Source organism: Pinus tabuliformis, chromosome 2_2 (assembly GCF_031772625.1).
Source record: "Pinus tabuliformis cultivar Carrire ecotype Pingquan chromosome 2_2, CPIR1, whole genome shotgun sequence".
Classification (NCBI taxonomy): Eukaryota; Viridiplantae; Streptophyta; class Pinopsida; order Pinales; family Pinaceae; genus Pinus; species Pinus tabuliformis.
Genome location: NC_142300.1, coordinates 48,887,378 through 49,031,556, shown reverse-complemented (window position 1 = coordinate 49,031,556; position 144,179 = coordinate 48,887,378). Strand labels below are relative to the sequence as shown.

The 144,179-nt window shown below is 39.5% G+C and overlaps 1 protein-coding gene across 1 annotated transcript; it reads left to right on the top strand.

The window, feature by feature from the left end:
- Positions 1-51,507: 51,507 nt before the first annotated feature.
- Positions 51,508-141,711, top strand: LOC149191422 (uncharacterized). The gene is made up of 6 exons (XM_089404254.1): positions 51,508-51,536; positions 51,914-51,965; positions 54,106-54,148; positions 55,058-55,155; positions 139,450-139,883; positions 139,998-141,711. The coding sequence occupies exons 2-6, from the start codon at positions 51,949-51,951 to the stop codon at positions 140,585-140,587; spliced, it is 1,182 nt and encodes a 393-aa protein (XP_089260380.1). The 5' UTR covers positions 51,508-51,536; positions 51,914-51,948; the 3' UTR covers positions 140,588-141,711.
- The last annotated feature ends 2,468 nt before the right edge of the window (positions 141,712-144,179 follow it).

The window sequence follows — 144,179 nt, the reverse complement described above, 5'->3', positions numbered from 1 at the left end:
CCAACCATCTAGCCTGCTTAGTGTTCAGATTCGACGGGTCAAACAAATACCTCAACCCAATGTGATCACTCAGAAGTACAAACCTCCTCCCAGGAAGATAGTGCATCCACATCTTCAATGCATCTATGATTACTGCTAACTCATGATCATGTGTTGGGTAGTTTTTCTCGTGCTCATTTAGTTTTCGGGACTCATAGCATACTACCTGTCCATCTTGCATAAGGACTCCACCAAGCCCTCTCTTGCAAGCATCTGTGCATACCACAAACTCTTTGTCTGGATCTGCAATCTATAGCACTGGTGCATGTGTCAACCACTGTTTAAGTTTTTCAAAGTTAGCCTCACACTCCTATGTCCATTCAAAGTTCTTACCTTTCCTTTGCAATGATGTAATGGGACAAGCAATTTGTGAGAAGTTTTTGATGAACCTCCTATAATAGCCTGCGAGACCCATGAAAGATATCACCTCATCCACATTCTTAGGAGCTAACCACTCCATGATGGCCCTTATCTTCTCTGGATCTACTACAATGCCCTCCTTGGAGACCACATGCCCCAAGTAGTGTACCTCAGTCTGAAATAAACTGCACTTAATTAGCTTAGCATACAACTGATGTTCTCTCAACAACCTTAATATTGTTGCTTCCAATTGCTCAACGTGCTCTTCCTCATTTTTAGAATATACCATTATATCATTAATGAACACAATAACAAACTTATCCAAATATGCACGCAACGCACTCTTCATCAAGCACATGAATGTAGTTGGAGCATTAGTTAAGCCAAATGGAACAACAACAAACTCATAATGCCCAAACCTGGTCCTAAACGCAAGCTTGTAAATATCTTCCTCTTTGATACGTACCTGATGGTATCTGGATCTCAGATCAATCTTCGAGAACACTGATGCTTCCTTCAACTGATTGAACAAGTCATCAATCCTTGGCAAGGGGTACCTGTTCTTGATGGTCACTTTTTTCAACTGCCTTTAGTTAATGCATAATCTGAGAGTACCATATTTCTTCTTCATGAACAATACTGGTGCGCCCCAAGGTGATACACTTGGCCTAATGTATCCCTTGTCTAACATTTCCTTCAACTACAACTTCAACTCAACCAACTCAAGTGTGCTCATCCTGTAAGGTGCTTTTGATGCTGGAGTTGCCCCTGGCACTAAGTCAATAGAAAAGTCTACCTCCCTGTGATGTGGAAACTCTGTAATGTCCTTAGGGGGTACATCCTGAAACTGTTGCAAAATCGGGTACCTGTTTAACACATATGCATCCTCAACCTCCTTACCCTTATCACAAGAAACATGTACTACAAATAGCTTGCACACCTTCTTGCAGATACTCTTTTCTTGCATAGTTTTCACCATCCTAACTGATGTGGCTTTCTTCTTACCCTGCGAGGATGTTTTTTCTCCATTGTCATCAACACACTCAATAGCTTTGTCATAGCTATCTACCTTTTTTCTATGAAGATACAACCAATCCATTCCCAACAACATATTGTATGAACCCAACGGTAAGACATTCAAATGTGTTATGGTAGGAATACCATTTAAGTCAAATGTGCAAGCTCTTACCCAATGATGAACTCGCTTCTTTGTACCTGTAGCCAACTGCACTAACCAAGACTCTGCATGCAATTCCTTATTTAAACCACACTTATCCACCAAGTTAGGACTAACATAGCTATAATTAGATCCATGGTCAATCAAAATAGGAAAAACTTGATCACAAAGCTTATGGTCCATCTCAATGATAGATGTGTGGTGTTCTACCTACTTGTCATCCACTACTGCATAGATACGTGGAATACTCTGACCAACATCCCCAACAGTCTACACCTCTTTTGCACTATATATCTTAGGCCTACCACCCTGATGTTGCAAACAATCTCTCCTAAGGTGCTCCTCACCACAATTCTAACACTCCAACCGACTAGTGCCCTCACCTCTATGTTGTTGTTGTTTTCCTTGTTTAGCTGCATTAAATCTCTTTTGCAGTGCCACATTTTCTTTCCCATCTGCATGTTGAGGCCTTGTTCTCTTAGGCTACCATTTACCTCTATCTTTGTCTTTTCCCTTCCATCCATGCTAAGATTCATTCTTACGCTTTGATTGCTCATAGAAATGCTTCAATTTCCCAATGACTTCCTCAAATGATCGAGGCTCATCATACTCAATCCGATCTCTAAATGCTAATGGAAAACCACTGACAAATCTCTAAACTTTAGCCTTCTCATCAGTAAGATATGGTACATACCTCAATATCTCTAGAAACTTGGTTGTGTACTCTTCATCTGTCATTGATCCCATCTTTAGCTCATAGAATTATTTAGCCTTACTATCATAGTATCTTTCTGACAAGTATTTCTTGTTGAAAAGCCTCTTGAATTCCCACCAATTCAAGTCATCTTTCCTGATGTATCTGACCCGCTTAACATCTTCCCACTAGATGTCTGCTTTACCTTTCAAACTAAAAATAGCTATTCTGGCCTTCATGTTATCGGTGTACTTATGACACTCAAAGAATTTGTTCATCCCAAGTATCCAATCCTCTGCCTCTTCTGGCTTCTTCACATCTCCATCAAAAGTAGGTGGTTTTTCTTTCTTGAATTCATCTGGCAAGTATCCCCTATCATTCCTCATGTAAGGATGATAACGATGACAATCATGATGTCTATAAAAACCAGAACTATAACAGTACCTGTACTAATCGCCCCTCCTATCCGAAGTGTCCAACAACCTGCCATCTCTCACTATATCAGATCTATCTGACTTTTGCCTACCAAGAGGCCTGCTGCCATATGCCCCATTAGTTCCATCCTCATTTCCATGGCTGATCTGAAGCGGCCCTTGTCACTCCAATTATGAAAAACTCTGAAGAAGTATAGCATTAACCTCTGCTTTCTTCTCTTGTGCCTATATGATCTGGTCATTATCTGCATTACAACTCCTTATCTCTTCCTTTAAGCTCCTAAGTGTAACTGTCAAATCGAAAAGATTTCCAACACCATACTGCTCTTTGGATTCGTAGGGAGAATCTTTGTAGTCAATCATCTTTCTATCCATTTTATATTTATTCTTGCAATGCATAATATGTCAGATAAACCAAATCACAATAAACCGACGTACCTTAGTATAGCTCGAGGAGGATACCTTATCTGCAAGATCACCAAATCAGTGTGATACATGTATAACATAAACATAACATCATATATATACATTCACAAATAAATTTATGAACACATAAACATCACTCTAGCTAGGGTCCAGTCATCAATGCAAGTTCATATCAATAATGCATGTTATGACCTCATGCATGACAACAGCCATTACTCTATTTTACACATTGCCACATGCAACCAACAAGCAATGCTTAGTCAACTACACATATGCATAAACACATGTAGTCAGGCATAAGCGATCAATTTTGGTAATCAGCCTACAAGACTGATACATGTAATCAAAACATACAAGAATGTAACCTAACATCAAGGATGTAAGTAGGCGACATAAAATAAACATGTAAGATACATATAATTCCATATGCAACCAATCACATACTCATGAAAAATACATTTCACGAAATCAATATCAAATTCTCCATAACAACCATACTCTAACCATAATAAATCATCAAGCCAATCCAACAAGCACGTGAAATGCAAGTGTAAGAGACATACATGTAATTGACATGCATTCATGACCAACACATACCGCCCATCCAGTCTGAGAGTTAAATCATGATCTGGTACCACTCTGTAACATCCTCCTCCCATATCCACTTGAGTAACCATGCCAATCGAGGTAAACATGGAACGAGAAGCAACTATGATCATATTTAAGGAAGTGGAATCGACGGAACATCACACATAGTCATCCAACATCATCAATAGAACCCTCATGAGACAAGTTGGGCACTCAGACAGCTTGTCCCTGGGTCCCACTGTTTTTTTGGATCTCTTAGGCCATAGTCGCTCTCATGTTATGGGAAAGGGAGTGACCAACAACCCAAAGTCACTCTCACAGGCTTGCCTGCCAATGACCCTAGGATTAAGCCATTTTTTCAGGCCCAGAGCCGAGGCCACTACCCAGAATGGAATGATAGCTTAGAATCAATAGAAATACAGGGAAACAATGATGCAAAAGCAATAAACTGAACAAGACCATAACCATACCCCTACTAGCTATGATATGTATTTCATCAAACGCATCATCAACATGTAACCTACAGGTGTAAACAATAGAAATAAGTGTAGGGATCTCACACTTATTTGAGCATCGCTATGAACCATTTTTCCCTCATGTCATTTGCTACAGTATCATCTATTAGGTTAGAGACACATTATCTATTCATGTACAAGTAAAAACATGTTGAGCATAGTTGTTGTCATAAAATATACATATAACTAGCATAATAGGAACCAAAATACCATAAGCATATTAACCATAAAAAATCCAAATATACATCAATACACTTACATATGAAAATCAAGGGAATGAATTGCTCATTAATGAATGCAATGAACCAACCAAATATAGGACTACCACGTTCCACCCAACCATAGATTGGCTAAGGCAAGTCTCTATTCATTCAATCACCCTTGTGCCATATTCCAAGCATGATTCTGGGACTCATAGAACACACCAATCAACATCGATGCCACCGGAGTTCTCCACCTACACCGTGAGGAATTTGAGTGCCTCCTTGTTTCTTAGGCTTTACCGTGCATCCACAGTCTGCTCGAGGGATCACTAGGCCCTACACTGAGGCATACTCTCCAGTCTTTACAATGCATCCAATCCCAGAATCACTAGGCCTAATAGAGAGAAGATCCACCTCTTGGTTTTACTGTATATCCTGCCATTCACCAGCAAGGATTCCTAGGGCCACCGAGGCACACAATTTGGCTTTACCACAACCCACTGTCTGGTTCATGGGTTACTAGGCCAGTGGCTTCGTGATCCTCAGTCCAGTTCAAGAACCACTAGACCATGTATTTGTCAATTTGAAGATCCACCCCACTCAGCTTCGAATCCAATCCGTCCATCCCACATAAACCGTATGAGCGAACCCATATCATCAAAGCTATCAGGAAATGGCAAGGTTAGGCTAAAAATACTATTACACTTGGCAAAACCCATGCCATGGTAGAAAATAAACACATCCAATCCCATGCATGCCAAATTTAGCAAGGAAAATACACATGCAATTTGATACCTGCAATGAAACCAAATGTAGCTTCTTGATTATGCTTGATCTTTGCTTTCTCTTTCCTTCTTTTCCTTTCTTGCTCGAATGCCAAAGTGCTCCAAGAAACTGTAAGTGTCCAAGAGTGAGAAACAGAGAGAGAATAATGAGAGAGCTCCAAAACTCAACTGAAAAAAGGTTACCAACTGATCCTCATAAGCATTTTTATGAATGAGGCCTCTATTTTCTTCATTTTCAATTATTTTCCTTCATTTTCCTCCTCATATGCAACTTGTGACCTTTCACCTCCCTTTTCTCCTAATTTCCATTATTTTCATAAGTAATTGTGCCAAAAATGCTATTTTTCCATTCCAAAGCTTTAGCCATTGCCTTTTCTAGTTTCCTTAACCATAAACAACCAAATGAACACCCCCTAGGATGTCTTGACCAACATTCAACTTTGAATAAGTGTCCCATCCACCGTGGTTATTGTTTTTAACTTTTATTACATGGAATTTTCACTAGGGTTGTTACGTTCTAGCATTATGTCCACATGTTTGTCAATTTGTCTCCACCTCATATTCAATACGCTTTCTGCCACATCACACATTTCCCTCCAATATAGTCTAAGCACCACTTTTCCAATGTAGTGTTTTGTATGTCAAGGGAACAGATTACTTGCATTATGACATCGTTACTTACATATCATGTCAATCATTGCTTCTGAAATGTGCTGACCAAATGTATGTGATGGCATAGTCATGGCCCATACATGCCACTAGTGTATTCCTCTCATCTTCAAGCCTTTAAAGTCGACATTTGGCCTATTTTGTCCTTTCGTCAAGTAGTGTGTCCAATGCATGGAGGTTGCCTCAATTTTGGTCACCAACGTGTTGGATATATATAAGAGTTTGGCTTTTATGTGTCATTGCATTATTCATATTGATTTGCATTATTTCAACATGAATACCTTCATGCTACAATTTGGAACATTCCTCATTTCTCACTCTACATGCACAATAATAAAATGTGTTAGTGGAGTTATGTGATACAAGACAAGCTTTTATAAAGGTCTTTAGCACAATAAAAGAGAAAGTAAAAAGAGAACGTATTAGTTAATCTTTCATGGAAATTTTGTTGTAACTTCAAGATATATTTACAAAGTACCCATGATATGAATAGCTTTCATATATTTCACTCGCAAAAGTTGTAAAGGCGAATATTTTAAAGACTCAATTTGCATATATAAGCAAAACCTTATCTTCATGGAACTTGACAGTTAACACTTTGATGGACTTGTTGGTTGCAAGTGACCCTGACATGCCATGAGATGTATGACATGAGGACACATTTTCAATGCAAGTATCCTAAAGTTTATGTGAACATGCATCTAGAGGATGGGGATTAATGCAAGGAAATGTCAGATCCTTAATCATGTAAATCTCGGGTTTCAAAGATGCATGGGAAGATAACATTTTTTGAAACCCCAATGAAATTGGGAGATATGAGGATCACGACAAGGTGAATTTATAGACAATAGGTATTCCCCTAAACCCTAATTCATCTATGTGATCAAGTTTCGAGGTAAGTCAAGAAGAGCAAAGATGACACACACCATGTAAGTGGCTACACCGATAGGGTTTGATAGGAATGGGTCAAGGGGAGATTGACCCATTGAAAACATGACCATAACCTTTATGACCCTACACAAGCAAAGGGGGACTTGAAATTTTGGGTGTTGTTGTAGCGGCTACAACACAATCTTAGAATTAAGGGCAATACCCATACCCTCTCTTTCTTTTAGAGGCGAGTCTCCCACTTATGTAGAGTAAGTCTATGAGAAGGTACTTATTGTACAAGTGTAAGCTAACTACCTTGAATATAGAGAGGGTTCCTATCATGACTTCAAACTTTAATAGAAGTCTCTCAAGGCTAAAGAGAAGTTGGACTAGAAATGCTACTTATTGGCTCAATTTTGGCGGGTTTTAAAAGATGATATACTTCACAATATCAACATCATTAATAGTAGAAAAAAAAAATTGTGCCACAATGAGTTTGGGAATAAGAAAAAAACAGTTTCTTACAAAGAGGCCATTAATTCACAAGTTAAAATCAAAATCATCTCTCTATTATTATTTTTCCTAGGAAAAAATTGTAATTTACATTACTTAAAATGGAAGTTACATTCTGCATATGCACCATTGTGCATTCAAAAAACCATGTAGGTCCCTCCAAAAAAAAAATATATATCGACATCCTATCAACAACCCTTGTACATGCATAAGATATTATCAAGATCCCCTCACAATGTTGGAAATCCAAAAATTAGACCTTATTTATAGGCTTGTCTAGTTTTCTATATAGTTTTTATAGAGATTACATAAAGATGACAATATACACAGTCCATCATAATATCCATATATCAATAGAAACAACATATAGGCAATAGTGTAGATTCAAATAATGAATGATCCTATTGCAAACCCTCTATAAAGTACCTATGGAAGTATTCATAAGATGTGTCGCCTATACATTATGTGATCTTCCACGTACCCATAACTTGTTGAACACCTACTTTAAAAAGGGTTTCAACCACTGAGTTTCTTTCCCCAAAGATAGAGAACCTGATGTGGAGGGAGGATTATCATAAGTAACTTGCATCTCGGGTTCGGTTGACACCTTCATCACTACATCATCATCGTCATCTATCTTTGTAGGGGTCAAAGAAATATTTTCCTACGCTTATGCTTTAATCTTCTCATATTTGCAACAATTTACCATCATTTTAACTTTATAGAGACCTCCAAAATATGATAATTGTCTCTCCTTATTTCCCACAAAAGGAAGAGGGAAATTCTTCAAGATGTGTCCATATTTGTGACACCTATGGCATATGAAGGGAATTCCTTCATAGTCCACTTGTTGTTTCTTCTCATAACCCCTGTAGTAAATGTTTAATTTCCCAAACAATTCATCGTGAGGGTCCAATTTTACCAAAACCTTGTTATTTCCATATTTTTGTTGGTCTCAAAAGACATATTGGCCTCCAAGAAGGATCCCAATTTATTCCCAATAAATTTGAAAACCTCCTTAGCTCAGAGTTGTGGTGACAATATTGGGAGCCTAACCCAAGTAGGAGAGCCCTCCATACTTTCATGACATGCATCAAACAATGGATTCTATCACTTCAATAACAATGACATGGAGTCTAAATTCCATGTCTTTCTTAGGGCCCAACTAGTTGATTCCATTGAATTAAACGTAAGCATGAACCAACCTCATGTTAGGGAACTAATCTTGGGAAAATATTGTATCAAATGACCCCATTCCTTCTCAACCTATTTACGTAGGGGTTCCACTAAAAACTATCTAACCCTTGCCCACCCTACTAGTACTTTCTCCGTCGTTTCCATCACTTCCCCAGCTTAACATCCTCCCCCATTACTAGGTTCTAGTCTTCATTTTTAAGTTTAGGGAATTTTCTAATTTTTCTCTTTTCACTAGGAATATGTTGCCTGACCAAGCCCTCATGAAACATTAGGGTTTTCACCGATAAATATTTGTCATTTTCATTCTCTAGACTCACTCATTTCCATAGCCAAAACCATAGGACTATTAATAATTCCTCTTATAATGTCCTCCCCTGACCCTTGGGAGGGGCTCTTAAGCGACACAGGGTTCTGAATTTTCTCAAGACCTGGGTCAGAACCTTCATTAAATAACCCAAAGAGAAACCATTCCACCTCTAACAAATCGATATCTCCCCACTCTACTCTAGGTCCACCTGTAGCAACTCACATCCTTGTATTGCACCAATAGGGTTTCCATAAGTTTTTGCGTTGGAATATTCACCTTGAAATTGAGATAGGGTTTCATTTCTTGATTGTTTGAAGACCTGTTTACTGAGGGAAAATATCGACTTTTTTGAGCAGGGTTCCCTTAACATTTGTCCACACATCCTTTTAGTGCGGCCATCTCCTGAGGCTAAATAATATGTATGTCTCCCCTATCCATAAAGTCAATTGTTGCCCAGTCCTCCACCTCAGCCCACTAATGTGTCATATTTGACCAAATAGATTGGAAATCACTGAGGTCATATTCATAGTCAACAACCTCATCCTTTTGTCCACTTCCCGCCTCCAATTTTCCATTGGTCAATGGGTTTTCTAGCCTGTAGAAGATGCCCCTTTACCTGCCTGCGGTTCTTCATCTGTCAACTTGAATATTATACTCTACAGATCAAATGATATCTCTCTCTATTTTTGTTAGCATTGAGGCTAAAAATATATATTAAAAAAACCATAAACTTCATAGTAAAACTAGGAGTTGGACAAGAGATCAAACATCCTAGGAAGAAAGAACATGTGTAAAGTTTGTTATTCGAATGAAGTAGAAGATGAAAACCATTTTCTCTTAGAGTGAATATCGTATACATATATTAGATTTCATTTTTTAACTTTTGTAATGCCACTAATATTTATAACGTGTTAGATCATGAAAACCAAAGTGAGCTTGGTAATCTTATGTCGACACCATGTCATCTTAGAAGTAACATAATAAAATAAGATATTTAACTTTTTTTTGTTAAAGTTCAAGATATCAATGTTGATCTCAATAAGAAATATCATCATCATCGTCATTATTAATTAATAATATGTGCTAAATATATCAATATATAATTAAGGGAAACAAAATACATTAAATTAACTATATTACATCATTCTCCCTCATCTTGATGTTAATATGGTTGATGACATATTTTATAATTTTTGTAAATGATTATTAACTATATCATACATTAAAAAAATTTAGGGATGATTCTAATGAATCTTTAAAATTTGACAAGATAAATAATTTTGTTTGTTAGGTAATGTGAGTCCTGAGATGACTGACACACCTAACATGTGGCTTGAGTAACTATGACCTAGGGGCATCTAATCTGTCAAAATAGCTTGGGGATAACACCCAGCCTGGGCCACACTAGCCCTTAGCATGAATGGATTTTTCCCAAGGGGTTTCGAATCAATGACCTTTTCACCACAAAGCGGCTTAATAGTACACCCTGTCACATTGTATTCTACACCCCGTGGGCTTAACAAGATAAATAGTATAAAGCTCTCATTAAAAGGGAAAAAATGATATTATATAAAACAAAAAGTAGGAAAAGTATTTTCACCTCTATAATATAGATCCTAAGCAATTCCTGACACAATTTCTAACCCATAAATCTAAAGAAAACTTTACAATTCACTTGAGGGATTGGAATTCCTAACTTAAAAATTTGTAGAAGTCCCTTGATGTTGTGGACAACATTCAAACCCTCTCTATAGAGGAAGAAGTTTTTTCTTTAGAAGACAAAGTGTTTGGGGTTAACCAACTTACATAAAGGAAAACTTAGTACATTGAAGGTTACCGAGCATAAAGCTTAACATTTGGAGGGCCTAGACACATCCCTCATATGCACAAGCTCTTCAATTTCTTGTTAAACACTTTTCACTAAACTCTGTACTCATAGCCATATTTTTCCTATTTTTAAAGTGGGAATAAAATAAACCCTCTAATTATAACACCATTATTATTAGCTCTGTTTTAGCAAACTTATATGGAATTATTATAGAAAAAAAGATTAGTGTATCTCTAGAAATCCATGGAAGAGAGCTAAAAGCTAAGTTGGAATTAGGATTTATCACTTGACTTGGACCACCTTGTTACACTTATGGCCAATATAGAGGATTATATGTTACACACCATTTTGTCACATTAGGCAAATGACCATGGGTTTGGATCCTTCGCTTTCCATAAATGTGTCCCAAACCATCCCCCTACAAAGTTAGAACCCAAATTATCTCAAAGAAAGTGGAATTCCTGGATCCCATGGTTCAAAACCCTATTTTTGGCTTCCTGCACAATTCCCTAGTCAATTTATGTGCATACGTAGAAGATTCCATTAGGAACTGCGCATAAGTACACATTGTCTTACACTGTGACCTGCGAACATGACATAACGCATGCAAAAATAAAAAGTAAGTCTAGAAGCATTATTGGTCATATCTATTACAACCAACAAGCTTCAAATGGTTTCCTATTAAGTCTGGATCCCTCCCATCATGGAGAAACTCCCTCTCTTCGTGGAATCCCTATCCCACCATTAGTGGATCTCATCTCTTGGAAAATGGATCCCAAACTTCCCACTCTTGGCCTATGAAGCTAACCCACACCTAAAGATTGAGGAGGACTATTTGAAGTAAGCTTATGTTGTGAGAATAAGGTTGGAAGGCTATTCATTCAAGGAGAGGATTGGAGAATGTGGGAAGGGACTTGCAACATCAAGGCTTCATGGTTGTAAGACTATTATCCATTTTATTAATATAAAGGCAATTGTTCTTTCTCAATTATACCTTTGTTGATACAATTTGTAGGATTCCTTGATCACCTACATAGATCGTGATTGCATATTGATCAGTTTATAATATATGGTCGAGTTAATTAGTCCATTTGTCTCTTATGTTATATACTGGATGCTTTGATCTCATGTTCATTTTTGTCTATGCAGATCTCCTTTAGGACATCATGGAGAAGTTGTGGGAGGCGACGGGATGATCTCTAAAGCGTCAAGGAGGAGTGAATGGTCGAAAGATTTGAAGGGGACTTCATCAATCATTTCGATTAAACGGTAAGTGGCCTCTATCATAGTATTTGTTTCAATCAATTGTAGTCTAGAGAAAGGTAGCAGTTCTTGGTTGTTTGTTACTAGATTTTTCTGAGGTCTAGGGAGATCACTCTTGTTCGCAAGAGAGATAAGTCAACATAACAAATTTTTGACTCCTCTTGGGACTCGTCTCTATCCATTATTTTTCTTGTTTGACCTTTTGAACCTTCTGTACAAGCCTTCCTTGAGTGTTTGGAAATCTTAAAAATTTGGATTTTGTTTTTTTTTGTATTTTTTGTTTTTTTGTTTTTTGTTTTTTGTTTTTTGGTTTTTGTATTTTTTTTTTGTTTTTTGGTTTTTGTATTTTTTTTAATTCCCTGTTGTGCGCACTTAGGTTTCAAGCACAGTGCACATTTCTACGCATAGTTTCCTCTAGGACCTGCGCACATACCTCGAATTTTTGAAAATTTCAATTTTATCTTCATCAAGTCAAGAGTTTTTGGTTTTTCCAGTCAAGTTACACTTGTTTGTACCTTCTTTGAGTGTTTTTCAGTCTAGTTGAGTGTTACGAAAATATTTGTTTGTGGTTGTCGTGTTTTTGCAAATTACGGTCAAGTCTCATCTGATAAATGGTCGATCTATCAAAAGAGAGATACATTAGTCTTGCCTTGTTAACTGTCTATCTTTCTTCTTTCGATTAGATCAGGTTTTGAGTCTGATTTTCTCTTTTGCGAAAGATTGTTTTGAATGTCAAAAACAATAATTTACAAGATTAGGTATTGTTTCCGAAAAATACTTCTTATGCTAGTTTCGAAACGAAAGTCAGTTTCTTTCTGTTGTTGAAGTGTTCATGAACTATACTTTTTACTCCAAGTGAATTCATAGAATTCAAATAGAGAAGATCCATTTTAGTATTGGTTCCTTGTTGCATTTTGCAAATTTCTGAGTGATTGTATGTTTAAAAGAGGAAATTATTAATTTCTTGTGTTATTGGGAAAAGTGAAATTTTGAAGTTATTTTCAGTATTTGGGTGACTCGAAATTGGATATCTGCATTTTAGGAAAAGGGATATAGTGAGATTTAGAGTTTTTGTTTACATTTCCTTTGAAAACTTGAAAGACTCTCCCCTTACTTTAGATAGATTTTCATTGAAACGAAAAGATCACATTTTTATTTTCGACTGCATTAGGATTTGCATCAAGTCATAATTTCATCAGTTTCACATTCATTACCTTTGAGTAAATAACAACTCTTAAAATCAACGCTAATAAAATCAATCTAGATTTTTTTATTTTTTTTTAGGGCTCTCTTCCACCTACAGTAGATCATGTTTTAGGGCTTTGGAATATGTAAGTGAGTTAAATTTCCAAAGTTGTAAACAAACATTAGCATCTTGTGATAGGGAGAAAAATCAATTTACTGCAATTTTTCTTTGGGAAGATCCCCTTACAAAGGAGTCAATGTTACAGAGTATTTTGTCATACCTCCTATTCACTTCTTGTTCCATATCCCGAAGTTCCAAAAAATTGATTACTATGAAACATATCCATCATGATATACAGAACAAAATCTCCTTGAAGAATCAAAGGAAAACTGCCCTAAATCCATTGTGAAGAAGGTTAGCTAAAAACCTAAGTTTTAGCATCAACGCACTTTGCTCCACTACCTGCTCGTGCTAATGGCAGGTTGCACAGTTATACACTAGCGCTACCAGCATGGGTCTTGATAGGAAAACCCATGCTGAACCTATTTTGGCAAGTTTTCCCAAATTGGAGGAGAAGCTTCGCGCACTAGAACCTTCGAGAACAATGAGTTGGATATTGGTTGTTGTTAATATGGTCAAGCTCTCCCATTTGGACCTCTTGATCTTATCATCACGGGCTTTCCCCTTGAGATGTGGACCTTCCTCCCTCTTTTGTGGATCCCTAACTCCCTCTACCTTCCTATAAAGTCACTCCCTTCCATCCCCAAATGGTTGGCCGTTGATTGTTGCATCCCTATGCTGAGATTATGATTACATGCTACCCATTCTAGCTTGGAGAAGGAGTGCTTGAAGAGTCTTTGCTTGGAAATGGACATCCACCGAAAGGAGGTCTCCAACATAAAGGCATAGGTTGTATGCTTCCCTTTTTAGCTTATTAATATATACATCTGATGTTCACTTTCCATAATTGTGTAAATGTTTATGCTTTTAGCTTAATACTCCTTGATCTATTAAGTAGTTTATGTTTGATGTATGCCATATATGCTCTTGTATATTGCATAGCTCTTTGATCTTTCTTACAGGTACTCAGACGTGAAGAACAAGTAAGGAGCGAGGCCTGGAGTGAAAGATTCAAAGTCATATCCAAAGGATTGAGCGATTAGCATCAGAGCGAGGTAGGTTTCTCCTTCTCTTTGCATTTGTTAAACATAAGCTAGGAAAGTGTATGTTAGTTTGTTGCTAGACCCACTAATTGGGCTAGAGGGATCACCTCTATCCAGACGAGGGATTTACCTTCACAACAAAATGGAAACTCCACCGGGGAAGCTATAGCCTTTTCATCCTCTTTTCTCAAATGATCTCTTGATCAGTTTGGCCGACCATCGTGTTCTTAGTTAGTTTGGGTCTGTATAGGTCTGCACAATCATTGGTTGTTGCCTTAGAGTGCTAAGTCTGGAAGTATTTGTGGAAATATTTAATTTTTTGCCTTATTCCTTACCCAACCCACTTTTTTCTCTGACAGTCGCGCTGCCAGCATGCTTTGTATTTAAACAGTTGCGCTAATCCCCTGTTCAACGCTAGTTTGGCCATAACAGTCGCATTGATCTCTGAGATTGCCAAAAAACCTATGGTTTCTCTCTCAAACTCCAGTGTGCCTATCTTGTCTTGTCTTACATGACTAAATTTATTAATGTTTTGATTAATTGCCTGATTTCATTAGAAAATTCTTATTTTTTTAAACTTTCAAGTGTTTGAGTGCAATTGGATTGATTTTAGGGTTTATAGGTCATTTGATTCTCACTTGCCGCATGTGATTGTCATTGAGTCTGTGATTTTCTAATTGTTTATGTCTATTTATATGGTAAAATCATTTGAAACATTGATTCGCATTAGTTTGGTTTGTCTTGTGCAAAGTTGCTTTTCATTTGTACTAGGTCATCTTGCATTTGAAATTCATCTTTGTCATTCATCAAGCATATATTACATTGTTTGGTTTACAAACTGAAATGAGTGTATTTGCTTATCTATTTGAAAGAAAAAGTGAAAGACATTTTCATTGAGTACTTTTGGATTTGGTGTTGCTTTGATTGGTGCATCGTTTTCATTAGGATCTTTTTGAATCAAAAAATTCATTTTTTTCTTTAGTTGAAGCTTAATTGCATTAGGGCATCTGAAAATCAAAGAGAACATCATTTAGGTAAAGTGCATATTAGGAAAGTAAAGAGTCATTTTTGCTTTCAATAGATTGCATGTTCATTAGGAAAGTGTATGTTAGATTTTTTTGGTTTTTTGCTAGACCCACTCATTGGGCTAGAGGGATTGCCTCTATCTGCATAGGGGATTTAACTTCACAACAAAATGGTGACTCCACTGGTCTGCGAAACCAGAATGACCTCGTCAAAGTTGGGGCCATTGTGAATTTACCCCCTCCATCATATTTATATTAGTTGCAGAGCTTGGAAGGGAAATTTATTTTCCTTCGTTGTTTTGTACCTGTTGTGCTCTACAACAACCCCCCCCATTTCATATTATCTCTATTTACAAAATTATCATATGAAATGGGTCCCTTTAGAAGATAATTGGTATCAATATTGTATTGTTCAAAAAGGTCCGATAACCAAATGAAAACATTATATAAAAAACCTTTTGAAAAACCCATTTTGATCAAATAAAACAATCTTTTATCATTGTGATAAAGCAATCGCAAGATCGCATATCGCAATGACATAGAGAACACAAATAAGTGACATATTGGTTTCCGCCGATGCGATATCGCTATCGGCTATCGGCGATACTCTATACGCAGTCTTAAAGCGCCCCAAGCCTTTCACCCCGATGCGATGCGATATCGCAATCGGCAATCGGCAATACTCTATGCACATTTTAAAGAGCGCCCCCAGGTCATACCCCCGATGCGATGTGATATCGCAATCGGCAATCGGCGATACACTATCTATGCACATTGTAATGCCCATTCACCCCGATGCGATGCGATTTCGCTATCGGCGATCGGTGGTATGCTATCCATATGTTTATATAATACCAATTCTCCCGATGCGATGCGATATCGCTATCGGCGATCGGGGTTTCCAAAAGATGGCAATATAAAAGGTTTAAGTTTGCCCCAATCGCCGATTGCGATAAAGCGCAGATTTCAAAAAACCGTTGGAATAAAGGGATATCACGATTTATTTCATATTAAAGGCTTGATCCGTCCAACAATGATTCACCTGCGCGCAACCGCCAAAACATCCACAGCACGATTAAATGAATCATTCGGCCGATTAATGATATAATGGGCATTTAAGATTGGCAGGTTTTTAACGGCCATTTAATGTGATCGTAAGTCCTAAAATCCTCCCATGGATTGTATCTGTGCCCATTTTAAAAGCTAATCCCTTATTACGCATCAGTCAATATATCTCATCACTTTGAAGTTTTCATTGCCATTTCTCTGTGTTACGTTTATTTTCACCTTTGTGCAGAATTCATCCAAAGGAGAAAGCTCAAGCAAAATGGGGAAGAAATCCAAGAAGACCACGGGCGCTTCTGCTGCGCCAGCTGCAGGACAAGCTGTCGCTGACAAAAAGAAGGGATTGATATCTGATACTACATGTTTGGGTCTCGTCAGAACTACTTGGCAAGGTACCTACAACCTGATTGAAGCCGAAGAACCAGCAGCAACAATAGTACAAGCCACTGTAGATTTAACTCGAAAATCTGAGGGTACTCTTAAGGATTTAGCTGACTCCTTCCTTCACCGGATAGCAGCTAGGGAACAAATTCTCCCATATACTGATGTAGTGCGGTGGGCAATTGAAGAAATCCCAATCCTGGATAGAACCTTCAGCACTAGAGACGGGAGAATTTTCGGGTCATTCAGGGCGGATGATCTAAGGCAAATGTATCATTTGCCTGAGCCAGAGAAGATATATAATAAGGCATTCCTGGAGAAATTCGCCAACGAAAATGAAGTTGAATCCGAACCCATCCGGTATTGGAGACAAAATCCGGCAAAGCACAAACATGGGTCTTCTGGTAAGTACTCAAATGATTCCCTGGCTTCTCCTTATTGCTATGCTGGAATAATGATGTGTAGATTGTGGGGGTTGCATGATTCTGCTAATTTTACCATAGAAATGGTTCCCCTAATGGAAGCAGCATGCAACAGTGTAATAATGGATTGGGCCACTATTCTCTCAGATAAACTAGCCTCAGCTCTTCTTGAATTTAGGAGTAAGACCCGCGTTTCTGAAAGGATAATTCCCCCATTCTATTACAGTGCCTATATCTTAGATACCTTGTGTTTTAATTCTGAATTTCCTGTGCTCGGCTGGAGGTGGAAGCCACAAGACCCCATGCCTATTCACATATACCATCAGAAATTATGTAAGTCCTCTTATAAGCACCATTTGTACCAAGTCTGCAATGGTTTTATGTTACCTGTTTATTATTCTATTTTTGATAAACCTGCTCCCAAGATTTCTTATCAAGCCGGAATTGACTTAACCTCAATAGGAAGATGGTTCGGGGAGGAAAACTTCACTTATGTAAGAATTTTTGGTAGCCAAGCCGAACCTCATGTTCTCCCTTTATACATACCAGATAAACTGTTGGCAAGAGAAATCTCTTACTAGATTATGGCTGAGAGTGTTACACAGACTCTCAAGAAAAATAAGAAGCAAGGCTGGCCTTCTTTTCCCTTGAGATGTGGTGTCTATACTCTGCATGATCTCAAACATGCAGAAAAGGAAGCCACGAAAATTAAATCATTAACTCTGGCGACTCTCCCAAATAGGCAGTTTGATCCAAACAAAGTTGCCTATACTGCACTAGAACAGGCCAAATTGACAAAATTTGATCATAAAGAAGATATGTTTGACGACCTGTTCTCTTCAGCTGAGACAATAAATCAGGTTAAAGCATTCGCCAAAGTGAAATATAATGATGAAGGGTTGACTGAATTTAATAAACTTAGAGAACAGAGGTTGCAAACTCTGCCTCTAGATTTACTAGCAACAACCCCAGCGACATCGTCAAGCGAGCCTGATCGGCAACTGTCAAAGGAACCTCCAGTTATAACGAAAGAACAAGAGAAGCCACAGGAGGAAAATCGGAAGAAAGAACAGGAGGAAAAGCAGAGAAGAGAGAAAGAGGAAAAGCAAAGAAGAGAAAAAGAGGAAAAGCAGAAGAAAGAACAGGAGGAAAGGCAGAAGAGAGAGCAGGAAAAAGTGCGGAAGGAGACCCAAGCTGAAAAGGAAAAACAAACCACCATTGATGTCAATATAGATACTCATATTGACCCTAAATTGCTCCAGGAATGGAAGCAATTTGATTCCATTATCAGTGGTTTGGAATGCTCAAAGGACACAGACACTTCAAAGGTAACGGATACACAGGATATCACTTCACCACAGGTTCTAAGTGGAACCAGCGGCCCACCCATTTCTAAAGAGGTAGAGGTAATACCAAAGGACCCCTCCGACCAAATCATTCTGCAGGTAGAAGATATTCCTCCCCTGGATGTTTTCTACAGCCCAAGGCATAAAGCGGTGGTTAAACGACAAAGGAAAAGAAGAAGGACTGATCAACCTTCCCTTTTCCCAGAACAAACTATCACGGGCAATGTAGTTTGGAAGGAGGAATTTGACCCCTCCGATGACCTGACAAAACTGTCACAGTATGCAGGAGCTTATTCGGCAGCGACAATAGACAAGGCATCGGAGGTAAGCCTTTTACTGAAAACAAAGGATCAGGAGATTTTCTCATTACAGGCACAGCTAAGTGAGGCAAAGCAGAAAGCAGAGCAGGCAGAGCAGCAATTGTTGACGCAACAGCAAGTGAACAGTCAACTAACTCAACAATTGCAAGCAAAAAAACAAAGGATTGACCAAAGCGCAATCCAGAAACAGAAAGAATTATTAGAGGCATTGGCACAATTGAAGGCAGCGAACGAGCAAATGGTGAAAACAAAAGATGAGCAAATTGCTCAATTATCATCACAGCTCGAGAAAACAAAGGGTGTTCCACAAGTGGCTGAATTTAGAACAGAAGCATTACAAATAAATACTGCATTAATATCTCAAATTAAGCTTCTATGTCAACAAATCGCCCAGGCAGAGCCACTATGTGAATTAACGGCATCCATAGGTAAGCAAGTAGACAAGGCCAGGACTGAATTAGATCAAGCTGAAGAAACGATAGCTGCATTTCTCGACTGGCAAGATTCTGATCAAGGGCAAGCAGCAAATTTACCAAGAATCTTAGAATCGCATAAAGATATACTCTTCACAGAATGGCAGTCACAGTTAATGAAAGCAGAGAGGGCAGTATCAAGATGCAAGTCAACTTCAAGCAATCTAGTTGAATTAGTCAATAACACCCTCTACTTATCAAACATGATCTCCCAATGCACACCAAGAAAGTTGACAACGATGAAAACATTGGAGCAATCATGTTATCCAGATTTAGAGGAGAAGGGGAGATTAATTGCTGGGATTAACAGTTTAACCTGGGATACATATTGGTTCTTCTTGGTAAAACCACACTCACAGAGAGCCGCCCTCAAATGCCTTACGGATGCAATCGGGTATATTATCCCCAATATTCAGGATGCCACCTATGCCGCCCAGCTCAGCTCGCGCCTCAACAAACCACCTGAAGTAGAGCCAATGCTTGCGATAAGTCAGCTCAGATTTAAAGGCAAGCAGCCTACTTGATGAATCATGCCGCCGATTGCCAGATCGCTGAGGAAAATAGGATCAAGATTTATTGATACCAATTTAGTAGGATTTCAGTTTATTAGATATTTAGATTAATTTAGTATTTATAGACCCTTTCATTGTTTTGGAAAGGGTCGTAAAGTTTTGTACCTGACTTAAAGGCTGAAGTTGCACTATTGTGCTTCAGTCATATTCTTTTATGAAACTGGACCAGTTGTTCTTAATTCGATAAGGAAGCTTTTTATGCAATTGTGCACTATTGTCTTTGTATGGAAAATGTTTCTGCGTTGAAGGAAGAATTACAAGTAGCGATTGATATTGGGAGTGTTAAAGCAGCTCATATGGTATTTCTATCTATGTCTGAATTCATTCCTTTCATGTGAATTGTTATTTGATTATCCTTGCTATTATTGATTATATGCATGTGCTTTAACAGCAGTTCTATATTCCTTCCACTATTGGATGTTTTATGGTATGCTTTTCTTTTAATCATGTATGTGTCGATGATATAAATGATGAGTGTAGTAATATCGCTTTAATCGCTTTGTTTAACTATTTATGCACAGTAATCTTGAATGAAATAATATCCATGTCTGTTAGATGGAGTCATCTATATGCCTGTCTATAGACACAGACCATCAAGCGCTACACTTTAAAGCTCAATAGGTTCCCGGGATAGGTCATAGTTCTTGTATTCTTGTCAATAGATTTAGTTATTCGCCCATCACTAGCTTAGTTAATAAATCATCCATTCATCCCGTTTATCCACTTTTGGGAAACTGGTCCCATTATCCCCAGTCGGAGCCACTATTCCAAACGGAAAAGGAGCTGTACTAAGGTCCGGACCGGGTGGTTATCCCCAATGTTGTTGCAGCGATTTTCGGGGCATCAACGGTACCCAATTATGCTGAACTTGCCAAAGGATTTACTCGTTTACTGAAAAATGGGATCCCATTTATTTGGTATGAAATCGCTCAACAATATTTCGATGCATTAAAAAAAACCCTCATTAGTGCTCCTTTGTTGCATCCCCCCAACTATCACCATAATTACTTCTTGTACTTGGCCACAACCGATAGTACTATTGCCATGGTACTGGTCCAAGACGATGATGATGGAAGCGAATACGTGATCTACTACTTAAGTCGAAATCTTATTGATACTGAAACTTGATATGCCCATGTCAAGAAACTTGCTTTAGCAGTTGTTCACGTTGTTCAATGCTTTCAAAATTATATTCTCTTACGATAAACCAGTGTGATTTTCGATTGTAACCCCATGACCTACATCTTGAATTGTCAATTGCTGGGGGGGAATATTCTAAGTGGATTTTTATCCTTCAGGAGTTTGATATGGAGTTTGCTGCAACCAAATCAAAGAAATCACTATTTTTCGCTGAGTTAATTTGTGACCTTCCCTCTGCAACCACATCTATGGCTTTTGATGAGCTCATTCTTGATGAGACTCTCTTTCTCATTAACAGTGTTGACCCATGGTACGACGATATTATTGTATATCTCCAAACACAAACTTTTCAATCAGAGTTGTCTAATTATGAACGTCGTCACATTTAACATCAATCCCAACCATATCAAATCATTGGTGATACTTTATACCGTGTTGGTGGTGATTCTATCCTTCGTAGATGTTTGACACTCGAAGAAGCTAAGAGAGTCCTAAATGACTCTCACTATGGGGCTTGTGGTGGTCACATGTCAGGGTATACTACTGCTCAGAGAATCCTTCATGCTTGTTGTTTATGGCCTTTTATCTTTAAAGATTTCATTTTAGTTGTCCAAAAATGTCATGCCTTCTAGATTTACAATAGTAAACAGCATGCCCCACCCACACCCCTACACCCATTTGTTACAGTCGACCACTTTTCTAAATGGCGTATTGATTTCATGACATGTAACCCTCGCTCGGCCGGGGGGCATGGTTATATCATCGTCGCCATTGATTATTTCACTAAATGGGTCGAGGTGATGCCCACACGTGATGCTGACGGTAAAAATGTTGCTCAATTTCTTTTCAACCATGTCATAACTCGATTTGGTGCCGCTCAAGCCACCGTTACTGATCATGGATATAATTTCCTAAATTACATGATGGCAGAGCTCACTCCTCAGTTGGTTTTGTGTCACGACAACTCAACTCCTTATTATCCACATGCCAATGGCCAGGTTGAGGCAGTCAACAAAGTCTTGGTTACTATGCTTCAATGCACCATTGGGATGCATAAATCAAATTGGCATCTTATGCTATTTTCAACTCTTTGGGCTTACCGAACCACATCTAAGACTTCCATTGGGTTCACGCCCTTTTAGCTGGTGTGTGGTCTAGAGGAAACTCTTCCAATTGAGTGTGAAATTCCTTCACTAAAACTAGCCATCGAATTACTCCCTGATACCTCACCTGAAGAGGAACGTTTACTTTACCTCGAAAGGCTCGATGAAACTTGTCTTTTTGCAGCATTAGTAATTGAAGCCTAGAAGAAACGAGATAAGGCTCAATACTATAGAACTTTTTCTCCCCACATTTTTCTGAGGGTGACTTGGTCTTGCTTTATGTTCAAGCCAATGACAAATTAGGAGCTGGGAAATTCAAAACAATGTGCATGGGACTTACATTGTCAAACGAGTTTTACAAAAAGGTGCCTATGAGTTAGTAGACTATGAAGGAAATTATTTAGTTGAGCCCCGAAATGGGCTTTACCTAAAGAAGTATTAAGTGTGATTATCCATGTAAATACTTATGTACATTAGTGTGTAATGTGGTTTTCGTGTGTTAGTTGGCTTTTGCAAACTTTTTCCTATACTTACCTCGTACTCTATTTGGTTTGCAGATGTCATCCAATAGTTACGTTGGTTTTGTTGATGGTGCTTGTCATAGTACACAAAATCTATCTTTCGTTGCATGGGAAATCTATGACCCTAATGGTGAGTTAGTGAATTTACAAGGTATATGTTTAGGTCGTACGACTAATAACATTGCCGAATATAGTGTGGTCATCGAGCTTTTGTCAGAAGCTATTGCTCTTGGCATTAGAGAGTTAATCATAAAACTTTATTCACATCTCATTGTACTACAACTTAATGGACAATATTTAGTTAGAAACCCTCAAATTTTGAGAATATATTTACGAGTTCGTCTATTGGAATGAAACTTTGATTTTATTACTTATCATCACATTCTGAGATGCATGAACATTAACAAATGCATTGGCTAACTATGTGTTAGATAGACATTTACGAAACTTGTAAATCATAAAGCATCACATATCAGACATGGTAAACAAAAAAACATGTATATATATATATATATATATATATACATATATATGTATAGATATATCTATATATATATATATATATATATGTATATATATATTATATATATATAGATATATCTATACATATATCTATACATATATATATATATATATATATGTATATATATACATATGTATGTATATATATATGTATATATATACATATGTATGTATATATATATGTATATATATACATATGTATGTATATATATGTGTATATACATATATATACATACATATATATACATATATATACATACATATATATATATATATCTACATACATATATATACATATATATACATACATATATATACATATATATATACATACATATATATATAAAGATACATATATATATACATATATATATATATATATATATATATATATATATATATATCGAGTGTTTTCAAAAGAGTTTTCTACATCAAAATGACAAAATCTGTGTTCTGAGACACATGGCTTTATAAGCCTACAATAGTGCAAAAAGTAAACTAGAGTTGGCTATTCTCCCACATGGTGCTCATGATAGCACGAAATATCCCTAATGACTCAGTCCAACAACCGATGTAGTCTGGTGGAAACCCCTACAATGTGCCTCTGGTAGCGTAATGGCACCTCATCAATCGAGGCGTACTCTGGAATGCCCCTGGTTAAAACTTCTAGGTTACGCTCTACCTCGACGATAGGATCTACTCCCTCCTCATAAGGAGCCTCCTCAATCTGGCATGTCACTGGCTTGGCTATTGGAGAAACCCCTGGAGGTCTCTCTGGTCCTACATTTGTAAAACATCATAAGTCAAATCTCAGTACACATATAAAAAAAATAAAAACTTCAAAAATAGTTTTTACCTGAATCGGTCCATTGTGACCTTGGAGGAAGTGGAAGATATGGATCTCCTCAGAAATCTGTGTCTAGATACGCCCAATCATCAACCATGATTAGCTTCTTACGCATCCATCCAAAAAATGTCGGAGGGAATGACATCTGTTGGCTGCCTCCATGTTGAAGCATCAACTCTCTCCATCTGAGTAATTGTGGATCTCTCAGCGCTGGTGGATCCACTTCCAACCATTGATAATAGACAATGGCACACGTTCTAGAATGAACGTCACCAAAATGGATCTAAAACCAAATTGTTTCAGATTCCTTGACTTACACTTGGTAAGTTGGCACTTCATGCACACCAACAAACCCTCACTCCAATTGAAAACTGTGGGATTCAGACACTCGATTGCATACTGGAAATGAGACTTTGTTGCCTCATGCAATGCTTGAGCCCCAACTACTTGGGCCATGGTGTGCAATATTGTTCGTAGTGGGAGGTTGGTTATGGTTTTTACGTCAATTTTCCCACTTTGGGTCTTCTTGGTCCCTGGATAATGCCTCACAATGAGCATATTCGTGCTCTCTCATCCAATGCGTGATCCAAACAACTGCGCTCGTTACCCCTTTCTAGACAACCTGGTGATGAAATAAATGTTGGTGACCTCTATTTCAAGCTCTTGATCCCTGAACATGAATAGTTGGCGATCTACATCCCACCAACTGATCAGGTGCTGCAATAACTCAGGCTATGATCTGATCCCAGGAATCATGAAGAACTTGAGCAATCCACATGCTCGTAGGGCATCAACACAATCTTGATCCTTCATAGCCTAATGGTCTTCAACTTCATGTCCCCTTTCTTTCCATTCAATCACCATTTTGGACTGATTATCCTGTGGAAAATCAATAAAACAACATTTCATGAGCTTCCATGGAGACAAAATCCAAGATAAACTTTTTTACATGGAGGATTTCACTTTAAAAATTTTACCTCGACATTAGCGCAATTGTTTATGAATTTTCTTGCGCTACCAACAACAGGGCCTAATTGACCATAGGGTGAGCAATGCGAGTCCGATGGGTCAAACCTGTGCTGGTCACCCACAATATAATTTATTTGCAAGTCCTCCTTGCAGCCTATCCTATGGATGAAAATGCATGAAATTACTACCAAAATGAAGGGAAGGCACATATCTCTTACTTGTAACAACTAGCTCGACGAATGGTGTCTGGGATTGATTGTGCTTCTTTCCTGAAAATTGAGGTAAAAATGCTCTCACAATTGCAAATTGGTAAAATGACTTACTTTTTTCCCTATTTATAAGTTTTAAATAATATTTTTTTACCAAATTAGGACATATTTCACTCATTTTTTAATATTTTTCCTCGAAATCGGTTATGTGTGTTTCCTTGTGTAGCAAAAGGTCATATATTCTTGGTGACAATGATTTACCTTGAATGATTCAACAATTTTTATTTTATCACTCTTTCAGACTCATAAAAATAAATGAAAAAGTGACCCCTGGAGTCATCTTTAAGCTCCTTTCTTACTCTCGAAAAATGGAAAGATTGTTGACTACTTGTCGTTTCGAACTCGTTAAAGTAAACGAAATGATGTCGACTCAGTATAAGTTTAACCCTTTTCCGGACTGAGATAAACATTGTACGAAAAATGAATACCTCAGTCGAACATGGCTAAGAGGTTCTCTTGGATATTGTTTTCTACCTTTTCGGGTTCAAGAAACAATTTACTAAAAGGAACCTTTGGAGTTTTCTTTTTCGCTTCTTTTTCAAACTCTCTAAACATGAAAAAGATGCTATCCCCGAAGGATGAACTTATATGGCAAGCATATGTTATCCCCTTCAAGCTTGCGATAAAAAATATATGGGGTACTCACAATAAATGGTGGGGGGAAAAGTGAAAGCGATCATCTCCTGTATTTTGTAAAGGCATCATGTCACTCTTGAACATGACACTCATATATTGCTTGTGTTGGGTTTGGGACATCGTCACTTCGCCACTCACCTTCCTAGGTTTGGAAAATCTATTTTGCCTCTCATCTGATTATACCACTTCCTCATCATGACCTCTAATCCTATGTCAATTCAAATGCTACCAAACTCCAGAGTCGTGTCACTGATATGTTCAAGAGAAGTCCTATCTACAGTTATTTACCGCTTATACATTGTTTGACTTTCTGTCATAGTCCTGGATCACACTTCTCTACTCTACAACATCCTTTTATTTCGTGTTGATGATGTGGGATTCATTATGGCCCTCCTTCGATGGATCACTTCCTGTCGACTTCAGCTCATTATCTGAGAAGATGATCTAGAAACTCCCTTCCAGTACCTTAAAGTTTGCATGCCTCAATGGAAAGTTCTTCGCATTCGACGACATGTTTACATAATTGACCTTCGATCGAATGATTCCATGGGTGTTTGACTTCAACTTCATTGTTCAAAGTCGTGGATTGTTCTGATTGTACCTTAAGAGCCATTGTCATTATTGGTGGTTTCTCTCATACCTATTAACAATTTACAGCATTAACCGATAATCAGGCGGTTTTCTATCATGTTCGACTTCGACACATCTATTCCCATGTTAGAATTCTTACATTGATTAGGTCAGGGTGGAGCGCGATACCCTAGATTTTGTCTGACAAAGTCCAGGTTGCATGGAGTTATAAGTTATTCATGGTTGTACACATATTTCCTCTCGACGGATGGTTGCGACCATATCGTGGATCTGTATTCATGATCCTTTATATTCAAATGGATGCGACCATACCGAGGATCTTTGCACATGATCCTTTCTATTCGAATGGCTATGTCCTTAGCGCGGATTCATGTATTACTAGATTCCTATTCATGTATAATTAGGCATGATCATCAAAGATTTCATATATGTATATGTATATGCTTGATTTGCAGGTCTCCTAATGGTGTTGTTCTCGTCCTTGCACTGACTTGTAAAGTATCTCCACCATCACTCCCTGTTCTACCTTCATGCTTTGGGGGGCATCTGTTACACAGTATTTTGTCATACCTCCTATTCACTTCATGTTCCATATCTCGAAGTGCCAAAACATTGATTAATGTGCAACATATCCATCATGATATACAGACCAAAATCTCCCAGAAGAATCAAAGGAAAAATTCCCTAAATCCATTCTGAAGAAGGTTATCTAAAAACCTAAGTTTTAGCATCAACGCGGTTTGCTCCACTACTTTCCCATGCTCATGGCACGTTGCGCAGTTATACGCTAGTGCTGCTAGCATAGGTTTTGATAGGAAAAACCACGTTGAACCTCTTCTAGTAGGTTTTTCCAAACTGGAGGAGAAGCTTCATGCACTAGAACCTTCGAGAAAAGCGAGTTGGATATTGGTTGTTGTTGATATGATCGAGTTCTCCCATTTGGACCTCTTGATCTTATCATCATGGGCTTTCCCCTTGAGATGTGGACCTTCCTCCCTCTTTTATGGATCCCTAACTCCATCTCCCTTCCTATAAACTCACTCCCTTCCATCCCCAAATGGTTGGTCATTGATTGTTTCATCCCTATGCTGAGATTATGGTTACATGATATCCATTCAAGCTTTTAGGAGGAGTGCTTGAAGAGTCTTTTCTTGGACTTGGACATCCACCAAAAGGAGGTCTCCAACATCATGGCATAGGTTGTATGCTTCCCTTTTTAGATTATTAATATATACATCTGAAGTTCACTTTCCATAATTGTGTAAATGTTTATTATTTTAGCTTAATACTCCTTGATCTATTAAGTAGTTTGTGTTTGATGTATGCCATATATGCTCTTGTATCCTTCATATCTTTTTTATCTTCCTGGTAGGTACTCGGATGTAAAAACAAGTAAGGAGTGAGGCCTAGAGCGAAAAATTCAAATTCATCTCCAAAGGATTGAGTGATTAGCATCAGAGTGGGGTAGGTTTCTCCTTCTCTTTGCATTTGTTAAACATAAGCTAGGAAAGTGTATGTTAGTTTGTTTAGTTTGTTGCTAGACCCACTCATTGGGCTAGATGGATCGCCTCTGTCCACAGAGGGGATTTACCTTCACAACAGTCAAGCACGAGATCATATCAGACCCACTTCATTAGCTATGATAGAGTGATTTACACGTACTAAAAACAGTGTTGAAAGGTACTTGGGAGTCACTTGGAAGTAAACCTCAGATTAACCATGTTGAGGAGCTTCCAAGGGGATTAAACTTTGTTACTCTACCCTTGCATGTACGTTTGATTTGTGATTGTCCCCCTAGGTTATAATTTTTTAGGTGGTAACCTTAGTGACCATATTCTTAGGGCTTTTACCCAAGGTGACGATGGAGGGGAAGTCTCTGTTATACCTTGAACAAACGTAGGGTAGACTCACTTGGAAATTTTGGAGGGTATTCTTCATTCGAGATGGAATAAATGAAGTTTACTTGCACCAGATCGTGTACATTAAGCAAGTTGTCAACGTAACTGGTTCCACCTGCTCTATTTATAACCACTTTTCACTTTTATTTCTACAACGTTGGATTTTATCACCAACTAGTGATTTCGCTGTGAAAAGCTTGTTTGCATGTTTTGAATCCTTAGATTTTTTAGCATGTGTTAAATGTTTGTTTTTAATTTTTAGAGACCTTAAGTTTGGATTGTGAATATTGTTTGATTTTGTGATAAAATTTAATCATGGTTTAATCACCAAGGCAGTCGCGTAGAATGCAGCGTAAATCCCCTGAATAGGAACCTAGTCAATTGGAAAAGACAAAAACCAAAAGGTCAAAGTCAACAGGATCTAGAGCCTTAGAAGAACCTGAAACATCGACAATTTTACAATCTAAGATAGCAGAAACCGAAGTAAATCCAACGCAAGAAGTAGAATCAGGCTTAGTTCATTCTGGCCCAGAAATTACCAAAGTAGTTCAAACTGAATCTGATACTAGTGAGGTTTCAAACACTAAACTAATTGAACCAGAAATAGAACAACCTGAGTATGAAGTTTCTCAACCTGAATCACCTTCGGCTGTTATAGTTCCTACTCCTGAGCCACCTTCACCTCGAAGGAAGTTGATAATTATGACTGAATTACCTCCTAGGTTAATTAGAATTGAAGATATTACTGGAAACGAAGAGGCAGAAACACCTCATTCTCCATTTACCAGTGGTGAATCTTTTGACCCAAGAGTTCCTTTCTCTCTTTTTCGACCTGACCCTTGGTATTCTACCACTTTGACCTTTTTAGGTCATAATTTTTCACCACCACGCATTCCTTTTTATTCACCAGGAAGAACTATGTCAGAAATTCCTATTGGGAGCCAACCCATTGATTCATGTATGTTTACCAACTCCCCAGAATCACTATTGTATGGTGGTCCATCAGTTCCTCCTGGATACCAGTCACTTACTGAGACTTTTTCAGGAGATTCTTCTTCTCCTCAACCTTCTGCTTGGTCATCTGGTTTATCTACATCTACTATTTAGAGCATGACATCCATGCCTGAAGCACCTATGGCATCATACCAACAAATTCACATGGTATCTGGTAACTTAGGTAAGCCTCAAGTAACCCCAATTGGTGTTTACTTACTGTTGTCGGATCTTATCCTACGGTTTGGGGTCAACCTTTTACTAGAACTTATGGTCAAATACCTCAACCTGGTCCAGGTCAACCTATTGTAACTCAACCTTTGATTGGTACTCCTTACCCCGGCACAAACACTATTTGGAACCCTAATTTTACTCAACAATTTTGTATAGTTTCTCCACAAGTGCCACTTTATTAACATGTTCAATCTATTGGATAACCTTTCGAAGTATTGTCATACTTGTCCAACAGCCTGTTCAGGGGATTCCACAAACAGTTTTCCAACAACCTATCCAAGGAATTCCTCAAACACATGTTCAGAAACCGATTCAACAACCTATTTAGGGTGCGCATCAAACACCTATTCAAACACTTGTTTTATAGTAGGTTCCATGTTCCCCTCACACACCTATCCCAAGAGTATCGCAAACGACCGTTCCATTTACTCCTCAAATACATGTTCCTCAAACTACTCATGAAATCCCTTAGGTTTCTTCTTATCAGACTGGTCCTATGGTCCAGTCTATACCACATATTCCTATTGGAAAAACCTACTATGGGAACAATGCAAACACCTTTTCAAGTTCAAGCTTATTAGGTTCCACCCTTTTAAGGGTAAGTTTTTCAAATTCCACCTTTTCAAGTTCAAACTTTCCAAAACCCACCTTTTCAAGTTCAAACTTTCCAAAACCTACCTTTTCAAGGTCAATTTATTCAAAGTCAACTTGTTCAAAGTAAATTTGTTCAAGGTCAACCTTTGCAATCTCAACCTGTACAGGGGTAATATTACTTAGGTCCAATTAGTCAAGCTCAAATTTTCCAGAGCCAACCATACCCTAGTCACACTTATCAAGTCCATGTTTAACCTCAACCTAGTATGGTTCACCCTGGTGGAATCCCAATTCCAGCCACACAGGATATTCTAAGATATCCTGGGTATCCTCCTCCAGGGGTTGGTCTTAACTCGCAAGGTTATCAAACTTTACCTCAAGACCCTAACCAATAGTTACCATTTATTTCAACCCTAGATTTACCTGATTTATCTCGGTCAATGAATGATCCCATTTATTAGTATCCTTATTGGTCGACGATTCCTACCAAGTTACCAAGTGACATATCCAAATTTGAAGGCAAATCAAGAGAAGACCCATCCAATCATGTGATGACATATCTTCTTTGGTGTGCATTGAATTCTTTAATTGATGATTCTATCTATCTTTGCCTTTTTCAACGAACTTTAACCGATTCGAAAACCAAATGGTACATTGAGCTACCTCAAGCCTCTTTCCATAACTTTAACTCTTTAGCAACAACATTTTTAACCCATTTCCAGCTACCAATTCAATATGATATTGGTACCGAAATATTGACTTCCTTAAAAAAATCAAAATCGACTCACATTTCCTATCATATACATGAATGGAGACATAGACGTCAGTTAGTCAAAGTTTTTATTCCAGATCATATTTTAGCTGAATGGTTTATGAATTCACTGCTTCTTGTTATTATCAAGGATGTTTCTAAGGGAGGTGTTGTCACGAAAGAGGAGATAATTTCTCGTGCCCAGTATTTAGACTTAGTCTACACCCAATCTGACACCTTGTATGAGAAAATCCCGAATTTACAGTGCCCTACAAATGATCCAACAGTTACGACTCATACAGGATCTAATGTCGTTGATGGTATAATAAGTTTTGTTCACTAACAGCCTAAGGGGAAAAAGAAAAATTCTAAGAGTACTTAGACTTTGGCCACACAAGATTCACCCGCTGAAAGCCTTTATCCAGAAGTTATTTATGAAATTAATGTCGTAGAATCCTCTACCGGCAAGAGTCAATCAATCAGAGGTAAAAACAAGGGGAAAGGTAAATTGAAACAAAATGCTCCTTCAAAAGAGAAATCCGCTTAAACTAAACCTACTGATGAGAAACAAAAACCTCACTATCCTTGCGTTATTTTCAATGAGGATCATTATACGAAGGAATACCCACATTGGGCGGAGGCTTCCAAATTCATTAAAGGTTCTCCAACTCCTGTTGTTTTGAAGGATCCATTTCCTTCTCAAGATAGCAAAATGGTTTCTCATAGCACATATTCCTCTTCTACATCGCAATATATCATGATGATGTCTTTGCAACAAGTTATGGTAGCTATGAGATTAGAAGATTATGGATCTAAGGGTCATGTGGAAAATGGAAACGAGAATAGTTCATCCGGTCAACCTTCTAGTTCAACTCCTCCTACCTCCGAACCATTATAAACCGAGATACTGACTCCTGACATGATGATTCGACCACCTACCAAAGGTGTGCTTTGAAAATCGGCTTTCAACCCACATGCTAGAGCTGCACAAAATTACAACATTGTTGAAGACTTCGCTATGTATCCTTTTGTAATGTCACCTCTGGAAGTGCTGCAAACATGCTTACCATCCACTTTAGCAAGTCTAATTGGAATTTCATGCCCGGAATGGTGAAAAAATTGTACATGGCACAGTTTGTCAATGCATGTATGGTCTCTGGATGGTTTAGAGAAGCTATGTCTTGCACTTCATGTTCACATTCTCTCCATTCCATTTTTGTGGCTTAAAACCCTACAAATGAACATAAAAGATCATTAGAAATAATCATGGTAAAAATTTGCAAGAATTTTGGGTGTTTTCTATTTTATTTTTCAACCATCGGCGCTGTGTGTAGCCAACTATGTAGAATAGTGCGAATGTGCGCAATTATCTCCTTAGAAACTGCACACATCATGTTTTTAAGTGTAAAAAATTCGATCGATGTGAGCATGCCTGTTGTGGGGAAAAGTATCCGACTCGGATGACCCTATCCCTACTCTAAGGGTGACAGTCCTTAGCAACAACTGAAAGTAAAGCTTTGATATTTTCCTTTATGAAAGTACAGAGAAGGAAGAAAAGATTGACCAACCGGTGTCTTTCGCTTTTGTCGATCCTATCCTCTCTCTTTGTCTCTTGTTCCCAGCTCCTTGCTCCCTTTGCCGGCCCAGCTACACAAAGATCCTGCACAAACAAGAGAAGGAAAACTACAAGAAACATGTACTCATAACTGATGCATGGATTAGAGTGAATCAGATATACAAGTAAAAACAATACATCAATGCAATACAAGTATATAGGAGAACATTCAAAGCTTTATTGATAGAAGTAAAAGGGTTCTGAGAAGGTTACAACCATCAATGGCTCCAATCCAGCAGCACCTCCCCAGCAGCAAGAAATCTCCTCTTCACCCCTATAAAAGCAATCACCCAATAGCTCTAACTGTAAACCAACAACACTTCCTTGCTTTCACAAAATTCCAGCCTCCTTAGACCTCATAGAAGAGCTCTATATATAGGATAGAAGAAGAAAGGATGAGTCAGCTTGAGACTGACATAAAGCTGCCTTGTGTCCTCTCCCTCTTCAGTTAAACTTCAGTTCTTGAGTCCACTTGGAGATCCTTGCTTACACATGGAGATCAAGTACCTCTTACTCATCACAGGGCGAATCCCTTGAACCAAGTGTCAGTTTGGAAGCTTCCTGGGCAATTGACACCTTGCAGAATGACTGTGCCACTTGGCCAATCTCGCCCAGCGCAGGTAGCCTTCATTAGATTTGACTTTCAGCGCAGGTACAAGGAGGAGCAGTTGCATTCCAGCGCAGATGCTCAGTGGAGCAGCTGACATGATCCAAAAATAGCCTGTTTTTGAGTGTTTTCAGGTGGAGAACTGATGGGAAGTGCTGTGGTTTGCTGACCTTGTTCTTCTAGGGGTAAGAACAACATGTTTAGGGACTGAGGATCCCTGTAATTATCGACATTTCATGCTCCGTGCTGCGAGGCACAAAAATGTCTATAACAGTTGCCCCCTAAAGTATGAGGCCGTTTATCGGGTGAAATGCTTTATCTAGAGGGTCCGAAGTTCATTCCAGTGCTGAGGAGGCGCCCTGTAATACAATACAATACAATACATTATTTTTCATTCTGTTTTCATGATCTAGCTGAGGCGGGCATTCCCATGCTCAGCTTTATAAATACATTTTGGTACATATAACAGACGATCGTCTGATGGTAGACTGATAATTTTCTGCTGAAATTATCATCCTTTGAGTAGGATGATCATCTGCTGCAATGATGTACATGACAAATGCTTTTATATTTCCTGAATATGTATCGCAGCCCGGATGGATGAAACTAGATCCGGGGTCTTCAAACTCGTTCGATCTTCACTCTAAGTACAAGTCGATCCATGTGAGAATTTCGCTGAAGTCGAACATGGAAAGACATCGCTTGATTACCGGTCAATGATGAAAACCGTTAACAAGCGCGAGAGGAATCACCGATAATGATAATGACCCTCAAGGTACTGCAGTACAATTCACGTGGCGTGAATAAAGGACTTGGCGTCGAACGCCACGCAAAATCTTCTGGTCGAAGGTCATTGATGTATACCTGTCGCCGGAAGTGAGAAACTTGCCATTGAGGCATGCAAGCTTCAAAGTACTGATGGGGTTGTTCCTAGATCAACTTCTTGGATAATGAGCTGAAGTCGACAAGAAGCGATCCGTCAAAGGAGGGCCTTAATGAATCCCACATCAATGACACGGAACGGAGCTAATGATTTTAGTGGAGGTGAAAACAAACTGTGACATATGATTCAGGGTGGCGATCATGAATGGATGAAGGATAATGTATGGCAGTGGATGGGACACGGTTGACACTTTCAGAATGACCTCTCTTGAACATATAACGACACTGATGCGATGGATCGGTAGCATTACCCCAAAATGTGGATGGTTTGGCGAAGACCATGGTGATGAGACCGGTGAATGAAACAACCCAACCCGATGTGGTACGGAAGAAAAGTGTCATGTTCAAGAGCGACTTGCTACCATTAAGCTTTGATGTTCTCCCAATTTTTCCCCAGTCATTTCTGACCAGTACCTCTTTATTTTTGTCAAGCTTGAGGAGGATAACATATGCTTGTTCTATAACCTGCCCTTCGGGCAAGCCCATCGCTATGATTTAACGAGCTTAGCGATAGGGAAACTCGTTCTCGTCTAAAGACAAGTTTGTCGCTATTTAATCATTTTAACGAGTCTAACGACAAGGAAAACTCGGTCCTTTTCATTTTTAGAGAGTCTGAAAAGGTACAGAAAGTTAACTCCATAATTCCTTTTTCGTCATCTAATCCCTTAAGTCCGAAAAAGTATAAAACAATACAGAAGGGATGGGTGTTCGGTACTTTTAACGAGCCGAACAAGACAAGCGCTCGATCTTTTTGTGTAATAATCCCTCAGGTCCAAAAAGATTAAAGTCTAAATGAGGGATAGCTCTTCCGGTCCTTTTAACGAGCTGGAAGGCCAGAACTCGGCAAACTTTTCATATTTTACGAGTCTGAAAAGAGCTCAAAGAGGACTCGTCTTTTGAGGAACGAGTGATGAACAGGGATAGCAACTGATTCCAGGTACAAGTTGGAATTTTCCAATCACGGCAGTGTCACAAGGATGGCTAGGTGAAATCACTCTTCGCAGATATTCCTCAAAATGGGTAAACACACAAATGGAAGTGAATGATCGGCCAAATGACGGTGGAGGTGACGGTGCACAAACACGACCAAGGGCTTTTATGGCTGATGAATTTACGATCTCAAAAGGGTATTTACCGGTTCATTTTTTCTGAATGAGCTTGAACTCTAAAGGAAAGCCTGCTCATGAACTTATGTTTATTTTTTAACGAGCATGAACTATGCGCTAAAACTGCTCGGATCTTGCGTTTATTTTTTAACGAGCATGAACTATGTGCTAAAACTGCTCGAATCTTGCGTTTATTTTTTAACGAGCATGAACTATGTGCTAAAACTGCTCGAAATACCAGTCATAAAATAAGAATGCCTCCTCTAAGGATCCATTTTTTATAGAGCTTGTGCCTTACCACAGCTATGCTCCAACTCATCCTTCCTTTGTGTAAGTTCGGAAAATGGTTAATCTTAAAACCAGATAAATAACCGCCCCTAGCTTGCACTCCAGAAGGTTTGCATGCCCCCAGGTATAGGATAGAATTTCGAGGCTGCCCCTCCTCTCCCCCACCTCTGCTTTTCTTTGGGTGTTCACAGCTACTTGTCATCTTGCCAATCTAATGTTAACGATACTAGTCTTCTCGTTATTTTAAGGGATCTTACGCGGTACTCAGTCTTCCCGTCGGCCCAACTTTTAACGAACAGCTATTTGTGACAAGAGAAGGACACTACTCAAAGACAAAACATTGGTATTATTGAGGGAGGCTTGCCTCTTTCTTATTATCCGAAGAGGGTTCTATTTGCTGCCGCAAATCAATCTCTTTCTTCGGCGATGTCTATCATTGGGTTACTCAAATATGGTTACCCTATATCACAACAATAGAATCTCTTTCTTTGGAGGCTGCCCCTACTTATCCTTCAAAACATTTGTTTTAATGGGTGAGGCTTGCTTTTCCCCAAAGATGGTTACTACTTGTTGCAATAAGGGAATTCCTACTTGGGCAGTGCCCACCTCTTTAGACAAAGGTGAATGACTCTTTTGCCAAACACATAACTTTAACAAAAGAATACTATTCCAGAACAACCCCTCTTCCATCCACGGACGGGGTACGGACTAGTCATATTCTTCTGCGGAAATTCTACCTTATACCCAGGGTTTCTTCTGCCCGAAGCAGACCAGGGTGCATGCCCCCTGGGTTCCAGTCTTTCTTTCTGAATCACTCGCACTCATCGGGAAGGAGGACTGGGGGCGGAGGCGAATCTTGTGTGAACAGACCATTTAGGAATGGTATTTGACTATTTGCGATGCGAGATCCCGGAAATGAAAGTTGGTCTACGAGCTTGACCATCCTTCCTTCGTGTGGAAAACACATTACTCTAAAGAGTGAGGAGACTATCGCTCCCATGCAATAAATATAGTCACGTCCAAGGAGTAGGTTATAATCCAAGGGTCCTTGGACGACCATCACGTTCAAATTAACGGTCTTCCCTTTCAATGTAACAGGCACATTGGGGAGGATTCCTAATGGTCGACTGGTTCCTTTATCAAAACCTGAGAGATTTCTTAACTCAGGTAAAAGCGCCGGGGAACCCAGTGCTTTCCAAGCAACAGAGGAAAGGATACTCACAGACGCCCCTTCATCAATGATAGTACCAGCCATGATCATTCTATAGATCTGGACAATGATTCTGAATGGTACACTGGCTGGTAACTGGGGTCTGCCTAGTTGATTCCAATCAAAGGATACAACCAGGTTGCTTGGTGGTGGGACCGAATATACGGCCGGATATGACCCTGATGATGTTCCTTCCTGCGATAAAGGAATGGGCGCATTGCCCTGACGCTCATCAGAGTCGGTGCTGATGAAAAGAACCTGGATGGTGTCATCCTTATTCTCTTCAGTGAGGGTGTCGCATGAAGATGACTCTTCGGCGACGGTGTCATTTGAAGATGAAACTTCTGAAGGTAGAACCGAGTCAACTGCCGTATCGACCTTTGGACTTTCGTCCGGTCTGGATTCAGTAGGTTCATTTTCAGTGACTGACGCTTCAGCCGACCACTTGAGCGGGCCAGCTGTATTTTCAATCAACGAAGGACTTGGCACGAGTTTTTTGTATCCAGGAGGAAGTTTTACCGGTGAAACCGGACGATCTTCCAAAACTCTCTTCGCTTCGTCTAAGAAGGGACAACGGTGGATGGCATGACTGCCTTCACACAACTTACAGGGGAATCTTACTCCCCCTTTTTGTCTTGATCCTTCACTTTCTGGTTGACGGAAAGCCATCAACCTGATTGTCAGAGGTTGATGCCCCCGAATTGTGCAGACGAGGGGACCAGTCCCTTAGTATCCGGGGAATACAGGGACAATCTCTGTGGAAATGGTCTCCTCTACATATGACACATGGCGATTTAGGCCCGGTCTGTGCAGTGGGTGGGTTTTCGTCAGATGTCTTTTGCTTGCCCCCAGTCGCCTTAGGCTCCTTCTTCTTCTTCTCTTTCTTCTTCCTTTCCTTCTTCTCCTTGGGAGGCTGACTTTTGCCAGCTTTACCTTGCGAAGATGAAGGATCAGAGGAAGTATTGTAAGAAGTGGAAGGCTGGTGGGTAGCTCTAGACTGGTCTGACTGTTGATTCGATTGCTCAGGATTAGTGGCGATCTGGACTACATTAGTTGAAAAGAGCCATACAGGGAGGCCGATTGTCAATCCTGGAAGTGACAATGTTGCCATATGAGGCGCACCAACATCTCCCCAAGAGGAGAAGGGATTTGGACTTCCGCCAAGGTTGCCTCCTTGGTTGGTGGGCTCCATACTTTTCAACTGAAAGATCAACGTGGGAATAACAGGTGATTTTGTTCCGCTTAAAATAAATTTTATTAACGACGCTTTCAGACACAAACTTGCTTTTTCATGTTTTAAGAGTCGAGAAAAAGCTAAAGATGACTCTAGTCGCCTTCGATGTTTTAACGAGCCCGAAGTGACAAATGCTCGGTTGGACTTTTTCAGTTATAGAGTTTGAAAAAGGCCAAAAGAAACTGCTCTGGAGATCTAGGCGGAGGGTGTGCCAAACCTTTCGCGAAACCACAGAATACGTTTTACGGTACGGGTGGTCGATCTTCGTGAATGCTGTGTTCACTGCATCGCGATCAGTAGGGCGGTCGACACGGTTTCCTATGGATAAAGGATAATTGCCTATAGGGGTCTCCCAATATATACGCGACGGTACGTGGGAGCACAAGTCCGTATTAGTGCCACCGACTCTCAGGAGGAATCACCCACCTTCGTAGAGATCGACAGTCACTATGTTTAACGACGCCGGAACACGTCTCTACCTAGACCTCTAGATGTTTGCGTTATGTTACAAAGCGTTGTTATGTAAATTGGATTTATTTTAATGTTGATCTTGCTTAGCAGTTTGCCTTTAAGGATCACCACGAGATGTATATATACAACTTCCTAAATGCAATCTAAGATGAGAAGCAAAACTTTTCAATCTTTCAACTTTGAAAACCTTAATCTACTGAGGGAAAAGAAAGACATCAACTTTTCACACAGATCATAGAACACACACTAAATGCACTTTTCCCTAAATCAACATGCAAACTGTCAATAATGCACATGCACAATGCAGATATTTCTTTTCTTTATCCTTAATGTTGATGTAAGACAAAAAGGAAACTGTTGTATAACTTTGAATCTAATTTCAAGCGAAAGTAAACAAGCTTGTCCAAAATCAAAAGACACCTTAAGATCGACTTGTTTAGACACTGGAAATGTATAGATTCAAACCACAAAATGAAAAACAAACAAACTCAAACAGCCATGAACAGTAACAAAACTAGCTCTTAAGATCACAAAGACACTTTTACAGTTCAGGATCTAAGAGGCCACAGCTATACTGGTTCGCTTTTCACAATGGGAGACTGTAACTGAAACAAGAAATACTGAAAGAACAATCACAGTTTCATCACACAACTGAGGCGGAATAATGTCAAGGAAAGTTGGTTTACAGCAAGTACAATGACAAGCAATCAGCAGCAAAACAACAGTGAAAACAGGGCTAAGACACAGTGGGAAACCTCAGGAAGACATAGCCTAACTGGATCAGCGCAGGCTCTGGTCTGTCAAATTGACTCTCAGTGCAGTTCCCGAAGGGAGTACCTGCGCTGAAATGCAGACTGCCTTTGGGCAGCCTGCACTGAGACACGAGAGTTGCGTTTACAAGGATTTCCGGGTCATAAAAAGCTCAAAAATTCACTGTTTTTGCTGAAATAAAAAGCTATAGGTCAAGTACAAGCTAAGGGATGATCAAGAGGATGAAAAGCTATCACAAAGAGTACAAGAGTATTTTGTAGATCAGCTCTTCAAATCATGAATCTGCTCAAAAAATGAGCAAGAGTAGCAGCCCCTCTACTTCGCTTTTGATATAGTCAAAAGCTTTTCGATTTGGTACTCTTTTGTTCAAGAAATGAATAGCAAAGATACTACAAACACCAACAAGATACTAGGCTCCCCAGCGGAGTCGCCAGTTTGTTGTGGGGAAAAGTATCCGACTCGGATGACCCTATCCCTACTCTAAGGGTGACAGTCCTTAGCAACAACTGAAAGTAAAGCTTTGATATTTTCCTTTATGAAAGTACAGAGAAGGAAGAAAAGATTGACCAACCGGTGTCTTTCGCTTTTGTCGATCCTATCCTCTCTCTTTGTCTCTTGTTCCCAGCTCCTTGCTCCCTTTGCCGGCCCAGCTACACAAAGATCCTGCACAAACAAGAGAAGGAAAACTACAAGAAACATGTACTCATAACTGATGCATGGATTAGAGTGAATCAGATATACAAGTAAATACAATACATCAATGCAATACAAGTATATAGGAGAACATTCAAAGCTTTATTGATAGAAGTAAAAGGGTTCTGAGAAGGTTACAACCATCAATGGCTCCAATCCAGCAGCACCTCCCCAGCAGCAAGAAATCTCCTCTTCACCCCTATAAAAGCAATCACCCAATAGCTCTAACTGTAAACCAACAACACTTCCTTGCTTTCACAAAATTCCAGCCTCCTTAGACCTCATAGAAGAGCTCTATATATAGGATAGAAGAAGAAAGGATGAGTCAGCTTGAGACTGACATAAAGCTACCTTGTGTCCTCTCCCTCTTCAGTTAAACTTCAGTTCTTGAGTCCACTTGGAGATCCTTGCTTACACATGGAGATCAAGTACCTCTTACTCATCACAGGGCGAATCCCTTGAACCAAGTGTCAGTTTGGAAGCTTCCTGGGCAATTGACACCTTGCAGAATGACTGTGCCACTTGGCCAATCTCGCCCAGCGCAGGTAGCCTTCATTAGATTTGACTTTCAGCACAGGTACAAGGAGGAGCAGTTGCATTCCAGCGCAGATGCTCAGTGGAGCAGCTGACATGATCCAAAAATAGCCTGTTTTTGAGTGTTTTCAGGTGGAGAACTGATGGGAAGTGTTGTGGTTTGCTGACCTTGTTCTTCTAGGGGTAAGAACAACATGTTTAGGGACTGAGGATCCCTGTAATTATCGACATTTCATGCTCTGTGCTGCGAGGCACAAAAATGTCTATAACAATGCCCGATAAGGGTGAGCTGCACACATCAAGGGTGATTTTAGATTTGAAAAACCCTCCCTAAAAAAACCAAATAAATGGTGAAATGTAAAATAAAAACCATGAAAAGGAAGATCTCGGAGAGATAATTTACCAAGAAAAGATGACTCGTGATTCGTCCAAAGGTTTGCCCAGAACCTTCCTCTAAAGTTTTTGAAGAAAATGACCTCTATCACTTTCAAAAGGTAAAAAGCACAAATAGTAAAAACTTTTTACTTTTTTTGTGGTTTTATAAGTTTTTAGGCCTATTAATTTTTTTCTTTTTTCCTATTAACCTTTAAAATCCAAATTTATAATGTTTTTCACTATATTTTTTAGCAAAGATAATTATTTTGAGTTTAAGTGTGTAGATCACAAGTTATTTATGGAAAACAAATCATTTTGGCATTGAGTATATTTTTATCACTTTTTCAAACTCGTTAAAACTTACAAAAAAGCGAAACCAAGGAGTTCCCTTTACGCCCTTTTCAGACTCCTTAAACATGAAAAGATCGTCGAGTACTTGATTGTTCGAACTCGCAAAAGTAAATGAATAACCATCTATTCAGTTTAAGTTTACCCCTTTTATGGATCGAACTAAACTATTTATGAAAAAAGGTATACGTTGACTAATCATGATCAATAGAGTTCTCTCCTGCATTATTTTACCCTTTTTCGGGCTTGAGGGACTCAATTTACGAAAAAGGAAACTATGGAGTTTACTTATGTTTTTCTCCTAACTCCCTAAAACTGAAAAACACCGAGCTTTACTTTCTCTGAGCTCATTAAAATTTACGTTGAAAGAATTGAATGAGTTTTCTTTTTGTGTCTTTTCAAACTCTTTAAACATGAAACGACATCGAGTTACCCCTTCACTGGACTCGTAAAATTTAAATAGTGCAGGACTCGTTAAGCATGACGAGACCGAACCACTCCTTCCTAGGGTTCGTTAAAAATACTTCGAAGGACTCATTCGAAGGATGAGCTTACAAGACAAGCATATGTTATCCTCCTCAAGCTTGTAAAAAATAAAGAGGTACTTGTCAGTAATGGTCGGGGAAGGGGGGGGAATGGGAAAGAGTTTTTGTTTTGTATTGTAAAAGGCAATATGTCACTCTTGAACATGAAACTCCATCACTTTTTGTGTCTGGGTTGGGAAATCCATTTGTCTCCTAATTGACCATACCTCATTGAAATCCTTCAGTTGGTTTAGGTATTATTTTTGAGTTAAATGTTGCCAAGTCATCATGTCGTGTCTCTGATATGTTCAAGAGAAGTCCAACCTCAGTCAAATTACTTTGCCAGTCATAGCCTTCATTTGCATTAACCATCCCTAAGTTAGTCCTGGATTACTCTAAATTGTTGTTCTTAAAAATTGACATGAGTTTCATGTCGTAGGTCCACCTACGACAAATCGCTTCCTATCGAATTCAACTCACTATCTAGGAAATTGATCTAAAAACCTTTAGTACCTTGGAGCTTACATGCCTTAATGGTAGGTTTCTCACCTTCGACGACAGGTTCTCATCATTGACCTTCGATCGAATGATTCTATGAGTGTTCGACATCAACACATCTATTCGCACTTCATAGATTGTACTAGAAGTACCTTGAGATCCATTGTCATTATTGGTGGTTTCTCTCGCACTTGTTAACGGTTCACATCATTGACCGATAATCAAGTGGTTTCCACCATGTTCGAAACATTCACTTGCATGGCTGGATTCCTACTAAGGATCGAGAGATGGATATCAAGACCCTGGCTCTAGTTTCATCCATCCAGGCTGCATGGAGTTGTTCAATATTCATGATTGTAAACATAGATCCATTGATGTCTGCATCCATACTATGTTGTTTATTGACATGGATCTTCAGATGTATTTCCGTACTAGTTCTTTGAGACATTTATACTCTAAGTATGGGAATGTCTACCTCAGCGATGATTATATATTATATTGTATCGTTTTTTTTATTGTTTTAGGTCTCCAACTGTAATCTCTAACCCAAACTTTGGCATGATAAAGAGCTTCAGTCATCAAACATCTCCTCTGACTTTTCACTTTAGAGGGCAATCTGTTACACGTCATTTTGTCGCATTAGGTAGATGGCCATTGGTTTGGATCTTTCGTTATCCATAAATGTGTCCCAAAACATTCCCCTGCAAAGTTAGAATACAAATTATCTAAAGAAAGTGGAATTCCTGGATCCCATGGTTCAAAACCCTATTTTTGGCTTCCTGCGCAGTTCCCTAGTCAATTTCTGCGCATACGTAGAAGAGTCCATTAGGAACTACGCATAAGTATGCATTGTCTTACAGTGTGACCTATGAACATGACTTAATGCATGTAAAAATAAAAAATAAAGTCTAGAAGCATTGTTGGTCATATTTATTCCAACCAACAAGCTTCAAATGGTTGCCTATTCAGTCCTGATCCCTCCCATCATGGAGCAACTCCCTCTCTTTGTGGAATCCCTATCCCACCATTAGTGGATCTCATCCCTTGGAAAATGGATCCCAAACTTCCCACTCTTGGCCTATAAAGCTAACCCAGGCTTGAGGATTGAGGAGGATTGTTGGAAGTAGGCTTATGCTGCAGGAATAAGGTTGGAAGGTTATTCATTCAAGGAGAGGGTTGGAGATTGTGGGAAGGGACTTGCAACATCAAGGCTTCATGGTTGTAAGACTATTCTCCATTTTATTAATATAAAGGCAATTTTTCTTTCTCAATTATATCTTTGTTGATACAATTTGTAGGATTCCTTGATCACCTACATAGATTGTGATTGCATATTGATCAGTTTATGATACATGGTTGAGTTAATTAGTCCATTTATCTCTTATGTTATATACTGGATGCTTTGATCTCGTGTTTGTTTTTGTCTATGTAGATCTCCTTTAGGACATCATGGAGAAGTTGTGGGAAGCGACGGGAGGATCTCTAAAGCATCGAGGAGGAGCGAATGGTTGAAAGCTTTGAAGGGGAATTCATCAATCATTTCGATTAAACAGTAAGTGGCCTCTATCATAGTATTTGTTTCAGTCAATCATAGTCTCTAGAAAGGTAGAAATTCCTGGTTGTTTGTTACTAGATTTTTTTGAGGTCTAGGGAGATCGCTCTTGTTCGCAAGAGGGATAAGTCCACATAATAATATCACATTAATAAAATAACTTCTTGTGTTCCATTGTCGGATTTAGAAAAGCATTTGACTTAATTTTCCAAAACTAACCTTTGGAATAGATTAGAAGAGATAAAGGTCCCTTTCATGTTGAGAGTTGCTATGATAAGGTTGTACTAGAATGTGAATGCCAAGTTTAGGGATACAAAGGGTTGGTCAAAAGAAATTAATGATAATATAAGAGTTAAGCAAGAGTGTCCCCTATCCCTTACCCATTTTGGCATATACATGAACAAGTTAAAGGGTTGTTTGGAAGAAGTAGGTCGTGTCAACACAACTCTAGCTAATGTAGTCATCATCCTTATTCTTTACACTGATGGTATTGTTCTTATAGTTAGGAGTCCCTATGATCTTAACAAGCAATCAAAATTATCAAAGGTTTTTCTTTAGTATAGGTACTAACTATTAACACTGACAAACAAAGGTTATGATAATCAAATACAAAAATATTACTACACTAATTTTGTGTATGCTGACAACAACTTGGAAGAAGAAATTTCATACAAATATCTTAGAGTCAATTTTCATCGCAAGCTTAACTAGAACTATAATATTGATAAAAGAATAAATAGAGGGTGGGAACCTTATTATAGCCTTGGAAATAGGCGTAAATCAATATATCTATGGCTTTGGGATAAGAAGAAAGTTAATTTTTAAGGACCCAAATATCATTCCTAGTAATATTATTCTAGGTGACTTTTTTGGTTTGAAAATACTACATATAATATATAGACAAATATTTAGTAAAAATGTAATTTACTATAAATACTTGTAAATTTTTGCTGAATATTATCAACTTAATCATATTTATGTGAAAAAGAAGCAAACTTTTTACTAAATAGATGAATATTCTTTTCAAAAAATGACCAAAACATAGCTAATTAGTGAAATTTTGCCCTTAAAATTGAAGAATCTTCTCTTTGAGACTCTCATCACTTCTATTATATGGTTATGAAATTTGGGGACACAACATCTCTAGATAATCATGGGGAAATATAGAACAATTCCAAAAGTATTTTATAACTTCTAATCTTAAAATTAAAGACAATCACCATATCTTATCCTCCTCATACAAGTGATTCCTCCTCATTGGGAGCTTGACTATGACTAGGTAACCAATGTAAAATAATAAGATAAATAATATGAAAGACTAGAGGCTTTGTAATATTGCTTCAAACTCTAGCAAAACCCACTTGTTACTGAAACAAGGTTGGCATAAAGATGTTAAATCTTAGCTAAATTATTATGTAATCAAGGAAGATGTCACTCTACAATATCAATAATATGAAAAATATTATACATCTAAATGTATAGAGAAATTTCAATGCGATAATGAATTAGAGGATAAGAGAAAATTGAGTTACTCTAAGGAGGTGATCAACCATAATCTAAAAGATCAAAGGGTATCTCCTTATTTTAATTAAAGTAAAGAAGAAAATCAACATTGCTAAGATAAGAACAAACTCTCACGACCCATGAGATGTAGATAAGTTGGTTTGTATAAGGTTTTGTATCCATAAGGGCACTGGTTTAAATCTCATGGGGCGGGGTTGAGGGCGGGAGCCACTTGTAGGGGATACAAATTGTTCCATAAGGCATCTAGACTTCACTGAACCTCACACAATCATGCTGACAACATCCCACATGTGGGTAGATCATTCTTCCATTCAACATTAAGGCTGTGGCTAGTTGGGAAGAAAAAAGAGGAAAAAAAGAACAAACTCTCACGAGTTTGATAGTGAAATGCCAGATAATTTCTAAAATATCATGGGTCAAAAGAATTTGTCAACTTTATGACAATAAAAAAACTATAAATATAAGACACTTTCTTTTAAAATATCTTGTATACACATTAAACTATAATTATTATATATACATACTTTTTTTTATTATTATTTCAAAACATCAAGGAAATTTTAAAATAAATTAATAAAATTTTAAAATATATATTTTTACCTCTATTATTAATAAATAAAATTTAAAAATAAATATTATAATCATCCACTTAATTATTATTTTTATTTTTTTAATCGCATAATTTTTATATATAAAAAAAAAAAATTACATTAATAAATGTTCCCATCCCTTCATTGTCATCTATTCACATGGCCACACGCATTAAAATATTTTCCTTGTAAGGACAGCCCACAACATCACTCATCTCCATAAAGAAAAAGACGAGCGGATAAAGATGAAGGCGTTGAAAGCGAGGACGAATAAGCATCATGTGAGGTGGCTCATGATCATGGCATAAAAATACATTTTGAGTTTTTCTTTTCTTTTAATTGAATATATATATATATATATATATTTTTATAACGGAATATTGTTATGGTTTAAAATATTAAATATAAATTTATTATTTTTTTTTATTTTTTTTTACAAAAGAAAATCGAATTTTTTATTAACCAAAATAAAAAGTTACATAGTATATGCATTTAAGCATTCATTTTTGTTGTATGATGTGCAGATCATAGAGCCCACAGGATGTAAGATATACAATCCTGTCAAAGAAAAACGTGAAAAGTGTTGTTCCTGAAATCAGGAAAACAACAAGAAAAAGAAAAAAGAAAAAATGATCCAGCTGGCCTATGCTTTCTTGCCCTTCTTCTTCTCCACTCTTCGCCAACCTCCAGTGTTCGGAGTGGTATCAATAATGGCAAGCTGGTTTTCCATTGTATTCGTTGGTTGGTCTTTATCTGATTCCGATCCTTCAGAGCCGTGAGGTCGTTTGATTCCACTTACTTCCAGCTGAGATTCTTGTTGTTGTTCATGCCCCAAGTCAGTCTCCTGGGTCTTTTCTTCCTGTAAGTTTTCCTGTCCCATTTGCTCGCCTGTAGGTTCTGTCTTCAATTCCTCTTCTTCTAGCGGTTCAGTATGCTGCCAACCTTTGGGTTTTTTCTGATGTTTTTTATTTCCTTTAGGCTCCTTCCTAGCCAGTGGACAGGCGTAGTGGAGGTGCCTTGTTTGGAAACATCCGCGACATCTGAATGTTGTGTTCTCATAATCAAGCAGTTGTGTCCATAGTGAATTATTAAAATTCAATGTGATGTGATCTGGTAGTCCTTGACTCAGATCCACTTCTACACATATTCTGGCATATGTGAAGATTCCCCAGGTAATCCTATCATCATCTGATATTAGGAACTTCCCCAAGGAATTCCCAATGTCTATTAGAACTTTGTGATGCTAAAAATGAAGAGGGAGGTTATGAAGCCGTACCCAAACTGGCATTGTTGAAACTACCATGGTATTTGCATCGAACTCCGGAAACCAGGGGGTGATGAAAAGGCCAACATTGCCCCAAAACCAAGGCCCCTGATTGATGATGTTATCTCGATCTTGTTTGGTGTTGAATCTGACTATGAAAAACCCTTTTGGGCATAGATAAATTTCACAGTTGTTTGACCATGTGGAGAAGATCCATTGATGCAATGCATCAGACTTTGGCCAAAAACCATTAAATCTGCAGATAACAACTTTTTGGGCTAAATCTGTGTATAGACCAGTTACCTCCGGCAGAGATACTGTGAGCATTGGAGCTTCCGGCTTCTGTTCCACAATGTAGGGGCCTGGTAAATCAGGGGTTGGAGCTAGTTTGTTTTGCATGTGTCCCTTTCCTTTGACTGCATCACGGAAGGAGCTTGAAGTTTTGGAGCTGGCTCCTTTGCATCCGCCTCTCAGTCTCAGATTTAGTATGATGGTTGAATCTTTGGTAACTCCATAGTCCTGAAGCATGTGATTATCTTGTAGACTGTATCCTGAATATATCAGATTTTGGTATGTTGTTGGGGTTCCTAGTTTTATCTGGATCTCCTTTTTTAGCTCCTTAATACTCAACCTCTTGCTGATCTGTATGCAATAATGTCTGCCTCGTATTGAGCTAATAAAAATTTGCATCAGATCTTCCTCCATACCTGGTGGATCCACATTTTCTAGGCCTCGATCTGTTTGATTTGCCTTCTCTGGGTCAAGCATTTTCTCTGTAGGCCCAAGTAAACCCCAGGGTTTTGGGAGCTATCTGCATCGTGATATCTCCAGATTTGGCTTATAGAACTCCTTTTTCAGAGGCCAAGCCACGCTACCGAGAGTACCAGCTATCAGCCAGGAAACCCGGACCTCCAAGGCCATGGCAGATTTGTCCAGATCTGCCCCAGTAATGATTCTCGCCTTCCGTTCCATGACGTGAGCCCACTCCAGTCCAGAAGATGTGGGTGCAGCAGGCCGCGCGTCCCATGACCAATCACGTACATCCACTTTCGGCGAGATAGCCGCTCTCTTGTCTTTACACTTGTGGACGACTGGTTGATAAGAACCAGGGTCTAACCTTACGGTAGATCTGTGTACTGCAGTGTAAAAATCGCCCCGTTTCAGGAGGAAAGAGCGTACCCTTAACTTGAATTGGGATCGATCTTCCGCAGTGTATTCACTCTCTGGTTCGAGTCGGAGCCAAATTATTGACATAAACTCAGATTCACCTAACCCAGCTATCGATTTCCTATGGGGGCTTTGTGCTGTTCCATTATAGCCCCATTCTCTGGTTTGCAGTGCTATGGCAGCGCCAATCTCTGTTCCAGAAACCCACATAAAAAGGAAAAAACCAGTAATCAGTGCAGGATATTTGTCTGCAAAACTTTGCGATGGCTTCTCTATCCCCAAAGGGACGACGATTTCGTCTTCATCAGTTGTTGCTGCAGAGCAAATTGTCGAGGGCACGATCCGTGAGCGTCTCAAAGGCAAAGCCGACCCATTTAAGCCGATCGGTGATTTACCAGCTAAAAGCTCTGACTGAGGAACCACGACATGCAACAGAGCCGGCTGGGTTTCCACCTCTGATCTTCTTAGAAACCCCAACTTCAGCAAAGAATAAGAAACCCCTACTCTCAACGGCGCAACGAAAGCCGATAAAAGTCGTGCGGAATCAGGCTTTGGGTTTAAGGAACCACCGAAAGTTTGGCAAACGCAGGAAAAACGAAGCGAAGCCATTGCCGTCGCAGAGATCTCTCCTTTCAAAAACTTCAGGTACTTGTTGTTCGTGTATATAGTTTTAAATATTAAATATAAATTTATTATTAAATTGTTATTATTATTATTTAAATTAAAAATTTATTATTTAGAAAATTTGAATTTTAAAATGATTAAATTATAATTTAGTTTTAATTAATTATTGTGTTGATAGATGTTTTCAATTTAATATGGAAGAGATGATGTAGTTTTTGTGTAGATATTTAAATATTAATTCAATATAGAAAAAATGTTGTAGTGTCCATGAAATGAACCATTATATTAAAAAAATATATTAGAAAAAATGTTGTAGTGTATATAAAATGAATCATTATATAAAAAAAAACACAACGTGGCTCAATTATTATTTATTTTTACACTCATTTAAGGACACTACATCTCTCCATATCGACCTTTAGAGCGTCTCTCCACCAAATAATTTTTTGGCTGGTAATTCTCTTAAATATTTTGGTCATTTTTAGGGGTTTTAGAGCATCTCTAGATGCAATAATTTTTTAGCTTGTAATTCTCTTAAATATTTTGGTCATTTTTTAATATACATTAGTGTCTATTTTATCCTAAATCTAATATAATGAACATTTGTTGGACTAGTAAGTTTAAGTTAGTTATTTTGCACAATTTGAGTGTTGAGATTTTTAAGGACATTAAATCCATTTGTGCATTCAAAAAAAGACCTCAAACAATGTAAAATCATAACATAACACAACAAAAAAAACAAAAACACAGAATAAATAAATTTCACCTTTTGAAAAATGATATATATATATATATATATATATATACAGAATAAATAAATTTCACCTTTTGAAAAATGATATATATATATATATATATATATATATATATATATAAAATAAAACTAAAAACATCAAATAATTAAGCCCCCAATTTGTGACGAATATTCTTTTTTTAAGACAAGAGAATTTGCAACTTTCCTTGATATATGCAATGCCTGGCAAGTCACATATATCAAAAACTTATAGCTCAAGCTAGGATGAAGATGTGCAGATATGACTACAATATACCACACTTTAACACCTCTCAATTCACATATATTAGAAACTCATACCTCAACCTAGGACCGAGAGGTGCAGATATGATTACAACATACCAGACTCTAATGAGATACCTAACCTTGTGCTAAGACCCTTTGACTTTATCATGGAGATTCTTACTCTATGTCTGGTTACAATACCATGGGCCAATACCATAGCTTACTAATACCACAACCTCAAAAAACCATAAGTCATGTTCATATAACACGTATATGATATTTTTTATAAAAATAATTGATTTAATTAAAAGAAAAGAAAATACATAACTAGTTTTGAGATAAATCTCAACCTTTGATCTATAACTACACTAATAATATTATTGAATATTTCATTGAGGTTAAATCTCTAACATCCATTTAATAATGAATGATAATGAAATTTAAATTCTAGATGTTTTATTTCAAGAAGCTCTATTCACAAATGGACCTAAATCTATTCCCAAATAGACACACCTATGAACGACGCGCTATTTGCCTCCCCACTCGGGTTCGACCCACTTACATGTTGCGTTGCCGACATTTGACACAGCTATATTGAGCATCAGACCATTGTATATATTGTAAATTGTGTTATGGGGTTAATATAAAGCTTCTTCAGAGGGACTACCCCCCTCATTTTCTTTAAATATTAATTTTAAACAATTTAGAGATAACCATCAATAACAAGTGCTACATGGTACTTTAGTCCCCACCAATCAAGTTAAAAATTACGTTATGAGAGAAATTGCATAAAAAATTACAACCTACATTAGTCATTATTAACTGAATTAATAATGATTAATAGACAAATGGAATCCTATAATCTTTCTTTGGGAGAAACTAATAAATTGACATGTGAAGTGAATAAATTAATTTTTTGCTAAGTTACATGGATTTGCATAAATTTTGGTGAGTAGTCACTATTAGTAAGTCTACAAATAGCGTTACTCCAATATAGGTGCCGAGAAAAACATAAATAATGGTGAGAAATATTTTTACTAAATATATTTATTTATATCTTATGGTGAGAAGTAGTTCATGGTAAATATGTTATTTACTTCCTTTAAAGTTTCAAATAAAAATCACTACACAACTATTTAAAAATAATGCATAAATATATTAACAATATACATAAATTATGGCATAAAATATGTGAGATAGTTACTCACATGGCATTATTATGTGCAAAAACTGCAATAAACCCAAGTTATGGTCCAATCAAATGTTTGAAAATTAATTAATTTAATCAAATGAAATAACTTGTGATTTACCGCGAAAAATCTCTCATAAAATTAATATAGATTACAGAAGCCTCAATTCAACAATTAATATATTTATTTTTCAAAATTAGACATTATAAATTACATAAGTCAACAGTAATCAACAATCAAATCCATTGCTAAAATAGATAACTAATAACGTCAGTGGATAACTAATAACGTCAGTGTAGACGAGTTGGATATGAGAGTGAAATGACCAGTTGGATATGAGAGTGAAATGTCATTAGAAAAAGTTAAGAATAAAAATTATTTCGAGGACGACTAAACGTCCAAATATAATAATTTAATAATAATGACATTAACATCTCGTTCTGGGTTGATGAACTCGCTCACAGCAATTTAGATGATTTATATTTACCAATTAATCAAACAGGTATGTGTGGTAAATATTGGAGAGCAATTCTCCGCGTGTTTGTGCTGGGAAGGTCCCGACCACCTGGATGATTATTTTAGAAGAGTAAGCTTTAATAAACAATCCGTCCAACTGAACAAACGATGAAAAGCCAGTGCACTTGGATTTATCTGTGAATTATGTATTAAATTTTCCGTGCAATCCAATCCTTTACGTTAGGCTGGGCTGGCAGAACAGCTTAAAGAAACAGAAACAGAGCATGAGTGGATAGTTTTACTGCTGAAAAATTGTAGAGAAGCCAAGATGAGCTCAAATTTAAACCTGATTATGACTATTATAGGATTTGCAATGAGCATTATGTTTATCATCTTCGTATTTTTTCGTCTTCTCTGTGTCAGGCTCAACTCAAGGAGATTCCAAGAAAGAGGGATCAATGGACAATTCGGAATGGTAAGTGGTTCCTTAAAACTTATCTTTGGTTTCTTCTTTTTGTTAATGATCCTTCCCTGCTGCATATGACTGAAACCACATCCTAGGACGAGGAAACCTAAAACTTCATCTGGGTATTGCTTAATTATGGTTTAATATATTGCCTATCCAGTTTGTATATTAAGGGTTAGACTTCTTGGGGACTCATTTGATTACTTTTAAGTTCAGAGAGTTTGCGTTGATGATCTTTCAAGACAACTGCAGTTATTTTACTTAGGTTCACGGCTAGATTTCGTGCACTTAATCCAGTACTGTTAGCATGTATGATCTGGAAGCTATCAAGCATATTAGTCAGGTGGTTATTTGTTCAATTCCCATCGAATCACATCACTTTCGTATGCCCTTGGTCGGTTTGTTTCAATAAATCACCTGAATATCCTAGCTTGTCCGGAATGTTGGAAAATTGTATTATATGAAGCCACTCATTTTTCTCTTATTGCATCTGTGATTCTGTTGGGACATTGGGAGAAGGCAAACATTGCAAACACTCACTCTGACTTTTGAGACATGTCAAAGTCGAATTGCTCCCACTGCGTTGATCGACCCTACCAGTGTCCTGCATTGCAGTTTTGTGACTCTGACTTTTGAGACATGTCAAAGTCGAACCGCTCCCACTGCGTTGATCAACCCTACCAGTGTCCTGCATTGCAGTTTTGTGAAGTTATTGTTTGGCATTTGTTTAGGAGCAAATTCTGGAATATTTTTGAGAAATAAGCACTGCAGCAGGTGCCACAATTTGATAGAAAAGTCTACATTTTTTCTCTTCATGTCCAGATTTTGCTTTCTATTATTGTGCTCAATAGGGTCCCATTATTGCCTAATTTTTGACGATTTATGTTGTATGATTATCCACCTTGGGAGCCGACAACTATCTTCAGCAAAGGTCTACTGTAAATGCCATCTCCCTCTTGCAATGCAGAAGAGGGTTTTCATCGGAGCTTTTTGTAAATTTATAAAATGCGTCTTAAAGCTGGTCTATAAAAAACTGATTGATTCGAGTTGATTTTCAGCGGCCATTCAGGTACTGTCCTGAATGTAGTTATTCAACCATGTCCGCTGCTTGCTAGACCAGAATCGCTTTCAGCGTTGGCTGAATCCATTTTGTCATTCAATTGTAGAATTGCACTGATTTCATGCAATATCAATCACAAGTCTGCATTAAGTTTGGACTGCACTCTGAGGTTAAATGCTTGTACTCAAATTCCTGGAGGAGCTGATCTTGTTGCTGTTTACTCAATAGAAAAGTTATACTGGTAACTGGAGGCTTAGGTGCTCCAGTTCATGTTAATTCTTACTTGATGCACCAAATTTTTCAAATGACAATCAGATCTACGCATGGTAGCAGAGATCAGCCATATTATAGAGTTTGGACTGTTCGTTTCCCATTATTGTTGTGTTACTGTATAACAATGTTGAAAAACGAAGATTCCTTTTTTTTTCTGTCAATCAGTGTACATCATCTGGGCCCGAAGAACTTCACAATCTTGGATGATTTTTGAAGGGAGAAGTATCCTATTTTTTTTCAAAAAGAAATTCCTCCATATCCTGTTTTTTTCTTCAATCTTTTGGGAGAAACAATGTCAAGGCACATTTCTTGGAATCCAAACATGTACTCAGAATTGACATGCAAACCTTGAAACCATAACTACTAAAATAGCAGCATCGTAAAACTGCTCGCATGTTGGCCGAAAGGGATTCATTGGAATCATGAGCTTGCAGGGACTAGGAATATGTAGGTAACTTTGACGCGTGGGCTCTGGAACTCCGGCTCCTAGAAAGTAGGAGAACTGCTAAAAATAACAAGTTTTCGGAATCTCACAAAATTGACTGTGTAGCAAGGTCTGATCATTGTGAAGTCCTGGATGTATCTGTAATTGAACCAGCATGATGAAATCAAACTGGATATCAACCCTTCTGTTGCAGCTGCAACTTGTGGGTTAACAAGACCTCAGCCCATTCAGAAATGATTTAAATGTTATTGTAGCAACAATGAGTACTCCAAATGGTTTATGTACCGTGTGTATGGAGGATGCTATTGGACGGTTTAACTATCAGGGCTGGTTTTAGAGCTCATGTGTAATTGAGGGTGCTATTTTTGCAGGCAATGGAAGGAAGTAGTAGCAGAGGAACATCTAAAATCAACAGTGAGTTAAACTAATGCGGAATTAATCCAGTAATATGCAGAATACTATTCTAATGTAAATGGTGATGAAGAAGAAATACCAATGGAGAATATTTTATTATTTAGCTCTAGTACTATTAAGTTTTTACTTATGTCATCAATTCTTTGTTTAAATTTTGGCTCTATTGCGACATATTTAACACCATTGCAAAGTTTGATCCTAGTGGTTTTGTAGTTCTAAGCATTCCAATTTTGCTAGCAAACATGGATTTCCTACGATGATGAAATATTCTATCAAATTATTATTCATTTTTAATATTTTTAAAATCTATGATTCCAAGGTTTCTGTACTCATCGTATTTGTTCGGTCAATCTTTTTTTCTTCCTTCTGTATTTGAGGTCTATCATAGCAACTGTGTTGTACAAAAGTTGTGACCTTGGTTATTTGATTAACATGTATTGCATGCAGAGCACTGTTAGAGGATAGTGGTAAGATTTGGTTGATTCAAAATTTTACGTTGCCAAGTGTATATAGTCTAGTGGTTTGGTTCTCTTTCCTAAGTGGCAGTTTGCATGGTTTAGACTTTAGTCTATTCTGTCTGATGCTAAACATTTTGCCAAATCACTGCTATGGCTGATAACATTCCTGTCATAATCTGGGTTTGGCCTGCTTTGCATCATTAATGTTTACTGTTACTAGTAACTACATCCTTACAATAGTCTGACCAAGAATGGAAAAATATCATTCTTTTTTCCTTGGTATATGTTATGCTCAACACAAGCATTGAACTTTTGAAAGATTACGTGTTTATTGGAGTAAATTCTTCTTTGGCCTATGAGCAAGTTCTGTTCTTTTGTTTGAGGATCTTAAAATTCAGTCATATATTCCGGTTATAATTGAAGTTGATAATGTCCCCATCTTACTCTATAGCTAGAGCGTGGAATCAATGGCATGGAACCGACTGTGGTAGCAACATTTCCCACTGTCAAGCATAATCATGATCTTTTTACTTCAAGAGAGGATGCCCTGTAAGTACTTGTTTCTATAAACATGCTCAGCTGTAATCATTACAAAGCTTCTTCCTTTTAGCGATGAATTTTTACCATTTTTATTAATTTAATTGGTCATAGCATGATGATATTAGAGTTATTTATTGAAATAAACTCCTTTTGCCATGGCACTTCTTTAAATTTAAACTCTGTAGTCTTTTTTTGGTAAGGGTAAACACTTATTTGATTTGGGAAAGGCTATGAACCCCAACTCCGCTTTTTTTTTCCATAAAATAAATGTACTTTTATTTCAGAGGAAATTCAAGTACAATCCTTAGGTGCTTTGTGCTATCCACAAGTGAAACAAAAATGGCTCATAACTAGAGCTAGAAGGTAGGACGAACCTACACAGCTGTGGCACAGGTCTATTGAGACCATCAAACTAAACAGCACTTGACACAACCAAAGGTAATACATGAAATAAGCATAATCAGGTCTAGAGAATAAACAGCAGTCGCACATGTCCTTCAAAAGCAGCAGATTAACCAGTACATGCCAATCAGCTGTAAGAGAAAGACAGTTACATGTCTCAGAATTGTCTCTTGCTCCTGCGAAGCTATTACCCCCCACTAATTCCTCCAGAAATAACTTGTTTATATCATTGAGTAATGCATCCTTAGATAAAGTATCAGCATCAGTATTTAGTTTGTTGAAAATGCGCTTGAAGCTGATACCCTGAAATTGTGCTGAGATTGTCTTTAGCTGTTGTGCTATATGAAGCGGAGCCAAGTTAAACACGTGGTGACCAGCAGTCATACATTAAATTGTTAACTTAGAGTCCCCAAAAAATCTGCAGAAACAGGATATTTCTGTTTAAAAGTGTATTCAATCTTTAAATTCGGCCTGGTTATTGGTAACATGACCCGGATTATGGATATGCCTTTTCTGAGATATAGTGAGAGTCCAACAAAACCCAGCCTGCAGGTTTGTGCCTACCCTGACTGGCCCTGTTGAAAAATCCCCGAGGCATTGCCTTATTTACAGGAATTTCTTGCAGTTGACGAGGTCTCAGAGCTCTTGGACTTAAACAAGAAAGAAGTGCCAGAACCTGTTGAGTTACTTTGAAAGTGGCCCAGAGAGTATCCAAAAAGATACTAGCATTGCACGCCTGCCAAATTCCCCAAGTGGCCAGAAAAGGTAACCCTGACTCCACATTATTGTAGTAAAGCCCACTTTAACATGTGGACCATCAAACTCAGCCAGGTCGTGCACATGATCATGGTTCTATGCCTGGCAGGATTTGACCGTGGGTCATTATTCTGGTGATGTTGAACACACAATCCAGTGGACCGAAATCTGTACTATTATATTCTGAACTCTTTCCATGATTAATTGAGTTGGTTCTACACCCTAGCTTCTTGTTATAATCCCATTTATTTAGTTTCAAGTAAATTTCGAAGAATTATATCATCTGGGTCAGTTCCAGGCTTGAGCTTCTTGCTTTAATCCCATTTATTTCTTTTCAAGTTCTGTTCCGAGAATTGCATGTATCATCAATATATATCAGTTTGCCTTAGGTGTCTATAATTTGATAAAGAGATGCTCTAGTAGTGAGGAGTCACAAAGCCCTATACAACGGCTTTGTTAGTAAACACAATTGTAATAGAACTCGTTCCAGCTAATGAAGAAGCTATTATTTGTTGTCTAGGTTTAAATGTAGTCCTATGTAAGTTAAGGTTATTTAGAATGGACCTTGCTTTATTTGGATAATTTCTAGGATGAAGTATGCAAACTAATGTTGGATTTGAGAAATAACTTCAGCATAAGATGCTGAAGCCCCACTTATATTACAAGACCCTGATTCTCAGTTCAGGAATGCCTATACTGGGGCATCCTTTGATAAAAACAGAGTACATGGTATTTATTTAGTGGCTGTGATTATGCTTTAGAATTACAAATAAGTGATAAAGATCGTGATGCTTGCATTCTTCGCTCCTACCTTCAATCAAATCCATGTCATAAATGTGCTCTGAAAGTTGTAGAAAGCTTGCTACAGTCCTTTGTGATTTACTGTATCATTTGTCAGAAGTCTACAAAACCAGATCAACATATTCATTATGAAACACTCCTCTTTATGTCATCTTCCTTTTCCTCTTGTGTTTCTTGCCTTTTTCTAACCTTTATTATCTATAGTTTTGTATTTTTTCTCCTTGCAACCTTAGCAAATTTCTTCTTGAAGTATGACATTAATAGTCCATATCAAAACCTTGTTAATGTTTGTAGCATCCAAAGGTCTTCTGTTGAGGCTAAGTGTCAAGCATGTAGGAGAGAAGTCCTCTTTAGGTGCTTTGTTCGAGAGGAGCAAGTAATATGATTTCTTTCCTAAGATTTAACTTAGGAAAACCACATTAACTAATTTAATTATTTAAGTGACTTGGATCTAATATCAACCATTGATAGTTAGGATTTACTCCTAGCTGTTTATCACTTTGGAGATTAAGGGTTAGGGATTTTGCTCAATTGGAAGTCATAAAAGGATCCTAAGGGAGAGGATGAAGACCCATTTGTTTTGGAGAGATTCTAGCAGATTTGCATATTGCAGGTTTGTGATAGGCTGAAGAAATCAAAAAGTGAGCAGCAAGGAGAATTTTCTGAGCACACAAGAAGTAGCTGACCACGTGTGAGAGGACGAGAGCACCCAGTAGGCTGAGCTGAGCAAATTTCCAGTATAGAAAAGTCCACGTGTGACGGTTGTATAGGTTTCAGGTTGCACATGCGAACTAGGGAAGGGAACAGCTACACGTGTGAGGGGCCGTGAAGGTTTCTGAGGCATGTATGAGGGCACAGGTAGTGTGGGAGTGCTGCAAGTGTGGAGCAAAGGTTGCAGATCTGTGCAGGAAATTTTCTGGAAAATTTCAGGTTCAATCTTGTCGTTTTTTCGTGTACTTGGGAGGGCCATTTTCCCTATGAGGGGAGCCATAAGTTTTCTGGAGAAAATTAATGAAGGAGAATTTGTTGGGTTGAATTTACTATTTTTTAATGGCTGTTTGTGAATGATTTTCAGCATAAATTTTCCGCTGCAATTTTTCTTCCTATTTAAAAGTTGAAAACACTGGTATATTTGTTTTCACAATTTGAAAAGAAATTATTTTTTGGGTATATAAAATTGTGAATAAAATAAATTAGATCTGGTGTTAAAAGTTCAACATGGTATCAGAGCTCTAGAAACCTTGAGGGAGAAGAAGTTTAGTAGCACAAGGGTTTACAACAACATATTTTATTTTTGCGCTGAAGGGTTTTTGACTTTGTTAGTTTTGAAATACCCAACAACTAATTTAGTGAATTTTCAGCAATGAAAGAAATTGAAACTGAACCCTTCAAATACATTCACCAAACATGCTGAGTATTCTAACCTAGCATGCACAGTGGAAAATAAAATATAAAGACAATGACACCAAAAGTTACCCAGGAAACCCCAACTGGGAAAAACCTGCATTGTGTGTGCTCTTTATTTCTTCTTCTTCAGCAATTGCTCCATTCAGAAAATTACAAAGACGAGGGAGAAACTTCCCTTTCACAACTTTTGAAAAACCCTCAGCACCTTTCCTGGACTACACACTTCCCTCTCGGCCCTCTCTCCCTGAGTGCAGCCCTCTCTGCCTGCATGCGGCCCTCTTTGCCTGCGCGCTGTATGGAATCCATACGGATCCATACGACCCTTTGCGCAGCCCTTCTGTGCTAATACACTTAGCTTGGTTGAAGGTGACAACAAGCTAGTAAATATGAGTGCAATGCCTCTTTTCCTTGCCCTCTCTGCGCTGGTTTGAGATTGCTGAACACACTGGCTGCAACTACTGAGAAGAACACACACAATTATGATGCACTAAGTAGCTCTGTCCACTAGCTGTCTTATCTCCCCTTTATAACTAGACCTGGGCCCCACTAAGCACTGCCAAAGTCTGAGAATACTTTTTAACATTAGGCTGAGATAAAATTGTAATTTGACTTTGGAAAAATAATTTTTTCCCAAGTCAATACATAAGAAACGATTAAAATCTGCAGTAGTGAAAATCTGGAGGTTCCTCTGCTAGTCTAGGCATCATAGACTAGACAAAACCCTTGCTCTCTAACTCCATTTAAAACTCTCTCTTAGAGAAGAAGTTGTTCTGTACTATGCCCCATTTATCTTTGAAGTACACAAATCTCCCTTTAGCAATGCTTAAGTCAAGATATCTGTTGTTTGCTCCTCTGTAGGCACACACTGAAGTCTGACTATACCCCTTTGAACACAATCTCTGATATGGTGGTATTGGATCTCAACGTGATTGGAGTGGTCATGAAACACTAGATTTTCAGAGAGCTTAATGCAATTATGATTGTCACAGTGAATCACTTTGGGCTCCAACTCTTGATTGAACAACCCAACAAGTAGCTTCCTCAACCAGATAGCCTCACAGGCTGCCAGGCTGGAAACGATGTAATTGGCCTCGGTTGGGCTCAGTTCCACAGATCTCTGCTCCCTGCTGAACTAGGAAACAACTGCCAACCCAACAATGAAGGTGAAACTTGAAGTGCTCTTGTTGTTTGTAGAGCTCCCTGTCCAATTTGCATGTGTGAAGCCTTCCAGCTTCAATCCATCTTTGGTCGGCTCAACCATGAACTGGCAAAATTGGTTAACTGTGAAACAAATGTTGGGTCATGTGTTCACCAGATACATCAATGACCCTATAAGCTGCTTGTAAAGTGTGGCATCAACTTGTTCCTCTGGTAGCATCCACCTTCATCTAGTTTGTGACTAGAGGCATGGTCATGGGCCTGCAATCCTACATGTGGTACCTCTTGAGAATCTCCAACGTGTACTTACCCTGTTGCAAGAAGATCTATCCATTACCTTGCCATAACGCCAACCCAAGGAAATAGTGCATTAGCCCTAAATTCTTCATCTCAATCTCCTTTGCAAGATCTCTCTTGCATTCCTGGATCATGCTGTTTGCTCCTGTCAATATTAGGTCATCTACATACAACCCTAGAATGAGTGGAAGACCTCCAACCATAATGTAGTACAGGTTGGGGCTCGCTTCACTCTTAGTGAAGCCTAATCCCAGAAGTAGCTATCTATCTGGGCATACCATGCCCTCAATGCCTGCTTGAGCCCATATAGGGTTTCCTTCAACCTGCATACATGCGTGTCTTTGCTGAAAGTCTCAAACCCATTAGGTTGCTCAACATATAACTCTTCCTCAACAACTCTGTTAAGGAAGGAAGACTTTATGTCCATTTGGTGGACCTTCCACCCCATCTATGCTGCAATTGCAATATAGTAATATGGTTCTAATGGACAAGTATCAGGCCACGGGTGTAAACATTTCATTGTAGTCTTCTCCTCAAGTTGAGAGAACACTTTGGCCATGAATCTAGCCTGGTACTTCTCCACACTCCCGTCAGCTCCATGCTTGATCTTTTAGATCCAACGTGATCCAACTAGTGATTTACCAATCGGTCTTGGCACTACCTCCTAGACGTCATTATGCATGATGGAGGAATACTCCTCCACCATGGCATCTCACCATACCTGTTGAGAGGCTGCCTCCTTGTAACAAAAAGGCTCTGAGTCTAGCAAATTAGTCATCAATGACATGTACCCCGTATACCTTTATGGTTGTCTACTCTGTTTGAATATGGAGTTAGCGGCTCCAACACTCTCCTGAGCCTCCTTGATCAATTGATTTTCCCACTTGGCTCATCTTCTCCCTGTGTTGGGAGTCTTTGGTTGAGTGGGATCCACTCGCTCTTCTCTCTCTTCCTAGTCCTGCGCTTTCTTCTCATCTGCATGCTGCTCGGCCTGCCCAACAAGTGGTTGTGACTGAATCTGTGCAGTTGGCTGAGCCTCTTGCTTGGGAGCTTGTTGTTCCTCCTCTTGTGCTGTAGCCTGCTTAGTCTCCAAGGAATTCCTGAGAGCCCTTTCCTCCTCAAACCTCACATCATGCCTGATCACGACCTTCCTGAGTATTGGGATGTACCCCTTGTACGCCTTGGACATCTTGCTATAGCCTACAAAAAATGCCCTTCTTTGTCGTGGGCTCCAGCTGCTTCCGGTTCTTAGAAGGCACATGGTAGTAAACAAGACTGCCAAAAATCTGGAAGTGAGATACATAAAGCTTCTTGCCTGTGAAAGCCTCCTTTGGTGTAACTTTGCCTAACACCCTATGTGGACTCATGTTTTGGAGAAAGACTGCAGTGTTGCATGCCTCTGCCCAAAGGAACATGGGCAGTCCTTGGTTATGCAATATGGCCTTTGCCGCTCTAACAATTCTCATATTTTGGCACTCAGCCACCCCATTCTGCTGAGGGTTATGGGGTGTGGTGAGCTCCCTCCCGATGCCCTCCTTGCCACACAAGTCGCTGAAGGTGTTGGAGATGTACTCCCCACTATTGTCTGACCTCAACGCCTTGATCTTTTTACATGTTTGGTTCTCCACCAAGGCTTTGAACTCCACAAACTTCGAGAAGACTTCATATTTCTTCTTCAGGAAGAAGATCCAAGTCTTTCTCAAGCGGTCATCAATGAATGTGACATAAGATCTATATCCCATAAGGGATGGAGAGGAAAATGGGCCATAGACATCTGAATGAACCAACTCCAAGATGCTCTTGGTCCTATTGTCTCTGCTAGGGAAGGATGTCTTGGCATACTTGCTATGTGTGCAACCCTTGCACACGTCATACTGGTCAACGCTGCACTGTGGCAGTTCTGTGGCTATCTCCCTGAGAATATTTAGCGCTCCATGGTGTAAGTGACCCATACGCCTATGCCAAAGCTCCCTAAGATCAATAATTTGCTCACTGCCTCCTCTGTTGCTCAATGCCGCGACTGTCTCAAACTGAAGCCTATAGAGGTTCTTCACGCTAACTCCAATCTGCTTGGTTGCTCCGAAGTTGTAAGGCTTTATGAAGGCCTTTCCTTTGCTGAAGATAACCTCATAAACCATGGCTTCTAGGGTTGAGACAAAAACAAGGTTTTTCTTCAACCTTGGGACGTAGAGGACATCACTAAGGTAGAGTGGGTTCCCAAACTCCCTCTCAAACTTGACAATCCCCACACCCTTGGCTAGGTACCTGTCATCATCTCCAAGCTCAATATGGAACTGCATGTCCCTCTCAGTCAATTGGCTGAAATACTCCTTGTTCCTGGTCATATGACAAGATGCTCCATTGTCAATATACCACACACTGCTAGCCACTAAGATTTCCAAGCAAGCTATAATTGAGAACTCCTCTCAAATTGATAGGAGAACTCGTCTACCTCTACAAACGCTAGTACATGGTCCTTCTTGGACCCCTTTTTCCTGTTGAAGGAAATGTAACTAGGTTTGGCTTCATAAATGTACTTTTGATATTTGTATTTATTAAAGAAAGGAAATGTTATTTTCATTATATTTGTCAATGAGTTTCTTGCTCATTGAAATAGGTCTAGCACATGTTAAAGTGCTATAGGTGAGTCAAAGAGTCAAAAGAAATGTTGAAGACCTTAAGGGCATGTTACACTATGTATACTTATGTATTAGAGTCAAAGAATATACCTCCAAGCAAAGTCAAGTCTCCTCCATGCAATGGCACCATCAAAAGAAGCAATCCAAAATAAATAGAGCAAGTTGCCCTTCTAGTTGGCCTAAAGGAGGGACATATCTCTATATATAGAGGTTGTCCACTCCTCCAATGTCAAGTTCACTCACCTCTGAAATCAGCGAAGGTAGAAGACCGAAAAGGAGAGAAGAAAACACAAGTTTAAGGAGCCTCTAGTGCAGCGAAGAAGGAGAAGTCATCACCGAGGGTTAAGGACTATTTCTAGGGTAAAACACAGCCACACGTGCGAGAAAGGAAGGGTCTTCCTGCGGTCATAACAACAACAACTCATAGTCAACATATCTCATCATTTGGGCTAGAAACATAGGCCTAAAAGGCCTCCCACTCAAGCGAAGAAACAAGGAAGAAAAACAAAGTTAATAGGACTGTCCTAAAGCCTATTACAGTCACACGTGCTAAGAGAAGGAGGATGTCTTTGTTATCATAACAACCCTCCCATTACAGTCATACAAGTTCGTTGGTTGGTGAAGAAAAGGAAGACATCATCCCGTGTGAAAGGGTCTCATCAAAGATCAAGGATACGTGTCCCTTTTAGAGCAAGTGCAACAAGATCTATCAACAGTTGAAAGAAGAACGAAGTGCCAGAAGGAGGACGAAGTGTCGGGGAACAAAGTGTCGGAAGGAGAAGGACAAAGTGCCGAGGAGACAAAGTGTAGAAAGGAAGAAGGACTTGACTTGTGCTTGGAGGATGCTTTGGTAAGGGGTCTAGGGTTTGGCATTGATCAATAAGAAGCTTCGATAAGAGAAATTTACTGAAGGGTTTTCCTCTTAAGAGAAGAGAGGTTTTGGCCTTGATAGAGAGCCAACATCTTGTGTTCTTGTTCTTATGTTTTTGGTAGCAGTTTGATGAAATACACACACATGCATTAATAATAAGAAGAAGAAGATTGAGCTAACAAGACAAATTGTAAAAAGGCTTCACAAATTGTTATCAAGTCAAGAAGAATCACACTACACCTAATTGCCCCAGACTCTTCAACATGGTATCGGAGCTAAGGTGACACATCAAGGAAAGGGCATCTCAAGAACACTCATAAGGTGACTCATCAAGGAAGAAAATCTCAAGAACATCTACAAGATTGAAGCATCAAGCCAAGAAGTCTCAATCACTTCAAGGACAAGAAGGTCTACCATCTATCATTCATGAAGGAAGACTACAAAGCAAGAAGACGAGCCTTATATAAAGGCACCTACAAGAAGAGCAAATCAAAGGACCTACATCATCTACAAGCCTTCAAGTAAATCTCATCATCAAGTCAAGTCCACTTGGAGAAAGCAACTTGAAGAACATGAAGATCTAAGGAAGGCAAGCCATCAAGTCTTCAAGGAGAAAGCAAGTCCACTACATCTCAAAATCTATCATGTAAGTATATGTCCCCTTCTGAATATACATCAATGTCTTTTTGCAAGGAAAGCAACAAATTGGTAGGTACCAATAACTTTCTTGCATGGAAGAAGAAGACCGATTTACTTCTAAAGGAGAATGAACTTCTAGAACACATCAAAGGGAATATCACTATCCCTGCTAAGGAACAAACGCAAGCCTTAGCCAAGTACAATAAGGATGATACAAGAGCTCAAAGGATTCTAATAGAATCCATCAAAGACTCTCTCATTCCTTATGTCTCCAAACTTGAAACATCAAAAAAAATCTATGACAAGCTAATAGAGCTATTCTCGGTAAGCACAGCTGGAGAAGTGATGTCTCTTCGAAATGATTTATATAAGATGAAGATATCAAAGGAAGGAATAACTCCATACTTCATAAAGATCTCTGAGATGAGGGATCAACGTCAAGAGCTAGGAGAAGTCATGTTTGGCAGAGAAATGATAACCGTAGTACTCAATGCTCTACCCAAGGATTGGGGCAACTTCACATCAAGCATATATGCAAAGAAGGAAGCTACCCCACTAAGTGAATTATGGTCTCTATGCAAGATAGAGGAAATTAGACTCAAAGAAAAAGAGGATGTGGGATCAAAGGAGCAAGCATTTGCAACCATGGCCAAGAAAAAGGGAAAATTTGGCAAATTTGGTCCACGAAGAACAAACAATAGAGATATGTTCAAAATCCAATGCTTTGGATGGCAAGAATATGGACACTACAAAAGGAATTGTCCAAAACTTAAGAAGGACAACAACAACAAAAGAAAAATGGAATAAGCTCACATGACTCAAGAGGTGAAAGAAGAAGAAAAGAAGCAAAAGAAGGAAGATCATCCAGATCTCTACTATGACTAAGTCTACTTCTTTACTTAAAGTCTTCTTTCAAAGTTTTGAGTAATATAGGAGCATGTAGGAATAGAATAAAAATGCATGGCTAGAAACATCTTCTAGAATGTAGAAGCATGATGTACATAGAGTTCAAATTACTTGTGTAGAAGGAGCATTTAGAAATAGAACGAAATGCATGGTTAGAAATATCTTCTAGAATATAGGAGCATAGTGTACATATAGCTCAAGATATTCACATAGAAGGAGCATACCCATTATAAGACCTCATCCATGATAAAAGAATAAGTGATCATGATTGTAAATCCTAGAAGGCCACCATCATCAAAAGAAAGAAACATTTGTAGGATGAGGATCTACAAGATCCTATGACAAGAATCTTCAAAAGAAGGTTCATAAATAAGAGCAGATGTGTCAACAAGAATTCCATTCATGGAATACAAGGAAGAATGATGTGTAGGCAAGAATGGATGAAGCAAAGAAGGGCTACATCAATCAAGAAGGACCATCAAATGAAGCTGAGATGATCAAAGCAGAATCAAGATGAGGTATGTATGCACTAAAAGGTAAAGTCATGTCATCTTATATATTATTAAGTCATGGGAATAGATCTAAGACATGATCAAGTACAAAAGGATCTCTTTCACCGAAGACATACTCAAGAGCATGTACAAGTCAACAAGAGAAGTGCTCACATAAGGAGCATAAGGTTGTTGACTACTCCATGAAGCAAGAAAATGCTCTCCTAAGGAGTACAAAATTGCTAAGTCATGTAAAGAAGAAATGTTGACTAGCTCAAGTAAGCAGGAAAAGAAGAAATTGCTCTCATGGGAAAGTATAAGGTTGTTATCTAAACAACTCAAGAAGAAGCAAATGAAGAAAGAGATCAAGCATGTGAAGAACACCATGGTCATAAGGAATCACTATCCGACAAGATCCATTAAAGACATCTCCCGAAAGAAGGCATGACAACTTTGACAAAGGAAGAAAAAGATCAAAGGACCCTTCACACTTATGAAGGCCTTGGAGATAGTAAGGTACAGATAGATGATTCAAATCTACAAAGATGTCATGATGAAGAGGCCATCCAACAAAAGCGCTATCTAATGTTGAAGCAAGTCAGGATGAAGTCATGAAGGGCTACCAAAATCGAAGCATGGAAACAAGCAAGAACAACTAAGCATCTATGTGATAAGTATTCTAAAACATAGACATGATGACAAAGGAGTAGCCAGTTTATGAAAGAACCTGACACATATCTAGAAGGACACTTTCCATGAAGAAGCAATGACATGACAAGACAAGAAGGAAAGTGATCAATGGCCAGTGCCCTACCAAGAAGAAGTTAGAACAAAGAATTCATGACATCAAAGAAGGAGATCAAACAGCTGAAGGACCCACGAAGAAGTTGTTGATGAATGAACAAGTCCCTAGCTAACAGGGAGTTATAACAAGTTCCCAATTACAAAGGAACTTGGACAAGTACCTTGTCAGAGGATACTTGGGCATGTCTTCCTCAATTGAGAGGAAGAGATAGACATAACATTCTTGTCTTCACTTGGGAAGAAAGAATGGGAGGATTGGGTAATCATCTGGCATCCGATACTCTTTGAGGATGTGTAGGGCATCCAAGACAAGAGTAGGCAAGCGCAGTGATATTCTTTGAGGGTTGGGAACTCAAGAAAAGAATAGTCCTAGAAAGTCATACTTAGTGAACACTGGGTGGGTATGTACCTTGAGGGACAATGACTAGACATAAGTCATTGGTCTCGCCAACATTGTGCTCTGATTTATTGAGAGATAGAGTTGTCAGTCAAGGCCTTGCTGTGGAAACAATGTTGGTTACTATGATGCTATAATAGATGGATTTCCAATCCGGTTTCTCTTATTTGAATTCTTCAAGATTGAAAAATAGCCAAACAACTTGTAATGTTGTATGAATACCTCCCTAGTTAAGAGGGAGTGTTGAAGGAAATGGAACTAGGCTTGGTCTTTATAAATGTACTTTTGATATTTGAATTTATTCAAGAAAAGAAATATTATTTTTATTATATTTGTCAATGAGTTTCTTGCTCATTGAAATAGGTCTAGCACATGTTAAAGTGCTATAGGTGAGTCAAAGAGTCAAAAGAAACGTTGAAGACCTTAAGTGCATGTTACCCTATTTATACTTATGTATTAGAGTCAAAGAATATACCTCCAAGCAAAGTCAAGTCTCCTCCATGCAATGGCACCATCAAAAGAAGCAATCCGAAATAAATAGAGCAAGTCAGCCTAAAGGAGGGACAAACCTCTATATATAGAGGTTGTCCACTCCTCCAATGTCAAGCTCACTCACCTCTGAAATCAGCAAAGGTAGAAGACCGAAAAGGAGAAAAGAAAATGCAAGTTTAAGGAGCCTCTAGTGCAGCGAAGAAGGAGAAGTCATCACCGAGGGTTAAGGACTGTTTCTAGGGTAAAACGTAGCCACACGTGCGAGAAAGGAAGGGTCTTCCTGCGGTCATAACAACAACAACTCACACTCAAAATATCTCATCATTTGGGCTAGAAACATAGGCCTAAAAGGCCTCCCACTCAAGCGGAGAAACAAGGAAGAAAAGCGAAGCTAATAGCACTGCCCTAAAGCCTATTACAGTCACACGTGTGAAGAGAAGGAGGCTGTCTCCGCTGTCATAACAACCCTCCCATTATAGTCATACAAGTTCGTTGGTTGCTGAAGAAAAGGAAGACATCATTGTGAAAATTTCTATATCTACACATCAGAAATCCTACTGCAACCACTGGTTTATCATCTCCTACATGTTTTTACATTCAACAGGTTATTTAATTATTTAAATAGCGATGAAAACACTATTGTAGATTACACATACATACAAATCATGAACTGAAATAGAACGAGACAAATACACAAGGGACAGTTATTTTTGGACAAATGTTCCCGGAAAAACCTAACTCGGGAAAAATGGTGGAGTAGCTCTGAGGGTTTTCTATTATTAAGTAGTAGTTTTGAATAGAACTCTGGATGCCCTCTTAGTAATCGAGTTACAGAGATAAAAATACACTGGTAGAAACCTAAGTGAGATTACCTCACTTCACCTGGCAAAATCTCTCCGTTTCGGCAACTAGACTGGCTATCCCCGGCTACAACTGCACTGCCCCTTTGCAGTAGCTGCGTGGGCCTGCGTGGAGCACACTGGGACACTGTGTCAGCACTACGCTACCTCCTCTACCTCCTGGAGCTCTGACGTCATCCTTCTCGGTTGATCCTGCTACTCCCCGACTGAATTCGGATTTCTGCTGGAGGGTGGCTCTACCCCAACGCTGGAAATGCGTGGGCCCTTCCTGACCCAGAGTTAGTCTCCCTGGGTCTGCGCTGCCTCCTTTGGCGTCTCTCTGCTGTGTATTAGAGGCCCTGGAGAAGATCCTCCAACCTCAACTATCCCTGGCCCTTTGCTACAGCAGATCACTTGTCTGATTTTCTCAACAAACCTCGCCCCAGAAAAATCGAATAGAGTGATCTCTCAAGTGTATCTCCAACTGACCCTCAATCCTCCTCTTATACTTTTCCTGCTGATGAATCAACGACCGAGATTAAATCCCTAATCAACGGTTAAGATTAAAACAGAGTTGATCCTCGTCACTTAGAAGTTTCTCACCCATATTCTTATTAATACCCATTAATATTTTTAAATTCCTAAGTTTAGACTTAGGAACCCACTAAAAATATTAATTATTTTAATAACTCCTCATCCGAGTGGAATTTCTCCAAACGATTTCTTGGTTCTAGAGATCTCATGTATTCTAGCCCGTCCACAAAATTTTGGAGCTAGAGCACATCTGATGCTCTACACCAAAATCAACACTCCCTCTTAGTGAGGAATGTGCTCTAGCAATACTTCTCAATAGAAGTATTACCCTGATCCATTGCATCGGTCCTTTGTGCTACTGATGCTTGGCCTGCTGCCCTTCTTCCACTGCACTGCTGCATCTTGTACTACTGCCCATGACTCTGCCACTGTCACTGCTACACATGTACTGCAGCTTCCTTTCAAAATGCTGCATCATGCTGCCCATAGCACTACCACTGCTAACTGTTGCACTGCAACTCAGTTATTGAGAAGTAACTGAAACTTCACCCAAAAATTGACACGCTGGTCAGTATGGATGCCTCGTGATGCTAAAGCTACCTCTGCTGCTAATCGGCGTTGACCCTCCACTGCCACTGCAATCTGCAAACTGCTCTGTGCCTCTCGCATTGCTACAACATCCATTGCGTTGCCTCAGACTTTGGCACTCTAGCTCTGCCACTGTCGCTCCATCACACCTCGCTCCAACCGACACCTGTCATTTTGCTACTGTCGTTAAGAGCTCCCGTAGCCGTATGTGATACAAGAGTTTGGGTACCTCAAGGATCCTGCCGAGGTTCATGTAGTCCTCTCGACTACAACTCCATGTCGCCCCACCTCTTCTCCAAAGGCGCATGAGCACTCATGGCACAATCGTCATCCTCGCCTTCCCTGTCAGCTTTTGCTAGAGCAGCCTTCAATTCATAAGCTTCCTCCTTGCCCTTCTTCCGGGGGCACTGAGTGGCATAATGTCCAAGTTCCCCACACTTGAAGCATCTGACCTTGGAAATATCCTTCTTCTTCTGCTTCTGCTGCCCTTGCTGTCCTGATGATGCGAGAGCTGCATCCTCCTCCTCCTCCTTCTTGACCCGGGCTCCTTTGTCGCTACCCTCGCCTTGGTCAACCTCCTGATCTCTTCTTGTCGAAGAGCTGCCCACATCTCCTCCCAACTGGGGAGAGTCGCTCTGCCCAAGATACTTTGGACAAATGTCTCCCAGTCCTCGATGACTGCATTCAGGGCAATCCTGACCATGAACTCAGGATCTGGTGTAGACCCCACGGAAGTCAATTGGTCTCTAATCCCTTGCAACCTAAGGAGGAAGGGATCGATCTCTTCTCCCTTCTGCATCTGGTACTATCTCAACTGATTTTCTAATAGCATCTTCTGCTGGATGGAAGTGCCCTGGTACAAGGTGGTCAGCATCTCCCACATCTCCCTTGCTGTTTCTTTCTCAGCAATGTGTGGTACTACATGATCTTTGACCCCGTCTAGGATCATGCACTTGGCCTTCGCCTGGGCCTCCTCGTACTTCTTTAACGGATCAACGTTGACTGAAACAACAACTACTTTCAAGGCATAGTCCTTCATGCGATTTTTGTCAAGGACTGCTAGGATCCCGGCTGTAACGCCCTGCAGTTGGCTAGTCAACCAGGCGCGCCCTCTCACTGTGCGAAGTAGCCAAAGTCATGAACGAAGTCGTGGAGCGACCAAGGGCGCGACATTATGTTATGCGGATGAGTTGGGCGTTCCGAGTTTATATGGGCGAGCTGGGTAACTCGCACCATGAAGCCGACCGTGGACGAAGGCAAATGTAAGGGCGAGTTGGTGGGCGGTCCCGCACCGTGGGCGGTCCCGCGCCATGGGCGGGCCGACCACACAAAGGCGACATAACGTTTGTAAGGCGCGTGGTTGGAAGATAATATGGAGGGTCGGCCGAAGGGTGTAACACTCCACACGAAGGCATCGTATATATGCGTGGTGACTCTTGGCATTTGGAGCATCGACTTGGCATCGATCATTCGGTCTTCAATCATCGAACAAGAGGTGCGAGGAAGGTGATAAAGCCACAGCGAAGGTGTAGGCTATGCGCCTGCTCGCCGGGCAGGTTATACACGGTCTTGGCACGAGGTTTGAACGGTTGAAGGTGCGGGTGGAGGGCGTGCTAAGGCGCCCGCCCGCCGAAGTCTTGAACGAGTTTTGGGTTGTATCTCGGGTGAGGGCCATGCACGGGCGCGCCCGCCCGCCTTGACAAAGGAGCTTGTGTATTGTGTTGGAGGGTGAGACCACCGTGTGTGTGTGCATGGGTGGGCGCCCGACTCGGTTGTAACGCTGGTCGAGTATAACTCCTGGTCACTTGTAAAAATTCTCTCTCATATATAATAAAAGATTTACTTGCATATGAATGTGTTCATGCTGCTGTTCTATTGCTGATGTTTATAATGTTAATGGATTCCGCACATTAATGTTATGTTTATTCATGAATGAAGATGAATGTTAAGGCGTAGTTCGTAAAGTAAGATAACAATGGAACATGTTAATTACTTAGGTGGTGCCGCACCCGACCAATTAAACGAAAAAAGAATTGGGGGCGTGACAGGTGGTATCAGAGCAGGGTTGCTCATGATAGGTGAAGCTGATTCAGGGTTGAAGAAGCTTGACGGAAGCAGAGAACAGACATGTATGCAGGGAAAAGTTATGGAGAAATCATGGATTACTAGTCTGGGTTTCGTGGACTTGATGGTTCATGGCAAGACCATTCAAGCTCTGGTGGACACGGGGGCCACTCATAACTTCATGACGACACGGTTAGCAAAAGAGGTTGGACTGATGATCTTCCCATTGAATGTGGAAGTTAAGGCGGTGAACTCTAGAGCTAAAGTGGCGGGTTTGGCACACGAAGTGCTTGTGCAGATAAAAGACTGGAAGGGTCAGTTGGACTTCACTGTGATGGAGATGAACGACTTTGATATGATATTGGGGCAAGATTTCTTGAAGGGAAACAAGGCAATTGTTGTCCCCTTCTGTGATGAGGTGGTGCTGGTTGGATAGTCACAAACTTGGACTTTGCCCACTCATAGGCAAAGGAGGGAAGTCAAGGTGCAGCATGTTTCTGCACTAAGTTTGGAGAAGGCTATGAAGGAGTCAGATATGGAGACATATGCGGTGATGTTCAAGGGAGTCGAAGGTGATGGAGTGGGGATGCCTGTTCCAGCCGAGATTTCTGAGGTACTGGCCAAATATGCAGATTTGATGCCTGATGAGCTACCAAAGAAGCTTCCACCAAGGCGTGCAGTGGACCATAGCATTGAGCTTGAGCCAGGGAAGCAACCTCCGGCTAAAGCACCTTATCGGTTGTTAGGACCCGAGTTGGAGGAGTTGAAACGACAGTTAAAGGAGTTAACTGATGCAGGTTTCATCAGACCTTCAAGGTCCCCCTATGGAGCTCTGGGATTTTTCCAGCGGAAGAGGGATTCGAATGAGCTACAGATGTGCTGCGATTACCGTGCATTGAATAAGCAGATGGTAAGGAACAGGTATCCTTTGCCATTGGCTGCTGATTGCTTTGACAAGCTTGCGAAAGCCCGAGTGTTTTCCAAGCTGGACTTGAGGCATGGGTATTATCAGGTGTGGATAGCTGAAGGGGACAAGAAGAAGACCGTGATAATAATGAGGTATGGTAGTTTTGAATTCCTTGTTATGCCATTCAGGTTGTGCAATGCTCTTGCTATGTTTTGCACTTTGATGAATGATGTCCTACGACCATACTTGGATTCGTTCGTAGTATTGTACTTGGACGATATAGTGGTGTACAGTGACAACATGGAGGATCATAAGAAGCACTTGGCGATGGTGTTCGAGGCACTGAAGGCAAATCAGTTGTACTTGAAGAAGTCTAAGTGTATGTTTGCTCAGACCGAGATTTCGTTCCTTGGACATATAGTAGGCCAAGGGTACATATGGATGGAGCCAAGCAGAGTGAAGGCAATTGAGGACTGGGTTGAACCGAAGAATGTCCATGAGATGAGGGTGTTTTTGGGCATGACCAACTACCAACGGAAGTTTGTAGAGGGGTACTCCAAGGTGACATCATCACTGACAGACCTATTGAAGAAAGACGAGATGGAGTTGGACTGATAAATGTCAGGTGGCATTTGATGATTTGAAGAGGAGGATGGTTACAACATCGATACTGAAGTTGCCGGACTTCGAGCGATTGTGTGAGGTACACACAAATGCTTCAAATTTTGCCATAGGAGGAGTTCTTATGCAGGATGGGCATCCGGTGGCGTACGAGAGTCAGAAGTTGTAGGATAGAGAACGAAGGTATCCGGTCCATGAGAAGGAGATGACTGCAATCATTCACTGTTCACATGTATGGAGGCATTACCTGATTGGGAAGCCGTTTGTTGTCAAAACAGACAACGTTGCAACAAGTTATTTTGCATCACAACCGAAGCTTTCTGCGAAGCAAGCTCGTTGGCAGGACTTCTTGGCAGAATTCAACATGACTATCGAGTATAGACCAGGAAGACACAATGCGGTAGCAAATGCCCTTAGCAGGAAGGGAAAACTTGCAGCATTGGAAGGAGAAGACCGGGAAGCTAGGAGTAGGAGTCGAGTTTAGATGTCAGAAGAGATGCAGAATAAGCTCAAGGAAAGTGTTGAGACCGATACTCAGGCGCAGATTATAGTGAAGCAGGTGAAGGAGGGGAAGACATGAAAGTTCTTTCTCCGAGATGGATTCTTGTTCTTTAGAAACCGACTCTATGTTCCAAAGTCATCTGGGCTCAGGAGGCACCTTTTGAAGGAGTGCCATGACTTGCCATGGGCTGGCCACCCAGGGATGCGTCGTTCTTTGGCATTGTTGGAGAGAGGATTCTGTTGGGAGAACATGCGGGAGGATGTAGAGGAGTATGTACATACGTGCATCATTTGTCAGCAGGACAAATCGGATACACAGAGGCAAGGAGGTCTGTTGCAGCCTTTACCGATTCCTGAGAGACCATGGATGAGTGTCTCGATGGACTTCATCACTCAGTTGCCACAGTTTCAGGGGTATAACGGGATTATGGTCGTGGTTGATCGTTTTTCCAAGTATGCTGTCTTTGTTCCTACAAAGATACCATGTGGAGCCGAGTGGACTGTGGAGTTGTTCTTCAAGAACATAGTGAAGTATTGGGGGATGCTATTAAGCATGTGTCGGACCGAGATCCGCGATTTATAGGCAGATTTTGGACCACATTGTTCAAGTTAGTCGGGACATAATTGTTGATGAGTTCGAGTTACCATCCACAGACAGATGGGCAGACTGAGAGGATCAACGCATTGCTGGAGGATTACTTGAGACATTATGTGATGGCTGATCAGAAGAATTGGCCTAAACTCTTGGATATTGCTTAGTTTAGCTACAATATTCAAAAGAGTTCTGCGATGGGGTACAATCCATTTGAGTTGGTGAATGGACAGATGCCACTCACACCGCATACCGTAGTGACAGGAGGTTTGCTGAGGAGTCCTCATGCGAAGAAATTCATGAAGGCTTGGGATGAGACCTTAGAGCTGGCACGATTGCGCTTGCACAAAGCTGCAAGGAGAATGAAGAAATGGGCAGATAAAGGAAGATGGGATGTACACTTCAGTGTGGGAGATATGGTGTTTCTTAGGATAACCAGGGAGCAGTTTTAGGTACCTAAGGGGACTGCGAGCAAACTGACACGGAAGTATGAGGGACCATTCCGAGTGAAGAAGGGAGTGAGGGAAGTTGCTTATGAGCTGGAGCTTCCACACCATATGCACATGAAGCATCCAGTTTTTCACATGAGTCAGTTGAAGAGATGCAGACTTGATGCTGATCATCTAGAGAGAGCTGAACCGCTAAGAGGACCAGCCGGGATTGTGGACAAACCAGATTTATAGTTGGAGAAGATTCTGAGCTTTAGAACTACAAGGATTGATTGCCACATGAAACGGGAATTTCTTGTCAGATGGAAGAATGCACCGGAGGAGGAAAGCTGGGAAATGGAGGACTCACTTTGGAGATGGAAGAAGAAGATTGAGAAGTATGACATGAAGTTACTGAGGAGGTCGGGATTGTCGAGGGCGACAACGATTTTGAGTGCGGGAGGATGTAACACCCTGCGGTTGGTGAGTCAACTGGGCGCGCCCTCTCATCGTGCGAAGTAGCCAAAGTCATGAACGAAGGCATGGACCGACCAAGGGCGCGGCATTATGTTATGCGGACGAGTAGGGCGTTCTGAGTTTATATGGGTGAGCTGGGTAACTCGCACCATGAAGCCGATCGTGGACGAAGGCAAACGTAAGGGCGAGTTGGTGGGCGGTCTCGCGCCATGGGCGGGCCGACCACACAAAGGTGACATAACATTTGTAAGGTGCGCGGTTGGAAGATAAGATGGAGGGTCGGCCGAAGGGCGTAACACTCCACACGAAGGCATCGTATATATGCGCAATGACTCTTGGCATTTGGAGCATCGACTTGGCATCTATCATTCGGTCTTCAATCATCGAACAAGAGGTGCGAGGAAGGTGATAAAGCCGCAGGCTATGCGCCCGCTCGTTGGGCAGGTTATACACGGTCTTGGCACGAGATTTGAACGGTTGAAGGTGCGGGTGGAGGGCGTGCTAAGGCACCCGCCTGCTGAAGTCTTGAACGAGTTTTGGGTTGTATCTCGGGTAAGGGCCGTGCATGGGCGCACCCACCCGCCTTGACAAAGAAGCTCATGTATTGTGTTGGAGGGTGAGACCACCGTGTGTGCGTGCACGGGTGGGCGCCAACTCAGTTGTAACGCTGGTCGAGTATAACTCCCGGTCACTTGTAAAAATTCTCTCTCATATATAATAAACGATTTACTTGCATATGAATGTGTTCATGTTGCTGTTCTATTGCTAATGTTTATAATGTTAATGGATTCCGCACATTAATGTTATGTTTATTCATGAATGAAGATGAATGTTAAGGCGTAGTTCGTAAAGTAAGATAACAATGGGACAAGTTAATTACTTAGGTGGTGCTGCACCCGGCCAATTAAACGAAAAAAGAATTGGGGCGTGACACCGCCCTTCCAGATGACAAAATTGGAAGCTCCATCCAATCTGTCCTGATCCCTCAGTCCATTGACTGCCATCTCTGCTCAACAAATATAGGACAGGTTCTCTTCTCCCTCTCCTACTGCTAATCCAACAAGACTTGGATCTGGGTTTCTTTGGCGCATGAAACCCTCTAAGAAACAAGCTCCTCTAGACTCCCTCTGAGTCTTGATTTCCTTCATGGAAATTCTCCGGCCAAATGTCGAATCACTCCTCTCTAATTCTCCTTTGTTGCTGCAACTCGGATCTAGATTTCTTTGGCTAGAAATCTGTCAAGGCAGTGACTCCCTCTACCTTGGCGCTGTCTCCACAGACATTGTTCTGAACCAACAACAACAACGTCCCACCAGCTCCTCAGATTGAATCTGCTTTGCTCCCTCTGCCCCGGCAACTGAAGAATTTGAGCTCCTCTGGCTCTGCGCAATCACTGCGTGAGCTAGATCAGCTCCTCTTGGCCACTGCATCACTCCTTCCTGGTCCGGAAAGATGACGTGGCTCTGCGTGAGCCTGATCTGCCCCTCTTTGCTTCTGCGCTGGCCTAGACAGTTGACGCAGTTACTGTGTGGGCTCCTCCTAGCTACTGCGTCACCCTCACCTGGCTCAGAATGCTGATGCAGGCACTGCGTGAGCCTCTGCGTCACCTCTTCTGCACTGTGTCACTCTTCCTCTGGAACAACGCTGTCACTCGGGACAACTGCCTCTCTTAACAAATTCTCTGGATCTCCCGGCTGGTGTTTTCAGTCTCCTATGATCTGTAATCCTCTAATACCATGTGAAAATTTTTGAATCTACACACCAGAAATCCTACTGCAACCACTGGTTTATCATCTCCTACTTGTTTTTACATTCAACAAGTTATTTAATTATTTAAATAGCGATGAAAATACTATTGCAGACTACACATACATACAGATCATGAACTGAAATAGAACGAGGCAAATACACAAGGGACACCATTATTTTTGGACAAATATCCCTGGACAAACCCAATTCGGGAAAACCGGTGCAACAGCTCTGAGGGTTTTCTATTATTAAGTAGTAGTTTTGAATACAACTCTGGATGCCCTCTCAGCAATCCAGTTATAGAGATAAAAATATATTGGCAGAAACCTAAGTGAGATTACCTCACTTCACCCGACAAAATCTCTTCGTTTCGGCAACTGGACTGGTTGTCCCTGGCTACAACTGCGCTGCCCCTTCACAGTAGTTGCGTGGGCCTGCGTGGAGCACACTGGGACACTGCGTCAGCACTGCGCTGCCTCCTCTGCCTCCTGGAGCTTTGACGTCAACCTTCTCGGCTGATCCTACTGCTCCCCGACTGAATTCAGATTTTTGCTGGAGGGTGGTTCTACCCCAGTGCTGGAAATGTGTGGGTCCTTCCTGGCCCAGCGTCAGTCTCCTTGGCTCCACGCTGCCTCCTCTGGCGTCTCTCTGCCTCTCTCTGCTGTGTATTCAAGGTCCTGGAGATCCTCCAACCTCAACTATCCTTGCCCCTTTGCTGCAATAGATCACTTGTTTGATTTTCTCAGCAAACCTCGCCCCGGAAAAATCAAACTGACTGATCTCTCAAGTGTATCTCCAACTGACCCTCAAGCCTCCACTTATAATTTTCATGTTGATGAATCAACGACCGAGATTAAGTCCCTAATCAATGGCTAAGATTAAAACAAACTTGATCCTCGTCACCTAGAAGTTTCTCACCCATAGTCTTATTAATACCCATTAATATTTTTATTTTCCTAAGTTTAGACTTAGGAACCCATTAAAAATATTAACTGTTTTAATAACTCCTCATCTGGGTGGAGTTTCTCCAAACGATTTCTGAGTTCTGAAGATCTCATGTATTCTAGCCCCTCCACAAAATTTTGGAGCTAGAGCACATTCAATGCTACCCAAAAATCAACAATCATCCCATGTGAAAGGGTCTCATCAAAGATCAAGGATAAGTGTCTCTTCTAGAGCAAGTGCAACAAGATCTATCAATAGTTGAAAGAAGAACGAAGTGCCGGAAGGAGAACTACAAAGTGCCGGGGAGACAAAGTGCAGAAAGGAAGAAGGACTTGACTTGTGCTTGGAGGATACTCTGGTCAGGTGTCTAGGGTTTGGCATTGATCAATAAGAAGCTTCAATAAGGGAAATTTACTGAAGGGTTTTCCTCTCAAGAGAAGAGGGGTTTTGGCCCTAACAGAGAGTTAACATCTTGTGTTCTTGTTCTTATGTTTTTGGTAGCAGTTTGATGAAGTACACACATGCATTAATAATAATAAGAAGAAGATTAAGCTAACAAGACAAATTGTAAAAAGACTTCACAAATTGTTATAAAGTCAAGAAGAATCACACTACACCCAATTGCCCTAGATTCTTCAACACTTCCTATTTCTGTGCTTGGTGGCGTAGCGTGAGAAACACTTTATTGGCTGGGATCCTTCTTTTTCTTCTCGCCTTTAAAGTTGGACTCGGCCCCTCTTGTGCCTTTCTTGCCTCTAGCCTTGCCCCCTTTTCCAGCTAGGGCAAAGTTTTCCACTTCCTTCGTCTTTATGTGAGACTCAACTTTGGTCTGCCTCCGGATCTCCTCTTGGACGCAGTCACCCCATAGCCACTCCCAATTTGGACGCTTTTCTCTGCCACTCGTTGCCTCAATGAAGTTTTCCCATGACTTGGAAATACCTAACAACGAAAACTGACAAGGTCTTTGTCTGAGACTGTCTCCCCAACTCCAGCTAGCTCGTCTAGCTCGTCCCTCACTTGTGTGAACTTAGTAAGGTATGAGACCATGGACGCAAACTTCGCCATTCTGATGTTTCGAAGTTTGTTCTTGAGTACCAATTTCCTGGCCTCACTTGAACCCAAGTACAACCCTATGATGGTTTCCCACATGGCCTGAGCGGTCTTCTTCCTGGATAGATGAGGTATAATGTGGTCCTTGACTCCCTCAAGGATAATTCTTTTGGCTTTCACATCTTTCTTGTTGTGTTGAGCTAATTACTAAGGGTCGATTGGTTGGGCAAGTGGACTATCCACAAACTCCCAAACGCCTTGCTCCTCTAGCACTACACCAATCCTCTCCCTCCAAGAACAGAAATTTGAGGCCCCATCTAGGTGGTCCTCAAACCTCAACCCCAGATGCACCATGCTCCTATTCGAACTGCTTAGAAAAACCCTAGCGCTGAGTTGTTTCAAGAAAACCCTAGACTAGTCCTGATTGGTAAATTGCGCTTTTGTTGCCTTAAACCTACTCCTGAGGAAGTAAACACTTGTGCTCAGGTCTTCAATCAGAGGCTGAGCTCTGATACCATGTTAGTTTTTAAATACCCAACTGCTAATTTAGTGAATTTTTAGCAATGAAAGAAACTGAAATTGAACCCTTCAAATACATTCACCAAACATGATGAGTATTCTAACCTAGCATACATGATGGAAAATAAAATCTGAAGACAATTACACCATAAAACACAATGACACCAGAAGTTACCCAGGAAACCCCAATTGCGGAAAACTTGTAACGTGTGTGTTCTTTATTTCCTCTTTAGCAATTGCTCCATTAAGAAAATTACAAAGATGAGGGAGAATCTTCCCTTTCACTCAACAACCTCTAAAAAACCCTTAGCGCCTTTCCTAGACTTTGCACTTTTCTCTCAACCCTCTCCCCTTGCGCCTGACCCTCTCTGCTTGCGTGATGTACGAAATTCGTATGACCCTTTGCGCAACCCTTCTCTGTTGATACACTCGGCCTAATTGAAGGTGATGATTGGATAGAAAATTTGAGAGTGGAATGCCTCTTTTCCTTGCCCTCTTTTCGTTGGTTTGAATGCCCTAATCGCTGAACACACTAGCTGCAACTGTTGAGAAGAATACACACAATTTTGATGCACTAAGTCGCTCTGTCCACTAGCTGCCTTATCTCCCCTTTATAACTTGACCTGGGTCCCACTAAGCACTCCCAAAGGCTGAGAATACTTTTTAACGTTAGGATGAGATCAAATTATAATGACTTTGGAAAAAAATTTCTTTTCCAAAGTCAATACATAGGAAATAATAAAAATCTGCAGTAGCAGAAATCTGTGGGTCCCTTTGCTAGTCTAGGCAACATAGACTGGACAAAACCCTTTCTCTCTAACTCCATTCACCAATTTTTTGGTTGAGGGTTTGATCTAGGAGAATGACTTATATTGGGTTGAGGTTTGAAGATTGGTTGGAAGGGGCATCTAATTTCAGTTCATGGAAGGAGAATATTTCACTAATTTTCATGGAAAACAACCTATGAAAATTTGTCGATATTGACATACAACCTCCTTCAGATGTTACAAAACAAGACGTGAATGCCATAATTTGAAGGACGTGAATGCTAGATGCATCATCTTGGATGCAGTGAAGGATCATGTGATCCCTCACATGTCAAGGAAGAAGACTTCCCATGAGATGTGGACAACCTTGATAAAGTTGTTCCAGAGTGATAACCAAAACTGAAAAATGGGGTTGAGAGAAAAGTTGAGAAACACCAAGATGAATAGATTAGACACAATAGCATCATACCTCAATAGGATTCAACAAGTTCGAGATGAGCTTGCAACTGTTGCGGAAGTTGTGCCATAGGATGAACTTGTTAAGATGCTCCACTTTCCACAATCCACACACCTCTTGTAATGGTGCTAGAAAGACAAGATACTAGAGCAAATTGCTTCTCGATTTTTTTCCACCAACTCATCCCGACATCAAAATGTGCACCACCACCAACAAATCAATACATCAAAATTAATTTTCCAACCCTAGGAAAATGGTTAGACTAAAATCAAATCATATGTAATACCCCTCTTTCTAACTCAAACCAAGGAAATAACACATCAGTAAGGGTACTAACATCATTAAACACATTTCCCCCCAGGTAATGTCTATCAAATGTTACATCATAAAGTTAAATCACTTAGGAAATTCCTACAAAGACAAACATGAATCATCCCATCATCGCAACACCATAAGAGGATTCAACATGAAGAAGTGTTAATCCATCCTGTTGCCACAAAATCTAGCAGGCCTTGGAGAGGGGTACCCTATAAGGCCATAACTAGACCAAGAGACAACAATGGGGCAGTGGCCCATTGTCACCACAACCAAACCCCCCTACTTTTTATGGATTTTCATTGATGGGAGGAGTCTTGGTATGTGAATAGATCACCTAATAGGTATTCTAGATATAAATGGTTTAGGGTGACGAATAGGCTCCCAAAGGAAAGGCTTGACTTAAGTACAATGATCCAATCAATGGTAAGGGCAATTCGCTTTCCTTGAAGAGACCTATGAATGGAAATCTACGACCTAGGGTTTGATTTATTTGTTGAGTGTTGGGAAGACCCAAGGCCAAGATGATAAGAAAGGGCTCTTGACAATGGTTTTCAACAAGACAAAGGCACATGAAACCCTCAAATAAGCCCAAGTTGAAGCAACACCAAACTAGAGTTTACCCTAGAGCAAACAACTAGGACAAGAAAATTTATGGTTAAATTTGAAGTGAATGCCTACCAAAATGGTTGATTTTGTGGCAACCAACTATACCCTTGGCATTTAGACTCTCCAAATCCAAAAATCCTACTTGCCTAGAAATTTGCACTAAGCCCTAGTTTGAGAGCTCGACCTTAAAGGGGTTGAGTTAAGTAGAGAGAGAAAGGAGATAAGTTTGTGGAGTAAAATGTATTTGATCACCAACAAGATAGGCCTGTGCCTTGTTCCTTGGGAGTATGGAGTCTATGATTTGATTGGATGGATAAAAGTTGTTAAGGAGGAAGGGTAATTTATGCCCTAGTACTAAAAACCTTAACAATTACCCATGTAATGAATCAAGGAGTGTTATGGGAGAGCTAATCAAAGTTCACCACTAGGATATCATTCACATGTTATTCATGAGTAATGTATTCAATTATGAGATCTAGATTCTATCAAATAAATTTTCAACAATTTTGGGAATAATAGAAAACCCTAGATTCAAAACATTCCATACACTATATATAAAGAAAATATTATTTCAATAAAAGGGTCACTTACAAGATGACATGCACGAAGGCCATCCATTGATCCAAGACAATAGCTCCAAAAGTAAACAAATCAACTCCAAATATCAAAATACATTCATAGATCCAAATTCTCCACAAGAAAAGAAGGTTGAAATCCTCAAGCAGGCCAAAATACTCAAGTGTGTGTGATAATGAGTTACAAATGAATCTCTCCTCTACTTATATGAAGAGTTTGAATGCCTATTTTAGCACAAATTTCCCTAAAACAATAAAATATGCCACAATGACAAGCTAGGTGATAAGTCGACCTATTAGGTTAGGCAACGCAAAATATTTGCCCACATGTGTGAGTCGTAGGGCACTTTTTGTTTGTAATATCCCCTTTTAGGGATATCACTCAAACATAAGCAAACCCCAACCAGAGATGGACTCTCAAGAGATAAAAATAATAGTAGTGCAACATACAATAATGTATACATGGAATATAAGCAGATACTCAAGAAATGCAGAGAGAAATGCTAAGCCATTTTATTATACTAAGTAATGGAAAGAGTACAGGAGATGATCAGAAAGATAGCACCTCGATTTGCACAAGGCAAGTGAAGAAATACACTTAGAATGGTAAGGGAATGGCCTCTCTCTGAACTGCGTCCAAGCTGCCAGAGAACTGCTGTGTTGCTGCTACTGTTGGAATCAAATGAGGATTTGGGGTTGTTCCCCTCCTCAGAAAATGCTGAAACTCTGGAATCAGCCTCTGCTCAATAAACCCAGAAAAGCCCAGAAAGCTTTTCTGAAATAGCTGACCCCTGAAAATCACCCTTGAGGATCTACGCTATCCCTCAAGGCTCTGGGCTGCCATTGAATAGAACCCTCCAAAACTCTGCCCGACTCTGCAAAAAATGCTCCAATATGCAAGGGTTGATCCCTTGCTCAATCCCCCAGCTCAAATCCTCCACATAAACTCAATCCGGAGCTCCTACCAAAAGAAACTGCGTCCTCCTCTCTCAAGACTGCGTAGTCATCAAATGCTCAGTTCCTCCTCAACTCCAAAGATCGATCCTCCTGCAAAAGATTGATGAAACTACCTTGCCCGAGCAGGCACTCGAAGTCCCCCGGGGCTAAGGGTGAGATCTCCGAACGGAGACACTCGATGCACTAAACAATGCTGTAGATAGGCTAAACAGCTAGCGTGCTCTGAGTCGAAGTGACTAGCTCAAATGCTCATAATCGAATGCCAAAATGCGGAGGCTCCTCTCTCCTTTAAGCGTTGGCCTCTCTCAAAACCCTAAGGTCCACTACCTCCAACGTAGCCTCTCTCTTGCCACGTGCTTCTCTCCATTTGTGCAGTCCCTCTAAGTGTCCACGTGGGCCGCTACTCTACATGGTCCTTTGGCCCCCTTGGCTCCCCTTTTAAGTTACAACGTTGTGCTACTAGGGAGTGACTTTATTCAAAAAGTGAGTTATGTCCCCCTTTCCTCACCTTTTTATTTATAAATAACTATAGAAGGCAAAATTGAGCAAAATCGAATATTCCAATTAGCTATGGCTAATTAGGAATATTACAGTCTCCCTCGGAAAAATGTTGCTTGTCCTCAAGCAACTGAAGTGATGGATGCTGCAAAATTTTCTCACTCTCCCAAGTGGTATCCTCATCCAGTAAATTCTTCCACCTCACCAAGAATTCTTGGACCGTCCTGCTTCGCAGCTGCCTCTCCCTGGTATCAATAATAGCTTTTGGCTGCAACACCAAATGCCCCTCATCATCCGTGGGTGGTAGCTCATCTGTCACTGTCACCTGCTGCCCCAATGCCTTCTTCAGGCATGATACATGAAAAACGTTATGAATCTTGCTGCCTTGGGGCAGCTCCAACTCATACGCAACCTGTCCAATCCTGCGTATCACCCTGTATGGCCCATAAAAGCGGGGCTTGAGCTTCTCTGCCCCCTTCTGCTTCAGTGACGATTGTCGGTATGACTGTAATCGTAGGTAGACCAAGTCCCCTACCTCAAACTCTCTCCACCCGACCCCTATCAGCATACAACTTTTGCTAGTTCTACGCTGTAGCCATATTATCCTTGAGAGCTTGGAGAATATCCTGACTCTCTTGGATCCAAATCTTGGCTCTCGAAGCCTTGCTAGCACCAAACATCACGTCAACAAAAGATAAAGGATGATATCCATACAAAGCATAGAATGGTGACATACCAATGGACATGTGATGTGTAGTGTTGTAGTAGTACTCTTCCAGATGCAGCCACTTTAGCCATGTTCACTGCTACCCACTGACATAGTTACGCAAGTAGCCCTCCAGCCACTTGTTAACTATCTCTATTTGCCCGTCCGTCTGTGGGTGATAACTGGTACTCGATGTCAACTTTGTCCCCACCAATTGGAGAAGCTCTTGCCAAAACCCGCCCATGAAATGGCTGTCCCTGTCACTAGTGATGGTCTTAGGAGGACCATGTAGCCTGAAGACCTCTCTGAAGAACAGCTCGGCCACCTGCGCTGCTGTGTAGTGTGCGGGTATGGCAAAAAATGTGCATACTTTGTCAGTCGATCAACGACGACAAAGATACAATCCTTGCCTTGTACCATGGGAAACCCTGTGATGAAGTCCATCGAAATACATTCCCATTTCCCCTCCGGAATGGGAAGAGGCTGCAATAATCCTGCGGGATGGCTCATCTCCCCCTTGTTCCTCTGGCAAATGTCACACCCCCGGATATGCTGGAGTACGTCCTCCTTGAGGCCCTTCCATGAGAACCTCTCTTTAATGGCCTTGTAGGTTTTGGTAAACCCCTGATGGCCGGCCAATGGTGAATCATGTGATGCTTGGAGTATCTTCTTCTTGAGCTGAGATCCCTCAGTCAAGAAGATCCGGTCCCTATAGTAGATGATCTCATCGACCACCCTGTACCTGTCATCCGCCACCTGCCCATCTAGAACCTCACATGCAAATTTGTCCTTGGAGTACTCTATTAAGAGTCGAGCCCTCTAGTCTGTGTCCAAGCTCATAAGAGACAAAGTGGCTGGTCTACGTGAAAGGGCATCTGCTACCACATTGTTCTTACCCTTGACACACTCAATGTCAAAGTCATACGCTTGGATCTTACTGATCCACTTTCGCTGCCTCTCCTGTAGCTGTTTTTGCTCCAAAAAGAACCTGAGGCTGTTGTGATCAGTCCTCACCCTGAATCTGTTACCCACTAAATACTGCTGGAACTTGGCCAATGCATGCATAATGGCCAGCATCTCTTTGTTGTATATAGAATACAACCTCTCGTGCGGAAGGAGCTTTTGGCTCTCAAAGGCTATAGGGTGACCTCCCTGCATCAACACTCCAAAACAAATGGCCGCGTAAAATTCGACAATGGAAGCACTGGGCAGTTGCTCATAACCTCCTTGAGCCTGTCAAAGGCTCGTTGTGTTGTATTCGACCAACTAAATGCCCCCTTCCTCGTCAGATCTGTCAGGGGTGCAGCAAGCTGTGAGAAACTCTTGACGAACTTCTGGTAATAAGTACAAATGCCAATGAATCCCCGAAGTTCTGTCACGTTCCTCGGCTCCGGCCAATCTCTGATGGCCCTGATCTTCTCCTCGTGGACTCTCACTCCATCCACCCCTTTGATGTGTCCCAAGTACAACATCTTCGTCAACCCAAACTCACACTTGGAGAGCTTGGCATAGAACTGTTGCTCCTCGAAGATGCGGAACACTGTCTCAATGTGCTGGAGATGCTCCTCCCAAGTCCTGCTGTAAATGAGGATATCATCAAAGAACACCAACACAAACTTCCTTAAGTGACTACGGAAGATGTGATTCATGCAGGACTGGAATGTAGCTGGTGCGTTGGTTAGCCTGAAGGGCATCACCAAAAACTCAAAGTGCCCATAGTGACACCTGAAGGCGGTCTTGGGAATGTCCTGCTCCCTCAGGTGAATCTGATCGTAACCCAGATCTCAAATCAATCTTTGAGAAGAACCGTGCTCCTCTCAACTCATCCATCAACTCATCGATCCTGGGTATGGGGTACCTGTTTTTCAGGGTCTTCTTGTTTAGGGCCCTGTAGTCAATGCACATCCTCAATGTGCCGTCCTTCTTCTTCACCAACACCACGGAAGAAGCAAAAGGACTCGTGCTCGGCCGAATATGCCCAAGAGCTAGCAACTCCTGAATGGCCCGCTCAATTTCATCCCGATAGACCTTGGGATGCCTATAGGGGGTAGTAATCACTGCCTGTATGCCCTGCTCAAGCTCAATGGTGTGCTCAAACCCCCGGTCCGGTGGCTGTGCCGGCGGAATCTCCCCAAACACTGTGGCATACTGGTCAAGGATGGACTGTATCTCTAGGTGCACCGTCTGTCCTGTAGTCCCTGCCTCTGATGCACGTAGCTCTACTGCCCACTCTACATCTCCCTTCCGGAACACTGTGTCCATCGATGAGTCGAAACAGTGTGAGGCGGATATGTGTGCTGTCCCCGTATCTTCTCATGCCTCCCTGTCTTCTCATCATCCCACTCCATCTCTAGGGCCCTCCAATCTGTCGTGACCTTCCCTAGAGTGATAAGCCACTGAACACCTTGTATCATGTTGGTTTTCGGAATATTGACCACGAAAAAGTGGTCAGTCAGTGTGTAGGTGCCCATCGTCACTGATAACTCTGGGACATAACGAGCACACACCATGGTCTGATCTCCTGGGACCAAAACTAAAAATCCATCGAAGCTCTCTGTCTGTATGCCTCTCCGTTCAACCCTCTGTGCATCGATGAAGTTGTGGGTTGCCCCACTGTCAACCAAAACTGATACTTGTTGGCCACGTACTGTCCCCCGTACGCGCAACGTCAAATACTTGGGAACTCCTCACAATGCTGCAAGGGCCCCTCCGGTAGGTGCAAAAGCTGCACCACCTGCTGCTAGTGGTGGAGGTGGCAAAGGATCCTGCGCGGCATGACCATCTCCTGCCTCCACATCATCCTCCTCATCCTCTTCCCCGCTGCTCTCAGAGAAGACCTCAATAAAATGTGCTTTGCCAGCAGCACATCTATGTCCCGGTTCTCATGGCTCCTGACAGGTAAAGCACAACCGCTTCTTCTTCAACTCCCTCCTGGCATCATCATCAATCTGTGCTTGTCCTGGATTCCCCTTTGGAGGCGGAATCCTCACGTCCTTCCCCTTAGGCTGGAAAGCCTGTCTCTGGGGGTAAGGTGTCCGGGTCCTGGGTAAGGCATCCTGCAAGTCCTGGGTCCTGTTAATAGCATCTTGGAGTGTGGCTGGTCTAGTGGATTTGACTAGACCCCGAAGTGGCTCTGCTAACCCCTCAACAAACATGTAGATCCTTTGTGCCGCGGATAGATCTGGCACCATCACTGAAACCCACAAGAAGTCTGCAATGTAGGTCTCTGGGTTCCCAATCTGTTTGAGCCTCGTTAGCTCAACAAAGTGCTGTTCCGGATCCCTCTGGTCAAACCTCTCCATCAATCTTCTGGTGAACTCGACATATGTCGTCATTGTGGAGTGTCCGAGTGTAACCAACCCACGGAACCACCAGTCCTGGGCCCACCATCCAAATGTAATGTCGCCACCTTGATGGCCTTTGTCTTCGACATTTGGTTAAGCTGGAAATAGATGTCCAGCTTCTCCACCCAAGACTTTGCCGAACTGTTTGATGAACCATCAAACGTAGGCAAGTGGAATCTACTAGCTGTGCGGTGGGTGTCTCCATCATGATAATGCTGGTATCCTCTGTGATGGTCGCGGGGTCTACTATCCCGCTGGAGCTGAACAAAGTCTCTAAATGAGAGAGCATCCCTGAACTCCTGCCCATAGGCCTGGTACTCTGCACAATAATCGCCCATACGACCGGGCTTTGCCTCCTGCTGGGCTCCGACCCCCGTGTCTGCTCCTAGGAAAGTGGGCATGGTAGAGCGTGTAGGGGCATGTGAGGCCATCTGCTGAGTAGTATCACACTGAGTGGCACCTTGCTCTGGAAAATGGTGGGATGTACCCGATCCCTCACCAACCTGGAAAACCCGTGGGTTCTCACGCTGTTTAGCCTCCACTGCCGTGAATCTCTGCCCCATCACCTCGATCTGCCTCGACAGATCCTGCACTGATTTGAGGAGCTTGTCTGCAAATCTCTTCCCGTCCTCATCTGCCATTGGATCCTCCTGTTTTGCGTCCACCACAGGCTCTTCCTATTCTGTGTCCACCACCCGAACACAGTCTCCCTCTCCATAGGTGTTCTCCAACCTACGCTCAATATCTCTGTATTTCCTACCTCTGTAACAGATGTAGGGCTTCTCCCTCGGTGTCATAGACTGCTAGCTCCACAGGCTGAGCCAAATCTATGCTCTGATACCACTGTAATATCCCCTTTTAGGGATATCACTCAAACACAAGCAAACCCCAACCAGAGATGGACTCTCAAGAGATAAAAATAACAGTAGTGCAACATACAATAATGTATACATGGAATATAAGCAGATACTCAAGAAATGCAGAGAGAAATGCTAAGCCATTTTATTATACTGAGTAATGGAAAGAGTACAAGAGGTGATCAGAAAGATAGCACCTCAACTTGCACAAGGCAAGTGAAGAAATACACTCAGAATGGTAAGGGAATGGCCTCTCTCTGAACTGCGTCCAAGCTGCCGGAGAACTGCTGTGCTGCTGTTACTGCTGGAATCAAATGAGGATTTGGGGCTGTTCCCCTCAGAAAATGCTGAAACTTTGGAATCAGCCTCTGCTCAATAAACCCAGAAAAGCCCAGAAAGCTTTTCTAAAATAGCTGACCCCCGAAAATCACCCCCTTGAGGATCTACGCTATCCCTCAAGGCTCTGCGCTGCCACTGAATAGAACCCTCCAAAACTCTGCCCGAAACTCTGCCAAAAATCCTCCAATATGCAAGGGCTGATCCCTTGCTCAATCCCCCAGCTCAAATCCTCCACATAAACTCAATCCGGAGCTCCTACCAAAAGAAACTGCGTCCTCCTCTCTCAAGACTGCGCAATCATCAAATGCTCAGTTCCTCCTCAACTCTAGAGATCGATCCTCCTGCAAAAGATTGATGAAACTACCTTGCCCGACCAAGCACTCGAAGTCCCCCGAGGCTAAGGGTGAGATCTCCGAACGGAGACACTCAATGCACTAAACAATGTTGCAGACAGGCTAAACAGCCAGTGTGCTCTGAGTCGAAGTGACTAGCTCAAATGCTCATAATCGAATGCCAAAATGAGGAGGCTCCTCTCTCCTTTATAGCGTTGGCCTCTCTCAAAACCCTAAGGCCCACCTCCTCCAACGTAGCCTCTCTCTTGCCACGTGCTTCTCTCCATCTGCGCAGTCCCTCCAAGTGTCCACGTGGGCCCCTACTCTACGTGGTCCTTTGGCCCCCTTGGCTCCCCTTTTAAGTTACAACGTTGTGCTACTAGGGAGTGACTTTATTAAAAAAGTGAGTTATGTCCCCCTTTCCTCACCTTTTTATTTATAAATAACTATAGAAGGTAAAATTGAGTAAAATCGAATATTCCAATTAGCCATGGCTAAATTAGGAATATTACATTTTTGATGTCATCCTTGCGTAGGCCTTTCTAGGGCATTTGTTGAGGGCTGAGGGTGCCAAGTGTGGTGTATAAGCCCTCTAAAATCGCGATGTGAAAGTTGGCCTTCACATTTCTGTCAAAATCTCACTATGGGCCCCAAATTGCATCTTGGGAGTCAAAATGTGGTGGGTCTCCAATGGGGCAAGGTGCCCATCTTTGCTCCAATGTTGAGGGCTTCCAAGGTGGTGCTAACCCTCCCATGTCTCAAGGCATGAGACCATCCTCATCCGGGCCTTGGATCAGCTGCCAGCCCTCTTAGAGTGCTAAGGTTGGCTTGGGGGGTTGTTGGTTCTAGGTGCAACATCCCAAAAGTCATCAAATGTAGGGAAAGTGGCAGGACGTTCTGGCTTCAGGAGATTCCCAAGGCTGTGAATGTAATGCTCTCAACGCTCCACTCGTGGCGTGCCAATATGTTCCTCTGGAGGCCGAGGCCCCAGTTAAGTTGCCCATGTGATGTTGTGGAACCACCTAACAATCACATCACAAACTCTAACAAGCAACAAGTCATTTGGTACAATAATCATCTCTGCATCTAAGTGAACCAAGCTTGAAAGTAATGGGATCTTTGACATTTCACACAAGGCTTTCCTTTCAAATTTGGGGTCTTGAACTTGCAATGGTGTTACCTCCCTATGTAGGAGTGGTTAATGGACAAACCCTATTAAGTGTTTCCTACCCCTAAGGGGAAGTGATATTTTTTTGGCCCACCCTTAAATCAATAGGTGTCAATGAATAAAAATGATGGAACAGAGGGGAGAAGACTTCGTGGCCAAGTGCCATGGTCAAAGGGACCAACTAAATGGGGATCCTCATCCTTAGTGTACGGATGTGAGGAGGGATCAATCGTGGATGCATGAGTTATCAACTTGGCCTTTGTTTTTCCACCCCTTTTGTGCACCTTTTACTTTTTCTTGAATTTTTTCTTTGTATTACTGCCCATAGGTCAAAGGGTTAGAGCTTGATTTGTATGATGTATAATAGTTGTATTACCCTTTAATGATGAGGCAGTTCATTGCCCATAGAGGTTTGGGACATGTAAGGGTTCCTTTCTTGATGTAAGGGAGCAACATGTGCTTAGCAATTGGGTGATGGCCATAATGAGGGAGGTAGAGCTCATGCTAGGCTTTTTTCGACATGCTAATGTGTGTGTCTCGGCCATCCTTTGCATTTTAACATTCTTTTGATTTTTCTTTGTGGCCATATTTGCTTTTTCTGTTTCTTTTAGCTGCATTAACCTTCCAGGGCCAAGTTTTGGGCCCTACCTAGGCATGAGGATGTATGGGTGCCAAATCCCAGGGAACCAATGGTCAGTTGAACCCGAAGAAGGGAGGTAGAATAAGGGCTTGTAATGTAAGATGGAAAGTGGTAAGTATGGAATAAGGAGAGATGGGGCTTGTTATCTCAATTAGGGCATCCCAAGTAGTGCCCCTCCTATACCCATTGGGCCATTAGGGGAGGTCCCACTGGACTAGGATGGAAGATTGACCCCTCATTTAAGGTGAGGGAACAAGATCACGGTTAAAACCCTTCCTTTTTCCAAGTCATCCCATAATCCATGTTAAATGCCCAAATACAAACAAGCACAAGCACCTGGTAGGAGAATGAAAAAAGTACCTTTTGATCGGAATCCCACCTTTGTTCATGTGCTCCTGTGAGATGGGTGAGGAAATATATGATTGATGTAGGTGGCGGAGATACGAATGGCACATCATCATAAGCTAGTGGTGGTTGCAGGGGATGTTGGATTGTCTCCTGGAAGAGATGATGGGAGAAAAATTCTCCTATGGGGTTACACATTTTTGGTGGGTAACACATCCAATCATCAAGTATGTTCCCCATGACATATGACGTAAAGAAGTGCTAATCCATCCAATTATCAAGTATGTCATGAAACATCTACCTCCTTCCACCACTATCATCTAAAGGATGAAGAGGAGCACAATGTTTTCTTCGTAGATAGATGGACATACCAAGGTAGTGAATCACACAATAGTAAAATTGTTGTGTATCTTCAACCATAAGCATCTAAGAACCTGGGATAACAATATTTATTAAGTGGAGTATAGCTAAAATGCACATTGCACAATGCACTAAGGACCTCACTATGAGAGAAGAGAACTCAGTCTTATGCTTCGATTTACTCAAATCCCAAAGCATTCCACTTTTTAGTTAACCTTTTGATTGATGGGTCGTCCTAGGAACTGTTCCTCCCCTTGAGGTTGAAAGCAATGTTGCATTAATTGTTATCGGGATTAAATCGGCGCGGGGAAAAAATCGGAATTATTGGGAAATTATCGGAAAAAATCGGGAAAAAATCGTTTGGTACAAAAATATTCATTTTTTTTTCAATTTTTTTAATATCTAAACCATCTACAACATAAAATAAATACATTGACACATAAATATGATAAAAAAACTAATATATAAGATGTTTAATATCATTTCTAGCGCTAAAATCACACATAACATTGAATCATGTCCGGAATAGTAAGTCCTTACTCCTGAGTCCTAACTCAGCCTCAAAATATCAACAAAAAATATGATAATGTATCTCATCATGTCATAATGTCATATACAATAAAATGAAAGTCTAATCCTATTGATTTCCTTTGCCCCTCTTGCGAGAAAATGCCACAGTTTTCCCTTTCCCTCTAGATGTAGATGCTGGTGCCTGTGCTGGTGGAGATGGCAGTGGAGTCTAATGTGCTCTAGAAGCTGAAGAACTAGAAGTAGGAGCTATAGGAGGTAGACCACATCCTCTACTGGTGGCAGTGGTAGCCCGGGCAGGCTGTGTCACCTCCTCCTGTTCCTCCTCCTCCTCCTCCTCCTCCACTTGCTCCTGCTCCTGCTCCTCCTCCCCCTCCACTACATCCTGCACTAACCAATCATCAGCAGAATCCATGAGAGGCCTCTTGGCCTCAACCCTCCATGCAGCAGCGGTGTCAATCCCATCCAATGAGATGGCATCCACATTAGGTGTCCTCTCAAGTTGCCTCACCCACAATCGAAGATTGTAGTAGACATATCCAACCTGTACAGAGATCATGAATAATAACTAATAATTAAAAAAAATATTGTTTAATGAATTCAAAAATTTATTTGGAAATTTGCAATATTTTAAATGTTTAAGTGTTAACCTGTTGCGCTTCTTCTTGTGTATTTTTCAAATACACTCCAGTTGCACTCACATCCTGAGGAGCTGCATGTTTGGCTGAGGATGCGAATGGCAAGCTTTTGGAGGAGGGGTACCCTGCCACCATACATTTTCCACCATGCATCTACAACAAAATTACAAATAAAATTTTAAATAAACATAAGAAAAAAATGGAATTTGAAGAGACAATGAAATTTGAAACAAAGTTACAAACTAAAAAATACCTGGCATTTTAATCGTCCTATCATTGACAGCCATCTCAAAGCCAAATGTGCCACCTGCCATCCTATATGTCTCAATTTGTTTAGAGATCTCTATACGTTGCTCTGGAGATCGCACCATCTTCTGGACATAGGATAAGAATCCATCCATGATCTCAACATCAAAATCAAACCCACATGCATAAGAGAATGCAGGGTTCAGGAAAAGTCCAGTAGCATGAATGGGACAATGGAGTGTGTTGTTCCATCGCTGATCAATCACTCCCCATAGGAGTTGTTTCTGAAACCCATCATCTCCCTTATCATCATAGTAGGCCCGAATGGCTTCTTTGGCCTTGTCCATGGCTTCATACAAATAGCCCATTGCGGGCTTCTCACCATCAACCAACCGAAGAACCTTTACCAAAGGTTCAGTAACGGCGCACACCTCCTGCACTCCCGCCCATAAGTGTTCCTGGTATGAAACTAGTCTGCATACGGCATCTCCTTCTGGTTTGCGGCTCATTGGCAAAGCACGCCACTCCTCTGAAAGAAACATTCTCTTCACATCCCACATAGAAATCAAGAGGGATTGAAGAGATATGAAACTGGTGGCAAACCGTGTAATGGCGGGGCGCACCAACTCTTTGTTGTTGGTGAATCTTTTCATCAAGTTAAGCACAGATGTATGATTATATATAAATTTTGTAATGCTTTTTGATGAGTCAACAATATCTTTGACAAAGGGAATTTTCCCTATGTCCTCTAACATCAAATCAATACAATGGGCAGCACAAGGTGTCCAAAATAAAGTAGGATGCCTGTCCATAAGCATCCTACCAGCAGCAACATAATTTGCAACATTGTCCGTTATGACTTGGACAACATGTTGTACACCCACCTCCAAAATAAACACATCCAACAAATCACATAAAGTTCTTGCATATTTGATTTGTGCAGATGCATCAACAGATTTGATAAACATAGTCCCCTTGGGACGACTAACCAAGAAGTTTATAAGGGTTCTCCCCTTTTGGTCAGTCCAACCATCTAACATAACAGTGCATCCTGTTTGTGCCCATGATGCCCTAAAATCCTCCAATCTTTGGGTGCAGTCACGCTTTTCATTTTGAAGAATTCGGCCTCTGAAATCATGATAAGAAGGGATTTTGTACCCCGGGCCAACACTGGCAATAACATCAACAGTAGGTTGGAAAAATGGATTATTCCTTACAATGCTGAAAGGAATATCACTCCAGAGGAGAATTTTGCCAGCAACTTGTCAGCTTGTTCTTTCTCAGTTCCTTTTAGCATTGAACTGATAGATGGCTGTGAGCTAGGGGTGGTTCGAGGAACAAAAAATGATGATGCAGCTACCGGATTGGCTGATGCTGCAGTAGAACCAGTGCCACTTGGCCCACTTCCTTCAGCTGACCATTTTAGTTACCTTTTGAGTTCTTCTTTGGCCACTCTATTCTGCTCTAAAGTTTCCAATGCTCTCATGGCTCTTTGGATAAGTTCAGGAGTTGTATTTATACAAGGCTCCACATCATGTCCAGGGATTTTTGCAAGGTGAAACTTCAACCTGTACACCCCCCCGGACATAGGGTGGCCACACAACTTGCAACTCAAGTTTACTCTATCATTCGGAGCATCAGGTACACCATATTCCCAGAAAGGATCCAATTTCCTTGGCATGTTTGTTTTTGAACTTTGAAGTTGCAAACTTGAAGTCTTGAATGGTGTTTTGGTGCAGTTGTGAACCTATGGGAAAATAAGGATTAGGATTACAATTTAGCATTTACAAAATTACAAGTTACAAATTTACAAATTACAGTTTAGTATTTTAATTTTTACATTGATGATTGTACAATGAAAATCCAAGTTACCCGTAACCCAACCTAAAACAACCATTCCAAAGTTCAAAGTTTCAAACACAAATTACCCAACCATTCCAAACCCAAGTTACCCAACCAAATGGCAAAAACAATGAAAAAAACATAAACAATGTTTAAAAAAAAAAAAAAATGGTTCCCATAGTCATACCAAGTTACCCAACCCAAAACAATGAAGAAATACAAAAAAATATTTAAAAACAATGAAAACAAAAGAAAAATGGTGCCCATACCAAGTTTCCCAACCAAAAACAATGAAAAACATACAAACACAATGTTTTTAAACAATGAAAACAAAAAAAATTTAATCCACATACCATTTCTATGGAGAAATCGGTGGTCTCCTCTTGATTTCCTCCTCTAAGCACTTAGATTGGCAAAAAACCCTCTTCAGCTTGGTCTCCAAGAGCTCCTCCTCCCTCTGCGCGCGACTGTCCAAATGAGCTCATAAAAAAACCCAAAAAAACGTTATAAAACTTCGCTGTCCCGACCCCCGACGATTTTTTCAGTTTTAATCGCAATTTTTTTCGTTTTTATCGAAAAATCGCGATTTTTTCAATAAAAATCGGCAAAAAAAAAGTCCGGCGATTTTTTCATTTATTTATCGTGATTTTATCGGCAGAGGGAAAAAATCGCGATTTTTTCATTTTATCGCGATTTTCACAACACTAGTTGAAAGTACCCAATAGGGCTTGTTGATAACCCTTCCATACTTAAGTGGGTTAACTTGTTTACAAGTCTTAAGCTAGGAAGACATTTGAAGATGAAGCTTGTGTAATGTACTTAATGCCTTTTTCCATTAAATACGGCCCACTTTAATACATTTATGGTTTGAGGTACCTTTGACAATGATTTCAATTGAGCGTCGTCCTTGGACCATGGAGATTGCTTGTTGATGTAGATTATCTTTGCAGGTGCCCATTTGCAACTTTTCATAAGAGAAAGGCTCATTTGAAGCATGATGTCACACACATTTGCTTTATTATTCACACGTGTGGGTTAAATTAAGGTTTTATGTTATGTTTTTGAGTTGAGATGGCTATTATGTTGGTCGACATGTCACCTTAGCACCATCTTTTTTGGATTATGCTTATGTTGTGGCTCTTTTAGGCCTTTGTGGTGAGGATTCAACCTACCTTTGTATTATATAACTAGAAGGTTGAATTCCCTCCTTGGATCATCATAACAAACATTCATTATTCATTATTTGGATTTCTCTTGAACTAGTGCACACTGGAGGCTTAGTTGAGTGACTAGGCCTAGGGTTTTTTCTGCTTGGTGGGTCTTCTCAATTACTTTCGTTGTGAATCTTGGATTATGCATGTGAAGTAAGTTGGTTTAATTATTTTACTTGGTAATATTCATGGGAATTGTTGCTATTATTGTTAAGTAGGTTAATTTGGCAATTTTGTGCATGTCCCTTATTGAGATTGTTGTCATTTTGTAAAAAATTGAGGAGAGTAGGTTAATTCTTCTCCCTTGAATTTCTTGAGAATTAAGAACCCTAATTTAAATATGGGGGGAAGTGGGTTAGTTTGCCCTAAAGTGTTTGAATGAGGTTTTCCCTTTTAGATTGCTCTAGGTTTGGTTTGTATCCTAGACTCTGTTGCCCTAGGTGGAGAAAGCACTAGTCTTCCTTCATCTAGTGGGTGGGTTTTAGTTTTATGGTTAATTTTGTAAACCCTAGTTTAACTAAAATCACATTTTTATTTTGTGCCATTGATATTGGGGATAATTTTCATTTTAAACATGTTCTATTGGCTTAATAATGCTTTTTAATGAATGTCCTATGGTGTAAAATCAATTTGAAGTGCATTGGAGGAGCATATTAATTGTTTTTCATGCAATTTTTTGCAATTTAGTAGGGATGGCATCATTATTTAATTGGCTAATTGCACCGTGGAAAGTTGTTGAATTTCATTTCCTAAGTTGCTAATTTTATAACCTTTCATTACATGTACTTTTCATGCGTTTTGAATTGTTAGATTTGCTGCCGTAATTAAGTCTTGTTTTCTGTTAAAAAATGTAGATATTGACCTATTTTATAGCAGCCAAGTGTCTTGTGAGCTTTGGGTGTGTTCCAAGACTCTATTTGAGGCTCCCTTGGTTTGGATAGCCTTAGGATTGACCCATAGGTTCTTGTAGGAATTTACAGGGTAAGTTCTTAAGACAGAACACCAAAGGACTCCGCTCACAACCAGATCGCAGATCAATACACCAGTATTTTTGACGTGGTTAAAACCCTCAAAGAGGGAAACAGTCCACGGCCTGAGCCAACGCGGCCACTTCAGGCAATTTATTAATAAAATAATGAAAATTTATATATGCTTCTCTCATGCACGGATTACCCTACAAATGACCCTCCATGCGCTTTAAATAGAAATCATGGACCAATCGGGTGTCAAGCCACGGATCAAGTGTCGGTAATACCGAGGAGAGAATGAACCGTCGGATCACTACATATCGTGACCGTCGGATTGTAAGTTACAAAATGTACAAGGTAAAGAAACACACTTTACCTAACTCTATACTAGACCAAGTTGTACTTAACTATTTCCTATGTGTCGGAATATCCTAACATCCCCCCTTAAGAACAACTTGGGATAGGATTGAAGGATTTACAAATATGACACAATAGGAGAAGGAAGGAGGCACTAGAGCCTATCCCCCTTAGTGACAACTTCCTGAACTCCAACCATAAATCGAAGTTTAGTGAATTTCGCCTCTGTGAGAGCCTTTGTGAAGATGTCTGCAACTTGATCATCTGTTGAACAATATTGCACTTCAAGAACATGGTCATGGATGAGCTTTCTGATGAAGTGCATGCGCAGTTCAATGTGTTTGCTGCGCTGATGTTGGACTGGATCTTTGCATAGCTGAATGGCACTTTGATTATCACACCAAAGTCGGATGCTGCTGCTGAAAGCCAAACTCTGACAGGATCTGACGAAGCCACAAGGCTTCCTTACTAGCTTCTACGGCACCACGATACTCTGCTTCTGCTGATGAAAGAGAAATGGCACCTTGTTTCTTGCAAGCCCATGTAATAGGTCCTGAACCAAGAGTGAACACATAACCGGCAGTAGACTTCCGATCATCAGGGTCACTAGCCCAATTAGAATCAGTGAAACCAACCAATAGAGGAGCTGCTTCGGCACTGTAATGAATCCCAAACTGAACTGTACCTCGAACATAACGAAGTATTCTTTTAGCTGCTTTCCAATGACTTTCACGTGGTTTTTGCATAAACCGAGCAACAAGGCCAACAGCAAAGGAAAGGTCAGGACGAGTATGGGTTAGATACAAAAGTTTTCCTACAAGTTGACGGTATAAGGTAGCATCAACTTCAGGAGAAGTACAAGTGACTGAAAGTTTGACTCCAGACTGAAAGGGAGAAGGGGCTGGCTTACAGTCTTCCATGTGAAAGTGGCGGAGGATATCACATGCATACTTGGACTGAGAAAGGGAAATACCTTCCTTGGATTGCAAGACTTGAAGACCGAGAAAATAATGTAAGTGTCCTAAGTCTGTCATTTCAAACTTCCTTTTAAGGCTAGGCTTCACATGGTTTATAAGGTTGGGATCACTACCAGTAAGGATAAGATCATCAACATAAAGAACAAGAATGATAAGAGACTTACCCACTTGCTTGGTGTAGACAGTATTGTCAGAATGACACCTAGAAAAGCCAGATTCTAAAAGAAAGCTATCCATTTTGACATACCAAGCTCGAGGAGCTTGCTTGAGACCATAAAGGGATTTCTTAAGCCGACATACAAGGCTGGAGTCTGTTTTTATGAAGCCAATGGGTTGTTCCATGTAGATTTCTTCATGCAAATCCCCATGCAAGAAGGTAGATTTAACATCCATCTGATGGACTTCCCATTTGAACGAGGCAGCAAGGGAAAGGACAAGACGGATAGAGTTCATTTTGGCAACAGGGGAGAAGGTTTCAGTGCAGTCAATGCCTTCAAACTGTGAAAAACCTTTAGCAACAAGACGAGCTTTATGTTTATCAACTTTCCCATCTGGTCCATACTTGGTTCTGTAAACCCATTTGCATCTAACAAGTTTTCGTCCCTTTGGTAGAGGAACAAGATCCCATGTATCATTTGCCAATAATGAATGATATTCTTCATTCATAGCTGCTTCCCAATCTGGATGACCTGAAGCTTCTGCAAAGGTGTCAGGATCATAATTTACTGGAGCTTGAGCCAGTAAAGAAGAGGCTCTGTCAAACTGAGAACGTGTGCGTCGCTGATCTGTAGGATCACCAACAAGATCACCTGCTGCATCTCGAGTAACACGAACCCATTTTGGAAGCTGAGGAGCTGAAGGAGGATCCTGAGATGGTGGGGGAGGATTGTCATCCTCACTTTCATCATCTGAAGAAGAAATGTTTTCAAAAGTAGAAGAGATAGGAAGAGGTGGCACATCCGCCGGACTAGGCTCGCAGGCCGATATATTTTCATCAAATTTTACATCTCTTCTAATGATAACATTTTTGGACTTAAATGGAATAAGTCTATAGCCTTTGACATCTTCAGAATATCCAACAAAAGTACATTTTTCACTCTTAGGTTCTAAAGCTTTATGCTTTTCATCTGGAATATGGGCCCACGCTTCACTTCCAAAAACACGAAAGTGACTTACATCTGGTTTGATTGAGCTCCATGCTTCTTCTGGAGTGATATTCTTTAAAACCTTCGTAGGAGTGCGATTTATTATGTAATTTGCACAGTTAATTGCTTCTGCCCAAAAACTAAGACCAAGTCCTTTAGATTGTAGCATACAATTAGCCATTTCCTTTAAGGTGCGATTCTTCCTTTCAGCTACACCATTTTGTTGTGGAGTATATGGAACAGTATGTTGCATTTGAATTCCATTCTCAGTGCAATAGTTGATGAATGTGTTTTTAACATATTCTCCGCCATTATCAGATCTTAGCTTAAGAATTTGATGTCCAGATTGTTTTTCAACAAAGGCCTTGAAGGCCAAAAATGTGTTAAATACTTCACTCTTGAGTTTTAAGAAGTATACCCTAGCGCGTCTGGAGAAATCATCAATGAAAGTTAAGAAATACTTGCAGCCAGAGAATGACACCACTGGAAGTGGACCACATAAATCACTATGCACAAGCTGTAAAGGGGCTGAGGCGTGCCAAGAGGCACGTTTTTCAAAACTGTCCCGATGATGTTTTCCGAGTACACATCCGGAACAAACACCATCTCTGCAAGATACCATAGGAAGACCTGTCACCATATTTTCTTTACATAGATGCTGAAGGGAAAGCGATAGTTTAAGTGACCAAATCGCTCATGCCAAAGTTTGCTCACTTCATCGTTGTGAACAACAAATACTGAGGGAAGATTTGATGACCCAAAGTTGTGAAACTTATACAACCTTGTAGAATCATCAGCAATGCCAGTAGCTAAAATCTTTTTAGGATCTCTTAGGTCCTTGATTACAACATCATGAGGTGAAAATTCAACGATTTTACCTTCACCTGAATGAGTTATCTGATATACAGATAGAAGGTTGCAGGATAAGGTTGGGACACATAATACATCATTAAACTGACCATTGTCTAGATGAATAGTTCCAGTCCCTACAACACTAAGAGATCTATCATCACCAACATATATATTTTTGGTGTTATAATCATTTAAAGAAGAAAACATGGCTTTGTTTTTGGCCATGTGATAAGAAGCTCCAGAATCAATGAGCCACTCATGAGAATGAGAAGAAGAAGATACATTTAATGCATAACCAGACCGAGATGATTGACAACCACATGCAGAAAGTGCCATTCCTGAAGATGAAGTTGAAGTTGAAGAATGCTCCACATGGATGTTATGTTTCTTCATCGCTGCTTCCAAGGCTTCCATCTTCTTAAAGCATTTGGATTCTAAGTGGCCATCTCGATTACAAAAGTTGCAATGTCTATCAGTCTTCTTCCATTTGTTTTTATTTGTCTTATCATTTTGTTGAAATGATTTTTCATTTTGAGGCTGAGATTGCTTAGGACCCTTGTTTGGTTTAGGACCATTCTTTTTAGGATATGACTTCTTAGGATTCTTTGAATTTGGTTGCTGCTGGGCGGCTAACGCTTTCTTGGAAGAGTTTCCAAGATTAAGAAGACCAAGGTGTAAGAGTTTTTCTTGTTCTCTTATTAAAGAATCACAAAAAGAGTCAAAGGAAGGGGATTTGTAGTCTGTTCCTTGAGAAATGAAGGCTTCTCTTGTAGAATGGAAGGTGGAAACAAACACAGAGTAGGCTGGTCCCAACTTTGTAAGAATGGAATGGATAAGGTTACTATCTTCTTTCTTAACTTTAACACCTTCCAAGAGATATCTAAGGGTCTTGAACTTGGACAAGAAATCTTCAATGCAAGAAAAACTATTAGGGCCCAATGTAAGCAACTCATTTTCAAGTTGATGGGCTCTAAGTTCATTTTTAATCCCAAAAACTTTATTGATTTGTTTCATTGCTTCATCAGGAGTATCAAGTTCTGCAATATGGAATCTAAGATCTGGAGAAATAGACATCCCTATCAATCCACGTGCTTGATCTTGCCTATTTTCCCATTTAGCAGCTTTATCTTCATCCTTCGGTTTTTTTTCTTGGCCTGAGGCTATTCTGTAGAGACCTTTACTTCTAAGTAAATCCTCAATGTAGGAGAACCATTGGAAGTAGTTGGTGCTGTCAAGGGTAACTTGGTATTGACTTTCCATTTCAACGGAAACTGAAGCCAAAGATGCTGAAAATAAGTGTTCCAATGGATAGATCTTGAAAAATTAGGCTGGTTTAAAAAAAACGGCTCTGAAAATGGCTTCCGGATGAAGAAGTTATGGCTTTTTGAAAAAAAGTTAATGAAGTTGCCGACGAAGTGCGGGAATGTGCGGAAATGAAAAAGTCCGCCCCCACAAAATGGAGACTTGAACCCAAGACCTCTACTCTCTTAAAATAGCTTTGAACCAATTGAGCTATACAAAAAATTTGAGAGAGAGAGAGAGGGGGGGGGGGTGCTTTGGGTTGCGTGCTTGCTTTGAGAAAGCTCTTTCCCTACAAAACAAAAAACACAAAACCCAACACGGACATGCAAAGAAAACAAACCTTATGGCTCAAAGTTAGCTTTAGCCGAAAAACTAAATATTTTAAAAAATGAACCTTGCGGCTCAAAGTTAGCTTTAGCCGGAAACTAAATATTTTTCTCAATGTTTCTGATTTTCCGAGATCACATTAAGGCGTAGGGAAAAGAGCATACGCATGCGAAAAATCCTTCCTTTCTGTTTCTGATTTGCCCAGATCGCACAGAGTCACAGGGCAAAGAGCATACGCAGAAATGAAAGGTATAGATCCGGTAATAAAAAAAGGCTAAATAAACCGAAACCGAAATAAACAGAGAGAAAATAACTGTAAACTGCAAATAAACACTGTATACCTCCAGATCTTAAAAATGACGCAACTAGGGCTACCTGAAACCTTTTCGAGTGAAACGAAAGGGGTTCCTCACTGGAACAGATGCTCCCAACACAACAGAGCAGTCCTCTCGGCCCGAAAGCAGTCAGAAACAGTAGATCTAGGAAACGGCAGTCGGATGCAGTTCTACCGACTTCAGATTTGGATCACCAACGGACGCGGCCCTCAAATAGCTCTAATACCATGTAGGAATTTACAGGGTAAGTTCCTCAGACAGAACACCAAAGGACACCGCTCACAACCAGATCGCAGATCAATACACCAGTATTTTTGATGTGGTTAAAACCCTCAAAGAGGGAAACAGTCCACGGCCTGAGCCAACGCGGCCACTTCAGGCAATTTATTAATAAAAGAATGAAAATTTACATATGCTTCTCTCATGCACGGATTACCCTACAAATGACCCTCCATGCGCTTTAAATAGAAATCATGGACCAATCGGGTGTCAAGCCACGGATCAAGTGTCGGTAATACCGAGGAGATAATGAACCGTCGGATCACTACATATCGTGACCGTCGGATTGTAAGTTACAAAATGTACAAGGTAAAGAAACACACTTTACATAACTCTATACCTAACTCTATGCTAGACCAAGTTGTACTTAACTATTTCCTATGTGTCGGAATATCCTAACAGTTCTGTGAACCCCATTACTCGCTTTTTACTCAATCTCCACTTTACCTAGCCTTTATAAACTTGAATTGGTGGGTCTAGTTTGTAGGATCCTTGGGGGCACTTAGCTTTAGCCTTTCTAGGGTTATTTGATCCTTGAGTCCAACCGGAAACTTCCCTTGTGGTGGTTGGTTGTCACCACTAAAATAGAAGAGGGGCTGTTGCTGAGGTGACAGTGGTGACACCCCTAGTTCACTATGCATTTCCTTGTCTGGTGAGGCTTTGCATCAAGGTGCAAGATTTTGCAGGAACAGGGTCCATGCCCTCAAGGAATAGGGATTAGAGCTCAATAAATTCCTAATCCCTTTATATTTCTTTTTCAATTTTTCATTTCACAAGAAAAGGGCTTTGCTCAAGGTGAACAAAAAGATTGGGAAGACTTATATTTGAGAGCTTGAAGGTGTGATTGAATGCTGCAAAGATAATTCTTTTGCTGTGAAGGGAAATCTTCCTTTTTTGAAGAAGGCTCTAGGAAGGGCATTTGTTTGTTCAACTTGGAGCTTTGAAGAGGTATGCTCTAAGCCTAAACTCTCTCTCTCTCTCTCTCTCTCTCTCTCTCTATATATATATATATATTTGTTTATTTGTTTTTTCCTATTTCTCTTTTCCACTCCTTTTCCTTCATCGTATTGTAGTTTTCCATCAAAAACACTTGAAAAAAATGCTTCTTATTGGGGATATGATGTTGGTTTTGGTTGTAATATTGTTGTTGGGGAATAGGAAAGGTCATGAGGAAGATGAGAGTATCCCTTGTAATGACCTATTGTATGAAGAAGGAGAAGGGACAAATGGTGGAGAAGAATACAAAGAAGAAAATAGAACTAGAATTAGAACTAGATGTGATCTTGCAAATCCATTGAGGAAGTATGTGATAAAACTTGAGGAGGGGAGAGGGGATAGAACAATTATATCTATGTGCAACTTTTGATGTCCAACCAACTCTTACACCAAATTATATTTTGAGGGAACATTTCCTTGGGACTTTATTGGGTAGAAGGAAGGAAGGAATAAAAGTGTGCACCAAAATACGAAAATTGAAACACAAAGGCCACAATTCATCCTAGAAGAAGCATCATAAAAACTTTTTGGGAAGGGTTATGAAAAGTGGCAAATTTTGCAACTATGATTGATGGCCATGGCACTTCCATACCTAGATGGTAGAACATGCTTCCAATTCTCCTTTAGCCCATCCCCTCTAGTAGATCATTTGGTGGTAGGAGAGGTTTAACTATGAAGCATAAAAACTATGGCTGAAGCAAGAAAACTGATAGCTTGAAAACTTATTATGTTAAAATACACACAGGTATTTGTAATAATAATTTATTAATATATATAAAATGTATAAGATGTTATAAGATGATTTGAATGTTACAATGAGGCCCTGCTTTTATACCTCAGCAGGTGACCTTTCGTGAATGGAAGACATGCCTTTTCACTTAACTTAATGACTATTTAACCTAACTAATATTTGATTATTTAATATTTATATTTATTTTATTTATTTAATTGTTATGAATTATATTCATAACATAGCCCCTTCCTTCAGAAGCTTTGTCCTCAAAGCTATATTGCTGGCAATTGTCTTTGCGGTGGTTGTCGTCTTGGCATATGTGAGGCGGAAGGTCTCTGGTGGCTCAGCGTCTATAATTCGCTAATAACTCTATTTTGAGTCCAAGGTTGGTTTTTTTTTTTTTTTGACAACTCTAATTTTTTTTTTTTTTAAATAATAATAATATATTTTTTAAATAATAATTTAATTAATTAAAATATATTAGTTGTAAATATAACTTTATATAATAGTTATAAATATAACACTACGTATATATATTATAAGGTTATAATTTATATATACTATGCAGTTATATAAACTTTGTATATATATATATTTTAAAAACCTTGTTAACAAACCGATCAGTGTATGACCAACAGTCGCGGCGTATTAGTGGGGAGTTTTTATGGAGTTTCCAAATAATAAACAATTTTTTCTCAAGGTTGACAGGGACCATTAAACGCTGAGACGCACATTTGATCACATCGTACACAGCTACCATCCACACCCGTGGCTCTTGCTGCATGCCGAAAACCAGTGTCATGGCTATCCCCCCATTTCCGTCTTGTACCTGTTGTTGAAATTGAGGCAGTTGTTGACCATATGTATGACTTTGTGGTTGCATTTGAGCTGCATTGAAGGCCTGCCCACGTGAAGTTGAAGTGCTCAATCTTGGACCAGTCATCTGTGGGGCCATCTGTGCAGGTCTCCACGCAGAACCATGCATTTGAACTCTGGGCCCATTCATTGCTCCCACCATGGGAAGGGTGCCCAAAGGATTCCATCTAGAAGTTACAGGACTTCCATGCGGAAAAGAGTTTCCAAACGAAGAACCCTGTATTTGTCCGTTTGGTTGACTGCTGACTGAGTGGTGTTGTGGCAAGGACGCGTCAGGGTTTATTTGGCAAATGAAACAGGCAGCAGAATGATACAACGTGTAGGCGAACTGGCTAGCGGGGATAGACAGTGTTGGGGTCGAAGGAGGATGGGTTATGCATGCCTCCATCTTTTTATACCAAGCAACATCTGCATTGTCTTCTTGGCAAAAGATGGGAACCTTGAAGATTTTTTGTTTTTGTATACAGTGAATGTGATTGGTAGGCTTTTTCCATATAGCAATATCACCTGCTTCGGCAATCTTCTTCCAGCATAGCCGCTTAGCAAGATCCTCAATTGCGTCTTGCTCTTGCTTTAAGCTTTCAACAGTCCTTTGCCAACCCTTATGATGTTTTTTCCCATAGCCACTGGGTCTCAACACTTTGTCCACTTCAATCACGTTTAGGTCATCATATTGTGTCCATGGAATCAGACTGTTGTCGCACAGATTGTCATGACAACGCTCAGACCGGGGGCTGTCACCCTGATCCCGGATCCCTCCGTTTAAGCCGTCTCCCGAGGCTAAGGGGGGTAGACCCTATGGGATAAAAGAAGACCAACTGTGGACCAGTTGGGTTGGGAGACACAACAATGGCAATTCAAGCACTTGATTGATTTTAGAAATTAATGTACCAGTGCCTTATGGAGTTAATGATTAAATGATTATTTATTAAATGTTGTAGAAATATGAACCTTGTAAAACAATCATTCATCATCATATAACCCAAACAAAGATTAATTTTACCAAATGCAAGATGATCGGTAAATGCTCAATGCCTTAAAAATATTCCAGCAATTAAACTTCCAAAAAAAAAAATCAAATGCTTTAAATGATCATCAAATTTAAATGCTGACCGTTATCACTTTCACATAGCTAATTTCACATAAACATTTAACTTTTTAAGTGCATTTAACTATAGAAAAGTGGAACATCGATACCACAAAAGATGCCGAAAAATGAATTTTCAAGCTTTGTCAAAATTTGTAATTTTTAAATAAAACTAAACTAAGCAAAAATTACAGTAAATGAAACTTAAAATTACTAAAATTAAATCCTAAAGTCAAATAAATCTAAAAAATTAAAACAAAATATGAAAAACTTTTTATGATTTTTTTATTATTAAAATCTAACTTTAAAAATTAAATCTAAATTTAAAGCACTCTAAATCTAAAATTTAATTCTAAAACTAAATAAAAGAAAACTAAAAAGAATTAAATTCTTTATGCCTTTTTTAGTTTTTTTAATTTTTATGATTTTTTGATATTATTTAAAATAAAATAAAACTAAAATCTAAAACTAACAATAATCTAATTCCAAAAATTAAAATCTAAATTAAAAAAAAAAGCCTAATGAAATAAACTAAAAGAAATCAAACTATAAAACTATAACCTAAGATCTGGCTCTAACATACGAATATACATAACAAAGATGAAAATTTATAAAAAAAACAAATCTAAATCCTAACTAAAAAAGGAACTCAGATTTAAATCTTAATTAAACAAATGAAAATCTAACCTAAAACTATCCAACGCATAGTCCTTACGCTAACCTACTCATATGCATTTTTTGTTACGCTTTTTTTGTTTTTTGCTGTTGTTTTTCAATGTGTGCAGGACGGACGGACGAGGGAATGGCAGGTGCGATAGGAGCTGCGTAGGCGTTTTGCAGGTCTGGATGGGACGCAGATGAGTATGGCAGCGTGGAGTGTAGCAGCGAATGAATGTTCTGGAAGGGCTGCGGGGAAGGAAATCGCGTGGGGGAGTTCGCTGGCGAGGAAGAAGTGCAGATGAAGCTGTTGGTGCTCACTGGTAAACGCAGCAGTGAGGCAGCACGCAAGTGCAGAGGAACCTTGACGGCAGCGTAGGAATGACTGCGTGGATGGCTCAGTTGCGTGAGAGGCAGGGTAAGCAGTAAGGAAATGAGAAATACGTGAAGGAAAAGTGTGGGAATGGATTGCAGCAGATGAGGGTATGGGTGCTGTGGAAAGGAAATGGAATTGCACTCAGCAAGGAAGAGGTGGTACGCAGGGCGCTGAGCTGGACAGCGTTTGGAGGCAATGTGAAAAGGGTTAGTGTTTTTTGAAACCAGCGTGAGGGTTAAGGAGATTTCAATGGAGAGAGCTGTGTGGTTAAGGGGGTTGAATGACTGTGGGAATATAAAAAGTGGAACGCAGATTTGGAACAACGGATGAGGGTAGCGTGAATAGAGCTGAGAAAGCTTGCTGCGGATAACTGAGAGGAAAAACGTAGAGGGAAAAAATGCTGCCAGTGTGCTGCAAGTGGGAGAAAACTGCTTGGAGGTGAAGCAGCAATCCCACAACCTGTTCTTAAAAAAATTTCAAATTTTTTTATGAAATGAAAACCCTAGGCAGCAATGAAAAATGAAAACGCAGTAGCAAATCCGTAGTTTAGGAACTTAATTAAAATTTTGAATCTTTCCTGCTCCAGATTGCCTAATGGAAACCCTGAAAAATTTTACAAAACCTGTACCTGCAGCCTGCAATGGCAAAAAATAGAACACCCAAAAATAATATATGCAAGAAACAAAATTGAAAAACCTAAATCAGCTAAATTATTATAGTATTTATAGATTAATGACTCTAAGCAGCAAGATTTATCAATAATCCACAGAAATATTTTCAGAATTTTAAATTTAATGTGAAATGCTTCGGAAAACCCTTCATGCATTCATTAAAAAAAAAAAAAAATCAAATGATAAGCCCGGGATCAAAAACTAGCTAGGCTCTTTCAAAAAACGCAATCCGAGAGTTGGCTGGTTCAGCCGAGAACGTCCCCTAATGCCCGGTAAACTCAAAACTAAGGATATTCTGCACAGCTTAAATCAACCATTAACATAGGGGGAGAAAACAACAGAGAAATTCAGATCAAATGGGGATACCTGCCATTATATTTCAGAAATTAAACTATCATTCAAACCCCAGAGATCAGACAAGATACCTGTGCCTAAATCAATTTTCATCAAGTTATTATCAATGGCTGAAAATAAAATTATGCAGAAAAATAAAACATCTTACAGCATTTTCAGAATAGTAACACTAGCGAGATTTTCAGCCCCAAAGTCTTTCTTTATTGCACAAAAAATGACTACAAGAGAGCTTTCTTTAGCACACGACTCTAAGATCGAATCTGATCTCAAATGACCCTTGACACCCTATTTAAAGGAAAAATTCCCAATGGCTAGTTCGAGTGATCCATGTCAAAATGATCTCGACTATCGATGAGGATCAAAATCTCTTTTAATCTCATCCTTCAAAATTTTAAATGCATTTTAATATACTAAAAAATTAAAATCTTGCATTTATTTTCTCAAAACTCTGACTTATTTTTATTTTATTATTTTTTTTGTTATTTATATATATTTTTTATTTTTTTAATTTTATTATTTGTTTATTTCTGGATCCTCGAACTTAGCCCTTTGGAAAAATCACCTAGGACCTAGGACTTAGGACTTATGAGGAGATAAAACATTTTCTAACCCTCAAGACAGTTTACATCATGACTTGTACAATTTTACATCCAAAAGGGGAAAACCCATTTGACATAGACCCTCATAGACCACCCAGTTCTGCGACACAAACATAATCTAGTAGATCAAGCAATTTGCAATAACCTAACCAAATAGTTAGAATTATTTCCAAATTACTTTTACATAGACTGAAGTACACTAGGATTCCCCTAAGATTCCAATGACAAAATTCATTCCGGCTTTGGGGTTAGGCTGAAGGAAAACTCTGCCGATCATGGATCGGTGAGACAAAAAACCTTTCGGAACGTAGATTATCACTAGAAAATTAGGTTTGCCTAGGAAATTTACATACATGACTCAGATCTACTAAGATTATTTACAATTCACACATGCAGACTGGGTTTACAACATAACATAATTGGGCTAATGATGATAGGCACGGACACGTCGATCAAGCGCTATCCCTTTTCCGAAAAAGGGGGTGTACTGCTATGGGTAGTTGACACGTAGTGGTCAACATCTGGCTCTACTTGGGGACACGTTGCTGCAATGTAGGAATGTGAGAATCCAGAATCCGCATCCAAGCAATACACAACAAAACATAAGTAACGTCCATCCAAAAATCATCATATAACGTTAAGCACAGGAAAGATATAAGCTCTTCATTTATTAACTATCTAGTAACATGAAAAGTAAATCTAATCCTAAAACAGAAATGAAAATGCTGAAAAACAAGGAGTAGGGTTAGAAATACAGAGGATGCCCCATGGCATCAGATGTGTTCAATATAGTGTATACTGAGCATTTGCCTGCTTTTAGGCAAATCTGTCGGCTTCTTGTCGGATGTGCCATGTCCAATTCTGCATACGGTAGGACTTTTCCCTATCCGAAAATCAAGTTGCTCGCGGCCGTCTGATGCATCAAATCTTTTTCTCATTTTCTTTTTCTTGCGTTTTTTCTTCGTGGTAGGCTGTATCACTGATCACGTGGAACTTTCTGCTTCAAAGCTCTCAAATGAAGTATGTAAGATATGCGTGACATGTCTTTCTTTATTTTGCATCTGCCCTGTCAAGGATGATGGATCAATCTCACAGGTGCCATGAGTTATGACTTGATCTTCAATCACTGGTGGATTAACCGTGTGAGCATCAATTTGATTATTGATTTCCCTTTTATCCAGGTCACCTTCAATTATCCACTTTTCAATGGAACAAAGGACCTCATAATAAGATGGAGCTTGCTGTAACAGATAAGGAGGCTCTTGATCTATTGACGTTCCCTGGTTTCTTTCATCCTCTGACAGCTGTTGAAATTTCTGAACCTGTATTGTGATGGCATCAATCTGACTAGAGTGTTCAACCTTCATAGCACTGATTTCCTTGGCATGGTCTTCTTTCATGGTCAATAACTTATTTTGCGTAGAATTAATTTCCCTATCATGATTAGCTTTCATGATCATCATATTTTCCTCTAAGCCTGATAACCTGCTTTGCATAAAATTAATTTCTGTGTCATGATTAGTTTCATGGCCTCAATTTCCTTAGCATGCTGATTTTGCATGATCTCCATCTCCTTATTACGTTTTTCCAGGTGAGTGCATAAATTTCTCACATCATTGGCGTAGTTAGTTTGATTGATCTCCATATTTTTTACCAGCCGCATTAGTTCTTGTATAACTTGCTTTTAATCTTCCTTTTCATTGTCGATACTAATTTTATAATTTGTCCCTGCTTTTCCACTATCATGGATTTGATCTGCAATGGTACAGGTGGATGGCACATTCTGATATGAAGAATTGTCTTGAAATCTTTTATCGACAGCTGGACCTTTTATAAGATTACTTTCATTCTGTTGCACAATTTTAGGGGCACAAGGCGAGCTATCTGGATCACCATATCTATCTTTAAAAGCATCGACAATGTCTTGTAAAGAAGTGAAAGAATCTTCAGGACAATTATTAAACCAATTCAAAGCATCATGCTCTAAAGAAAGGACAAATAGACACATTTTGACATCTTCATGATTATACTGAGGAGGTCTACAATACATGATCATTATACGAGTAAACCTGCCTAGATGCTTTTTAACAACGACTGAATCACCACCCAAGAACAAAGGTAATTTAGAAATGGCCACGTCTGGAACATCATGGAGATCATCAGTAAAATGACATGGTTTAAACGAATAATCCATGATGAATAACGAGGGACCAAATGGATGATAGAAAGAGATCTTTGCTCAAGAAAATCAAGAGATGAAAGAAGTGGAGTTACCACCTGAACAATGAATCTAATTCTAGGATCCAAAAAACAACCAACAAGCAGATATGAGGGAGGCTTCTTGCCTGGGAAAAATAAAAGAAATAAAATGGAGTCACCACCCAAACAAGAAACAAACTGAAGAGAAGTTGCTGATATGACGAAAGATAAGGTGATGAAAAGATCCAAATGATGCCAAAAATGTTGAATCTGCTAGCTCAAATGAGAGATGAGAAAGATGAAAGAATGATGAGAAATGAGAACATAAATGGCGTTTAAACGCAGAGAATAAAATGTCCTCGGCAGCGATGCCAAAAAATGTTGTCGCGCAGATTGTCACCACAACGCTCAGACTGGGGGCTGTCACCCTGATCCCCGATCTCTCCGTTTAAGCCGTCTCCCGACGCTAAGGGGGTAGACCCCATGGGATAAAAAAGACCAACTGTAGACCAGTTGGGTTGGGAGACATAACAATGGCAATTCAATCACTTGATTGATTTAGAAATTAATTTACCAGTGCCTTATGGTAATGATTAAATGATTATTTATTAAATGTTGCAGAAATATGAACCTTGTAAAGCAATCATTCATCATCAAATAACCCAAGCAAAGATTAATTTTACCAAATGCAAGATGATCGATAAATGCTCAATGCCTTAAAAATATTCCAGCAATTAAACTTAAAAAAAAAATAAAAATCAAATGCTTTAAATGATCATAAAATTTAAATGTTGACCGGTTATCACTTTCACATAGCTAATTTCAAATAAACATTTAAGTGAATTTAACTATAGAAAAGTGGAACATCGATACCACGAAGGACGCCGAAAAATGAATTTTCAAGCTTTTTCAAAATTTGTAATTTTTAAATAAAACTAAACTGAACAAAAACTACAGTGAATGAAACTTAATACTAAAATTAAATCCTAAAGTCAAATAAATCTAAAAAATTAAAACAAAATATGAAAAACTTTTTATGATTTTTTTATTATTAAAATCTAACTTAAAAATTAAATCTAAATTTAAAGTAGTCTAAATCTAAAATTTAATTCTAAAACTAAATAAAAGAAAACTAAAAAAAAAAAAATTCTTTATGCCTTTTTTAGTTTTTTAAATTTTTATGATTTTTTGATATTATTTAAAATAAAATAAAACTAAAATCTAAAACTAACAATAATCTAATTCCAGAAATTAAAATCTAAATTAAAAAAAAAAAGCCTAATGAAATAAACTAAAAGAAATCAAACTCGAAAACTATAACCTAAGATCTGGCTCTAACATATGAATATACATAACAAAGATGAAAATTTATAAAAGGAAAACAAATCTCAATCCTAACTAAAAAAGGAACTCAGATCTAAATCTTAATTAAACAAATGAAAATCTAACCTAAAACTATCCAACGCATAGTCCTTATGCTAACCTACTCATACACATTTTTTGTTTTTTGCCGTTGTTTTTCAATGTGTGCAGGACGAATGGACGGACGAGGGAATGGCAGGTGCGATAGGAGCTGCGTAGGCGTTTTGCAGGTTTGGATGGGACGCAAATGAGTATGGCAGTGTGGAGTGTAGCAGCAAATGAATGTTCTAGAAGGGCTACGGGGAAGGAAATCACGTGGGGGAGTTCGCTGGCAAGGAAGAAGTGCAGATGAAGCCGTTGGTGCTCACTGGTAAACGCAACAGAGAGGTAGCACACAGGTGCAGAGGAACTTGGACGGCAGCGTAGGAATGACTGCGTGGATGGCTCAATTGCGTGAGAGGCAGGGTAAGCAACAAGGAAATGAGAAATACGTGAAGGAGAGGTGTGGGAACGGATTGCAGCGGATGAGGGTATGGGTGCTGTGGAAAGGTAATGGAATTGCACTCAGCAAGGAAGAGGTGGCACGCAGGGAGCTGAGCTGGACAACGTTTGGAGGCAGCGTGAAAAGGGTTAGTATTTTTTGAAACCAGTGTGAGGGTTAAGGAGATTTCAATGGAGAGAGCTGTGTGGTTAAGGGGATTGAATGACTGCGGGAATCTAAAAAGTGGAACGCAGATTTGGAACATCGGATGAGAGCAGCGTGAATAGAGCTGAGGAAGCTTGCTGCGGATAGCTGAGAGGAAAAACGCAGAGGGAAAAAACGCTGCCAGTGTGCTACAAGTGGGAGAAAACTGCTTGGAGGTGAAGTAGCAATCCCACAACCTATTCTTAAAAAAATTTCGAAATTTTTTTATGAAATGAAAACCCCAGGCAGCAATGAAAAATGAAAATGCAGTAGCAAACCTGTAGTCTAGAAACTTAATTAAAATTTTGAATCTTTCCAGCGCCAGATTGCCTGATGGAAACCCTAAAAAATTTCACAAAACCTGTACCTGCAACCTGCAATGGAAAAAAACAGAACACCCAAAAATAATATATGCAAGAAACAAAACTGAAAACCCTAAATCAGCTAAATTATTATAGTATTTATAGATTAATGACTCTAAGCAGCCAGATTTATCAATAATCCACAGAGATATTTTCAGAATTTTAAATTTAATGTGAAATGCTTAAGAAAATCCTTCATGCATTCATAAAAAGAAAAAGAAAAAATCAAATGATAATCCCGGGATCAAAAACTGGCTAGGCTCTTTCAGAAAACGCAATCCGAGAGTTGGCTGGTTCAGCCGAGAACGTCCCTAACGCCCGGTAAACTCAAAACTAAGGATATCCCGCACAACTTAAATCAACCATTAACATAGAGGGAGAAAACAACAGAGAAATTCAGATCAAATGGAGATACCTGCCATTATATTTCAGAAATTAAACTATCATTCAAACGCCAGAGATCAGACAAGATACCTGTGCCTAAATCAATCTTCATCAAGCTATTATCAATGGCTGAAAATAAAATTATGCAGAAAAATAAAACTTCTTACAGCATTTCCAAAAGAGTAACACTAGCAAGATTTTCAACCCCAAAGTCTTTGTTTATTGCACAAAAAATGACTACAAGAGAGCTTTTTTTAGCACACAACTCTAAGATCGAATCTGATCTCAAATGACCCCTGACACCCTATTTAAAGGAAAAATTCCCAACGGCTAATTCGAGTGATCCATGTCAAAATGATCTCGACCATCGATGAGGATCAAAATCCCTTTTAATCTCATCCTTCGAAATTTTAAATGCATTTTAATATATTAAAAAATTAAAATCTTGCAGTTATTTTCTCAAAACTCCGACTTATTATTATTTTATTACTTTTAGTTATTTTTTAATTTTTTAATTTTATTATTTTTTTGTTATTTATATATATTTTTATTGTTTTTATTTTTTTAATTTATTATTTTTTTATTGATAGATCCTCGAACTTAGCCCTTTGGAAAAATCACTTAGGACCTAGGATTTAGGACTTATGAGGGGATAAAACATTTTCTAACCCTCAAGACAGTTTACATCATGACTTGTACAATTTTACATCCCAAGGGGGAAACCTCATTTGACATAGATCTTCATAGACGATCCAGTGCTGCGACATAATAATCTAGCAGATCAAGCAATTTGTAATAACCTAACCAAATAGTTAGAATTATTTCCAAATTACTTTTATATAGACCGAAGTACACTAGGATTCCCCTATGATTCCAATGACAAAATTCATTCTGGCTTTGGGGTTAGGCTGAAGGAAAACTCTGTCGATCATGGATTGGTGAGACAAAAAACCTTCCGGAACGTAGATTATCACTAGAAAATTAGGTTTGCTTAGGCAATTTACATACATGAATCAGATCTGCCAAGATTATTTACAATTCACACATGCAGATTGGGTTTACAACATAACATAATTGGGCTGATGATGATAGGCACGGACACGTCGATCAAGCGCTATCCCTTTTGTGAAAAAGGGGGTGTACTGCTATGGGTAGTTGACACGTAGTGGTCAACACAGACATCGGGAACAGTGAGCCATGTCAAAAGCCCTGGCAGGATAAGGAAGTCTACGTATGCCCATTATTCCAATTATAGCTGGCACTCCACGCTCCAAGGCAAACTGCACTTGTGCTTCATGTATATCTATTGGTGCAAAAGACATAGTCAAAATATTGTAACTGGCTAGGTAAGCGCCCCAGCTTGCAACCTGGATACAGTCAATTGCACCCAACAATAGAACTTGAGTAACACATTTCCCTCTTATACATGTCAATATAGGGTTCTCTTCACTCTCCATGGGCACTGGCTCTACAATATCAGGTACCGAGCGCAAATCAGTATCCTCCCTGGTTGGCTTACTTTGGGTAGAGCTTGAATTTAAACCCATCTCGCTCTCAACTTTAGCTTGCATTTCCTTAATGGCATTCACCTCTTCTTCTAATTCAGTTATCCGTTTTTTCATTTCTTCTATCGTTGTTGTAGCATTGTTTTGATGTTGCTGGGAGTCATTATCTTGTTCCTCATAGAGCTCATGGTCCATTGACTCACCTTCAACATATTCCTTCGAAAAGTCTCCACCATAAACAACATGATCATCATCCTGATCTATATCAACTTCATTGGACTTCTCAACATTATGATCATCTCCTGCTTCATCTTGTTTTGCTTCACCATTGCTATCATCTTCCTTATTATTGATTTCCCTTCGACATGCTTTAACTTTTGCATATGATTTCTCTAAACGTTGAAATACTTCTTGAATTCTAAATTGTTCAACGTAATCAGGATGTGAACGTAATGGCACATTGTGCGGCGAACAACATTCAAAGACTTGCATGATTATATTGTGTGCCATGGCTCCGATACCACTGAAGCATTAAAACTATGGCTGAAGCAAGAACACTGATAGCTTGAAAACTTAATATGTTAAAATACACACAGGTATTTGTAATAATAATTTATTAATATATATAAAATGTATAAGATGTTGAATTGAGGGTTCTGTGATTCATAATATTTAAAAGAAAATCTTCGGCGTAAATCACATGTAGACATACATTTGTCGACGCGTTTCGAATCAACTAGTGTGGTTCATCGTCAGGACAAGTTGAAGAAACAGATCCAGCTTAGCATGTTAAATAGTCTGAGCAGAGTCTCCAACGGCTAAATTGACTAACGACTAATTTTGACCTTAGGACCCAGGTCAAATTCTTATTTATTAATTTAATATTATTATTTTTTTCTTATGGAAATAAGTTAAATTAGGTAAAATGGTTGGTTTAAAAGGGAATATATTTATTTATTTAAATATATATATATATATATATATAATAAATATTAGGTTATTAAGGTAAAAGTTAGGATTAATAATTTCCATGGTTGGTTTGAAACACTAATTTATTTATTTATTCAAATTATTAAATCATTATTATTGGTATTATATATATATATATTTTAATTAAAATCATAATATTAGGTTGACTAGTATTTTTATTCAATAATAATTCAATGGTTAATTTATTTTTATGGAAGTTAGTTAAAATATAATTTTAAGGTTAAAAACGTAATTATTTATTTATTTAACTTATTTATTAACAATTATATATATATATTCTATAATTAAAGTTATAATATTAGGTTATTAAGTAAAAGTTAGGATTAATGGTTAGATTAAAAAGATAATTTATTTATTTATTTAAATTATTTAATAATTATTATTAAAACTATATATATATATATATATATATATATATATATATATATAAACTGATCATAGGTTGAGAAAGTAATTAAACAATTTATTTATTAATAATCATATATATATATATATATATAATTTAAAAAAGTAATTTAATAATATATTTATTAAAAATAAATAAATAATAATAATAAATAAATAAATAAATAAATAAAATAAAAAAATAAAAAATAAATAAAATAAAAAATAAATAAATTAATTAATAACTTAAGTTAAAATAAATAAAGAATCTTAACTCTGGATCTACCGGTCAATACTTGGTGAGAGGAACCATGGCCGGAGGTTGCGAGCTTAGGGTTTCTGCAGGTCCATTCGCTGCCGCCGCCGCCTCCACAGATTTGTTCGACGCTGCAGGTCCATACGCTGTCGCCGCCGCCTCCACAGATTTGGTCGATGCTGCAAAGTGCTGGAGCCTGACCGCGGGATCCTCAGCGCGCGATGAAACCCTTAGGATCTGGACCGGATCCATTAACGGGAAGGAGCCACTGGTATCGAATCAAAACAATCAGGTATTTGAGGTTATTTCCCCTTTTTTGGCTCATTTCGGCTTCCGCAGGGCGTATCTGGACACCCCTCTTCATTGGCCGGGGTTTTATGCTTCCAATCTATCGACCCCCACACAGTCTCAGGATGACCCGCCCTCCTTCGCGGGTGATTTTCCCTGGAGAGTGTGCCCTGTCTGCGTCATCGGGAAACAGAGTCGATTCCCTATTCCTCTGCCCCTGCTTGGCATTCCGAGGCTGCAAGGTACAGATCTGCCCTTCCTTGTCCACAAAGACAGCAGATCTGGGCCGGATCTAAACACCTCTGTGACTCAAATAGCAGCAGGTTCAGGAGGAAAAAAATCTAAGCTAGGCCACAAGGACCCAGAACAGGATCAAACCCAAATTTTCATCAGAACCCTGTCAGGAAAAACTATATGCAAGCAAATCTGGACAGGAATATTGATAAAAAATTTAAAGGATGAAATACAAGCAGATACAGGCATCCCATCTAACCTGCTAAGTTTGATACATGCAGGTAAAATCCTGCAAGAAAACTTTACAGTACAGCACTATGGCATCGGTCGAGACTCAACTATCTCTCTAAGCACAAGGCTGAGAGGAGGAAGCTCGGGTTCAGGCCATAAAGGCTTTGGTTCTTTTAAAGATGCTGTCAAAGGGAAGGGGGAAGTCAAAAACAAGTCATCAACACCTACAGATCTTCCTGGTCCCTACATTGTGGAGCAAAGATCCCAGAATCCTGTGCTGCAAATCGATATGCCGGAGGTAAAAAATTTTCATTCTGATCTTTCTTCTTTGGCTGTTATATGCAGATTCAACGGATTTTGGCCTAAATCAGATGCTTTAAGACAATGGATCTTCACCACATGGACCCCAAATTGTGACATCCACTTGTGCTCCAAAGGGTTCTTTATTGTAAAATTCGACACGGTTAAGGAAAAAGATTTTGCCCTCCATGAGGGGCCATGGTTCTGGGGCAATGCTGGTCTTTTCATGACCCCCTGGTTCCCGGGGTTTGACCCCTCCACTATGGTGGTTTCTAAAATGCCGGTTTGGGTCAGGCTCCACAACCTTCCATTACATTTCTGGTTTCCTAATGTTTTTGCAGCAATAGGGAATGCTATAGGTACATTCATCAAGCAAGATATGGAAAGAATAGACAGATGCATTCATACTTTCGCCAGAATCTGTGTGGAGGTCGATCTTAGTCAAGGACTTCCTGACAATATAATTCTAATCCATAACAACTCTCAGTGGAAACAACCTCTGGATTATGAAAACACGGCCTTCAGATGTCGAGGCTGTCAACAAACAGGACATCTACATAATAACTGTCCGCAAAACAAAAGAAGGAACAAGAAACAAGTTCACAAACCAAGAGGTTGGCAATGCACAGTGAATCCAGAAGAAGAAACAGAGGATGAGGGGGAGCCTAACTTCCCACCTGAACAACATGAAGATCCTATTGGGGAGAATACAGGGGCTGCCTCCCCCATGGCAAACAATCAGGAACATTTGTCCACAGACTCCGGGAAATTTACTACACCAGAAAACAAGAACAAAAAGATTCCCCAAAATCAGGCAGAGATGACAAGCGGGGATCCAAGCATGGGAGGCATCAAACGGCATCACCACTCAGATACTTCAGACTCAGATAAAGAAACAGGCCTACAGAATGTAGAATCTCAGTTAGTCATTGCTTCAATCGAGCCCACTCAAGGAGAGTGGCGCAAGGTTGAAAAGAAGAAGGGGAGAAAAACTTGAAGTGCTGGAATTCAGTTTTTTTGCCCCTTCTCTCTCTCTCCTATTTTTCTTTTTCTTTGTGCACGTTAGTCCTCTAACGTTGTGTTGGGTGCGAAAGCACCCGAGCCCATGTGGCAGCTTATAGAAATGCTTAATGCATCTGCTATTGTAACTTTTCATTTTTTAATAAAAGGTTACAGCTTTTTCCACTGGAAAAAAGTTGAAATAAATAAAATAATTAATTAATTTTATTTTATTTATTTTAACTTAAAATAAAATAAAATAAATTAATTATTTTAATTTAAGTTATTAATTAATTATTTATTTATTTTTATTTATTATTATTATTATTTTTAATAAATATATTATTAAATTATTTTTTTAAATTATATATAATTGATTATTAATAAATAAATTGTTTAATTACTTTCTCAACCTATGATTAGTTTATATATATATATATATATATATATATATATATATATATAGTTTTAATAATAATTATTAAATAATTTAAATAAATAAATAAATTATCTTTTTAATCTAACCATTAATCCTAACTTTTACCTTAATAACCTAATATTATAACTTTAATTATAGAATATATATATATATATATATATATAAAATTGTTAATAAATAAGTTAAATAAATAAATAATTACATTTTTAACCTTAAAATTATATTTTAACTAACTTCCATAAAAATAAACTAACCATTGAATTATTATTGAATAAAAATACTAGTCAACCTAATATTATGATTTTAATTAATATATATATATATATATATATATGTATAATACCAATAATAATGATTTAATAATTTGCATAAATAAATAAATTATCGTTTCAAACCAACCATGGAAATTATTAATCCTAACTTTTACCTTAATAACCTAATATTATATATATATATATATATATATATATTAATTTAAATTTAAATAAATAAATATATTCCCTTTTAAACCAACAATTTTACCTAATTTAACTTATTTCCATAAGAAAAAAATAATAATATTAATAATATTAATAATGTTAAATTAATAAATAAGAATTTGACCTGGGTCCTAAGGTCAAAATTAGCCGTTGGAGACTCTGCTCAGACTATTTAACATGCTAAGCTGGATCTGTTTCTTCAACTTGTCCTGATGATGAACCACACTAGTTGGTTCGAAACGCGTCGACAAATTTATGTCTACATGTGATTTACGCCGAAGTTTTTCTTTCAAGTATAAGATGTTATAAGATGATTTGAATGTTACAATGAGGCCCTGCTTTTATACCTCAGCAGGTGACCTTTCGTGAATGGGCATGTCTTTTAGACATGCCTTTTCACTTAACTTAATGACTAGTTAACCTAACTAATACTTGATTATTTAATATTTATATTTATTTTATTTATTTAATTGTTATGAATTATATTCATAACAAACTACTCCCCATAGAACAATTTTAGTTCGTTGATGTCGATATTAGGGATGATATGGATGTGAAAGTAATGTGTTGTCTCTACACATGTCATATACCATTCAATGTTCTTTACTCCCCTCATTGGCACGAGATGATTAGTTCCATAAAAATGCCCCTAAAGGATAGAAGAGCTTGAAGAACGAGAAAACCATAACTATGTTACTCGATAAGGAAAAATATAGAAGCTAAAGAGGTCTAAGATGCTAGGGGAGAATCTAGAATCTAGAGAGTTCTAGGAGGCTTTATAGTTTATTGGGGAAAATTGAGGGTATCTATTGTATATGATGGATGCAAAAATGTTAAAAACCAACCTTTGATAAATGTTCTTGCTGTGTTAGCCAATGGTGTGTTCTTCGTTGCGATACATGACTTTCGATCAATGAAGAAGATTGCTACTAACATTGCAATCTTCTTATTGAAAACCATTTTAGAGAATAGCTCAGGCAATGCCATTCAAATAATAACTAATAGTGCAACTAAATGGAAAGCAATAGGACACAAATTGAGTAGGTACATCCTCACATCTTTTGATTTGGATGTTTAGTGCACTCATTAAAAATTTTGATGTATGGTATTGTTAAGCATGGTGAATGTGCATGGATTCATCTCTTGTACAAGCAAAGGAGGGTTTCCATTAAATTCATTATTAATCATAGTGCTATCCAATATATTTTTTACTCATTGCCTCACCTTCACATTCCTTTTGAAGGTATGACAACCATTGATAATATGGTGGTGAGTGATTCATGGGAACAGTGAAGACTAAAGCTTGTGGTAGAGAGTTTTGGTCACAAGTTAATTATTTTATGTGATTCACCTAAACTATTTACAATATGCTAAGGTTTGCAAATGTAGATTGACTAATCATGAGGAGGTGTATGAGAAAATGGACACCATGCTAGGCCTTATTAAGGACACCATTCAACTCAAAGATGAGTCCTTATTAGATGTTATTCATGGATTTATGGTTGATTGAGGAATAAGCCAATTATTCCACTCCATTGCTTGGTGTTTTTCTGTACAATTAGGTGTTATTCAGTAGAGTGATTGACAAATCTAGCGCATGGTAGTATGGTGAGGAAAAAAAACAAACATTGATGCAAATATTTAGGTGGGACATATGGCTCCATTAGAGAAAATGGTCCCTAAATGTTCAAAGTGTGACATCACATGGTATTAGAGGAATACATACATCAATTGGCAGAAGGCATTTGTTGTGAACCATATAGTTAGAGTTTGAGTGAGGTCACCTTTCCATAAGAAAAACATGTATAGTGGTTATTGCACAAAGCTACTAACATTGGTGATAAGAGTGCTTTCACAAGTTGTTAACATTTATGTGATTCGCATGACACTTTTACAATATGATACAATTTGCATATATAGATCTGCCGATCATTAGGGAGGTGTATGAGTAGATGGACACCATGCTAGGCCTTAATGAAGACACTTTTCAACTTAGATAAGATAAGATAAGCTAATTTTATTAATGTCCAACAAATGAACACAAAAGTAAGTCAATGGGACTAAAGAAGAGTACAATAAGTATGAATCCAATGCAAGTATAGCTCCTAGAAGGCACTGAAAATAACATAAAGAAAGAAAGAAAGAAACTGTGGTGCTACTATGATACCCATATAAAAGACTATGGCATGATACAAAATAATCAATAGCTTGCCAAGAAGCAATGAATGGGGTAGGAAGATCTGGTGATGGAGCTAAAGATGTCAAGGGATCCTGAGTCTCATAATTGATGGCGAGGGAGGGGAATTGGGCATTGGCTCACTATCAAAGCTCCCTGGAACCAACGATGGGTTTGACTATATGATCCTCTGGGGGATGTAGGAGCGATGAATACTCCTAGCATTCGAGGTCGAAAAAATAAACTGTGAATGGATCTCTGGCTGCTCCTATGGAACTGGAAAGTAATCAAATGGGCTAGGGGCACCCTGCTTTGGAACTGGTCCCTCTAGTGCTCTGAGGGCCTATGGATTAATTTATGGTTCTACATCGTCGAAATGGTCTCAATGGTATCCATTGATCCCCAAAAGGGGGAGGCTCAGAAGATACATGAGATCTCACCCTTCTATTGTTTGGTGCTCCCTGAACTTTTGCCCATTGCTGGTGGTTCTGATTTGATGGATCCATATGAAAGTATGAGGTGATTGTCTTGGATGACCCCGGGCAGGGCATGGTGTGCAAGAAATGAGATTTATGGTTGAATATCTCCTTGACGAAGAGGGTTGAGTATCGCTGGTCTTGGTACCTAAAGAGGTAGAGAGGGAGCCTCTTGAATCTTGATATAGGAACTAAGTCACATGACACGAGGACACGAGACACGGAGGACACGTAAATACGAGTATTCAATACGAAACGCAGCGACCTGGAAACAGGACACGGGGGACACATTATATATATAATTAATAAAATATATATATATATATATATATACCGAAATATAGTTTTTTATCCATATTAAATTGTAGGTTGCAGCTTATCTAATCAAATTAAAATATAATTACTTCTCAAAGTTCATAGTTCACTTTAAAAAAATAAATAGAATCAAAATTTACAACTTACAAGCACATAAGAAACTAAGTAGTAAGTACTTACTAGTAACTACTAATTATAAATTTAGAACTTAGATATTAAAACCATAAAATGCAGATTTTCCATTAAGTCATCAAAATCAAAATGTATCACTGTTCAGTGTTTACAATGTACATAGATAGATCATAGTAGATACTGACTCCTGAGAGAATCCAATGGAAAATACAAAAGAGTAGATACAAAATAAGTAGGAATATCATAGCTCGATACTGGTCCATGAGTCATGAGTCATGACTCTATCAATAGTCCATGTCCTCTATGTCATAGTCACCATCACTGCCACTGCCATTTGACTGTACTCCATCCTCCTCCTCTATGCCCAATCCAGGATCTGCTGCTGCATTTGTTGGTGTGGAGGATGACCCCTCAAGATGCTGTGTCTCATCATCAAAAGTCACTGGCTCTAGCACTAGGTCATTAAGATCCATGTTGGCTAATGCCAACTCAATACTGTCGTCCAAGCCCATATCATCAGGAAACACATCCCACATCTTTGTTTTTCCCTTCAACCACTCCTGTCTCTGCCTGTAAATAAGACGAAGGTTGGTGTGCACATACACCATTGTCTCCGCCCTGGATTGCTCAAGCTTGCTCTTTTTCAAACTATATAGATTCCCGTAAGTGCTCCAATTCCTCTCACAACAAGAAGATGAAGTAATTTGAGAGAGGACTCTCAAGGCTAACTGTTGTAGAATAGGGCATGCCGCCCCATGAGTTGCCTACCATGCATAGGCACTTTTGACCCCCCTATCTCCAAGTACATCATACCCCCCAAATCTCCTGGTGCCAGTGGAGAACTCTACAAAGCCTTCCTCCACCTCAAGAAAAGATGTGTTATCCTGAAATATCCTTCTGAATGCTATCTTCCTCCCCTGTGAAATCTCTCCATCCATGTGAGGAGGGTATCTGTGTGAGGTCCCACCACGAAGCCACTCTTGACTGTAGTACTTGGGATTCAAAGAGTGAGCTAAGCAATGCAAAGGTGTGCAATTCTTATCCCACCTAGAGATAAGAATATTCTGTGTGGTGGACCATAAGCTCTCTGCTGATGTCTCATATGCAGGGCACTCATTCTCCATAACAATAGTCTTCACAGACTCAATCATGGAATCCCAACCCTCATAAACCTCTCCTAAGATGGGCTGTCCGTGTCTGCAAACCGCAAGAAAGAAATGATAGGGTTCATGATCTTTATGGCAAGATCCACCCTCTCCCACCAACCATCATCTAACACTGTGTCCTTTACCTTTTTTGAAGCTGTTTGATCCGTCTTTCTCCAAAAAGACCAAAGATCTGAAATAACCATTGCCCCAAGAGCGGCCTTCACCTCCTTCAACCTCTTAAGCATGATGAATGAGGAAGCAAACCGAGTATCTGCAATCTTCAACAAGGATAGATGTGTGTACTCTTTATATATTGTGAGGGCATTGGTATGGTTTTGCACAAAATTTCGGATATGGCGTGCATCCTCAATAAGATTGCTAATCCATGTCACATCTGAAGCAATAGATTTGAGTGCTAAATTCAAAGAGTGAACAATGCATGGTGTCCAAAACATTTGTGGATATTTAGTTTCCACAATCAAGCCAGCTGCTTTGCAAACAACGACATTATCTGTGATGATTTGCACACAACTTTCAATGCCTACTTCTTCAATAACTTTAATAAGCAGCTCACCATATATTGTGCATCCTTGTATTGTCCAAGAGCATCAATTGCTTTCAAGAAAACCGGTCCATTTTGAGAATATAACATGAAATTGATGAGAGGATGGCGTGCTATATCTGTCCATCCATCAGAAACAATACTGACACCAGATGAGATCCATGATGATTTAATAGGTTGTAGAATTTTATCCACCTCCTTCCTTGCCTTAACCAACAATGTGGTTCTAAGTTTCTCTGAACTTGGAGGCACATACCCAATTAGAGCCCTATCAACTGGAGCTCGACAAGCCTCAATAAACAAAGGAGACCGTGCAACATTAAAAGAAATGAAGTTGAGATAGAAAAAGAATGCCAATGTAAGATCAACCTCATCTCGCTGCTCACGCCGAAAAATCTTGTCCATTGGAGCACCATAAGTTTGGGCTGCCCTCTTTTTTGTTGGCTGAATTTCTTCTCTCCCAAATCTACTACTATTAGCATTCCTCAAGAATGGAAGAGGATCTTCATTTTTACTAGTTTTCCTGCTTGCTGCCACCACATTCCCAGAGCCAGCTGCAGCCTCCCTTTCCAAATCCATTTTTTCTCTAGGACTTATCTTTTTGCATGCTCCAATTCCACAAGGAAGGCCCAACAGATGGCCCTTAACTTGAAAGTAAGTGCTCTTAAATTCACCCTTGCAGAAATTACAAGACCAAAGCACATTCCCTCCCGGACCAGCCTTTGGCACTTGCTTCTTGGTTACATACTTCCAGAGAGGGTATTTTTTTAGCTGTGCTTGTTGTCTTGCTGCAACAACATCATATGTTAATGTTGGCTGAGAAGCACCTACAGCTTCACTTGAAGCACTTGGGGCACTATGACAAAGAGAAGGTGAAACAGAAACACTTGGAGGGGGGGGGATCACGAAAAGCACCACCCTTCCTTTGACCTCTCCCGGCTGCCTTGGATGATTGAGCCATTAATCTTCTCACTGTTATAAAGTCCACACACCTTCACCTACAAAAAAAACAATTAAAGTTAAACAATTATAATTTATAATTTATAAACTTATAAAGTTAACTCAGAACTGTTATATGATTCAATATGTGCACACTGCATACAAATTGAGCAAAACAACTCAAATTTCCCCAGAGATGGAGCTGTTGATAACATGCAGTCTTGTTGTTTCTTACTGTTTGTCACAAACCGCAATAATTATGCACTGTCAAAGGTCACAATAATCTATCACTGTCACATTACAGTTACAGACATCACTATCATGTCAAGGATTACTGTCAACAATTTTGTATTGATTACAAAGATGATGATCTTTTTGGATGTCAAAAATGGATGGTCTCCAAATGAATCGAGTTGCCTTATAAAGTTTCAGATAGACCTCATAGAAGTGCCACAGAACCTCCGAACTTGAACAATAATAGATGTCAGCTACAATACTTTGGTTACTTAGATATCATGAATGTTCTTGGTCTTTTGATCTTTATGAGTGCTAGCAGAGATCAATTGTAACTTCTAATTTCATCCTTCAATAGTCCTTCTTCGACTTGGATGTAATATGGAGTTCTTCAAATGTGTAAATAGAGCTTTGATGCAGACTTGGCATTGTCCACAAGACTGCCCATAAAAGCCAAATATTTGTCCTCAACAAAAGCTTAAACTTTGTTCATTATTTCAGCCTAGTACAAAAATAATGCCACGGGATCTTTGCACGAACAATTCCTCAAAATCTCGTTCAAGAATTTCAGATGTAGGTGTTTTCATAACTTTGGATATGTGTGTTCCAAAACTCGAATATGTGTGTACCTCAAAACTCAGACTTTGTGTGCTACAAAACTCAAATAGGTATGCCTTGAATTCGTATCATACAGTGTCACCATAGGTTTTGATCTCAATTTCTTCGCTTATCACAGTGCTATGTATATCACATGATGTCGTTTCAAATATTTGGCCTTGCCTGAGCAAGTGCACCTGGTCTTGAAGTATAATTCGGATGGCCATACAATCTAAGCAAGAGTTATAGTCTAAACACACAAAGGTCGTATGATGTATCTTATTGCCAACAATAACTATTCAGTATCATATGGGTAAACTGCTAGAACTGTCAAGGTTCATTGTATGGTCAAATTTCACTGCCACTCAATGGAGAACTGTTTGTCAAGTCAAAAACTTCTATCATATATCGTTCACTTTCAATAGTCACAGTTCATTTGTCATCACTGTACACATTAATTGTATACACTGTAAAGTTTACTTATCAATGTAGATAGGCTTTAGTCCTTAATTGTGCTAATGTCAATGCCTTCTACTATCATAGTTCTGACTGCCTTCTTACACTCCTGTAGGTTACTCAATGCTGCCTTCTTACATTTCTATAGACAACTCAATACTTTGTCCCCCTTTTAATATTGGTACCCTTGTATATTTGTGACAACAGTGATGTCCAAAAATCAAATAGCAAAATGTGATTGAAATCAGTGTGTGTTACATTGTTTGTTTGGGGTTACACTTGCTGGGATCTCCGCTGAATGGAGAAAAATACCAATTGTTTATGAATGCTATGGCTATGTTGCAAATGCGGTTGATATCCCTTTTGTCATCGTTCTTTATTCTAGCCTGAAGAAAGAAGTTCTGATTGAGAGCCGAATCCAAATGCTCTCCCGCGTGTGTGGGATTGTCTCTGCTCTAAAATATCAATTGTAATTTGTAATATACCATTCGTTTGACAAAAAAAAAGAAATGCACAGATAAAACACGGGTTTAGGGGTTCCGGTTTACTGGTTTACGGGCCGGTCTTGAATGCTGCACAGCAATCGGCACGGGCACCAGCCACACCACAATCTGCTCCAGACTCCAAATTCAATGCTAATTTCAAACACCCTGCTCCACACGACAGCTCTAGACGACAGCAGGACGAAAATAACCGGGAAAAATCCATCGCGTAGGCTTTAAATTACATTTTTTGCGGGGTACGTATTCAACCTGTCGAAATATGTTAGGGCCACGTTTTCTACCAACGAAATACGCGTTTTCTAAATTCAGGACACGACGAAAACCGGAGAATACGTATTCAATTTTTCAGGACACGTTAAAATTGTATTCGACACGTATTAGGGCCGTTTTCGTGTCTAGTACGTAAAATACGGGACACGGGACCCTGGAGGACGTGTCCTGTGACTTAGTATAGGAAATTATAACATCCTCTGATCTCATAGTATAAGAGGAACCTAAAAATGAGGTGTCTTTGTCTTTGGCTCCTGTAGGTGGCTATAAGGCTATAATGTTGCATATATGAACAATGAACATAGAAGCTAGTAAAGCCTAAAGGGCCAAGGTTAATAGTCATCATCCTCTTCTTCATATTCATCATGGAAAATAGAAGAAGAGGCACATTCCACCATGGAATGTGGATTAGTAGAAGTATGTCCAATTCCACTTCTAGGTTCATCAATATTTAATATAGCAAGAGAGATGTCCAAGTGAAGACATTTAGGATCTACATCTCATTCTTTAGAAGGCTCGCTGCTATACTTTGGAACCCTTCGAGATGTGAGGTGAAGATTGGAATTCACATAAACAAGATCTTCAAGCTTCTGCGAACTCAACCTATTGTGCTTTACCGAATGAATAAAACCATAGCTGCTCCAAATTTTTTTTTATTGATGAAGAGCTTGCCACGTGTGAAACAATATGAATGGAAATTCTTTGTAGATGTACACCACTTGCTATGTGACAAATCCACCATCTAACTGGACTCATGATGTTCCTCTCATCCAAAACTGAAATATCTAAATACTCATCCAAAACAATAACAAAACTAGCGAATTCTTCCTTCGCCTCCCTATGTAGATGAGCTAGAAATATTCTCATAAGAGCTATTTTCACTCCATTTTGCACTTCCTTATCCTTACGAGGCGCCTTTCTCTTCCCATTGCTCTGACCAATAAGGTCTTCATCGTAAAATCTTGGGTTTAGGTCACATGCTAAAGTGGACAATGGAGTGTTAAACTAGTTCCATGTCTCAACCATGATTTTCTTCGTTGTATCCCCATTATGAGCATCAATAAATAAAAGCTGAGGAGATTCCTATGTAATAAGTTCCACAATTTTCTCAACCATGGTATCCATACCATCATAAACCTCTCTCAAGAAAGGTTTGTGTTAAATTATGGTATGTTCTATGCTTAGAGCAGTTTACTTATTTTTCTTCTTATTAGCCACATATTAGCAATCACATATACATTAAGTAAAGTGCAGATAGAACATTAAATGATCAACAGAAAACAAGCCAAGACAAGAGACACAAGATGTGGCGGCTAGCCAGGGACAAACCCCAATGCGGGAAAACCCTTTGATCAAATCTTCTTTTATCTTCAATAGTTCAGTAGAGAGAAATAGTACAAAATCTGAATTCTGTAATTTTATATTAGCAGCAACAAACCCTAGATCAGCAAAGTCAAACTTGGTCAAACTAGCTGAAATTGACCTCTCAAATGCTTGGTCAATTTCCAGTCAACTTGTCCTCGAACAACTTGAAGAAACAACCCTTGAACAGCCCCAAAAGTACAATCAATTTGCAGATTTCTGAAGTCAACTCCAGCCCTAAACTAGGGCAGTCAACACTGGTCAAATCACAGGTCAGATCACCTCGATTTTTGTGCCCAAAATTGCGGCCTACCTAGGAGAGGCAACCACACCCAATCCACACTTTTGGATGGTCAACGCTTGGTCAACTCTGGTCAAAGAGATGATCTGCTGCCCTAGCGTTCTTCTTTCTGTGTCTTCCTTGCCCTAGGACGTCTTCCTTTCAGCCACACGTGAGAGAGAGAGAGGCTCCTTTTATGCATAGGAGAGAGAAAGAGAAGATGAGTGAATTGAATTGTCCAAATGAGGAGAATGCTCCTTGTATTTATATGCAAACGTTGAGGATGAATAGACGTGATTGTTGGGCTTCTGAGCCTACATAAGTTTGCTGGCCGACCTTGACAACTTGTACATAATCAAAATAAATTCATATCTCCATAAATACTTATCGGAATCGGATGATCTTTAGATCAATCCTACACCTCTCGATGAGAGGAATCTAGGAAAAATATCAGAAGTCATAAATAAGGTGATCCACATGGAGTTTGGCCCTAGTTGCCAATTTTAACACTCCCTCTCAACTAGGGAGAACTTCATTTGCTATCCGTCAGATCGTTTTTGCTATCCATCCATCAAATGCACTGTCCTGTACAACTTGACCCCACTCTGCTATGCTCTGCTCTGCTTGAACTATGAAGAAGAAGAAATGATCGAGGATGTATCATACCATCCTCCACTGACACGAAGTTAGTCTCAGAGTGTGAACCACTCTCACTGATCCCAGATCAGTATCATTGATCCCAGATCAATGGAGGTCATCCTAGCATAGGGAGTACGGTAGATACAACAATGCCTCCATCGATAGTACTACTATGGTCCCTATCCTCATTTCCCTGCTCATTGATAAGATGAGAGGTACTTCCCGTGAGTCCTAGACTGCATGGGTAGGATGCCTCCACAGGAGAACTAATCATCATGTCCACAGGAGAACGAATCATCCTATCCAGTGGATGCCACGGAGAATTAATCATCCTGGCCTACAGGAGAACTAATCATCCTGTTCCACAGTCGCCACGGAGAACAAATCATCCTGGCCCACAGGAGAACTAATCATCTTGTTCCATAGTCGCCATGGGGTGTCACAGGGGAAGGTTGAACCTTTACCCTGTACATAGTGCACCACCAGGGGATGGTGAGTCGCCCTGTGGTCACATGTCGCTCCAAGAAGTACCCCGCGCCCCCTGGAGCTCCCAGAGCTCAATACATCATACTCGACCCTCATAAGAGGGTCTCTAAACGACACCAAGACGTTCTCGGAAAGTCAGGAATTTGACCTTTCCTAGGGGCTTCGTCAAAATGTCAGCGACTTGTTCATCTGTACCGATATGTTGACGCCTTATTGCTCCTCGCTGCACCATATCTCGAATATAGTGGTACCTGATATCGATATGCTTGGAGCGATCATGAAATATGAGATTTTCTGATAAACGGATCCTGCTTTGTTTGTCACACAGAATCACGGTGGTATCCAATGTAAATCCAAACAACGCATTGAAGAGATTTCACAACCAGACTGCCTCATAGGAAGCCATGTTAGCAGCAATGTACTCTGCCTTGGCGGTGCTCAAAGCCATCGACTTCTGCTTCCTGTTCATCCAGGATATCGAGGCAGATCCCAAAGAGAAACAGCACCCGGAAGTGCTTTTTCGGTCCACCACATTGCTTGCCCAATCAACATCAGTATACCCAAGTAGTCTCACATCTCCGACAGTGTATCTCAACCCATGAGTGATTGTGCCACGAAGATATCTCAACAGATTCTTGGCACCAATCCAATGTGAGTGGTGAGGCTCAACCATATGTTGACTCAATGTGTTGAATGCAGAGTTCACCAAGAACATTAATGCTTTGACGAGTTGATGATACTTGGTAGCATTTCATAAAACAGGTCCGGCAACACTACCGCTTAACTTCTTGAAGTCAAGCTCCATCGGGGTAGTTACAGGCTTGCAGTCCACCATGCCGAATCTCTCCAATATCTTCACCACATATTTTCCTTGAGATAAGAAAATCTCCCTTGGTTTCTGCTAGACTTCCAGTCCTAGGAAATAGTGCATAAGTCCTAGGTCTTTCATCTCAAACTCAGAAGCCAGCTCCCTCTTACATTCGTGAATGAGAGGGTCTGCACCTTTTAGAAAGAGGTCACCAACATACAACACCAGTATGAGAGGCTTATCATCTATAACCTTAAAGTAAAGGTTAGGGTCAGCTTCACTCCTTGTGAATCCCAACTTCATCAAGTAGCTATCGATCCTCTCATACCATGCTTGGGGTGCTTGCTTTAGCCCATAGAGGGCCTTCTTCAACCTGCACACATGAGATTCTTGATCATAAATTTCAAATCCTTCTAGTTGCTCGACATAGACCTCCTCTTTGATCGAACCATGTAAGAACGCAATCTTGACATCCATCTGATGTAGGTTCCATCCTTGCGAAGCGGCAAGGGCTATGATCGAGTGGATGGTGGTATATCGGGCAACAGGTGCAAATATCTCGTCATAGTCTATACCTTCCTTCTAGGAGAAGCCACGAGCGACAAAACGAGCCTTATACTTTTTTGCACTTCCATCAACTGCATGCTTTATCTTGTAAAGCCATTTTGAAGTGACAACTGCTTTGTCCTGGGTTCTGGGGACCACATCCCAATTATCGTTTTTCATAATGCGCTCATATTCCTCGGTCATAGCATCCTTCCATACTTGATGCTTGACAACATCTGTGAATGACGAAGGCTCATTTTGGATGATCGTGCTCATGACGGTTAGGTATCCCTGATACCTGTTAGGCTTCTTACTTTCACAGAAGGTTCCTCTGGGTGCAATGTGTCCTTCAGCATCATCAAGTGTCCCCCTAAGCCATGAAGGCCTCTTCCTAGAAGAGGAAGGCTCGGAGGAGGATCAATAGGATCCATAGGTTCTTCCACATCGGGCATCGTCTCATCTTCCTTTTCCTTTGGTTGCCCGATGTCAACTTCTTTAGATCCCCTTAAAGTAGGAAGATTGTCTACTTTGCTAAGAGCCATATCTTCGTCAAAGGTGACATCATGACTAATCTCGACTTCCCTTTGACCAGCTACATAAATTCTATAGCCCTTAGTATTTTCGCTATAGCCCACGAAGATTCCTTTATTTCCAGATGGACCCAATTTATTCCTTTTCTCTTTCGGCACATGAAAATATACAGGGCTTCCAAAAATTCTAAAATGAGATACGTCAGGTTTCTTACTGGTGAACATTTCTTCGGGAGTCTTTGATTATGGAGCATAGCATGGACAACATCCACAATTGTACGATTCTTCCTTTCTGCCACACCATTTTGCTAAGGAGTATATGGTGTAGTAGTCTCCCTCTTAATGCCAGCCTCGTTACAAAAGTCATGAAACTCATTGGATTCATATTCAGTCCCACTATTAGTCCTTAAGGTCTTGATCTTCTTTTCGGTTTGATTCTCGATCAAGGCTTTGAAGTGTTGAAACCAGGAGAACACTTCATCCTTCTTTTTTCAAGAAGTATATCCAAGTCTTGCGAGAATAATCATTTGTAAAAGTGAGGTAATATAAATATCCTCCCAAGGAGTTCACAGGCATCATACTGGATATGTCTGAGTGAACCAACCGTAATATATTGGAGGTCTTGCTTTGGCTTGAGGGGAATGGTCCCCTTTTTAGCTCTCCTTTGGCACATCCTGGACATACACCTTCTTGCTCTAATCTGAACTCGGGCATCCCGGTCACCATTTTTCTTACATCGGGTAGAGTTTTATAATGAAGGTGAGCAAACCTCCGATGCCATAGTTCGGACTGAAGAGATGTGTCACAAGACATGACACCCAACGGACTTCCTCCGACTTGATATAATGAATCAACTCGAAACCCAAGAGTAAAAGCATCTTTAAAGTTCTTTTTCCATACACGTACCCTGCCGTCGCTGGAAGCCATGTTGTAGCCTTTGTCTTCCATTGCCGAAATGGACACCAGGTTCTTTTTGAGATCAGGTACATATAATACATCTTATAAGTGGATGGTATTACCCTGATTCAATTGAAGAGTGACATTTCCTACGCCTTTCATGAGATATTTTGAATTATCTCCAAGAACAATTTCCAGGTTTTCTTTATCAGATTATAGAGAGCTTCTTTGTAACCAGTGAAGTGCCTTGAGGCACCACTATCGATAAGCCAATTTCCCAGCGAGTCCGGGGGAGCAGTAGTAGATAGAGTAGTTGGTAGATAATATTCATCTTGCTTATTGTTAACAGTGTTAGATTCATACCTGGAATTTCTTGCCTTCTTAAATGGTTGTCCTCTTCCTTGATTTCCGACACTTCTTTTACCTCTGCCATTTGATCTGCCATTCCTTTGATTGCCTTGAGAGGTATTTTGATTATCGTCCCGGTGTGAGTCCCTTTAATCAGGGCACTCCCTTGCATAGTGACCCATTTTATTGCAATTGTAACATCGTCCTTTTCTTCCACCCTTTGGTCCAGCCTTTCCTTTGAATTTAGCCCTGGAATTGTTTCTTCTTTTAGTATGAGAAGAAAAGGCAGAGGGATGACCTCTAAGTATGGGCATTTTTTCTCTTCCATCCTCGTTTTTTCTTGAATGCATCTAGCCATTAATTCCTCAAATCCAGGAATTCCTTTATTGTTGAGAAGAGTAGTCCTGAATATATACCATTCAGATGGTAGTCCTCCAAGAGTTGTGAGTGTCATTTCCCTGTCAGGAATTACTTCCCCAATAGATAGGAGATTGTTCTTGATCTTGGTGATTCTTAAGAAATATGTTTGCATACTCTCATCTTTGCCCTTCTTAATTTCCTTCAGCTTATTTTTAAGAAACAAGACTTGATTTGCATCGTTAACTTTAAATAAACTCACCAGTCTATCGTATATTTCCTTGGAGGTGTTCAGCTCAGAAACATAGGCCACCAAGCGCTTGTCGATAGAGTCGCGGATGATCTTCCTTGCTTTGACTTCTCCCTTGGTCCATTTGTTCCTAGCAGCAGCAGATGCATTTGATGGAGGTTCAACAATTCTGCCTCTCACATGGTCCAACACTTCCTGTTCTTCTAATGTTAGATCGAGAGACATCTTCCATCTGTGATAGTCAGACATCTCATGGAGTTTGTTTTCAGCAGGGAAGTGTGTTGAGGACCCATGATTTATTTTAGATAGCCTTGCCAACCTTCTCTTCAGTGATTGCTCTTGCTCTTGCTCTTGCTTGGGCTTTGTCTTCACCTCAACTCTGATACCATGTTAAATTATGGTATGTTCTATGCTTAGAGCAGTTTACTTATTTTTCTTCTTATTAGCCACATATTAGCAATCACATATACATTAAGTAAAGTGCAGATAGAACATTAAATGATCAACAGAAAACAAGCCAAGACAAGAGACACAAGATGTGGCGGCTAGCCAGGGACAAACCCCAATGCGGGGAAACCCTTTGATCAAATCTTCTTTTATCTTCAATAGTTCAGTAGAGAGAAATAGTACAAGATCTGAATTCTGTACTTTTATATCAGCAACAACAAACCCTAGATCAGCAAAGTCAAACTTTGTCAAACTAGCTGAAATTGACCTCTAAAATGCTTGGTCAATTTCCGGTCAACTTGTCCTCGAACAACCTGAAGAAACAACCCTTGAACAGCCCCAAAAGTACAGTCAATTTGCAGATTTCTGAAGTCAACTGCAACCCTAAACTAGGGCAGTCAACACCGGTCAAACCAGAGGTCAGATCACCTCGATTTTCGTGCCAAAAATTGCGGCCTGCCTAGGAGAGGCAACCACACCCAATCCACACTTCTGGATGGTCAACGCTTGGTCAACGCTGGTAAAAAAGATGACCTGCTGTCCTAGCGTCATTCTTTCTACGTCTTCCTTGCCCTAGGACGTCTTCCTTTCAGCCACACATGTGAGAGAGAGAGAGGATCCTTTTATGCATAGGAGAGAGAAAGAGAATATGGGTGAATTGAACTGTCCAAATGAGGAGAATGCGCCTTGTATTTATATGCAAATGTTGAGGATGAATAGACGTGACTATTGGGCTTCTGAGCCTACATAAGTTTGCTGCCGACCTTGACAAATTGTCCTTAATCAAAATAAATTCGTGTCTCCATAAATACTTATCAGAATCGGATGATCTTTAGATCAATCCTACACCTCTCGATGAGAGGAATCTAGGAAAAATATCAGAAGTCATAAATAAGGTGATCCACATGGAGTTTGGCCCTAGTTGCCAATTTTAACAGTTTGTTTGTGTGGATACTTTGAGAAATCTCAAATGCAAGAGATGTGAACTTGAGCAAGAATTCTATCTGGCTCCACCAATCCTCATCAAGGCATAATATGCACATCATAGCCCCTTGCTCTGAATTTTCCTATGTCCACTTAGCACAAAGTTGACGCACCACCATAAAAACTAATGGTTGTTGTACCTCAAAAAGGTAGCCTAACATGATGAAATTTGAGAGATATCTCATCTTAGCAACTTTCAAATGAAATATTGCTCGAGACTGGTGGTGATTAGTGATGAATTTAATCATCTCCCTTGCTTATACTATAAGTTCCTTAATCCAGAAAACTTTATTGTCAATATCCTCTCAGATCAAATTTAGATCATGCACAATGCAAGGAGTCTAGAAAATGTGATCATATCTGCTCTCAATAATCAACCTTGCAAATGCATTTTCTATGATAACTTGCACCACCCTAGCATGTCCTACTTGCTCAATAGCTTTGATTAAGATATGAACAATGAATGGAGCATCCTTTACCTTCCCTGAACAATTTTCAACTTTCAAAAACATTGCTCCTTTTGTTGAACTAGCAATGATGTTAATTAATGGCCTATGCCTAGTATCTATCCATCCATCTGAGATAATGCTAACCCCAGAGCTACTCCATGAAGCACAAATAGGTGCCAAAACATCCTCAAGAAGCTCTTTCTCCTTTTTGAGCAGTTCAGTTCGAACCTTTTCATAGTTAGGCCCCTTGTACCCTTGAGGAGCTGTGTTAATTCCTCTCACTAGGTCTTGCCAATAAGGAAACCGAATGACATTGAAAGGGATACCACAAGCATAGATGGCCCTTGCCACTCTTGATTCAACTTCCTCTCTCCCTTGAGCATTGATCATTTTAGCTAGTCTACTCTCTTGAATTGATGGGCTCCTAGTAGTTTTTGATGTTGGTTGTTCATGTTGCTGAGCTGCTCTCCTCTTCCTTGCTTCAAGCACAATCCTTGGCTCAATGTTTGGAGCCTGATGAGTAGCATTGACAAGTTGATCATGTCTTTTCTTAAGTCCATCAACTTCTTCTTGCTCAATCTCATACTTCCTCCTTTTTTTTGAGTCAATTGTCTTTGGGCAAACATCCATGCCCCTTTCCCTTTTCCTGCAAAGAATGTGCCCTCACTCTTGGGTAAGAACCCTTGTAAGGTTTTCGACAAAGGTTGCATATCCATTTCCATGCTCCACCACCTCCCATCTTGGAAACCTTTGTTACGTACTTATATAATTTCTTAAGGGCCAAGGCTTCGAAACTTCAAAACCCTTAGAAAATATAAAATACATTATTAGAAAATCTGAAAACTAAATAAACTAAAAAGTGTTATCTTCTTACCTTGAGAAGTTTACTCTAGTTGAAGCTGCTAAAAAAACACCACAAAACAGAATACATAGCTGTCCAAAAACACCACAAAACAGAATGCATAGCTGTCCAAAAACACCACAAAACAGCCAAAAGATATGACTGTAGCTCCCAAAACACCAAAAGACAACAAGAAGGATGGTTATAGCTGTCCAAAAACACAAAAAAAGAGTCAGTTAGAAACAAGGATTGATGTCGCCGTCTAAAAACGCCACAAAACAGCCAAAAACTATGGTTGTAGCTGGGGAAAACACTATAAATTTATTTCCTTAACTCAACCTAAACCCACCCCCAACTCAAGTTAAGGAAAAAAAAATTGTTTTTTGGGTCGGTCGCCACGGAACCGCCCAACGGGCATTGGATCCACTTAGGATTTGTATGAATCAGCAGTTCGGAAATCCGGAACTGTGTATCGGGCCGGCACGGTTCCAAATTCCCAGGAACCGTGTTTTCTGGCCCAATCCCCAGTTCCAGATTTCTGAACTGCGGATCCAGGTTTGGATCCTTGGTGCGGGGGGGGGGGGAGGGCGTTTCGTGCAACATTGGAACTTTGAACTTTGCTGCACCTAGGTGACTTGAAAAGAATCATATCTTGCTTTCTGAGGGTAATCAGAACCTTTTATTTGCAATTTTTTACAACATTTTTTCTTTAACTTCTTGTCGTGCGGTAAAAATCTGCTTGGTCTCTTCTTTTACCTATCAAATGCTTTTGCCAAAGCCTGGAATGCTCAATTTGAACCCCCAAACAAATTTGTGACATAGTGTTTATCAGGCTTGATGCCACTGTGAAACAATCAAAGAAAAAATCAGCAACACTTTTGTGACAAAAAGAAATATTCATAATTGTCAAACACTTGGGGACAAAATTTATTCACTGTGAAAAGACTGCACCTAATCATTTCCAGTGTTTAAAAGTTTGCCAGCATCATCTTCAAAACTTATGTTCCTTTTATAGCTTCTTTTACAAATGTGTTTAAATTTAATTGCTGTGCCTATTGTGAACTCTGATTTTTTAATTGTGTATAAAAACTTATTTTATTCTTTTCCGGTTGGCCTATTTATTGGTTATTTGTGGACGGTGATAAAAGTTTAAAACTATAAAACTATCTTATATATTTATAGAAAACATCAGGTCTTCCACACTTGACTGATGGATTCTCACTGCCATGTGTTCCAATATCTGCTATCTGTCTGGGATGTCATGTGCCTTTCTGATTTGCCTTGTCTTCAAACGGTCTGTGATCTGGGTATTTGAGGAAGCGTTTTCCATATTGTTCTTTGCAATATATATAATGAGCTTTACAACTTTATTGATGTCTGTTTGGATTCTGGTTTTTATTATCTACAATTTTTTTGTGTCTTTTTTCTCAATATGAATATAAGAAACATGTATGTCTCAGTGAAAAACTTCTTTCTGCTAATGTTGATCGGCTGGTTGTCTTCTCTGTCTTTAGATACCAGGCTGCTCACTCTTTTTTACCTGAGTGTGCAAACTTCTACTAGTGTCTTTGCTGATTTGTTGTTTTAATGGCACCTCCTTCTGATGAACGATCAATGGTCTTTGTGTATGAGTGGGCTTTTGAAGCCCATAATTACTTTCATTTTTCCAATTTTTTTATTGGTTGCAATTGGGAACTTTTAAAACCCTTCTATTTTTAGAAAAAATACATTAACTTGCCCCATCTCTGGACCTTGATCCCTAAGACTAATTGCAGACAAACTCTTCATGCTGGCTCTCTAATCACAGACTCTGGAATATCTCTGATACTGTCTAGAAATTTGGTGTATACACATCATAATACATATATATGGAGAGATTCTTCAATGAATTTTTTTTTTCTTTTTTTTTTGGTTCTGTATGGTTCATGGGCCCCAGAGATCCGTTACTGCTATATCCATGGAATATTTGTACCAGGCAGATCCAACCAAAGGGATCACTTCCTGCCAGCTCAACCACAAGACCTGAACCTGAGAGTGTCGAGAGAATTGAGCTCGCAACCTCTCAATAGCAAAGGTGCTTTAATGATGGGGACTCTACCAATTGAGCTAATCCTCGAGGCTAAGAGATTCTTCAATGTCTTTATATGGTAATGCCGTAACAAATACATTCACAGGAGACAGATATAAGTTACCACACTGTTAAGTTAATCATCTATCGTTACATCATCATATAAACCCTCACACAGTAATGGTTATTTAATCAACTAACTCTCACGTTATTTATTATTTCATTAGGTTGTGGTTACATGCCACATTAACATAAAGTTTACATAAATTACAAAATTATATTCAATATTAAGTTGGAGCTTGCTGTTTGCTTCTCCAACAAGAAAGACAATACGGCATTGCCATTATTTAGAGTGGAACTAGTGACAAACTCTATATTTAAGCAGATCAATTCAGAACTAGTTACTTAAGAGATCTAGAAAAGATAGATTTTGATTTTAAATTTGAACTTCATGCTTGTTATCCCCAGATAATCATTCTAATTTTATACTTTGGTATTCAATATGCATGTAGGTTTTGTTTATTTTTTTCTTTTTCTTTATAAAAGGTAATATTTCTTTTTATTGCCAGAAATCTAACCACAGTTTATTGAAATGTTCCTCAAACAGATGTACAATATGCCTTAGTGAATATCAAGGAAAAGACATATTGCGCATTTTACCCACCTGTGGGCATAACTTTCATATCAACTGTATTGACTTATGGTTAAGGCAAAATTCGACCTGCCCAGTGTGCCGAGTATCTTTGCGGGATTCTGATGATACTAGAGTACCATCTCTTCCATTAAATGCAGAATTACAGTCAAGTTATAATTCTGGTAGCATTTCTGAACATTCTTATGCCTCTTTAAGCAGCAGCAGAGTGCAATCGACACATTGTGTGCAAGGCCAACAATCCTTAATGTCCTTTTCTTCAGAGGCATGCCAAAATGTCAGAGACCAAGACAAGGTTGATGAATTGACATCAGAAAGATGTCTCTATGATGTTGCGAGCAATGACAATAGGGAGCAAAACTTATGCTCTGTGCAGCTTAATGTTGCAGGTAACAGTTGTGTTCCACTTGTCTCTCAAATACTGGTTCAAAGTTTGATTGCTTAAGGATCTCAAAATTTGATTGATTAAGGATCTCTAAGTCATAGTTTATTGCCATGCATAGGTTTGGAGCAGGGATGTATGGTAGCTAGACATTCAACTGAATTTAATTGTGGACAAGGGTCCGTTCCTGTGCAAGATGACAATATTAAGGTGGTAGGAATAGTATCAGGTTTTCAGGTGCAACGGGGGCTGAATGTTGGAAGTCATGACTATATTTTTGAAAGGTCTAGTCATACAGATGGATTTCACATGGATTTTATGGCTTGTGAAGTGATTGAAAATGTCCTATCGTCAAATGTGTGTGGGAACTATATGAGGGATGGTTTTGCATCAATGGATGTTTGGGGCAGAGGTGTGACTGCTGGTAGCAGTTCATTTCCTGTTCTTATTGAGACTAAAAGTGGAAATGACGGTACTGCAAGTGATGGATCAAGTCAAAGAGCACATCCACTTGGAGAGTGTAGAGATTCATGCACAATTCCAGAAAGCAGCCTTCTCCTTGCATCAGAAGAAACTGTTTTTAGGACTGATGTAAGCAATTTGTCAGTATTGTCTGATGAAATCTCTGAAGATGTACCTGAAAAACCATGTTCAGGGGCTGCACAAATATCAGAAGGTTTAGTATGTGTGAAGGGAAAGCAAGATATTTGATAAGAGGTTTGACAGTTCCAATAGACATTGAAGAAGAAATCTGGGATTTCAATATTTGAAAAAGGACAGATTTCTGCGTTTGTTTGCCAGTCAATGTTTAGATGGCAGTAATGCAGCCAAAGGAAGCCCCTTAGTGGAATACAGTCTGCAAGTGCAAACCAAAGCTGTTTTTTGCAAGTGTGATTGCATTGCAAAGTATGGAATTGTGCTTTTCATCCCAGCCAAATATTGAAAAAAACTTCTAAATCAGGGGAAATGCTTGCAGCATCTTTAGCATGAGTGCAGTAGGAACATTGAAACCGACATATTCGGATTGTGGAAAAACTTCAATCTACGCTGCAAGAATGGACATAAACATAGCAGAGAAGTATAGAAATAGGTTGGTATTAGAGCAGAAAAGTGTGTTTGATTTGATGTCAAAAGCATAGGAGATGGAAGGTAAATTTCAGAGAAAATCCTGTAAGTATCCGTCAATTCTAAAAGATGGGAGGCTAGATATTATTCTAATTTAGAAGGATTATCATTTATTAGACATGGTAAAATGTTCAAATATCTTGCTAAGATCAATTGGATCATCAAAACATTAGTTGCATGTAAAATTTCCAAAAAGATTGGCCTGTTGATGTGTGAATTTATATGGAAATTTGTGAATTATGATTAAATTCAGTTGCATTTGAATCTCCATTTTGAGTTGACAATGTGAGGGGATTACAACTCCGTACAAGAACATTCACAGATCATACTGGTTTGACAACACTTAAGTGCAGTAGCATGTGATAGAATGCTCTTAAGAAGTAAACTATACCAGAAGTATAGCAATCTTGATCAAGACTTGAAGGGCAGACATATGTATATCAATCTTTTTCAGGACTACTGTATTGGAAGAAAGAGCAGTCGACTATGGAGTCTGGACAGCTTATTATCATTATGAGAGTTTGGCTTCTTGATGCAGCTGAGATTTTGAAAGGCTCCAGGATGTGCAATCAGATTCAAGGTACCCAGTCAAATGCCATTAATGTAAATATTTAAATGTTATACATATGTAGTCCAATTCATTTGACACGCTGTGAATGTAACTGCACATGTTGGATGTTGCTTGCATTAATGCCTGCCAGTTCTTGTTTTACCTGTACCTTCAATGTCCTACTTAAAATGCAAGATTGATTTCTTTTCTCTTATCGGATAAAGAAAATTTGATTGTCTTCATTTCCTCAAACTCTGGTTTGGTTAGAAATTGTATCAAAGCTGATTCAGTTCTGTTTGTGTAGTTCAACTAGCAGTTGTAAATTTTCTTTTTGCAGTGCTAACTCAGGATTGCAATGCATGCCTTCTAGTTGATTTTTTAGCTCACTAATATAATTATTGAATGAATAATATGAGTGCTATAGAACAGATCTCTGAACATGCTCTTGGGAATGGCTAACCAAGTATATCAATGTAATTTAGCGGGCATGGAATTTCACTAAAAACATTTTATTACTGAGCATGAAATTCTATGATTGTGCCGAAATTTCAGCAAATGAGAGAAAAATTGATGGTAACCAGAATAAACAAACACCATCAATAAGCAGCATTGACCTCAATACAGGAGCGGAAATTCGGTACCATGATCCCAAATACATGAGGAAAATGGATGCATGATGATCTTTTTTAGATGACGGATCTACGTTGTGTTGGCAATATGAAAACTATATCAAGATATGTCTCGCAAACAGATATTTACAATCTACCTAATTTAGATGGTGATTACAAACCTTTTGAATCTGAAAACAAGAAATTATTTTATATAATTACTGATCTTAAGAATAACACACTTTTCAAATGAGCCAAAGAATCATTGTGAAAATTTGTAGTTTAGAACACCCCCTGCAGAAGTGATTTTCCATCTAGTTTATCTGATCTCAATTATGCACAATATTTCAAAATTTGGAAGGGGATTGGAATTGTGATTCAAATGAATAAACGTATTGGCATTGAATTACATGTTGATTATTGTCAAATGTAACTCATGTTTTTTCCAATGGTGTCCGAGGCTTGAGCAGCATTATTATTGTAAATTTTTTCTGTATGGAACTATAGCACCATAAAAATGTTAATATGATTGAAAGTAATTTTAGCTCTGGCCATGAAAACATTAGGACTCAATGGATTCGACTGTGTTCATAAATGATGTTAACCATTACATAAAAATCTTAAATGAAGTTTAATGTACTTGAAATGCATAGACCGAAGACGTATTGTTTTATGACTCGTCTAGATTCTAGATTGCTTTGAAATTAGAAATCAATCAATTGTTATTAGATTAAAACACTATTATATTTTACAATCATTTTATAATCAGTAACATTGATAAATGCCTTTCATAGTCTTGCATGATGTTATGTTCAAAATGTAAATAATTGAATGTTTTCGTAGTCTTGCTTGATGTTATGTTCAAAATGTAAATAATTGAATGTTCCTTATTCAATGCTCAATAAAAGGGGAATTAATATTTTTAAAATTTAGAAGAAATTGAGCTTAGTTATGGTTTGTATGAAATGCAAAGAGATCTACTCTGCATTATAAATTACACGTAACTTTATACAAAAGCTTGTCTAAATTAAGCCTTATATATATAAATGATTGACCTTTGCAACGTTGGGATGATTGATATTTGTTTACACTACGCACTTTGCACAACACATTAATCTGGAACATTCGTCATGTGATCCAAAATATTCTGTTGGAATAATCCTTGTCAAATTGTTCTTTGAGAGTCTGATCCATTGAAGACATGTACATTTACACAATGTTTTTGGAATAAAAACATGGAGTAGATTAAAGTTGAGTTCAAGAATTCCCAGCGCTTTGAGCTACCTGAACTGTGGTGGAATTATTCTTGTTAAATTATTACGAGACAGATTCAAAGTACGTAATAACGATAGGCTAGCAAGAGAGGCAGAGAGGCTACCTTCCAATCCCAGTTCAGGAAATATTACGCCGACTCTTTTAGTTTGCTTTCTGCAGGCAATGCCATACTAGGAGGATACTTTATCTGAATTCTCAAGCGGACAGCGATCCAGATGACTCTGGTGTGATAGCCTCTCAGAAGGATAAGAGAGCCTCTATGTCCCTTGTATCCATAGAACAATAAGATAACCTTTGGGAAGGATGGTTGCCTTCAACTTGCTTCAAAACATAATGATGGGGTTGAAGAGTAGGGATGTGAGCATAGAGATGATGATGATGGTACAAATTCTCTGGATGAAGTTGGGAGGAATAGTAAGTGACAGGTGAGGCAGTTCCCATGATGGAAAGGTAGAAAAACATCGACAAAACTTCTATATCCATCTCCCTTTCCCTGCCAGATTCCAACGTCGTTCTAAATGCCTTGGCGGTGACTATCTTGTCTTTGCTATGCTTGTGAGTCCAACATTTGAATATATATTACAAACACAACTCTCGTATACATGTAGAGTCATTGCAAGGTGTAGATTAAATTGGAAAAACCTTAAATGCAAAGAAAAATTGTGACTCGTATTTAATGACATGTAGTCACATGATGGTAACAATCGTTGAGGAAAGGCCCCCCGGGGTTTAGTCGGTTGGCCAA

What these genes read in the sequence shown, in the direction of transcription:
- LOC149191422 (XM_089404254.1), top strand. An exon ending in AGGAACATCTAAAATCAACA is followed by an intron (nt 54,149 to 55,057) that starts GTGAGTTAAACT and finishes CTTACTCTATAG; the next exon opens with CTAGAGCGTGGAATCAATGG. An exon ending in ACTTCAAGAGAGGATGCCCT is followed by an intron (nt 55,156 to 139,449) that starts GTAAGTACTTGT and finishes TTCCTCAAACAG; the next exon opens with ATGTACAATATGCCTTAGTG.